The sequence below is a fragment of the Engraulis encrasicolus genome, chromosome 10, assembly GCF_034702125.1.
Source record: "Engraulis encrasicolus isolate BLACKSEA-1 chromosome 10, IST_EnEncr_1.0, whole genome shotgun sequence".
Taxonomy (NCBI): Eukaryota; Metazoa; Chordata; class Actinopteri; order Clupeiformes; family Engraulidae; genus Engraulis; species Engraulis encrasicolus.
The window spans coordinates 53,921,679-54,041,854 of NC_085866.1; the positions used below are offsets into that span (position 1 = coordinate 53,921,679).

Consider the following 120,176-nt stretch of genomic DNA (forward strand, 5'->3'; position numbering starts at 1 on the left):
GTTGCATTTAGATTGCAACAAAACGGTTAGTGAATAAAGATTCATAACTGTATTAATGTTTTGATACCAGTTAATCTTTATTTTATTTATACTTTATTTATATTTTATCTTTATTATCCATTGTCTAAATATGTCTAAATATTTGATCATACCACAGTACCAATGTTAGTCTCTAACCATCAATTTAATACCACACAATCTTTTATGATCACCACACAAGTTGCAGCCAAGTAGGCTGCTACATGACATGAAAAGAAAACTGGTGATTATTGAAAACAGAAATAGATCAATATTGGTTCCATAGAGTAAGATCAGATGTCCATGGCCTTATTATTCAATAGCACCACAGGTTGACCTGTAGTCCTCTGTAATTAGCTGAGGTAGGCCCACATTCTTTTCTACAAAACCTCAAAATCTGACAACTAGCAGACAAAAAGCAAAAGTGATATTTTCACACAAAGCTCAATGCATTGACTACACAAAATAATTTGCCCCTTTTTTAATATTACTTGTTAGACATTCTTCGAAAAGTACGTAATTAATTAAATGGACACCAAATGCTTCCCGCACCTCTCAACTGGAACAGGACCATTCTTGTTCTTCGACCTCCTTCACTGATGCTCTGCGCTACCAACACCAACTTTGAGACAGGTCCATAGGTCCCCTGTAGGGCTACAGGTAGGTGCAGGAACTTGGGTTATCAGCCTGTGTGAAGCAATGTGGGTAAGTTGCCTTGCTTAAATGGATTCAGCCATGGGCGAGTTAATCCTACTGCTACGGAATAAGAACATTCTTCAACCCTCTGATCCCAATACCAGCTCTGTGACCATAAGGCCATCCAGACTCATTATCTTCAGTGCTGTCCCCATGTCCGACCATGTCAATCTGACTCATTTACTCTTATTCCTGTTGTTGCCTGGTCTGGAAGAATCTGGAACAAAAATGTACACTATGGTAACGACCTTTTGAAGAATGTTTGGAGTTCTTGTTCTGCTAGAACAGTGGTTCCCAACCCTTTTCTTCAGGGACCCATATTTTTTACCATTGTAAGCTTTGGTGACCCGACCCCTTCAAACCTTCGTTCCGCTTTGACTTTTTCTTTTTGACACATTCCTCTGCTGTCTGTCCTACAGGGGTTGGACAAAATATCGGAAACATCTGTCATTTTAGTGTGGGAAGTTTCATGGCTCAATTGGACCAGCCCGTTGGCCAGTCTTCATCAATTGCACATTGCACCAGTAAGGTGAAGTGTGAAGATCCAATTAGCAGGGTAAGAGCACAGTTTTGCTCAAAATTTTGCAATTCACACATTCTTGGTGCTCATCTTTGACCAAGACGGCAAGTCTTTGTGATGTATCAAGAGCCACGGTATCCAAGGTGATGTTTAATCACATCCAACAGGATTAACTATGGATGCAAGAGGAAGCTGTCTGAAAAGGATGTTTGGGCGACCCTGTGGATTGTATATTGACCCTGTGGAGCGTTTGATGGACTGTTCTGGTGGGAACAGGAGAGTTGAGGTGCACATTTAACTCTACCGTGATTTGGACAGCTGTGTATTTTATGTTTTTTTGGGATACAGTCCGGGTTAGGACCCGAAAATCCCTTTCAGAGCATTCAGACAGCTTGCATCCACAGTTAATCCTGTTGGATGTGGTTCTTTGTAGGCCTCATTCAACTTTTTGGACAGATGTGCTTTGCCTTGTTCACTTCTGTCCAAAATACTTCCTCCAAGTACTTTTGGCAAACTTTTGTCTGGCTTTTTAAGATTCTGTTGGATCCATCTTTGTCTCCACCCGCATCTCCTTGTTTCCTTTATATGTCAGTGGGCAGTTCAACCTTATTTTACCTTAACTGACTTAGAGTTGTTTGGGCACTTCATCCACCATTCGCACCATTCAGTAGGCCAACTTGGTGTTGTAATCTGTATCATTTGGTCTCCTTGTCTATGGAAAATATGATTGTAAACGTCTTGATTCCCCTGTGTCCACTGGAAAAAACAACATCCCTGGAGATGGATACCTTCCCCTCCATTTTTATTTCACAACTTTAACTGACCACAGGTGAGTTTCACTGACCATCGCTGATTAGAAACAAAATGACACACCCTTGGCCCTACCGTGGCACAAATGGTAGGGCACTCGTTTGCTATCCGGCCGACCCGGGTTGGATTCCTGGATTCCTTTGCCAACCCTTCCAGGAGTGCGTTTTAATATGCGACCTTGCCTCCTCCACTTGCCTCCTCCACTTGCCTCCTCCACTTGCCTCCTCCACTTGCTTCTCGTCATGATGACATCACTGACAACAGCATTATATTTCAATATCTTGCAAAAGCTCAATTGTAAAGCCTTTTTCTCATTTGCAATTGGGATGGTGAATGAAAAATAGTCCCTCAAAAGTTGTTGTCGCGAGGCTGACAGCTGGGAAACTTTATCGTTTTCTCCACGGAGGAGGGGCCAGGAGGCGGGACGAGGAGACAAGCACAAGTGGAGGAGGCAAGGTCACATATTGGGATGCACCCCTGGTCTCTCTTGCCCCACTAACTTCCTGTCATTACACCATCCTGTCAAATAAAGGCAAAAAAGCCCACCAAAAATATTTATATAAAAAAAGACACACCCAACATTCTGAAAAGGTGCCAATACAATTTTCCACCACATATGTTTGAGATCCTACTTTCCATGCGTATGATTTTAACAGTTAAGCATTGCAGAATAGGCATGCAACCTGGCTAATAGGAAGTGCTTTCAAATGCTTAAAATCTCCAATTAAACATCTTTCATGACGTGCCGTGGCCTAATGGTCCGGCCCGGGTCATTTGCCGATTCCTCCCCGTCTCTTTCTCTCCACTCATTTCCTGTCTCTCCTCAACTCTCATCTCAAAATTAAGGCAAAACAGCTCTAAAATGACAAAAACATGCAGAAATAATGAAAAGGGCAAAAATAGCAGATTGGCAAACTATAACCTTGTTCCATTGGAACCAAAATGGATACGAGGGCCAGGATAGAAACCTTAAAGCCAATTAATCTGAGCTAATAAGATCAAAGAGGCAAATGTTACCACAGTAGCAGTGAACAATATACACAAGATACACATAGAAATATGCCAAAGCACAAATATCTCAAAATGCTCATATGAAATGCCATTAAAACATTTTATCTTGGCCTATTGAATTGTGGGTGACAGTGGGCACTCGGGTAGTCCATATTCCACCTTTGCAAAAAATAGCCTGCTCAAAACATTTTAAGTCACAAATATTTGCCAGGTCATAGGGCGTGCGGGCTCGATCATTTGAGTGATGTACTTATGGTTGCTTAGAGATGAAGGATTTTGTGGGTAGGCCTACACTAGCTACTCTTCATTCCACATTTATGGGAATGTTGCTTTATTTTTCGATTAATCCTTAACTGTGAGAGAGACTCCCTGGACACTTATCTTTCCCAAGTGGTAGTTCTATGCCCTTGGTCTGGTCACAACATTTTACAGTAGGCCTACTTCAGGTGCACTATGAGGAAAATGCCTCTGGAGGGCGAGAGTTGACTTGGAACAGTGACGCTGGGTTTTTGCAGTGCTGGGGAAGGCCATACGTCAGAGTAGAGCCATAATGGCGGAGGCTGGCTGAAGAGGACGGGTTCTCTGTAAAGCGGCGCTGTTACCATTTCTTCGCCCTTCGAAGAAATCAGCAGTGCCTCAAAATGGCCTGCAATTCAAACACGGAAATTGAAAATGACAATGAAAGTCTTAAATCCAGTGGGAATACTTCCGAGAACTGCAACGATCAGAAGCAATTGTTGTCAGATAGTATCTCGGCCACATCCAGGCAAAATGGCGAACAAGCTGGATGTGAAGACGAGCAAATGTCTGAACAAGATGCGTCTGAGCGACGCAAGAGCGGGATGATGGATTTCAAAACTAATAGTGCTTCACCCTCTACACTTCAGAGGCCAGCAGAGGAGTTGCCAAGGAGAAATTTTCAGATTCCACGGAAGATCAAGGAAAAGAAAGGTTGTGCCCTCTTAATACTAGCTAAATTGCTAGCCAGCGTTAGCTGAGACGGGTTGTCTATTTCACATATCTCTGCATGTCAGGATCTCTTTTAAGGCTGAATCTAATAACAGTTGGTGTTTTGCAAATGGCACAACACAGACCCTTCCACAGACTGCACATCATTACCAATAGACTGTTTATTGCACAGTTAGAAACGTCACGAGGATCATAGAAGAGCTAGCTTGCTAACTTTGGATATAACCCGGTGTGGCAGGTAAATTCAAACGCCAGTGAAAGCCACGTGAAGACACAGCCATGAAGTTCCTTGTCGTTGGGGTAGCATAGCTGGCGCTAACCTTTGCCCTATGTGAAATTGAGCTGTGCATAGGTTGCTGTGCATAAATCCGGCGTAATTATCAATAAGTTGTCAAGCTACACAGGTTGGCGTAACGTCCACTCCTACTTCCTTGGATGCACCCTGGCCTGCTAGTTAGGCCAAGGGCCTCAAGTGTTTATTGACCCCCACTTCGCAGTTATGACACCAATGTTCCAAACGTCAGGTCCCTGTTTGTAATGACTTTGAATAACGCTCTCATAAAGGCTAGTAGGCCTGTGTTGTCCTCTGTATTTGATTTAGGAAACACTTCCTCACAATTAGCATTCCTTTCCATTGGAAGTTAACTTGAGGTACATCAAGAGAAATGTAGGCCCACAGGATAAGCCCTAAGTATGGTTGTTGCAAAATGAGGCCGGTTGCACCAGCTGCATGGTACTGAAAGTGGACTAGAGCTAGTCTTGCCAAAGCTGCCTGTTGCCCCAAGCAGTCTTTTCATACAGCTCCTCAAGTTCAGACAGACAGCCACAGTCAGGCTGTCTGCAGTGTCGCCGGTTATCAGCGGGTTAATGGTCACTCACTTCAGTGCTGGTCTGTTCAGAGGAGTCATTATTATTATTAGCGCATTTCATTCCTAAAGCACTATAAAGGGTTTTCTTACTTTGGACGTACCCTCAGGGTGTTGGTCGATTTGATATAAACTTGGCTATCCACCACCCTTCAGCTTCACGTTTCAAGTTTACGGGGTTAGGCGTTGGGCTTCGGGGGGTCTCTGCCAGTGGGTTGTTGGGGTGTCTACGTGAGACCATGCATGTTATTGTTTTGGCAAGGCTGCTGCTAGGCTTCTTGGTTTGCAGCATGGTGCTTTTTTAGCCTTTTGCACGGTATACTTCATGTGCAGCAGCACCAATCATAATAATGTGTCGCCTCATCTGTCGTTAGGTCCAGTCAGGTTTTAAAATAGAAACACAACAGGCTGTGGGGGGTCCTGGTGACATGTGTCACAAATAGCAGTTGTTGTTTCAACTGTCTTGTCAAATGAAGCTGCAAACGAGGAGAGACAGATTTGATATGACTTGCAAAGGTGCCAACCTAGTTCAGGATGCAAGCACGTTTTGAATCTTGGGTTTGAAACTGTTTGTGTTTCCTAATCCTAAATAAGTTGAGCTTGTAGGTTATTGTTAAGTTTGTGGATTGGTTTGTGTACATGCTGGTTTGATGATCAAGTCTTTTAGTTTTTAAACTATAAATCAATTGTGAACATGAAACAAGGAAGTCATGTTGGGTATGACTTCAGTTTGAATCAGTCACTTTGTCCAAAGCCCATCCCCCTACTCGCTGCTTTGCCCAGGTTGTGTTTGCACTTTAGACAACGTACATGCTTTCATCCAGACAATTGCTGTCATGGCTTCATGTGGGCTCAACATGCACTTTGTTATTCATTTTTATGCCTTCAGTAGAGTAAAATCAGGCACCCCGTCAGCCGTCAAGCGCTGATGTAGCCACATGTGCAACCAGACGAGGGTATGAAAATATTTAGGAAGTCATTCACCTTTTTTGCCCGTCTGTTACACATATTTCCTGTGACCTAGATTCAAGCATTTCTACACCAATAGGTTCAGCTATATGAAGTGACTGATTAACTGAGATCGCACTCTACGGTACCACTGCTCAGAAGTCTATCCCCTAATTTCCTTTGGGATCAGTAAAGGAACACTTCTAGGCTCAATTCTTTAGGCAGCATACTGCAGACTTGTTACTTAAACCCTCTTGTTTTTGTTTTGTTTTTCTTCCAGGTTTGTTCCAAAACCTTTCCCCGGAATCCCGTGAATTTGATGAACTCATAAAGCTGCTGTCCTCATTCTACCTGGAGCCCAACTCGCGGGGGACCTTCACCTACACCAAAGCCCGCCTCATTCACAATGAGCTCCTGGAGAAAGAGGTAGGGCTTTCTCCCTTCCACCAGTTCCACCATCCTCACCGTCCCTGATTTTACAGACAGTTGTATAAATCACAAATGGTCATAACCCTTTAATCGAAACACCAACTCCTGAAGCATTGAGTCAGAGCTGTCCACAGCAGAACACTTAAAGTGAAAGTGAAAGTCCCATGTTTGTCTTTGCCCTTGTGAAATACTACGCATGTTCAGTTTGTTTAGACGAATGCAGGTGCTTGCAGCCAGAAGCGCAGTGTGGACTGAAGATATTATATGATGATTAGAAATTGTGTCCAACTTGACCAAAAGGTGTGCCAGTGTCAACAGAAAGCGTCCAAAAAAGCTTGATTGACCAAGATGTTTGCAAACCAATCGTGCAATAGAGTTCTTCAGTAACGCGGAAGCATGTAGTAGATTGTAGTCTTTAATGTTAGCATTTAAGGACTTCCTGGTTCGTATCGGCTTCCGGCCTCCATTGAGAATGAATAGGGGTAAATTTCAAATAAGCTCCGAGTGCAAGCACGCGCTTAGCGAACCCCCGCAAACTGTCAAGGGTGTTAAAAATAGGCTGTAGGTATGACATGGTTGATCATTTTGTGTCAAACTTCGACATAAATACGATGTTGCGTCCATATGCTAAACCCGGAAGCTTTTGGCGACTACAGAAGCGGCGCCTGTATCTAACGGCATGTACGTGCGGAGGGTTGTACCCATGGCAACCAAAGGAAAGTATGTAGTTCGGAAGTTTTAATAATCAGAAAGGGGTTAGCAATATTGAATTATAATCGTCATGATTTAACATGTGAATACACCAACATGATGATACGATCCGTTCCACTAATGAGAAAGGGATGCGGGGACACGCTAATGTTCGTTGTTGCCGTGCAACTTATATTTTTGCCAAACCTGAATCTCTATGGCGTTTTGCAATGTAAAACATCGCCATCGAACCGGTAGTCCAAACGCCGCATACAAGTTGACGTCAACGCTGAAGAGCTCTATTGCCTCCTTGCATTGCATGGGGCTAGGTGCAGGCTCTATGCTGATGCACTGTCTGTAACTGGTTGGTCACTTACTTGTGTGGCTGCAGAAAAGCAAAGTATCCTCCATGCTCCTGTGCTTCACAGTCTGGTGTGTCATGGGAGAGCACTTTGTTTAGAGTACTTTGCTCCAGGTACTATCAGATATGTAGGGGGAGGGTGCAGGGCATGGGTCTGGTCATCCTCTTTTCACCCTGTTCACCTACTCCCACTAGCCACCTGTTGGTGTCTGGATCGACAACCCTCAGGCTAAAAGTGCCACTTGCTAACCGTTAACCCACACTTGTACCCCCTTTTATGTAGCTCCACATTATTGGTAAATAAATGACTGATTTCAGAGTAATCTCAAATCTCCTGTTGCTTTTGTCTTTTCCCTTGCCAGTTCATTGAGAAGAAGAGGGAGCTCAGGCAGAATGGCAGGTCGGATGCCGAGCTGGAGGAGACCTATGGCTTTCTGCTGCCGGACAAAGACAAGGTGAGCCTGTTAGTCAAGGATTACCATGTCAAACTGGGACATCCTAAAGTTTGGTGATTTGGGCAGAGTGCACTACACATACAAACCACTAAAGACTTTTGTTTTGTTTATGAAGGCCAGAAAATAGACTTATTCCTCAGCAATGTTAGATTCGCCACATTCCGCCCAATGCCGTAAACGTTTTTGTAAAGCAGGTGAGACATATGTGAGGCCCACAATGGGCTTTACTGTTCTGGGTCATGTTGGTAACCTCATAACGCTCTGTGGCCTGTCGCCCTGCAGGTCCAGACTATCTGTGAGAAGGGCCTGTTCGTCGGACACTCCCGGGTCAACACGCTCGGCAGTCCTGCTAAAGGTGAGCATGTGCAACAATTGTAGTTTTTGGGGGGTGTGTTTGTGTGTGTGTGTGTGTGTGTGCGCGCGTGTGCGTGTGTGTGTGGGGGCTGCCTGCCTGCATATGGTTACCCAGTGTTGTAGAATTAAAATTAGGTTAACTGGGAGTTGTTTAAATGGTCAGGAGTGGTAAAGTAGTTTCATTTGTTTGTTTATTTTTGCAAGCTTAGTAAGAATTGGACATGTTGTAGAAGTAGACACACTTGCTGTACCTTGGAATGTTGGGTTAATATCCAGACCAAAGTTGCTGCTCATCTCTGTATTTTGCCCTGATAATGGAAGTTTTCTATATCAGTAGCTTGCTGAAATTGAATTGGCAGAAACTGATGTCTAAAAGCCACCTTGTGACATGTTTTCTATCATCATCTCAGGTGTCTATCTGTCACGGTATTCGGATCTGCTGCAAATGAATCCATTTGAGCCCGGAACAACTGGAGACATAATAGTGTTCAAGATTATGAAGGTAACCATCCACACAAAAATATATTTCTGACTTCCTTGGTTTCCGTGATGTTTCTTGTTTGTCCCTCTGCCATTATGTGTTTTTTTGTGACTTGCATATCCATGTCCAACTAATTGTGTTCCTTTGTGCCATAGGGTAAATTAAAAACCATATATGAAACTGGGCCAAAGAACATTGTTGACCCAACGCAGAAGTTCGACTGCCATGTGTCCAAGAACGGCAGCAAAGTGGCGTCCCTTTACTCCTACCGGGCCTTTGAACACACTCAGGTATGTGCTGCTGCCGGGCTGGCATAATGCCTTTCTTCCCACGCTTGTTTGAATAGAGAGCGTCAAGACGACTATTCAGCAACTTTTAAAGCCTGCCTTTGTTGATCTAAACTTTCACTGTGCTTAAGCAGCACCCCTTTATTCTTCAAGCTGTGCCATCTTGTGTTTGTGTGTGTGTGTGTGTTTTTGGAGCTTTAATGTGTGTAACGTTGTCTTTTGTTCTCGCGCAGCAATACCTGTTTGAGTTTGCCTTTGAGGAGCTGAAGTCTCGGCCCAGGCACGTGTACCCGTACGCAGTGCTGTCCTTCCAGTACCGAGGAAGAGACACGGGACCCTCTCTTAACAGGTGAGGAGTCCTCTATGTTCCATGCAGTAGCTTTTACATACAGTAAAGAGGTAAATAATGAAAGATGATGGCTGCTAAGTCACCACTGGGTCTGTTGTTTTTTTTTCTTGGTGTCTTCTTTTTGTCTTCAAGGGTTGTATTAAGGTCTGTCTAATTATTTTCCCTCAGGCTCAATCATCCCCTGATTGACAGCAGCAGAGGTACGAGAGGTTGGAGACACTTCATCTTTTTATTTTATTATTTTTAAAAAAGAGAAATATTTTAAAAAAAATATGCATTTTAATAGCGGAGCAGATGTGAATTTGAGCATTTTTTGTTTGGGTATTTTGTCATTATTTTCAATATGCCATCCTAGCAGTATGAATTGTCCAAGCCATCGCTCAGGCTGTATAGTGGCAGACATCTGATTAAGGGCATGCTGCTCGAAATGTCACATTAAAATAGAGAGACGGGTCCCTCTTTTTTCCCCCCCATAGCATCTAGGCGGAGGTACACTGTTTGGAGTGGGACTTTGGTGAACAAGGGAGAAGAGCTCTTCCAGATCAGCGTCAGGTCCTCCAACCTCCCCCTACTGCCCTTTCGACTGTGAGTGGCCTCAACTTGTTATAATTAAACACAAGCATATATCAATACACGCACAATACTGACTGGTGCCTGCATCACCAAGAACTGCCTGTACTCAGGAACATTTGCGCGCCATGTTGTGGACTGCTCTGAGAAGGATGGGGTGTTGTTTTTGTTGTCTTGTCAGGCCTGACAGACTGGACATCAACACAGCCATGAACTTGGATGAAATGAAGAAGAAGCTACCAGCACTTTTGTCATGGGACACTTTCTACGGCAAGCGGGAGGGTCAGTACCATATTGTTTTCATTTTTTAAAATGCATTTATTAAAAGCAGCAAAGCTTATTCATTGAAAGCAGCTTTTTCTGCATTATTGGTAGGTAGAGCAGAGTATTAAAAAGTGGATTCGTAAGTGCTAAGGAGAGATAGTGTAGGGCTGGCAGAATTTGTTCTTGGCTCCCTCTAATGGTGTGGTGTACCACTAGTGTAGTGTGGCTCACATTTTGCCTGGCTGTTGCCCAACCTGTAGTTCCACGCAGCTTTGTGAGCTCCACTACTAGGTCTGGGAGAGCATGTGTGGGCTCCACCTTCAGAAAGCGTGGCTTTATCTATCATTCTGCCTGTCCTCACCACCAACAAATTCCATCAAAAACATTTTCTGTTGATCTCTGAAAGGTCAATATAGTCTATAATATGTCCTGTGACTCATCAATGCGAGCTACCATTGATATTTATGCAATAAATGCTTCGATTATTTTTTTGACTGGAGAAATGAAATGCAGTCTCCCAGACCTCCCTGTGTGTTGGAGTTCCACCAGGAGGCTCCAGAGCTACACACACACACACACACACACACACACACACACACACACACACACACACACACACACGCACACACACACAGAGAGGTCTGGTAGGAACCAGGCTGCCTCACATTTCCCCTAGAATGAAGATTTTCAACTCCTGTCTGGCCCACTTTACCATGTTTCACTTTCCAAAACTGTTTTCCATATGTAAACCATATACGCAACGAGAGGTTTGGTAGGAGCCTGACTGAGGGTTAATCGGGTACTTATCATGGCCATCTCGAAAATGCAGTTGGTTTATGATGGGAAGTTTTAATTGGATATGTGCTTGTCTCTTGCAGTGCTAAAGTATGGCATGTACTGCAGTCTATTCGAAGTAGTAAGCCGAAGCAAACCTGGGAACCACAACCTAGCTGGATTACTACAGAAGCTGGAGAGGGACAAAATAGTAAGTACTTGTCTTGGGGTCCCAAATGTAGTCCCATATTGTCCGTGTTGGTAATTGCATAGCCTGTGTACCATATATATTTTATTAACAATATCCGTTTTGCTCCAAGGTTCTTGTAAAGCCTCTGTTGGACAAAGGATTTCTCTTCCTGATTTCATCCACCCAAATGCAAATATCGAACGGTAAGAAGTGCTTTGCACGCAAACATGCATGTTTACACAATGCACTTGCACATTCTTCCCTGTGGGCTTTTTGAGGTTGCTCAGCATGCAAATAACACCTCTCTCTCTCTCTCTTGCTCTCTCTTGCTCTCTCTTGCTCTCTCTCTCTCTTGCTCTCTCTCTCTCTTTCTCTCTTGCGCTCTCTCTCTCTTGCTCTCTCTCTCTCTTTCTCTCTTGCTCTCTCTCTCTCTTGCTCTCTCTCTCTCTCTCTTGCTCTCTCTTGCTCTCTCTTGCTCTCTCTCTCTCTCACTTCCAGAGAGAAGGAATCGAATGGAAAAAGGTTTACATGCGCTCTTTATATTTCAAGACCCCCGGCTAATTACCAGATTCTGTGAGTAAACGATTTTTTCTAATTGCTGCTTCCATATTTTATTTCAACGATGCGTTTATATGTTGTGCCAGCCTGAATTATCATGTCTAACTTTTGTTTTTCCTTTCCTCCTCTCTCTGTCTGACTGTACCCCATCTTCCGCCTCTCTCTCTCCTTCCCTCACTATCTATCTCTCTGTGTCTCTTTCTTTATCTTCCCCTCTCTTAATATTCCTTTTTCTCGCCATCCCTCTCCCCCTTCCTTTCTCTCCTCCTCTCTCCAGCGTCTACGTGCGCGGCTCCTCCTCCGCGCGACCCGGCCGACGGCGTGGTCCTGCGTCGCCTGGAGCCCTTCCTCCCCGCGCTGCACCACGCCCTGCTGCGGCTGCGCGCGCACCCTCCCAAGGACCTGTCCATCGCCGTGGAGCGGCAGGCCACCGACTACCTGAGCCAGCTACGCGACCGCAGCCGAGGCCCGCCGCAGCCCTTCCGCCTGCCCGAGTACCGGCAGCACCTGGACGAGCGGCCCGGCTACCCGGCAGGGCCTCGCCCGCGCTTCAGCACCGACACCCTGCGCTCCTACCTCCACGCCCCTTCCACCTACCAGCTTCCCACCGCCAAGGCCACCAGCCTGCTGAGCGGCGAGGGCCTGGTCCCGCGCAGACGACCGCCACCCCCTCCCAGCGTCTCTACAACATCCACGTCGTCGTCCGCGGCGGCGGCGGCAGCCTCCTCTGCAGTGTCTCCAGCACCCTCGCCCATGGGGGGCGCCGAGGACGAGCACAGCCCTGTGTCAGACTGGGGCAGCCAGGAGAGGGTGGCAGCGCCCGCCGCCACGGTGTCTGCGAGCGGCACGACCGCCCGGGCAGCACAGTCCAACGGCGGGAGCCAGAGGGCCTCGCTGCGCGCCTCTCTCGGCTTAGGAGGAGGGGGGCGTGAGGGCCGCGGGCCGCAGTACGAAAGGGACAAGATGGAGAAGTTGCTGCAGCTGATCCACATGCACAAGCGGACACTACAGGAGGAGCGGGACGACGATGACGACTCGTGGGCCTGGGACGCTGTCGGCCTGAAGAGGAGGCTGGAGGACGGCAGCAGCGGCCAGGCCAGCAAGTACCTGAGGACGGGCCTGCTGAGCAACGGGGAGCCAGGCAGAGGTGAGCGGAGTGCAACTTTCTTAGTAATGGCCGTAGTAGTGTTTCTAATGTTCACAAGCACACACCTACATACTTACCTGATATCATGTTAAGCGAACTTGGGTCTTTTGAAAGAGGCTGTATGAATCGTAAGTGTTGTTGTGGTGGTGGTGGTGGTGGTGGTGGTAGTAAGCTTAGTAGTTGTAGTACCAATATTAGTCTTCTAAAAACATTGAGTTAATCGTCTCTGTTTTTACAACCTCTCTGGTAATACTAGCTGTTGCATTGACATAGGGCTGTGCAATATATCGAATATATATTGTGATATCAATATTGCTGTCAAACAATATCACATTTCATAATATTGATTTGAATCAATATATTTGCCATTTGTCTTTATTGCCAAAAGGCATGTTATGCTGAGCGCAATACATTCCCCTCCACTTGAGACAGAGCACACTTGCTACCCAAAACTCATGCAGATCACCACTGTGTGTTTCTCTATGGCCCTCCACTCACACTGCTTAAAGGAGGGAAGGACGTGAATTGTGTAGCTCAATTATTTATCTTGAAAAGAAATATAGTCTGAAATAATCGCGATACTGATTTTTCTCATAATTGAGCAGGCCTACAATGATAAGCCGGGGAGAGCTGAGAAGGAGCTCTTTCAGTAATAGATGGCGAGAGGAACTCTTTCAGTAATTCCAATAGATAGCTAGATAGATGGATAGCCTTTATTGTCCCGAAAAAGGAAATTCATTTTCACCACCATCACACAGATGTGACATCAGACAAAGTATACAACTCAATACACAATACATGTAGTCATAATGATGCTAGTTGTAGCAACAGAGGGCCGCAAAAAAGTGAGAAGTGCTGCTGGGTGGACACAGGGCTGAAGTACAGCTCTTACTTTGTAATTGTAGTACCTGGTGGTAGTAGTCATAGTAGTAACTTGATTGTCCCAGTGGTGCAGCTGTTTTGCAGTGGCACACATTAGACATACACACGTGGATTGTTGGAGCAGTACCACGCGTTTCTAAAGAAACTAGCCAGGTGTTTTTTTCTGAAATAAGAAAAGGGATGGTCACGATAACTTCAGATATGAAGTGGGTGGAACAGACACGGGCATTCCCGATGGTGTCCTTTATCTAGTCCGTACGTTACATTTTTTGTAACCTCAAACATCTCCTATGGCTCTAGCTCAGCCTATTCCCTCGTGGAATAGTGTACACGCTTCAGGATGGCCAATCTTCTCCCTTAAGGTTCTGGTGCGTGTGTGCGTGCACGTGTGGGTGCGTGCGTGCGTGCACAATGCACACGCAGACACGATGACGTAGCTTCTAAACGGGTCAGTTGACACCGACCAAGAACATGAATTAATACCTAACGTTAATACTCCATGCATTTTACAATGTGTTCATGCACTGTCCCGTTTTAAGTCCAATGTGTTGTTGGGTAATGTCTTGTCCTTTCAGTTTCAGACTATTCTTATTGATGTGTCAGGAGAGTAAACTTCCTGATCATTTGGTTTTTTGGACATTTTACTCAGCACTATTTGAAAGCCCAAACATGCTCCCCTGGTCAATTGAGTCAGATCTACTACAATGTGTTATTTTCAATACTAGAAGGCAGGGCTCTAAATAAACACCCGACAACTGGCCAAATGCTGGTGAAAATTCAGTTTGGTAGAAAAGACCAATTTACTTAGCCAGGTCAGGCCCTCCTAGTGACGCAACACCTTCTGTGTAGTCAGGCCAAGAGCAATGCAAATACTGTTTCTGATTTCCCGAAAAATCGGGAACTCCACCCACTTTGTCTGACTCCATTCAACAAGGAGCAAACCTAGGGAGGTGGGTCAACCATGCTGTTTGGGAAATGTTAATTATTATGCTCTTGGTTAGACCAAGTCTCGAAGAGATTCGAAAATCGTTGTAAATCAGGCTACAATTTACTAGCTATTTTTGCCCATTACCGAGTGTGTGTTTGGCTAGTAAGATTTAACATCTGCTAGCCATTTTGGCTGGTGGCGAAAAAAGTTAATTTAGAGCCCTGCTAGAGCAGGCCTTTCCCCTCCAAGATGGAAATGAATACATCACGACTCATTTGTAATTCTCTAAGAGACACTCACCTAACTGTACCTCTGAAGCCACTGCTAACTTTTTTGGGGGGGAATATATTGGTCCATCTTGTCATACCTGCTACAAATCAGCCCTGGGCTTAGCATGTTCATAATTGCTTTTTGCCCCCCCCTTATCAATTCTTTTTTTTTTTTTTTTTTAAACTAGAGATTATAACCCTCACGCATTGTACATTTTTGCAATGTTCGAAGACTACGTTGCCAATCTCATGTCTAATTTCCAAAGTGTAAATCTTTGTGTAGGGAAAGCTGAGTACATGATGGGCATCACTATCAAGTAACTTATAAATTTGCCCAGTTACCTCGCAGTGTAAAAACACTTCAGCTGTTACGAATGCTAAAATGCCTGAAAAATACAGGGGTGCGTCTGAACAATGCTTTGTGAATATAGCAAATCCCTAAAATGTGTTTTCCTATATTGCTATATTTTAAATTAGTATTGATGTTAATTTTAATTAATATTGATCTCATAAGTGACATATATTGCTGCGTTCAGCTGTTTTGTCTTGTGAAGGCCTGTGGTTCTTCTGCTGTAATTTGGCAGTGGAGTGGGCTGGCGTCTTGTCATGGGATATGAGCCAGCATCCCCAATGATTGTGAAGTGTGGTTCTGCTCTGAAAGCCACGTCATTACTTGAGTGGGATGAGGAGAGAGGAAAGGAACGAATCGATCATCGATTTCACTCCTCCTCTCTGCCCCGATTGTCACGGCAAATTTGCCATCGCAGAGGAACAGAGTGAACATTACTGTTTGTCACCTCGTCTCAGACACCCGTCTTCATGCCCGCTTTACTGCCAAGCTCTTCAAGAGTCCTCAGAGGCGATGAGCAGCACACAACACTAAACAATTGGAACAGAGGAATAGGATCTCATAAATGACACTTATGTAATAAATGACAATTTCCATTAGGTCTTGCTTAAACAACATGAGGCACAAGGTTGCCTGCCGTGCACAAAATTGTCTTTCTTTTGCAATCTGATTTGTTTCTTACCTCATCTGTCTTCTCTGGTCTCTCTTTTTTTTACTGTCTGAGTGTTTTTCGTTCATCCTCCACTCTTCCATTCCTCTTGATGATGATGATGATAATAATAATAATAATAATAATAGTAATAATAATGATGAAAGTACTAGTAGTAGTAATAATAATAACTATAACTCTGTTCCTGTTGTCTGTGTATATAAACAGCATCTTGCAGCGAGGAGGCGGGCTCTGACGACAGCCAATCGCTATCCCTCTCCATGGTGATGGACAGCATCGGCATCTGTGACACGGACCTGCGGGAGCGTATGGGCCAGAGCAGCAGCAGCAGCGGTGGTGGTGGCGGCAGCGGAGGAGACCCGTCTGTGCAGGAGACCCACCGGCTCCTCAAGCTGCTGATGAGCATGCTGAACCGGGCCATAGTGCCGGGCGCCACGGGGGCCGCAGAGCTGGCCGCAGAGACCCTGGAGCGGGTGAGCGCTGAGGCCCTGGGGCTGGGACTGGACCAGGTCAGGAGCGAGACCTCGGATCTGGACCTCAGGGCCAGGGCGAAGGAGGACGAGCCACCACCCGCGCAGGAATACCTAGAGGTGAGCAAGGGGAAGGGACTGTGTGTGTATGCGCGCGTCTGTGTGCGTGGGGGGGGGGCTGGGTTGGTACGAAGGTGAATTTATTAGAGCGAGATATAAAAGTGTTGCACCATAAAAACAGAAGAGGCTCTGCACATTATCAGGCTACTACCGAGATACTACCGGTATGTCATTAAAAACACTAGCTGGGTTTAATGTGCAATGAAATCGACTTTTGGTAGTTAGGCCATTATGCAGTTTACTCCCAATGTTACAGGTGTACTGGGAAAACCTTTCACAGAGCGGGACTACAGTGTCTCATCCTACACTACCAGACAGAGTAAAGAGCCAGTCGTTTAGTGGTTAACCCATTGATGCTGGATGCTGTGTAGTGCAGCATTGACCCAGGCACCTGAAGTTGCATGGATGGAGCATTCCTGCTTATGAGATCTGAGATTTTTGTAAATTAAAAATATTGGTATGTTAGAGCTGAATAAACACATTCTAATGCAACATGAGGTCCTTAGCTTTTCAGTGCAACTTATTTCACATTTTTATATTTGCTTCAGATAGGTTGAGGGCACCTTTTCCCAAAAAGGGCTTAAGCATTTAGGCATTTTTTGCAGGTGAGTTAAATGAGGTTGCATAAAGAGGCAGTCATATAGTGGTTAAATGATGTTGCTTATTTTTCTACAATGTACAATAAACGTTAATTGTGTGTGTGTTTGGGGTGTGTTTGGTGTGTGTGTGTGTTGTGTGCGTGCGCGTGTGTTTGTTGTGCGTGTGTGTGCATGTGTGTGTTTTCAGGACCAGACGGCGTGCAGCATGAGCAGTATGGACGTGTGCAGTCCGGCGTCCCCTGGGGAGCCCATGCAGCTCCATCAGCCTCCCCCCTCAGCCTCCTCCTCGTCCTCACAGCCACCCGAGCTCTGGAGCCATCCCGGTAATGAGCCTTCAACTCCACTGTCCAATGACTTCAAGAAATCTCTCTCTATCCTTGTATCCTAGTGTCCTCTAGTCTCTACTTAATGCAGGGGTAGGCAACCTTTTTCGTTCAAGGGGCCACTTCAAATTCCTCCAAGGGCTGTAAAAGCTCTCCAAGGGCCGTACCATGAACACAAACCAGGATTTCCCCCTGCACTTTAGGCCTATGTTGAAGGCAGCCACCTTTTAAAACAGGTCCCCTGAATATAATCTTAATTGTATTGCAAATGTTATTTCTAAGCCTCCTATTCAAAATATGTCATATTTAACGTGCATCTGCATAACATTAAAATTATATTGGTGGCCGGATAAAACGGTAATGTAATGTAACGTGACTTCATGTTTATCATTTTGTCACATGCATAGAATTTGAAAGTAAAGCATGCCATTAAGTTGTTGTCTGGACGACATTAGAGGAAGTACCATCCAAAATCTACTGAAGTGTACAGAAATGTGTGGGGGTAGATTCAGATCACCACACAGGTATAACAAGGTTATTACTTATTAGCTAGGTCCCAAAATTGAACCGTTTTAAATAAGCATTTTGTTTAGTTTCTATAAGATTTGTGGGTGCTGAATCCATTTCTGCTGTGTATAACATTTTCTAAAAGTTACGGTTTAGCTGTAAACAACAACATCAAAAAAGGCTGCAGGTATATTTTGAGGTCATGCAGTAACTTAAGAAAGGATGGATACATTTGCACCACATATTGTGTTCCAACCCTCTACTACAACATGTATAGAAGTCTTTGCAGATGAGTAGGCTTATTTTTGTGTTGAAAGGAAGCTGTATCTCACCACTGAAAAGTCTTACAGTGTCAGGGAAACTAGGGAAAAGATTATACTCTTTAGTTCTCTACTAGGGATGATGGAAAGCTTTTTTTTTTGTCTGCCAGTTAAAGCTGTGAAGGGATTAGCTCAGTTTCTGTGGGGTAAGATCTGGAGGTGTGATATTGAAAGCCACTACCAAAGTGACATGAAGCACAGCACAAAGTTCCAGAAGCGTGTTTTGCCCTGTGTGTTTTTAATGGCACTGTTTCAACCAAAAAGATTTAGTGGTTCATTCATCAGGGAGAAGAGTAGGCCTACCTCTGAATTATCTTTGCCGAGCCCACCACTATAAGCTATATAGTCATGTTGCTGGGCATCTCTCTCACAACAGAATACAAAAACCTTTTTGACTTTCCAGTCACAAAGTTCTTTAAGTCCATAGATTCACTACATGTAGCTTCCTTATCCTATCTCAACGGCATGGAATTACATTGCGCTGTTAAGTGGTACTTTTATTTTTTTGGAGCAGTGTAGAATCATGCATTTGAGTGCATCATTAACTGTTTGTATATAGATAAAGCTCAATTGCTAGTAGTGTCTGACCATCTGGCTATTATCACGCTAAGCAAGTTTACAGCGTGTATCTTACAGACATTTTCACTTTCAACATGTAAGGTGACCAAAGCCCATCGCTTCAGTGCTGGTAGCACCCACCGTTATGAGTTGAAGTTAGTTGCATTACGCAATCATACATTTTTAGGTCATCATTAACTATCGTTTAAAATGCTATCTTTCTCTTCCTACTCTGTGTCTGCAGACAAAGCTCCGCTGCCAGTAGTCCCTGACCCTCTGAGCGGCCCGGGCGCGGCAGCAGCGACGTCGGACCCCAGCACCTTGTGCCAGTCTCTGGACACTATCATCCAGGATGAGTTCCAGTCTCTCTCCTCCCACATCAAGCACCTGATGGACAGCCAGGCGATCATGTACGCGCCCCCGGCCTCCGCCAAGCGGCCCGACGTCAATGCGCGCGCCCTGCGGCCCGGAGCCTGCTTCTCCACCTTCGTGTCGCGCCACGTTAAGCCGCCGGCCATCCAGTCCTACATGAACACGCTGCGCGACCGCATGGGACATGTAGTCAGCCAGCCCTGGACTGCCCAGTCCAAGCCCCATCCCAACGTGCCCTCGGCTTCTGCCTATAGGGAGCACACCGGAGTCCCATCAACGGTTGCATCTAGCGCTGCTCAGACATTTCCATTTGCACCTGCTCCCACGTACGCCCCTTCAGGTACGGTAACGGTTAGCCCGGCCTCTACCGCGGCGGTCCCCTCGTCTGGTCTTCCTCCGCCGGGACCCATCTCTGCTGCACCTCCATTGGTCACCGCGGTCCACCTGTCTCCTATCACCCCGCCGCAGGCTACTCCTTCCCCCGCGGCCTCCATCGCCTCTGAGGCTGCTGCTCCTTCTTCTTCTTTGGGTCCCGCTGCTGCAGCCGTCACCACCCCTGTTAGCTCCTTCACCCCGCCGCCGGCCAAAACCGCCGATCCGGCCCCCAGGAAGAAGTCTTCGAGCTCGTCCTCCAGTAGGCATCATCGCACGAAGGAGTCTCATAAGAGTCACGCGTCAGAGAGGTCGGCCGAGGGCAAATCGACGTCGTCCTCGGAAGGATCCTCCACCCCGCTCACGGCGGCAGCTCTTGCCGCACATCAGCAGCAGCAGCCGCAGCAAACGGTCACAGATGCCTGCTCCTCCTACGCCGTAGCCCACCCCACCGACAGCAAGAGCGCGGCCAACAGCCTGATCAGCCAGATCAAGCCGGACATCTTCCTCAGCCTGGTGCAGATGGTGCAGAAGAACACACTCAAGTTCTACATCCACGTCAGCGATGAGGACGCACAGAACCAGCTCTGCACAGAGATCAAGGTCAGTCCTCTTGTTTACTAATTCTAATTATAAATTGCTAAATTACAGTGCCGGCCAAAAGTATTGGCACCCCTTCAATTCTTTCAGATAATACTGTTTCTTTCAGAAAATGATTGCAATCACAAATGCTTTGATATTAATATCTTCATTTGTTTGTCTTGCAATGAAAAAACGCAAAAGAGAATGAAAAAAAAGTCAAATGAATGACCATTTTACACAAAATTCCAAAAATGGGCCGGACAGAAGTATTGACACCCTCAACCTTATACTTGGTAGCACAACCTTTAGACAAAATAATTGCGAACAACCACTTCTGATAACCATCAATGAGTTTCCTACAACGCTCTGCTGGAATTTTAGACCATCTTTCATCCTTCAGGGGTGGACTCCTACATTTTGCTGCAAAATTTGTTGATAGTCTTCATACTTCATAATTCCATGCACACGGTCAAGCAGTCCAGTGCCAGAGGCAGCAAAACAACCCCAAAACATCTGGGAAACTGCTATATTTGACTTTAGGGACGGTGTTCTTTTTTTAAGGCCTTTTGATGGGCTTTGGATCAGATGGTTGCAGGGTTGAATCCCACCAATCCCACTCCCTTCCACTCCATGGATAAAAGTCTATCTATCATGGCTTGAGCCTTGAGCAAGGGCACTAACCAACCCTTGCTTTAGGGACTGTAACTAATACCTTGTATATACTGTAACTAAGACACTTTGGATAAAAGTGTCAGCTAACTGTAATGTAAAGAAAATGCCCCCCAATCTACCATTTTGTTTTTCTATTCCTGTTCCTTTGGTTTGGAATTCCTTCGTTAACCTACCGGTAATTTATCCTAGTAACTTAAAATAGCTGCAAGAAGAAACAATTCTGTGATTATTGTCTTGGTCCTCTGCTTATCGATGTCGACTACATCACTACTGAAAAGGTGTTGGTTTGTGCTTCATAAGCATATGGTTCAAATGTCAGGGTTTCAGCTCCTCTTCCTTTGTATAAAGCCTACAGCCATATAGAACACACAGAACTAATCTTTGTGGCCCTACCGTGGCTCTAACTGGGCACTGGGCTGCTACGCCGGCATCCCGCGTTTGAGTCCGGCTCGGGTCCTTTCCCGAGCCTTGCCCATCTCTCTCCCCATTTGCTTCCTGTCTGCCTATCCTACTGTCCTGCCTTCAATAAAGTCAAAAAGACCATACAAAAATCTTATCTTTGTTGCCTGAGAACTATTGCCTTTTCTCTCTTCACTTTGTCCAAAACATTTCAATGCTGAAAATGTAATTGTTGATTATTGGTAAAAAAGAATGTTGCCTGATATAACTACTTATTACTATTTTTATTGAGTTACTTGACAAGTAAAAAATCTGAGGTGCTTCGTGCATTCCTTTGATGCTTGTGGAGGAATAGAAGATGGAGGGTTACATATTGCTTATGTATGCAAGCAGTCTAAACTACTTCTGCAGTTAATTCATATTCTGCGATGGGAAATTTAAATGTAAATGTGGTCATGACCCTGATGCTTCCTAACCAATTTGTCACAGGATTACTTGAAGAGTTTTGGCAATGTGGAGTGCAACCCTCAGAGTTTCCTGGAGAACAACAACACCCTGGACAAGTTCCTAGTCATCATTCAGAACGAGGACATAGCCATGCATGTCGATAAGGTAAATTACATTGCAATCTCAGACACCAGCGCTCAACTAAACCAATGCATTCTCAACTCGCCATTCTAGAGTTGTTGTTGTTTGGGTCTGTCTGTATCAGGGTGTCGTGTCCTTGATGCTACCTGGAGAATTTCAATAGGCTTTTATGTGGTTTTTTAACTCCTAAGACCTAGGTTTAATCTACACTATAAACTACTGTGATGGCACACAGCACAATGCGGACATTGAATGGCTGACGTTGACCTTCCTGTTGTCGCACCTGTGTAGATCCCAGCCCTGGTGTCTTTGAAGAAACTGCCCTCTGTGAGCTTTGCCGGCGTAGACAGCCTGGATGACGTGAAGAACCGCACCTACAACGAGCTCTTTGTGTCCGGAGGCCTCATAGTGTCCGATGAACTGATCCTCAACCCAGAGCTTATGACGCTCGGTAAGGCTACCTTCCTGAGGGATCCTAATGCTCACCTTTGCTATGAGCACCTACCTACCCTTTGAGCTAGCCATTTACCGGTATATATTAGGGTGCATCAAACGCCCCTCGAAAATGAAAACTCTTGCAGTATTGTTCCTTTTCACCATCATAACTCAAATTTCTAGCAAATTTAATTGATGTTAAAGCGTAGCACAATAGACTTGAAATTTTGAATGGTAGTGAATGGGCATTTTTAGCTAAATCTGTGCAAAGTGCATTTTGTGGCTGTTTTGATCAAAAACAATAAAGACAGTCATTTGGAAGAATGCTACAGTTGCTTTCCCACTTCCCCTGGGCATCTAAATCCCAAAACAATACTATATAATGGATACATGGTTGTTCGAACATGGCTAAAAGATTAGCGAATGGGGCCTAAAACCTTGCAGAAGCAAGGCTCTTAAAAACAGGCACGGGAATTTCAAATCCGGGAAAGTGGAAAGGGAACTGGATCATTCTTCCAAATGATTTTCTTTACTAGTTTTGACCAAAATAGTGTAAAAGCACATTTTGGAAGGATTTTGCTAAAATCACCCATCCACTGCCATTCAAAATTCCAAGCATATTGTGCCATCCTTAAACATTTACAAGGGCATTATGTTAATACAAAGGAACAATTTTGCAAAAGCAGAGCAGGATTTTCAAACGTTGGGGCGTTTGATGCACCCTAGTATATATGTGTGTTACTAAAGGTGAGTTTTGCTTGATGTTGAAATGGACTCGGAAAGTATAACTGCAGCTGCTTTTAAAATGAACTTTATTGTTCAAGATGATGGTGCGGATGACATTTTGTAGTGGGCTCCCTCCCTTCTTAATGCTCACTTGTCCTATGATCGCCTACCGACCCTTTGAACTCGTCAAATGTGTGTTAGAAAGGTGAGTTTTGATTAACCTGGCAGGGGTCTTAAAAAGTTAAACTGCTGCAGCTTTGAAAATGATCTCAATGGTTTAACCCAGAGCTGAGGACACTCAGCAAGGCTACATTCCTCCCTAATGCTCACTTCTACTATGAGTGCCTACCTACCCTTTGAACTAGCCATTTGTGATGTTTTATAAAGGGTGGTTTTGATTAACCTTGCTGTGGACATGTAAAAGGATAATTGTATTGCTGCTTTTAAAGCGATATAAATTGTCTCAATGCACATTGATTTAAGCTGTGATGGAATTTCCTAATTAAAAGGCCTTTAGGCTGCTAGCACTAGGCTCAATCCATCTCTCCTCTCTCTTAGCGGTCCACTTTTCCTTGTATTCATTACACTCGTAATAAGTGAAGATATTCGAGTAGCTTTCCATTTTGACCAATCTGAAATGGAGTTGTTAAAATGGTCCGTAAATCACTGATGTAAAATATTTTGTGATAGAATAAATAAGTGACAAAATGGCAATTTCAGTTTTGTCCTCTGTTACTTAATTATATAGCTCGTGGGATTCTATACCCAGTTTAAAAAATAGAAATTAAGTTACTCTGCAACACCATCTGTCAAGTTCTTAAATTCTCTCTGACATCCCAGATTGCAAACCATATTAATGTGAAGTGTTTGTGTCTTGTTGTTTGTAACTAGATAAACTGCAGAGGCTGCTGAAGTTCCTGGAGGAGCAGAGTTCTATTTGGCAATGGAAGGTGCACTGCAAGACACAGAAGAAGCTGAAAGAGCTGAGCAGGTGAGTTGGTGTCCACTGCTGCGGCCAGCCAACAAGCCTCGGGCCAGGCTGAGTCGAGCCGAGCTAATCAATAGACACAACAAATGCCAAATCAGAGGGTGGTGAGAGGGATGTTAGCGGCTCTTCACGGGGCATTATGTTTATTACAAAGGAATGAAGTGTCCAGTGCACTTAAGTTTGTGTTGTGTTGAGTTTATCCAAGGCGCATTTTCCCTGGGTGCGCATAAAAATAATCAAAAACACAATGCTGTTACACAATGCTGGTCACTCTCAACACTTTGTTTACTATGCTACCGCTGATCTAGCCTCAACATGCTATTGTTTTGCAGTGCCCTAGTTCTTCCTTGCCCATCTCCTAAGGCTAATCTGAACATCATTTATATACAAGGCTTTTTTTTTATTATTATTTTTTTTTATTAAAAGCTCACGCCGGTTGTAGCCCACTTCATTGGTTTCAAGTGAAAGATGACTTTTGCCACGTATGCATCACACTCTCATTCCTTCTTGTCTGCCTCTGAATTATCCCCTCTCACCTCTTGACCTCATGGTGTGTGAAATAAGTTGGCGATAACAGCTGCCTAGACATGCATTATATACTGGTGCAGACAATTAACCTTCTGACGCACAGCTGAGGACCAGCGAAAAAGGCAATTGTTAAATTGTTAACGATTATTACTATTAGGAGCAGCGTTCAAACATAACTCATGAATTTTAACTACCTTAGTTGATCGCTCCACCTGCCAGTTTAAATAGCATTCTACTTGACTGGGTCATGATGTTTACTGGATAGAAGGGGCATTGAAGTGAGCTTCTGTGTGCTCCATGTGTAAGATTAGACGTCTCTTTTCCCGGTAAGCCTTGCTGTTAATCTCCTCTACCTTACACCACCCTCTTGTCTACTATCCCCAGCTTAACCCTTCAAAATTGAAGCGTTTTTTGTGACTTTTTACATGTCAGGGTTTAATAAGTCATGAGGGCGTCAGGGAGGTGTACTGTCAGGCGTCATATCGTTTTGCTCAGCAGAAGCTAGATAAAATAATGATCTTTAGATGAGTACATCTTATTTATCTTATTTAAACATACTATATAATCATGGCAGAGTAAAAATAATGGGGGAAAAAATACAAAATCCGATTGACTTAAAAAAATGAAAAAAATAAAAAAAAAACATTTTTATGTTGATTAAACGATACCTTTTTTATTGACTAAAATTGTAAACACATGTTTTTTAACAAATGAAATCACATTTCTTAATCTACACCAAAGCAACACAAAAAATGACATTATAGTGCAATACAATATAGGCGATTGTAATAATAATAATAATATTAATAATGCATTCTATTTATAAGCGCCTTTCAAAACTCTCCGGGACACTGCACAAAGGCAAACGATAATAAAAACAAGACCTGTTGTAAATAATGTAATGTAAACAACAAATAAAACAAAAGAAAGTTAAAAAGTCCTAAAGAATAGGCTAATTGAAATAGGAGTTGAGTTTTGAGTCTGTATTTGGAATAGGGGTAGAGAGTCAATATTGCAGATGTGAGGGGGAAGTGCTTTTTAGAGCTGGAGAGCAGAGCAACTGAAAGCTATACTCTCCATGGTACTGAGGTGGGCTGAGAGGATGAGGGAGCAAGAGGAACAGAGGGGGCGAGAGGGAATAGCAATTTGAAGATTGGTCAGATAAGGAGGAGAAAGATTGTGGCCTTGAACATATGCTGGAGGAGTATTTTAAAGTAAATTCTGAATTTGATGGAGAGCCAGTGGAGATGCTGCAGTGCAGGGGTAATGTGACAAGAAAAGTTTTGGTGATGATGCGAGCAGCTGAGTTCTGGACCAGTTGGAGCTTCTGGAGTTATTTTTGATGGAGACCAAAGAGGAGAGAATTACTAGCCTGATTATCATCGACTTTGAAATCTCTTCGAGACTTGGTCTGAAGAGCAGTTCCCAAACGGCATGGTTGACCCGCCTCCCTAGGTTTGCTACTGGTTGAGTGGTTTCCGACAAAGTGGGTGGAGTTCTCAATTTTTCTGGAGATCAGAAGCGATATTTATATTGCTCTTGGCCTGACTAGAAGCAACGTGAAGGTGTTGCGTCACTAGGAGGGCGTGCCCTGGCTAGAGAATTACAGTAGTCAACGCAGAAGATGACGAGACTGTGTACAAAGGTGGAGGTAGTGTGAGAGGTGAGGGAGGGACGGACTGAGACGATTTATGTTGATATATTAATATATCATTGTGTGTCTCCTGTTCCCCAGGTTAAACACCGACACCATGAACATGCTGAATCTGCTGACGTTGTACCAGAAGAAGCACCTGGTGGAGTTCCTGCCATACCACGAGTGTGACGCCCCCACCAGGATGGCCCCGGACCTGGAGTGCCTTACCAAGCTGCAGGCCTCCCACACGCAGCACCGACACATCATCTTCCTCACAGGTGCGTCCTGTTGTACCGCTAGGGTTGTGCCCATAGGTAACACTACCATTTCTGGTGCGAAAACATCCTGTGGCTTCAAGGACCCCTGATGACGGGTCACTATATTGTCCCTTGTGTGATCACAGTTAGATTGTGGTTTTAATTATTGTATTTTTTTATCATTGCGACCAAAATTGCGTTCCCCACGCTGAACAATATATTTTGAATTGTGTTGTTGGGAGATGAACAAAACTTTGATCATCGATGAAGTCGAGCCTTGGGAGACGAGGCCACACGGAACCACCTGGCCTCGTCCATCGACGATGGATGACTAGCGTCATGAATGAGAGCAACCATTGTGATGCCAAGACATCCGCAACATATTTTTTAAGACGCTGTTACTCTGACACTAATGTTTTGCACCAGAAATTGTAGCGCTACCTCAAATCCTGCTACAATGGTTTCAAAAGCAAAGCGATTTAGTTATTGCTTTACTTGGTCACACCAGCGTCAAGCAGACTTGGTTTAAGCTACTAAACCATCATGGAATAAAATTTAAATACATTACATAATATTAAATGCTACCTTATTCAACTACTGCTGTTTGTTGCAGGTGTGCAGTCAAGTAAGTGTTTGATGACGTTATTTCTGTGATCAGTTTCCTTTTGTGGCTGCTGCAAGACTGGAATGTATACTGCGCTGTTAGCTTTCTGCTAACTTACTAATGAATTTGGCTAAGCCTGGCTTGTTCCAACATGACAATTCCAAAATCAACTCGACACTTAAGCCAATTTAATGGGAAGTTGGCATTAGCACCAACTATAATCATGTTTTCTTACCTATGCTTGGATGTTTTAAATTGACTTTTCCGATTCTGAAAGCTTTATTTTTCCCCAAATTGGGCAATAAATAATATGGGTAGCAGTACATTAAATACTACAATTAATTAAAAAGGTAGTCCAAACAAAAACAGTCAGCAGTCATAAAGACCTCACACATTCATTCCACGTCACATCCCTTCCTGTCAGTGGTAAACGGCACATGAAGCACTAAGCATCACGGGTGTTCTCTAGATCGTTTTCAGTTTTCTTAAGCTGGGTTCCACTAGATCTTTCTCATGGTTCTTTGTCACCTCAGGGTTCTTTGTCACCCCTGGTATGTTACACATGGGTGAGGGGAGGGATCATGGCTGCTGTTGCTGGTATTTCGAGATATGTGATTATTTTTGTTGCATGTGCAGTTGCCATTTTTTGTTTTGTTGTTCTTTGCCACTTGTTAAATCTGGGGGCTATTCAAAGAAGCTGGCTCTGGACCTGGTACATCATCAAATAAGAGAGCCTGGAGTCCTCATTTTCTTAACTAATTGACACCGGTGGGCTATCAATAAGCAGTTTTTCCTGTAGGTTAACTTAGCCTGATTTATCACTTAACCATGTTCTTGGAGTACCCCCCAGATCACAAATCTACTAAATCTTAATTTACCTATTGCTATTCGTTTTGTACATGCTTTGTGGGAAGTGTGAATTCACCGTTTCATTTTTCCCCTCTTCTAGCATTACCTGGTAAGCGGAAACATGAGATGTGGCCCCAGTTCTCCAACCGTGGCATCGTTGTAGCTTCCATGCAGGAGGTCCTGGAGGACTTCACAGGCATCCTCAGCTACACTCCCGACCAGATGGATCAGCCCGCACCCACAGCACCCACAGCACCCACACCTGCACCCCCCACAGCACCCCCTCCGTCAGCAGGTGAGTGCAGTCCGTCGTTACTCTCCCCTCAAAATTGAACACCCCACCCACACTCGAATCCGCACTCGTAGCACAAACACCCGCACCGACACTCGTAGCACAAACACCCGCACCGACAGCATCCCCAACAGCTGAGTGCAGTCCTCAGTTACTCTCCAGACAAGCTAGAACAGCCCACACTCGCAGCACGAGTAACCCCTCCATCAGCAGGTAAGTCCTCACTACTCTCCCCTCAGGATTGAACACCCCCACACCCTCACAACTGCACCCACACCACCCACATCAGTACCCATGGCATTGTCCCCATCAGCAGGTAGGTGTAGTCCCCCCCAGGATTGAACAGCCCCACACCCACATCCGTACTCACACCCACATCGACACCCATAGCACCCACTCTCACATCCACACCCACACCCATAGCATGAACACCCCCTCCACCAGCAGGTAAGTGCAGTCCTCAGCTACTCTCCCCCCAGGATTTAACAGCCTCACACCCACACCCAAACACCCGCACCCACACTCACATCAGCACCCACAACTGCACCCATGGCACCCACAGCAGTACCCGTAGCATCGCCCATCTCAGCAGGTAGGTGCAGTCCGTCAGCTGCTCTTTCCATCGAGATTGAACAGCCCCACACCCACATCCGCACCCGCACCCACACTCACATCTGCAACCATAGCACTAACAGCCCACACCCACATCACCCACACCACAGCAACCCCATCAGCAGGTAAGTGCAGTCCTCAGTTACTGTCCCTACGGTAGTCTACGTAGAACTTAGGTATATGCAGTAATACCCACTTCAAAATTTCAGGTATTTCAGTATACCCACCTCAAAAATGGATTGATCCATTATTTAGAACAGCGCAAATATGTACAGTATACCCACCTCAAAAATGCTCAAATATACAGAATACCCACCACACAAAAGTAGACTACACCACTGGAACAACCCACACCCCCATCCCTACCAATACTCAAACTCACATCTGCACCCACAGCACCCCCTCCATCAGCAGGTGAGTGTGGTGTGCGGTGCGGTGCAATGCAGTTGCTGTCAACAAGCCTATGTAGCCTGTGCTGGCCTGTCAGCGCCTGTTTGTTTTACTGGCTGCCCTTTACCCCAGTGAAGCAATTAGACAATATGTCATTGATTTTTTTTCTTTCTACACTGGGCTGTCAGACCAAGGTTGCAAACATGCACAGCAGCACCTGAAATGGTGGTGGTAGTGACCAGAGCTAAACACTGTGTATTGGAAGTATCCCAATGCTGCAGCAGTATGGCCATTCCCTCATGGTGTGCACTTCAATAATTTATGTTTCCGTGCTTGGCGAAGGTCAGGATACTTTTGGCAAATCAGAATGGCGTTCTTCAATGCCTTTTTCAATTATTTATCCCTTGTTTAAGTAGGGCAGTCACGTCTCTTTTTGCAACTTAGCTTTGGCCAAGGAAAGCAACAGCATAACAACAAACAAGAAAGACACTATAAATAGCATGAAGCTATAAAACACAAACTCGTAAAACATCTGAGGTAACAGGGAAATCACTTTGAAGCCTAGTCCACATTAGGGGTCTTGTTAACACGTTAACAGATCTAGTTAGCATATTATAAGTTAACCTGTAATGACATAGCCCCTGTTATACATTTGCTGAGACCAAGTTGTAATGTATTTGTAAAAGTAATGTCGTAGTAGTGTCGTCTAAAAGTAATGTCGTCTTTGGCGTAACTGGCGGAATGGCACGCATTATGAACCACCATTATGCCACCATTACCACCAAAAGGGTCAAGTGTTTCGGATAAAGGGTTCAAATTTATTGATGATGCATTTGGTTCTTATTTTTCGTGTTCCTGCGGTCCTGAAACTTTACATCATCTAAACATTTTAGCACCCACCCATTGCAGAGCATGGGGGCATCTTACCAGAGCCAAGATAATTCACCGACATAAACGGTATGTTTCATTTTGGTCATCTGACAAGCCAAGGCTGACATATTGTCCCTCCTCTTCTTTCCTCTTCTCTTGTACCGTCTGCCGCAGCAGAGAAGGACAGCGGCGCAAATGATGAATGTGTCCAGGAGGAGGACATGTCCTTGGACTCCGAGGACGAGACCACAGCCGTCAGCGCGCCGGACACGGCCACTACCACCACTACCACCACCACCACAGCTGTCGCCGCTGCCGCCACTGCTGCTGCCACTGCTGCCACTGCTGCCAATAGCACCAACGAGCAGCCACCGCAGGAGCCGTCACCGATGCAGCCACCGCCTCCACCCCAGGTGCAGGACTTCCAGCCCCCCATCCCCCCTCTGCCAGAGATGCCCCCCGTCCCGGAGATGCCCCCGTTGCCGGACGCCGTGACAGCCCAGGGCAGCCCCATGTCCTACGGCAGCAGCAGTAGCAGCAAGATGGACTTCCCCTCCTCCTCCTCAGCCTTCGCCTCCTCATCCTCTGGGCCCGAGCCGGTGGCCGACAGCCTGGCGTCCAGTTTCGGGGTGAACCCGCACCAGAGCTACTTGTGCCCGGGGCCCTCCCAGTGGAGCCCCTTCTCGGGCTTCTCGCTGCCTTCGCAGCCCTCGCCCGTCTACACGCCGTACCCCCACCAGTCCCCGACTGCGTCCCACGCCAGCCAGCCCCCCGTCCCGGCCGAAGAGCCCTCCTCTGGGGATGTCACCCCCGCGGTCCCCCCGCCTCTGCCTGACTCGGAAGCCAACAACATGGGGGTCCCTCCTACACAGACGACTGCTCCACCGATGACCCAGAACTCCCAGGATGGAAGTCATGAGACGCAGGGCACAGCCATGGAGCCAGCACTAGTTTCTTACCCCATAAAGTCAGCCATGGAGCCAGCACTCGTCTCCTACCCCATTAAGCCATCGATGGAGCCTATAGGCCTGCCCTCCTTACCCCCAGAGCCTACCATCCCTCCCCCACCTCCCGGCCTTCACCTGGCCTATGGTTACGGCTGGGGAGGCGACATGACTGCTACACAGCAACAGTACGGCCACATGGGTGATATGTCGCTTGTGGGCATGGACGTAGGCATGGCCGAGCCGACAGACGTCACTGGTGCCGCAGAGAGCATGTGGGCGGTCGGGGACCTTTCAGGATTGACGCCTCAAACAACACTCCCCCTGAACATGCCCATGTCCGTCTCTGCCACACCACCCGGCACCCCCTACCTCCATTCTGGAGAAGCCATGGGCAGCCCCATGGCGGAGAAGAATGGTGGCCTTACCCCTTCTAGCTCGGTAGGTCCCAACAGCCAGTACATCAGGACTCCCTTGAGCTCGGGGCCCGAGAGCCATCAGTCACCCGCTGGGAGAGGGGGCCTGGGGCCCCGCACCCTCCTATCGCCCCCAGGGCCTGGCATGGGACCGCAGGGTCGAGGTGGTGGTGGTGGGCCGCGACATGGTAATCACATGGGCCCCGGGGGATATAACAACAGAGGGGGAATGTCTGGTCCGTCGGACATGGGCATGCGTGGTGGGTTCAGGGGGAGAGCGGCTCCGCCTATGCCCAGGGCGATGAGCAGACCGCCCGCTCCCATGAGGGGGCACATGAGAGGGGGACCTCAGTCCCCCTGGGGTGCACCCGTCAGAGGCATACCACCCGCCCCGCATCAGCTACAGGACTATTACTCTGACTACGGCTACAATTAAAAGCACCCAGCGCCACGCCACGCATGGCACACCCTCCCCGACAGAAACAAAGACAAGACAGACAGACTAACTACTGGCTGAAAGAATGTACATATTTTGTGACTTTGTGAGCACATTTTGGGGTTTCAAAGAAGGTCTGTGCAGACAAGGCGGAAGATGCTCTGGATTTTGTTTTTTTGTATGGATTTTGGAGGCCAAGGCCTGAAGAAACTTCCTGCTGTAATCACGCCCGCTTTTCCTAGATCCGAACGTTTCTTGGGGGGGAAATAAAAAAAATGAAACGTACCTTGTTCAGACCACTATATTTATATTTGCCAAGAAATGTAACAGCCTTTCAATGTCTTCATTTTTGTTGCTTCTTTTTTGTTTTCTGAATTTTTCAACAAATAGATGAAAAGGATTAAAAAAAAAATGGTTTGTGAACAAGGAATTAAAAATCAAGACTATTTTTTAAAAAAAGATTAAGTGAAATGTTGGGTCACCTGTTTTAGCTTTTCTTTTTTTTACATTCTTGGTTGTAAAAAATGTCTATTAAAACAAGGTTGTATCAAAACTTACAGAGCTTGTCTGCGTCTTCTGTCCTCAAGCCTAAAATGTGACAGGCCACTAGAGGGCACTGTGCTTCTCTGAATGAAAAGCAGGATGGAGCACCAATGAAACCCATTGGGAGTGCAATATCTGCCACAGCCGTTTGATAAAGTTCAGTTATCTTGCAGTTGGATTCTTATTCAACAGTACATCCCTGTTGTATTTATCATTTGTGTTTTTTTCTGTTTTTGTAACTGTCAGATGCACTGTCAATGGCACAGAACAAGTTTGGGCAAAGACAAATAAATGATCTATCTAATGTCACTGTGAACTCTAACCTTCTCGAGGGGGCTGTTATAATGATATGGAGGTAACAACACCACAGGGGTGGGTTAGACCCAAGTTCAAAGCATTACATTACACTTTGCTGACACTTATATACAATGTGACTTAGTTATTTACAGGACATTGGTTACAATCTCTGGAGCATTGTGGGGTCGGATGCCTCACTCAAGGGCACTTCAGCCATGGATGGAGGTGGTGTAGGGAGAGGTAAGGGTGGGATTTGAACAAGAAACCTTAGGACCCCCTCCCTAACCATTAGGCCATGGCTGCCTGTAAAGCAGGTTTTGAATTTGACACCTGTGTTTCTGTTCACTCATTCATTGAAATGCAAGTTTTGGTTGGACTAGGGTTTCTCATCGGGCACTCTAGATTAATCGAGGTGCATTAGTCAATTGTATCTTTTAGTACTAAGGTGGGATTGGGAGACTTATGATGAGGTCATGGAGGAGTTTGATCAAAAACTGTTGAGAACCACGGAGTTCGATAGTGCGTGCACTGATTTACTTTGCTGTCCCGTCTCCCGGGGGTTTTATTTACCCTCCAAATGAGATGTGGCCGCGGCCAGGAGTGATGGGCCGGCCGGCCTGCCTGTAAATCATGTTTCAGCTGGCCTCTGCTTTTTATGCCTGGATGTCGCCTGAAATATTGACACGTCAATTTAAGATGCCTGCCGATTTATCGACACCTGTGTGTTTCACGGTGATTGCCTGCAGTACATCTGTTCGGCGATAGCATATGCAAATCACGTCGTTACTCCGCTCCGTGGGCAGGTCTTGCGGAGCCCCGTAAATCATCAGGGAGTGCAGACGTAAGAAGCCAGTGCTGGCCCCCAACCCCATCCTCACCCCCCCCACTCCATCCTCCTCCATCCTCCATCCTCCACTCTCCTCTCCTGCACCTCCACCCTTCACTCCCCCACTCATCTACCCTCTACATCCCCCTCCCCCAGCCTTCACTCCACTCCACTCTCCATCCTCCACTCTCCATCCTCCACCCTCCACTCTCCCCCAACCACCACACACACGCACGCACGCACGAACACACACACACACACACACCATTGTTGGTCCAGGCAGCACACCTCTACAATCTCCCGACAATCGGCAGGGCTGAGCAGCTGTGACAAAGGTCACCAGATACATTATTTATTTTCGTCGCCCCTGTGAAGGTAAACCGGAGGGCCGCTCACTCGCTCCATCAGACGATAACCAGTTGTGGCTGGCATTTGTGGGAACAGGACCATTAAGTAGAAAGCCCTTTTTTGCTTTGTGTATTACATTTCCAGTAAAGGTCATCGCTCTGAGCTGGCTGGCAATCACAGCTTTGAGCTTTTTTTTCTTTTTCTTTGTCCCTTGAAGTTGTCCTACTGAATAAATGTCATCTATAATGCTTGACATACATATAACACCATTATCTTGCAAAGCCACGTGGGAAATAAAGTCGAGCCAAGGGTGTTGACGCTGTTGGGTGATATGATGAAAAGCTGCCCCCCCCACCGTACCCCTCCTCGTCATCCAATATGAAAGCGCACACTGTAGGGCAAGGAGTTAACTGGAGGGCACAAAATGATCACGGCGTAGTGCGCTTGGTAAATCACTTACCTGAAGAGAACAATTGTAATCCTGTATTTAGTGCGTGCCGTTTTCAGCAATTGATAGAGATTAACGCTTCCCAAAAGTGTGTCACTCTGATGTGTGCCACTTTGCAGCACCGTTGAAAGCCTCCGCGTATTGCATTTACAAAAAAACCATTATGACATGGAATCAGAGCTCAGAATTTGATTTGTGGTGGACACAATGTGCAAAATGGCAAATACAAATGTGCTGAGTGGGAGAGAGAGAGAGCTCTGTCCTGCTGTTACTGCATTTTCACTCATTTCAGTGGGAATGTCACAGGGGAGAAAAAAAAGAAAGATTAGAGGATTAAGAAAAAGGCTCAACAATTGTAAAACCACCTTGTTCATCCACAGAGTAATCTGCTAAAACCTGACCCTGGTTCATCTCCCACACTATTTAATATACGTCGCAGCCTTTGGGGGGGAGGGGGTGTGGGGGGTGAAAAAGAGAAAAACACACATTACCATATCCCGATCTAGCCGTACTCATGGCGAAAGACGGCCCGCAGAGACTACACTGGCTTATGAGGCAGGGACGTCACATATGCTTTTTATTTCTGGAAACGGTCCAGAAGCTCTCAAGTGTGAGTGCCCTTGCAACCGAGCACAGATCCTTTTAAGATCGCGTATAGTGTTACACATTAGACATCCTCCTGAAATGGACTAATGTTTACATTCGACAGACGCACAGGCTCACCTTCAGGGGAGAGATAGGAAGGTGAAATGGGTAGGTACCCTGGAAACATTATTGGAGTTTCCATGAAGCCAAGGCAGGTCAGCCCCTTCCAAAAGGCTTCGCTGGAGCCATAATCAGTGTTAAATAATAGAGGGCCTGTCATTGTGTGTGATTTCTCTGGCTATGACAGTCAGAACACAATGATGCTCTTGGCAAACGGCCTAGATGAGTTCCTTCCCAGGGATAGTAGCTGAGTTGTCAAAATGATAGCACTTTCAATGCCAGGGCCAAGGCTATGCCTGTGTCATTTACATAAAACATTAATGCAACATTAGGCTTTGAAATGAAATATATTCAATAAAATTGGAAAGTTCATTCATATCCATGATTTGCATTTGCACTCCTGTGAAGATGGCCTATTTTTCCCAGCTCACATACAGAGGGAAAAGGCCATGCGGATATGCCTTATCTAGATCATATTTGCAAAATTAAGCCATTGCGGATTAATTCATTTGCTATTATAAAGACATTGTGGTGAGTTTGGTTGCTTTTTTTTAAATATTGTAATCCTCTGCAGTGGAGCACGAGAGTAAAAAAAATGAAGACCACTTCAGGCTGTACATGCAGAAAGACCTTGTCCTGTTTCCTCCCTGCTTTCATCTCCTGTCTTTGATCTCATTTTAACAACTTCAGCCTCTTGTTTTTCACTTTTTTCACAGCAGTTCCCTTGTTCACCTGTGTATCAAGCTTGGCTGACTTTGTCAGTGATACAATCAGCGCTTTCTCTTTTTTGATTGATTTACCACACACGTATACAACACAGTGAAGAAATCTGATCCGTCAGTGTAATAACGTGTATCTGACTCTGTGGCACCACCTCATCATGTTTGAAACCTAGGTAAACATCGTCAGTATGTACAATCCCTTATGTAAGCGGTTTAATTCCTTGCCATCATTTAGATTACAGAGAAGTTTAACTGGCGTGGCACGAGACCGTTCCTTTAGAGGCTTAATGCCAGGAAACACTGATCTCTGCTTTTTCTTTTCCTTTTCTGGTTTCTTTCCTCTCGCCCACCCATTCTGTACCTCTCACTGACTCCCACTCACCATGGGTGTCCTTGCTGCACAGCTGAGCGACAGTGAGAATTCAACACTTTTTATTCTATTGCGTTAAATTCTGCTCTCTTGGAGTTGAATAAATAGAATGGTGTTATGTTCAACTCTGGAATGAAATTAACATCACAAATCTTTTTTTTTGTTTTTGCAGTGTTACCTCAACACAGAGAGTTGAATAAGTGGTGAGGTAACACTGCATAATTCACTGTGTATGCGCAGGAGAACAGATGCGGTGATGGCTACCATTTTGCCATTTTCGTGTCTTCAACAGTGTCCATAATCTTAAGAGCAGCATATTTGTTCACCCCACCCACACTTCCCTTTGTCCCATAGCTGCCTAGGGTGGGTGGCCAAGTGCCACGCTTGAATTTTCATCGCTTCACATTTCTTTAGTTTCTGAAAATCAGAAATTTGAAAAGGAGTGTAGTTGATCAAAGCAAAGCAAACCTCTATATACACTTGCCAAACCTCTGTTCTTGCTCATGCATTATATACAAGTGTTGGTTGATTTTTTTTCTCTTCCTGTTGCTTGTGTAGCCATTGCATGAGAAGAAGACGATAAGGATACCTGTGTTATCATAATGTTGAAACATCCTGGAAGTGGATGATGTTTAAACGCGTTGGTGCACCCACCCAGGCGCAGCATAGGGCGTACGCTAATGCATAAACAATGGCGTCCATCTCCCCTGACTCCTGTGGTTTTGAAATCCTAGAATGAGCCATTAGTTGTCAAGCCGACTCTGATCAGAGTCTTCCTGACACTAGGGTAGCCAACCAGCTAAGTGGACTGCATTAATATTTAACATGACATTTGAACTATTGTTTAAAGGCCACATCAAGAAGCGCATGGATGTTGGTGTTTTTTTCTATCAACTTTAATCTGTTTATTTCTCGAGAACGCACCACCACCACCACCACCACCACCCCTCCTGACAGCTTCCCACTGACACCACTCTCCTCTCCGCGTGATGCTGTTAACCCCTTGATTTACACACACAGCAGTGAATGAAGAAACTGCTACCTCACCAGCACGGTGGTATGTAGGGTTTGTCATTAAGCTAAAAGCTTTTGCGTAAGACCGTGCACTGCTGATTTCAGTTAGGATGGAAAGTGGATGCATTACAAGGTGGTTATATAAGTCTCGTTCTATTCCATCCATCTAATGGTTTTGTGTTTTGGATGATGTTTTTTGATTTACTCTGTCTCATCGTGTGTATCAATGCATGAATCACATCTCTCTTGTTTTATAATAGATTTAAACTATTTACAAATGACTACTTTACATTTGCCCTAGAAAACACTTAACAGCTCCGTGCGCCCAAAAGTCAGCCACGGCACAAACTGTATTTTTGCAAATTAATTCATCTTTGCTCCTTATCCAGATTTGAAACATTGGCCCCAAACAGCTGAAGTTCAAATTGTTTTGCCTGTGCAAATCAAGTTAAAAAAAATTTACTGGTTCATTCATTCAATCCGTGCAAGAATCAAGCAGAACCCACATTCATCTGGTGAGACGAGCCAGGTTAAGAATCAAAAATTCAGTGTTGTTTTTAAAAAAAAAATGTAAAAAGAATTAGGAATTGTCAAGGTGCCTCACAAACTTGTATCTCCAATTCGACATCATCTTCTACGGAAAAAACACAACTACTTTCTTCCCATCCATGGTTGGCTTAAAAACGAGTGTTCTGATGCTCCTTGAAGCAGAAGTGTCAAAAAATGTGCATTAGTGTGGGAGCCCAGCTTCTTCCCTTGTACTGTAGTCGACTAAATGACACAGGAGCCTTGAAACCCGGAGGCCACAGGGGTCAATTCCTTCTGCCTCCACAACAACAAAAGATAAATTAGTTTCAGTAGGACTCGGCAGGCAGCCGTAGGCGTAGCTGTAGCTCAGTATAGCTACTACACATCCCACGGGCGGGTGTGGGGATGGGGGTGCAAAATAAGGGGCTGGCTGGGGAGTGATGAGGGTCACCGTCAGGCATTCAGTCTTATGCTTTAATCAGGCTCACAGATGCATGGGTGTGTGTGTGTGTCTGTGTGTCTGTGTGTGTGTCTGTATCTCCAAAGCATTAATTTTAGTGTGTGTGTGTGTGTGTGTGTGTGTGTGTGTGTGTGTGTGTGTGTGTGTGTGTGTGTGTGTGTGTGTGTGTGTGTGTGTGTGTGTGTGTGTGTGTGTGTGTGTGTGTGTGTGTACAAGTCATCAATTTTACAGTGTGTGTGTGTGTGTGTGTGTTTGCCTGCGTGCGTGCGTGCGTGCCTTGTGTCTATCCGTGTGTGTTGTATTCCTGGGTGAGTGGCTATATATGGGAGGGAGGGATTGCATTCAATGTGTATAAGGCATTCAGTCCTGTGCCTTAATCAAAGAAGATGCATTACTTTTAGACAGGCCCAGACAGCTGTCCCTGTGGACCTGTGAGTGTGTGTGAGAGAGAGAGGACTACATAGCCGCATTGCGCTTGGTGGCGGTAGCGGGGGTCAGGCGTTCGGTTTCCCACTGGAACTGAGCCAGCTGCTCCTGGCCGAAGGTGGCCTTCAGGTGGCCATTCTGCTCCTCCAGCAGGGGCTCCAGGAACACCACGCGCCGGTCCACCACCGACCCCCCAGGAGGAGGCACCTTCCTGGGCATCGGGTCACTGTCACCTCCCCCTCCTCCACCACCACCATTACCACCGCCACACCCGGCCAGGGAAGGGGGCGCCCCGAAGATGGAGGCCAGGGTGCAGTGGTCCTCGCGCAGGACGGAGGAGGCGGACGGGGAGGAGGGTGGCTGGCGGCAGCAGCTGCAGCGGCAGGGCGTGAGGTACAGGTACATGAGGATGAGCACCAGCGTCACCACGCAGCCCAGCAGCGTGGTGTAGCCCGTGTTGAAGGGCTCCTCCATGGCCCCCCGGCTCACCACCGTCACGTTCACCTCGCGGGACTCGTTGAGCATCTGGACGCGGTCCAGCGCCGTGCACTGGTACACGCCGGAGTCGTCCGGCCGGGCGAAGGGGATCTCCAGGCTCCCGTCGGCATTGAGGCGCAGGCTGCCGTTCTGGAGGTGCTGGCCGAGGCCCTCGGGGTGCGGAGACGCCCAGGAGAAGGTGACGTTGTCCGCTAGTGCAGAGGAGGAGGAGGAGGAGGAGCTTCCTGTGCACTCCAGCTTCACCAGCTCGCCCTCGTACACCACCAGGTTGGCCTTGGCTCCGGCCAGCGACAGCGTCCGCCCCACCGTGCAGTTCTCGAAGAAGCGCGAGTGCCGGAAGAACTTGACGGACGCCCGCGGGTCGCCGTACAGCAGGCACCGGTACTCGTCCCTGTAGTCCCTCACCGACTCGTAGCCCTTCATCTCCCAGTGCCGGAACATGGCGTAGACGGAGCAGTCGCAGAGCAGGGAGTTGTTGTAGAGGAACAGGCCCCGCTGGTGCGTGGCCGGCCACGCGGCGATGTCCTCCACGGGCAGCCGGGACATGTGATTGGAGGACAGGTCGACGGTGAGGAGGTGCGGGTGCGTTTGCTTGCGGATGGAGAAGAAGGGGAAGTCGGAGATGTGGTTGAAGCTGAGGTAGAGTCGGCGCAGCCGTCCCAGGCCCATCAGCGCCGTGCTCTCCACGCGCACGATGCGGTTGTTGAAGAGCAGCAGCTCCTCGAGGCCCGTCAGCTCCAGGAAGTGGTGGCGGCCCACCACCTGCAGCCGGTTGGAGGAGAGGTCCAGGTGCCGCAGCGCCGTGGCGTTCTGGAAGGCGCCGGGGCTGAGCTGCGAGATCAGGTTGTGGGCCAGCTGGAGGCGGGAGAGGAGGGGCAGGCCGTAGAAGCTGCCCACCCCCAGCCACGTGAGCCGGTTGTGGCTAATGTCCAGGGTCCAGGTAGAGGGGGAGACGGGGAAGGGGAGCTTCTCCATGCCCAGACCCCCGCAGCTCACCATGTAGGCGGGACACACGCAGCCGGCGGGGCAATTGTTGGCGGAGGTCACAGCCATGAGGGATGAGAGGAGGACCATACACAGCGTCGAGCCCATGGTGATGATGTAGAGGGATTTACTACTGACGGCGGCAGCGGCAGACAACACAGGGGGTCTTTGGAGAGAGTACACACACACACACGCACACACACACACACACACACACACACACACACACACACACACACACACGCACACACACACAAGCTATCACAGCAATCCTCTTTGTTGGTAGTTTGAAATAAACAAACCTCACTTACCACAATACAGTTGTTCACTGAGTTGTTTTATATATCTCTTATTATTCTTTACAAATAGGGTGATAAATTATTCAGCATGTAATAGGTATCCTCAGTGTATCTATCATAATAATATGGTCATATTTACTATATTAATATGGCATAATATAACATGGTAATATGTTACATCTTAGTATGCCAAGAAATTTTAGTAAAATACCATGCAGTACAGTACAGTACAGTAAAATACAATACAATGTTGTAATACAATACAATACTGTTATGTTCTGATAAAAGCTAAGACAGAACAAAGAGACCGAGAAACCAAACCAGAAAACATTGGATAAGTTTTCCTGACACCCAACCCCCCATGCAGACTTTCCGTCATAAGTGCAAAAAATATTCAAAGAGAGATCACGGTGCATGACAGCTCTCCCCCATCCACACAAAAATGCTCACCAAGAAAAGAATCCCACTCACTCCATGCTCTGTTAGTTCCATTCCTGCTGCCTTTGCAAATGTTGTCGTTGCAGGACTGAGGAAAGGGATCCTATCCCCCAAGAAGCCAGCAAAAAAACTCCACGTAGGCAAAAATAGAAGACGAAAGAAGAAAAAGAAAGAAGAGAAAGAAAAAGCTGAAAAAAACCTGCAGTCTCCAGCTTTTTATCAGAATGCTCTGGGGTTTCGGCACCTCGTTCCCCTCCTCTTCCGCGGATCCTGAGTCAAATGTGATTTCTTTGCTTGTTTGCTGTCAGCAGCCTCAGGACCAGAGCTGCTTTCATGACGTGCGTCCATCCTCCGACTGTGCGCTGAGCTTGCCTGCCTGCCTGCCTGACACTGCCGACTGAGCTCCTGTAATCTCTCCCCAATCCCCTCCTCTCAGCCCTCTCCTTCCTCTCCTCCCCTCCCTCTCTGTTGTTCCCCCTCCTCCCTTTCTCTACTCTTCATGCCTCCTCCTCAACAACCCCCTCCCCTCCTGCCTGCCTCCATGTGTGCCTGCTTCTCTCTCTCTCTCTCTCTCTCTCTCTCTCTCTCTCTCTCTCTCTCTCTCTCTCTCTCTCTCTCTCTCTCTCTCGCTCTCTCTCGCTCTCTCTCTGCATCCCCATTCAACACTGCCTCTCCTCTCCATGGACTGACACCGGATGCGCTGTTCTGTAAATGGCTGGGCTGGCTCTGGCTGGCCATATTTCACCTATACGTTTCCTCCTGGTTTTGCCTGGACACTTGGCTCCGTATCTGGTGTACTGCTCTGTCCGTTTCATGTCAGTTGATTGACACATGGTGACCGAATCACTGGTATGAATGTTTGCAAATTGTCCATTGCTGTTCGAATACAGTGTAGCAGGATCATACAACTACTAGGGGAATATTTCATGTGGCAGTTGTAATGTGACAGTTATTTTTTTCCTAAAAAGATATTTTCTCCTTTTCCCACCGCTTTTCCCCCCTGTTCCCCGTTCTCGTCGTCTGTGTGTGGGTTTGCTGCTGTTACTGTCCTTTGGTCACGCCGAGGCTGATGGCTCCGATTGCTGTCACACTGCATTGGCCCTGCTGGGTTTTAAAGCATCGCTGGGGGCCATTGGGGGCCCCCATTCACTCCTCCTATGGCACTTACCTAGTCCTACGCAGTGCAGAGAGAGCAATAGCACTTAACATAATGAGCCATTATAGACATGCTTCTAATAGGATAATCATCCCAAGGAACGCAGATATACTGTATTTATGGCATAGAGAGATTAAATATCCTAAATCAAAGTTGTCATGTAACATGCTGGAAGCCTGTCAAAACTTGCTATATGCGAGTTCTTCTCTATTTAGGTTATTTTTTGTGTTGCTGTCACTGGAAGGGCTTAAGAGTGAGTTTGTGTTACGTAATGACTCAGGCTTCAAAGATCTGTGTAATGTGTGTTCTTTATTTACCAAGGGGCCCTCGGTGGACTGTGCCTGCCAAGGAGTCACCACAATGTGAAGCATGAAATTAAAACTAAATAAATAAACAAGTAATATCTGAACAAGTGCCATGTACTGAGGGAAGGAAGGGGATGACGGAGAGAGAGAGAATATACACAAATTCTATCTATACCGAGCAGCCAATTTATCCTGGCAAAAGAGAGAATAGTGGCATACTCCTACACAGTGCCACATGCTTTTAACAAGGCCTCTGATGTTTTCAGGAGATATGTAACACAGCCTTTGAAACCATACGCCACAATTTATCCTTGCTCCCTCTCTCTCTCCCTCTCTCTCTCTCTCTCTCCCTCCCTCTCTCTCTCTCTCTCTCTCTCTCTCTCTGAAAATGCCATTTCAACGCTGTATGGCAAAGGCACTTCTTTTTTGTGTCAGAATGGCATTAAAAAGGAATGGGAAATCCAGTTTAAAGAGTGTGCTGTGGCTGTATTTCTTTAACTCAAACCGCTGACTCAAAAGGATCAATACGTGGCTCCACATTCCCTAATGCACTAGTAGTGCAGCACTACACAGCCACTCTTCTTGTTTGGCCACCCACTGCCATTTACAAGAACTGGAATTGAGTGTTAGCTTTTTCACCCTTTTTTAAAAGAACACAAATCCGGTAATAATTTATTAATTGCTTATGTATACACATGTGTATAACGCACAATTATATATTTTTTAAAAATATGTCAAGGTTTTCAGGGGGAAAAAAAAAACGTTCTCATTTGGTGGTCAGAATGCGTTTTTTCCCCCGTTTTAATTTACTCACTAATCTTTTTACGTAATGCTTATGGGACATGCATAGGTTTCCCCTCACAGCACAAAAGCCCAGTCAAAGTACATAACAACAAAGAAGATGCAAGGACATCATGGCCCTCTGGATTTGACTCTGCACAAAGTAAACACCAGCCTACACGGGGGGCACACATGTGCTCTGAGTCAGGTGTCCCTGACTGACTGACTTCCTCTTTGCTTTCTAAAGACATTGTCCCATCTGTTGCAAGAAAACCAAGACAAATCAACTTGATATTGGGCCTATACTTGATGCTATGAAGTAGATTATATAGCCTAATCCAAGATATGAACAGATGCTGTCAGATTGACTGTCTAGGAAGTGCACAGCACATTTGCAATGCACAAAGAAGCAACTTTTTTACCATTTAAACTTTTTTTCACAATTTTATTTCTGCCTCGCTGTGTGTGTGTGCGTGCGCGCGTGCGTGCGTGCGAGCGAGCGAACGAGAGACTGTCTACTGCACAGTGGAAACTGGTCAAATGCAATTTAAAACTTCTGTGTTGTTAACCCTGTTGCATATATTTTTGATAATAAAGTACACTTGACTATTGCCGTACAAAAGATGCAGTATCACTGTATGCATTAGTATTGGTACAAGAAGGATAGAAGGTAGGTTGAGTCTGTCGAGTCTTTCTGTCACCTGCACCATAACCCCCGGCTTACTGCCCTCTCGATATGACCGTTAGAGGGCGCTATTTTACCATAACAAAAATATATAGCAAGCGACAACGGCAGCTTCCTGTTCCACTGAGTAGTTGAGGGAAGAGAGGTAATGGCGACGCCAACGGGGTTGAAGTCCCCTCGTACGTTACTAAGTCAAAAGAAGCGAAGTAAGAATATCCTGACGAGGATACGACAGAGTCAAATCACGGGCCATGGAATCACACGAGGAACACAGGTAAAGAGACTCTGTGTTTTGTTCTCTTTGCGTTATAATTCACTCCAGATGTGAAGGCCACCAGCTAATGTAGTTAGCTAACCTAGCTAGCTGGATAAATAGTTCGCTAGCTGGTTCACAATCCAGGGACTGTAAACTCGAATAGCGAACTGGATGCATTAGCTAATGCTTTGATAAAGCGTTGAGTGATCATGGAAAGTGGCATTGTAGACAGTGGTCGTATGTGTTGCATCGTAAACAGACAAGAATGCTGACAAGATGATGTCTGGCTTAACATGACTTATTAAGTACAATTAGTTATATAACTTGGATCAAGCAAATAGGACATTGTTAGCTAACCCTAGCAACGGTTAGTGGACATAGCTGGTAGGCTAAGGTCAATATTATTGCAAATAACATTAGATGGCAAGCCAGCTAGGTTAAAGGCCTACTAGGTCACTTGTGTGGGTCCGTTACTTTTGGCTGAATATTGCTCTTTGTCAGATATTAGACCAGGTCACTTTGTATTATTGTGAGCAGTAGCTCGCCTCTCGGGACAAGGCAGAACCCAATGATACAGTAAGAAGCAGAACCACTTCGGAGCAGTCCGTAATCTTGGTGGTCTGTTACTGTGCCATCAAGGGACCATAGTAATGCTAATTTTGGCATTTGTCTTTACAACTCTGGTCTAACCAGCCGACTCAATCTTCACACCAGTCAAACTGAAGCCCTCAAGGTCCCGCAGACAATCCCTAGGTAACAAAATACCACCAAAGTAAAGTGATATTGAAGCAAACAACTATCCCATAGCCAGTGCACTTTTGAGAATATCAATAGGTGTACGGATGTGTGTGTCCTTATAACGAAGTGAGCCGTTGGCACTGCAGTTTGAGATCCCTGTATTTTGACACTGATGGTTTTGGCCAGTGCCGCAGTGGTATACTCTACTCCCGCCTGGATTGACGGTGACAGCTGACTCTAGATACCAGAGCCATTTACCATCTGACCTGTAATCGAGTTGGGATGAACTCTTTTGGTTACTTTATCATGTATTATGTAATTGCGGCACCGATACTGTTTCACATCTGCACGGGTAACGTGTGACCTATTGTGGCAAGAAGCAAGAATGCATGACCAGCCTTGGACACGAACTTGAAGTTGTTTTACCGTTCTCAGAGTTGCTCTTTGCGACAAGCAGAGTTGCATTCCAATAACCCGAGCAAGGCCAGTGCTATGCTGTAGGTGACTGAAAGGCCAGTGCTTTTCGCTGACCAGAAGTCATCTTGAACACTCTGTCTGTCATGTCTCCATGTTTTACCTCTTGAAGGTGCCAGAGGTGGTCTACAAAGTATGCATGCTGTAACGCTTAACAAATGTTAAGATTTTCACCATGATGTATTTGGTCTAGTTCATAACACTATGCCTGTAATTGTAACATAGGTCTATGTTTCATTTTTTTTAGCAGTGAACATGAGCATACTGCCAGCTGTAGCCTGATGTTTGGGGAGTTGGTCATGACATCGGAATCTTTCTGGTTTAAAACCCATACATGTAGTAAGAATAGGGTGGCCTGAGGCCTCTCTCATCGACACGAGGTGTTGAAGTTCACATCACATTACATGACTGTAAACAAAAGCTAACCTACGTAACAATATGTTGTTTTGGATAAACATGTCAGATTTAACGTAATGTGGTTGCTTAATTCCCATTAATTGACTGTAAACGATACCAAGTACCTACCTACATTACTTTAAGTCGTTTTGGGTTATAAAAAAAAAAAAAATCCAATTGGTTATGTTAATGTAATGTTCTGGTTGTGGCCTAATGGTTAGGGTGGTGGTTTTTAGATCAGAGGGTTGCCAGTTCGAATCTCACCATTACCTCTCCCTACTCTTCCATGGATGAAGTGTCCATGGAGAGCAAGGCACCTAACTCCACATTGCTACAGGGGCTGAAACCAATACCCTGTAAATAACTGTGAGTCACTTTGGATAAAAGTGTCTGCTAACTAGTGCAATGTAATGTAATGTCATTTTGTGGTTGTGGCCCTGCCGTGGCCAACTGGTAGGGCACTCGTCTACCATGCGGCTGACCCGAGTTCGATTCTCGGCCCGGGTCCTTTCCTTTGCCGACCCCTCCCCTTCTCTCTCTCCCCATTCGCTTTCTGTCCACCTTTCACATTGTCCTGTCCAATCAAGTCGAAAAAGACCCCCAAAAAAAACTTTTAAAAAAATAATAATTTTGTGGTTGTGTGTGTCCCTTCCTCCTCCTCCTCCTCCTCCAGGTCCCAGAGGCGCTGCTTGTGGAGCGGGACAAGCAGGCCCGATGGCAGGGCATCCCCGTGCTGCTGCTCCGGCTCCATGAGAGCAGCCACCCCAACAGCGACATGTCCCAAATACACAACGTAGTCAAGGTAACCAGCCAGCCAGCCCTTACTGTTTTCAGGTCGACCAGAACGGTGTGCTTGTCTGTTACGTTCGACACTGAAGTGGTTACCTGCAAATCACCTGGTTTCATACCGGGCTCTGAACTTTTCTGTACTTGATCATTTATTACCCTGATGAACCAGTTGGCGTGCATCATAGTTTGCAGAGAAAAAAAAACAAGTATTTTTTTGGTTGGCATCACAAACCAACTACGTGTCTGGTCCCTGGTTCCACTCAGAATTACGGCGTGAAGACCCCAGCCGGTTCGAGATTAGGAGCTGGAAGGGCACCGACGTGGTTCCCTGTTGGCCTGAACACGCCAACTGTGTTGCCCTTTCATGCAGATTGCATCCCCAGAGATCCCCTCTTATTATTTGCTGAAGAAGCTCAGCTATGCCATCATCGCAACGTTGCTATGACATTGCAGAGAGTCTTAAGTAATGAATTTGGACTTGGTTATTACCATTTTGGTGACAAAACGTTTATAACGGAGGCCCTGCAAATACTTTCCCACTGAATCACTGTTTTTTCAAAGTTCAATATATAACATTTCTAGGTGTTCCTTCATGATCAAAATTTGTGTTCTCCGGTCATAAAATTGTCCTGTTTCGAAAATATTTACCACCGCCATCAATTTTCAAGTGTTCCCATTTCTCATGATACAGCACTTTAGCATTCCTTGGTACGCCAAGGTTATCTATCATTTAGAGTTGTAAACAAAATTCTACACACCATCCATTCTGCATGCATGTTTTTGCAGTCTTGTTTTTGTCCATATCTGTTATTGCATCAGTATTGTAATTGCATCATTTTGGTCAAATCTAATCGATATTCTTGTAAGTGGCATCATACGGAATATTGTACTATTGTAGGTAATAGCATGTGGAATGGAAGGTGTGCAGGATTTTGTTTACAATTCTAGTATTGACATATTATCTATCGTTTGTGTATAATTTAAACGAAGGGCAAAACTTCATAATTTATTTTGAAGTATATTACCTACTCACTGGCCTACATAGTTCACAAGATGGAGTCACAAGATCTGTGGGTATTCTATTATTAATTCTCAAGTCCTGTCAAGTTTGAAGAAGAGAAGGAATATTATAGGCTAAGCCTTTAAAGTCACGAGTGTGCATGTGCACCTCTTCCTGTGACCCACCAAGACACTATCCACACTATTATTTAGCAAATTCTCATGGTCTAATCAATCTACTATGTTTGCGTGCATGCGTTTGTGTGTGTGCTTGTGTTGCATGCATGTTAGTTGAGTTTATGTAAGCGGTGCTCGCTTGTGTGTGGTGTATATTCTAACGTGCGACTGTCTGTGGTGGCAGGACATGTCATCGCTCCTGTCCATGGAGGCCATGACGTTTGTGACCGAGGACAGGAAGACATCTCAGGAGTCCACCTTCCCCAACACCTACACCTTCGACCTGTTTGGAGGAGTCGATGTGAGTAGAGAACAGAGCCTAGCATTTTCCACTTTTCTTCCACTTCCCTTGACTCTGTCAACATCTCACTCTGGGGGAAAACGCTTTGCCCATAGTATGATCTCTCCCTCATCTTCTTCAGAGAACGGCATTTACCAAGAAACCCTCTAGTTGTCCGGTATGAGTATTGCTTTTTATGAGGGTTGAGTGTTGGGATAGGGGGTTACTGGTCAGGACAGTTTGAGAGGAGATGGGCCAAGTATCGGGGAAGAGAGACAGGGAGATATCGGGTAATGACCTTGAGCCGGAATCAAACCCGGGTCCCCCGGCACAACACCGTATTATGCCTTAGCTGTTTGAACCACAGCAGCAGTTATATGACTATTGCAACAGGGTGTATTATTACTTTCCCTCTAGTGCCTTTTCCAATTGGTGCGTGCGTGCATATGCGTCCGTGTACGCACGTGTGTGTATGTGTTTATGATGGTAATTTAATTGTTACGACCATGTGAGAGGCCATGTTGCATGTCAGTGGTCATGCAGTGTTCCCAGGGGCCATATTTGAGATGTCTGTGGTGCGGATGCTGACTGTTTAGATGAGAAGCTGATGTACTAGACCATTAGAGAGCACCATCATTATAAGGAGACAGTAATATGGTGCAAAACGGTTTAGGCAAAGCAGCACCGCAATATGCTGCAATTACGATGTTGGCCAGATGCATGGAACATGCTGCATTGTTCAGTGCTTGTGCTGGAATGGGATTTGCCAGTTAATTAATGGTACTTCGCGGTTGGAGTCCAATATGACATTGCTTTAATGAGCACCAAACTCAACAGGAGAGGAAAAAAAGAGAAGACTGTGTGAACCCCATTTGCTTTAGTGTATTACACACAATATTAGTCAATTACTTTTTTTTTTAAATGACCCTTTGTCTATTTTAGCATAGTGATGTGGCTGAGGTTTATTTTTCATTCTTGTATGGCTGTGGCTATGCATCATGCCTATCGATAACTCTGATTCCCAACTGTATCTTCCAGTTCTGTTCAGAAGGTATAATTTTTTGACCGTTGAGCTTTTCAACAACAACGTTGTTGACATGCAAATGTATGTGTTTGCTTTGTTTTTTTGAACAGCTGTTAGTGGAGATTCTCATGAGACCCACGCTGACGACACAGAAAGAGGCGCCCAAGAGTAAGTCACTCCCTTGTGTTTCCTACTCGCCTCTGCACACTCAGCAGATTTGCACTGCCTGTTGAAAGGTGCTTGTGAAACTTTCTGTGGAAACTCTTTAAAATCCCCATTCAATTACAGCAACAAACACATGTAACCTGGCTAGTGTATTTATTATTTCAGAAGTTCTGAAGCTTACACATTGTTTGTTTGTGCTTTTCTTTTCCAGTGAGTGACGACCTTGTTAAAGACTGTCTGAGCGTCCTTTACAATTGCTGCATATGTGTAAGTTCTGTACTGCAGGGAAATGCTCCCTTTCCGAATGTAGAGCCGAGGGCTACTAGCTTATTATATCAGGAACTTATCCAGATGCCCTCTGATTTTAGCTGTAGTATTTAATATGGGGAACATCTGTTGTTGTTGGCTTGAGCCGGCATTCTCTCTGAACACCTTTTATTCTTCCGGGGGTGGGGAAAAAAACAGACAGATGGGATCACAAAAAGCCTGGCGTCACGTGACGACTTCATCATGTTCCTCTTTACGCTGACGTCCAACAAGAAGACCTTCCTGCAGACGGCCACGTTGATAGAGGACATCCTGGGGGTGCGGAAGGTGAGAGAGGCGTGTGTGTGTCTGTGTGCGTGTGTGTGTGTGTGCGTGTGTGTGTGTCCGTGCGTGTGTGTGTGTCCGTGCGTGTGTGTGTGTGTGTGTGTGTGTGTGTGTGTGTGTGTGTCCGTGCGTGTGTGTGTGTGTGTCCGTGCGTGCAGTGGTTCTTAACCTTTTAGCCTTAAAGCCCCCCATACCTGTATCCTAGACGAGCTTCGGCCCCCATCAACCCAAAATTGTATATTATGCACTGAAATTGCAATGTGTCTTTTTCGAGACATTAGTTAATACATAATCCATCACTTTACTTGGGGATCAAAAATATGAAATATAAATGTTGTGTTACTTTGCTGGATGAGCTGTTGGGCTTCTGTTTTGGCCACAACTTAAATGTTGAAAAAAAATCTGCGTCCCGGTATCTCCTGTAATCTCATGGAAGGGTCTTAAGAACCCCTGTGCTAGAGGAGGTCATCAGGTCATCGGCCTTGTAAAGATGCCAGCCCGAGCTGCATGTGTCTATGTCTGTGTGCGCGTGCGGGAGCAGCGGTTCTTAACTTTTTTTGCCTTAAAGCCCCCCTTACCTGTATCCTAGACCAGCCGCGGGCCCCTTCAATCCAAAATTGTATATATGCACTGAAATTCGGTCATCAGGTAATGCTACATCGGCCTTGTAAAGATGCCAGCCTGAGCTTGTTTTTGACCTTAATTTGAACAAGTGCTGACATTCCACCAGCCATGACCCAATTCTCCAGGCAAAATATTGCGGAGAGCGTCTGCCAAACAACCCAACCCCAGAGTGGTTATGTGTTCAGTCAGTGTGTTCCTGTAGTTCACGCTCTCGTATATCTTGATTTTCCTGATGGTAATTATATTGTACTGAGTAATTATACTGTATTGAGTAACATCATAATGACGCGGGTCAGTTAAGGGGAACAAAATGTTATCGTAAATGCTAAGGTGTGAAATCATTTTGTGATCAAAGCGGCAGACCGCCTGTAATCCTAACAGAGGGAAACGCAGCTAGAAGAGCAACTGCAAAATGCCTTTTGCTAGCTACATTCAGACATTACAGTCCATTAAAAACATTTCGATTTGTTTCTTTCCGTTTGTTTCTTTTACCTTATCACCTTATTCTAGTTGACATAATTCTTGGTATTATTTGAGTAGAACCTGATGATTTGGAATGTATTATACATGGAGGACATCCCCAAACTGCAGATCCTCAACCACCACACCAGTAACCTCCTCCTGCATTAGCCAGTGGGAACTCCAATGATGCTTAAAGTGCATATCGCAGGTTAACCACTACTTTGGATCAATGTGTACACACTGTATTCAATAAATGATCCACATATATAAGTCCCTCCAAAAACGATGTTAAACAACGATTTTTGTTGTTTGTTGTGGCAAATGTGGGTTTAACCGTAACCTGGCGACTACGTCAGGCGAGGCCATGGGTGAACGTTCTAATTTTATTTGCCTGGAATTTTACATAGGCGAGGTGACGATCACTAATGATATAACGGCCGTGGCCTGCAGGCCTATAATAGAAATCGCAACTGTAATCGTGCGGCTTTTCTCATGCAGGGCACTGTAACAACTTCCAAATGATTTAGTAACTTTTGGCCAACTAGTTTTAGTAGAAATGCTATTCATGCAGGGTTGCAAATTCTGCTTGGACCTAGGCTATAGGCCTAGGCTAGACTATGCGACATGGGCTTCTTTTTTTACTAGTCCCTTCATATTTTTGGGCTTGCTTTTAATCATGTTTAATGAACTGCCAATATCGTGTCAGCTAAGTGCAATAGGCTACCTAAATTACAAACAGCACAAACGGGAAATGATCTGCGTAGCCTAAAATGTGGTGCTATTCGCCCGACTGGGGAGGGACTGTCCATGGTGCTGAAATCGCGTCAAACTTTTCCAAGGTGCAAAACAGTAGGCTAAAGTAGGCCTATACCACCCGAGTCATGTCGCTGTTGTAAAAATCACATTTTCAATTTCCTTTGACTGTTCTATAGAATTACATGCAACTTCAATAAAGGTCACCCACATGCGTATCACAAATCAATAGCATAGGTAACCCACGCGGCGGCGGGACTATTTCGGTTAACCTATATTCCTTGAAAAAAAAAAAGTCCGAGTGTCACAAAAAAATTACTACACTGTCCGTAATTATAAGCCTACCAAACGAAATTATCCAATAGAAGAAATCAAGTCTTCAGTTTCAATAATCCACGTTGTGTGGCGCAAATGTAGCGCCTTCCAAGTCTCTCGCGGCCAAAAGTGACTCAGATCACCTCTGATGATATAGCCTACTTATGTTCCAGGTTACTCACGGCACTGAGACGATGCAGGATAATCCATGGAAAGTCTTCAAGTAATCCAAACAGAGCGATTCAAGCAAGACAGTAAAACAACAATAGTCGCCAGATCAAACATAAATACCAAAACTAGCCTATAGGCCAATGTAGATTTGGTATGACGTTTGATAAAAGCATGTCATTCAGATGGCCAGGGAGAGAGGCAAACAATCTTTCAACAGCGTTGGCTGGAGAATGCGAGTAGAGCCTTTTGGTTGTATCTTTTCAGTCTCTATTTTCCTACTACGCGCGTTGGATCCATGTTTTTAGATGCGTCCCAGCATCTCTATAAGAGGGTAGGCTATGTCTGTCCGTCCGTCTGAAAACGCGTTCTTCAAAATTGTTCCCTTCTGTGTCCACAAGGTGGGAGAGTTGACTATTTGGCCCGGAGCACGCAGCTGATTGCATTGTGAGACAAGTGCAGCGCGAGTACAATGAAAGTGCTGCTGCATTGAATAAGAAGCAGTGATAACGCGCCAGTTGCCCTAGCCAGGACAACTGAGGGGGCATTCAATTTTCGGCATTATTTTGCGTTTGGGCCGTGGGAGGCAACTTCGTTTCGTTTTCACCAACACCACTGTGAAGTGTGTGTCACTATGTTCACGGTCTTATGACCTTATGAGACTTCGGCCCGAGGATGTCAAACGTGAGGGGGGGCGCTTCATCATGTTGTGTATGATAGTGTCACGTAGTGCAGCTCAACTATTTGGTTTGTCAGAAACTCGCGGCAATGACAATAAAACTTGGTGCTCGAAACAAGTATGATGTTCTCGGACATATTGCAAGGGAGGTTCATTCATTTTCAGCTGACGGCCGTGTGGACCGCACAGGTGCTTTCCGCTGTGCCCAGACAGATTGCTTTGCAGTCGTTTGAATTTGGTAATCTCTGGCACTCTTACAATGCAGCCGACTGCTTTGCACCTTGCCGTTAAAAAGCTTGGAGCGAATGATTCACGGTAAAACGGTTTTATTTATTTATTATTTGTCGCTGTTTACATTCTTTCCCACTTGGACATGATGCTGAAATGGCGTGATAGACCTACTAAAGGTTGATACTAACAATGTCTGGTAATTTGTAGTGTAGGCCTACTTGAAATTTGAAATCACATGGTAGGCCTACTTCTCCAAATTCAAGCTTTCGAGACTCGCACTTTGAGGCAAGCGCAATCGTAACCCCCCCCCCCCCCCCCCCCCTTTTTTTTTTTTTTTTTTATTTTTTTTTGGCATAGTTCGAACACTGGTTTTTACTGCCTCACGGTCACATGGCACCCTGTAGCGGTCATGATATAATATTGCCAATGATATTTATTTCATACCCGTACGGCATAATTCAATCACACACCGTACAGAATGCAGGGCTACCGCTACTGCGGGCTACTGAATGGCCTCGCCTGACGTCACACAATAGATTAGAATTCTTTGAACATGTTACTGAAAATACACACTTTTCCTCATTATATTTCATTTTCTGATGTCCTGTTGCATGAAAAAAATGATGGATAATTGTTCAAGTGGTAGAACTATCAAAGGAAGTCCATTATTTTGAATAAAAATTAACCTGAGATATACACTTTAAGGGCGGGTTATGCTCTGTTTAGAGCCTCAATGGAGTGAGTCAACGCAGTGAATATTGATTTATAGCTCCATTCTAGCTGCACTATCCGTTTCCATCACAACGGTAGGGACAGCGAGATGATTGTTCAAACTCTACCATCAATACAAGGAGTGAACTAGACGTGTCTGTTGTTTTGTAGCTACACAGACTAGACGACAATGAAAATGAAACATAAAATCTTTATGTTGCGTGCATTTTTGATCGCACTGGCAGCCACCGCGGTAGTTAGGAAGAAAGAAGTGGCTCATTTGACGAGGATAGGTCGCACGAATAGGAATGTGTCCTCGGAAACACTGTTTAACTGCTCAAATATAACTTGCGTAACTTGCAAGCGTGGGGGGGGTTTGGGGGCTTCACTCCGTTAACTGCGCGGCTCACTGCATCACGACGCAGGGAAGTTGGTCTCGAGGCATAAATCATCCTTAACTGGGTTAGTGGCTTGAACTGAATTGTTAGTAGCTAATCCTTCCTCTCCTCTCCGGCACTATCCTCCTCTGCAGGAGATGATCCATCTAGAAGACATCCCCAACCTGGGCAGCCTGGTGCAGAGCTTCAACCAGCAACAGCTGGCCAACTTCTGCCGCATTCTGTCAGTCACCATCTCCGAGCCCGACGTGGCAGCCGACGACAAGCACACGCTGCTGGCACGCAACGCCCAGCAGAGGGCCAACGCCAACCCCTCCCGCGCCGAGCTCAACCAGGGTGAGTAACCCCACTAGTGTGGCCTTAGCATCCGTGAGCCTCCCTCCGCTCGATTATTTCCCCACATGTTGCTATACGTAGGGGGGGCGGTATGGACAGTATGATGCCGTATGCGGCATTCTCTCACCAAGGTATGAATTTTGTGCCCATACTTTCTACCGCAATAGCGCGTTGCATCCTGTAGATTGCAGTAATCAGTACCCTCAGGAATTCAGTCATTTAAAAAAAAAAAAAGCGATCTGAAATGCCTGAGTGATGGTGCACGAGGACGGAGACTGTCTGTATATGAGGAGACTGAAAACTTCAGGAAGCGTCCATAGGAATGAACGAGGGCAATTTGTTACGCCAATATGGCTCGTGCTTGCACATATCCCACCTGTCTGGCAACAAGAGCCAATTGCTTGCTGAGCTGCGCTGTGATTTATCCAATCATCTCACCGCTTTGACGCGTAAGCCTTCAGGACTGCTCAAACCCAATCGCTATGCCCTCAGAATCTGCTTCCGCCAGTCGGTTGCTGATGACATGTGCGGCTCACATCAGGTAGCTACTAGCATGGGGCTGCAACAGAGTCCGCGCCCACTTGATCCCACAGACCGCGAAGCAGAACATATGTTGTGAAATTCTGTGTATGTGCTGTTTAACAGATCAGTAGGAAAACAATGATTTCCAGCGTTATACGGCCAATACTAGATAGCCATTATAATCTGGTTTTCATTGTGATTCCAACCATATGGGTTGTGGATCGCTCAGTTGTCCATAACTGTTAAATCATTCATTTTCAGATGGCCATGGTTTTACTAATCTGAAATTGCAACCCTGAGGCGCCCACCAAGTGAAATGACTTATTCTAAGTGACTTTGACAAGGATTTCCATAAAATCATATTAAAAGTTGCAGCCTTATTGACTTATTACTGAGAAAAATAACTCGCTATTAAGTCACTTGAAAGTAAAGGATGATGGATCCATGGATGTATACTATATTACTACAAGTATTTGGTCACCTGCCTTGACTCACATACAGTATGAGCTTAAGTGCCATTTCATTCCTAACCCTGTGTTCAATATGATGTCGGTACACCTTTAGCAGACATTAGAGCTTCAACTCTTCTTGGAAGGCTGTCCACAAGGTTGAGGGGTGATTAAAGGAATTTTTGACCCGTTCTTTGGACGGGACAGGAGGGACACGTCACCAATTTTTCGAAAAGGCAGTTCTGTTATAACCATGTTCTCAGTGTACCACTGTTGCACTGTAACAATAAGACAAGGCTGTGCACAGCGCACCCCCAACCACCATCACCACACTGACATTAAAATTTCATCCATGCTTCCTTCTGATTTTAATTTAGATTTCTTCTTTGAACAGCGTTATTGTGAAGTTAGTCATCTCATTCTCATTTTGGAGACCCACTTCTGCCTGTCTTGACACATCGGGGTAATGGGGGTCAACTTGGTTTCTCAGTTGGCAGGCAGGATGAAATGCGCCGACTCGAGGAGTGCTATTCAAGTAGATAATTGCAAAGGTAGATAAAGGAACCAGGGCCGAAGGTAGCCAAGCCTGACGGATAAACACATAGGCCCGGGCATGTGGGGCAGCTTGCCAAAAGCACACCGCCTGATATAGCAGAGGTAGAGGGTAGAAAATCGGCTTGCAGAAAGTGAAAGTCCATGGCAGTCCAGTTCCACACCAGCTGCTTTCAAATGAATCAACTCCTTAGCTAGGTAAACTGTGTTACATAACTTAACAATTGGGCATCCGTGCACAATGCAAACAAGGATTTTTACTCTGGCACGCACTTGAGATTCCACGTGACATTAATGTCATTCCTTTCTCAAGGATGTTTAGTAAGTGACGAGTGATTGTTTTTTTTTTTCCACTGTAGCTTAAACCACCACGACATTATAGCCGATGCTGGTTTGTTTAAAGAATATTTCTTGCAGAGAGGCAGTTTCACATGCTCACAGAAATGAAGGCAAAGAACAACATGTGTAATAATCACAACTATTAAAGTTTAAAAAAATGAAATGGGGAGATGATGAGTTTCATCAAATTGACAAATGTAATGCAACTGCTAGGCTATTCCACCACTTGTTCGTCATGTCAGCCCTGGTCTTGTTATGCAGCATTGTTTAATGATTACTCATCAGGGTATAATGCAGACAAGGATTTATACACCCTGAGAAAATAATGATGTTAATGTCGGGTGGAATTCTTGATGGCAGACGTGTAATCATGACGAGTGATTTGTCTCTCTGACCACTGCGACTCAAACTGCGATGAACACACTGTCTAACTCGTATATTCCACTACCTGTTTGGCATGTTGGTCCTGTTGCCTTTTTTCCTGTGGCCCTGCTCGAAATACTAATGAAATAAATCCGAAGCAGAACATATATAATCACAACATATAGTACAAAAAAGGATATAAAGTTAAGTACCAGGACAAAATGATTATCAAATTGTAATGTAAAGTGTATGCATGCGTAATGTGTAAAGTAGCCTAACTGCTTGGTTTTTACACAACCCTTTCCTCACGCTGGTTCTGTTGGCCCTTTGGCAGTGTTGATTAATGTTTAGAATGATGTTACTGCCAGGTACGAACCTTGGTTTTGTTTAGTGGAATCCTGCTGTTAAGTGTACTCTGTGGTGACATTTAACTGCTTGGCTATTCCCCTTTATACCCCGATCCTCATGTTCGTCCTGATTCTTGTATGCTTCGCAGTTTCCTTGCTGCACATCACAGGCTTTATCGATGGCCAGTTGAATATGCTCTACTCTACGTCAATACATTTTTTTTTTGTTTATTGTTTTTTGCCGTCATGTGTATCAGTGTTATGTGTATGTGGCAGCTATGTATTTCCAACACAAATTTCCTTCGGGACCATTAAAAAGAATCTTGAATCAATAAACGAGATGCAAAATTACAACACATTAACATCCCAAGCCCATACAAAATGAAGAAACGGTGGTAATGAAATTCATGAAATTATAATGTTATTATTTTATAATCATAGTGTAACTGCATAGCTGTTCGCCTACCTCGTTGCTCCATTGCTCATGTTGGTTCTTGCTTTCCTTTGGCAGTGTCCCTGATGAACATCCCGGGCTTCATTGAGCGGCTGTGCAAGCTGGCGACACGCAAGGTGTCAGAGGCCACGGGCACGGCCACCTTCCTGCAGGAGCTGGAGGACTGGCACGCCTGGCTGGACAATGCGCTGGTGCTGGACGCACTCATGCAGATGGCCACTGAGGAGGCCGAACACAGCAGCACCGGTGAGGCTGGGGCACTACATGTCATTAGTAATGTCACATTACATTGATGATTACATGATATTATATCACAGCAGCACCAGTGAGGCTGGGGACACTACATCACATTACACTACATTACATTGATGATTACATTATATTACAGGGGTGGGGAACCTTTTTCGACATTCAAATGATGTCGGGGGGCGGATAAAAACGGCTTCAAGGGCCGCAAATGGCCCTCGAGACATAGGTTCCCCACCCCTGTCATCACAGCAGCACCGGTGATGCAGGGGACACTACATAACATTACACTACACTTTCATTACATTACAGCTAGTGTTGCATTGATACCATTTTTTGGCCCCAATACCGATACCCCATACCTGACCGTGCAGTATCTACCGATACGATACTGATACCACTATGTTTGAAATGTATACGTATATACAGTTGAGGACGATATTATTAGCCCCCCTCCTGAAATTAGACATTTCTCTTGATTTCTCAGTAAGAATTACCACTATTCACCGTTTCTGTTATTCTGGAAACAAATACACTGATGGAGATACTGTTCAATGAGTTGAATTTGGATTTTTCTATTGTTACGATGAGTTTAAACAAAAAAGGGCAAAAATGACAAGGACAAAATTATTAGCCCCCTGATCATTAATAGTCAATATGGCGCCATTTATGAACCAAAACTGACAACAGGCTCTGATAAGTTGCTACCTAGGTTGGCCCATGCCCCACTAGGGATTTTGGCCCATTTCTTCACTGCAAAGTGTTCTAGCTGGTCCAAATCGCATGGATGCTGAGCACAGACATTAACCACAGACTCTCAGTGGGATTGAGGACTGGACTATGAGCGGGTGATTCCAATATCATGGTTTTAGTCTCCTTGAGGAACCTCTGAACTAATCTAAATGTATGCCTTGGGTTACAATGTTGTTGGAAGACCCAGCAATCTAGATTCAGACCCAGACTCCCTGTGTCTGAGGCTGAATAACAGACTAAACTTGATGCCCTTCCACTATGTGTAACTGTGGAAACTGCTTAGCCTCATTAGACCAAAGAAGCATTGGACACCTGCCTAGATGATTGTTATTGACCTGGCCTCACCTGGAGGTTTTTCCCTCCCAAGAAAGACAGTTGCTAGGGCTTGTCATCATATTGGGCTTTGGGGGCATCATCACAGAAGAACCCCTTTACTAAAGGCAGTGCATATCAGAGTGTTATTGAGCTTTGCCTGTGAACATTTGAAAGTCAAAAATGAGTTTTGAACGTCTCTGCTTTCATCTGATGATATTCAATTGCACCTGCTTTGATGCATGAATTCTGCTTCTGTCAGGTGAAGAAAGGGATAGGCCTTGAATCGTTATAAGATAGTTTCCACAATTAAACATGGTGGTGGATGCATCATTCTGTGGCAGCCTCAGCCACAGGAAACCTTGTTTGGGTGTACGGCACCATAAAAACTGAACATTATGATAGAATGTGGAAAGTGACCTTGCAAAAATATGCTCATAGAGGGAGTTAAGATCTTCACTGGATCTTTCAATAAGAGAATAACCCAAAACTTGCATCCAAAATAGTTCAAATGTTCTTCAAGGATACTAAAACCATGGTCATGGAGTGGTTCAGACCTCAATCCTTTAGATACTATTTGAAGAGTGCTGAAAATGAATGTCCATCCTCAACATCCATGCAATTTGGACCAGCTTAACTATTTGCAATGAAGAAAATGGGGCAAAATATGTGCCAACATAGTTAACAACTAATGAAAGTGTCTCTTGTCAATTTTTGTTCATAAATGGCACTGTATTGACTATTAATGATAAGGGGGCTAATAATTTTGTCCTTGCCATTTTTACACTTTTTTGTTTAAACTCATTGTGAAAATGGAAAAGTCCAAATTTAACTTATTGGATACTATCTCCATGGTGTATTCGTTTCCAGAATAACATACATTTATTAATAATGATAATTCTCAATGATCAATGAAGAGATATGTCTAATTTCAGGAGGGGGGCTAATAATATCGTCCTCAACTGTATATGAAGAGCTGCATACTGCTTGGATGTAAAAGCATTGCTGTCATGGCTTTGTCAGGCTGCTGCCTACATTAGTGAAACAGGAAAAAGACTAATACTCTACAAAGTGAATCCAGTAGAACTTTTCCTACTTTTTAGATACCTCTGATATAAAATAACTAAGTTCAAGGCTGCGTTCAAGTGTCATACAAGTATCTGTAAATGGTATCGGTGCCCTATTTGTTGGTACTTGCCGATACCGATGCCACCATTTTAGTGCAGTATCTGGGCCTCGGCCGATACTGGTATCGGTATTGGTGCAACTCTAATTACAGCAGCACTGGTGAGATGGGACACTACATGACATGACATTACATTACAGCAGCACCGGTGAGACAGGGGACAGTGGCGACAGCTAGCCAATTTTGCTAGATTGGGTGGTCATTCAGCATTATTTGGGCTGGAAATCATCAGCCACTTCTGGCAACGGTGGTGACGATGCTATGCTTCACTGTAGAAGGAGATTGTGCTGCTGAAAGGATTTAATTAGAGTGCCACAAAGAGCAGTGCAGCACCAGTGAGGGAGGGGATGCCAATCACGCAAGGGTTGTCTGTGGAGAGTCTCCTGCACTCGGGTCATCTTAAGCTGGGCTTACACTGTGCGACTTTTGCTCCGATTTTGCCCCGATTTGGCACTCGCACGACTTTTTGAGAGTCGGGCCGATTTCTTGCTCAATCGCAGGTCAATCGTGAGTCTCGCATCGTGCAGTGTACATGAGGTAACGACAAGCGATTTCGTCTCGCGATCGTGCAATCGCAGGGTCGCAAGAAAATCAAAACGGTTTGAAATTCTGGTCGTGGCTCGTGCGTAAATCGCACAGTTAAAGCAGTGCTACGACCCGATTTGACACTTCACATGCGCAAATTAATAGGGCCGTGCGATTCGCTGTTGAGCGCGACCTCATCTCCACCTCAGGTGCGCATGTTCCCTCCTCTGCAGACCGGGGAAACATGCCTGTCGCGTGGTACGGTGGAAGCATTTTGCTCGCATCCGACTGTCGTCTCGTGTAGTGTGAGGACGTGAGTCGTGGGCTGTGAACTTTTAAACAGTGAAATTCCATCGTGCAGTGTGAGCAGAAGCTTAAGACCCACGAGTGAAAATGTCGCACAGTGTATACCCGGCTTTAGTCAGGAGAGTTTCTGGGACACTGGACATCTTTTTGAAGCTTGAAGATATCTCTTCCACAGAAGTCTCAGAAAGAAGTCTAGTTCTTTGAAGTTAGAGCTCAGAGTAGAGGAAGATTGTGAACTGAAGCCAAAGTATCCAAGGCAGTCTTTGACAGAAAATAAAATAGCTTTAATATAATGGCTAAATCATAATGGGTTCATTAAAAACAGCAATTGCCTTCATTCAAGGAAGCATCCACAGAAGATTTTTTTTTCTGCTTCCAAAATGCGAGAAGGCAGCAGAGAAGAAAGAGAAGACAGCAAGGCCCAGCACAGCTCTCAATGCGATTCTCTGTTGTTGTAAAGCTTTAATTAGAATGCCACCAAGCAGAGCAGTATGGATAAGGGCCACTAACACTAGCATTCAGGCCAGCTCAAAGATGTGTGCTCCTTTGCTTTTTTGCTTCTGTGCTTTTTTTCCCTCAAGAGAAGTGGTCCAAGAGAAAGCTCTCAAAGTGGTTCTCAGTTGTGTTGCTGAAATGATGGCATTTCAGTACCCTGATCTGAAAGGGCCCTGAAAGCCTGGACCAAGTGGAGCAGCGGGGGTGTGGGACGCTTTCTTTTTCCAGCCTCGAAAATGCAAACCCAAACCAGAAAACACAGGCACTGGCATCATAGTGGTCAAATCAGCTCTCAGTTGTGTTCTTCACAGATTGATTTATTGAATTTGAGTGGCACAATCCGATTGCCACAGTCCTAAAAGCCTGCGCATGCCATGGATGAAGGTTCAATGTGAAAGTCTGAGTTTTAAAAAAGCAGTTAAAAGTTGTCTGGAAGCAAACAGAACGTCTTTGCAAAGTGTTAGGAAAGGACTCACGAGTATTGCACAGAGCATTATAAACCAAGCGGACTCCAGTTTTCAGAGGGAGCAGCATGAAGAAGTTTAGAGAGCTTCTTTCCCAAGTCATCCATCATCAGCATAGTCTCCATGATTAAGATCGAGATTACGGTACTTTATTCTGGCCGACATACAGGCTGCTACAGAAGACATAACACACAGCGCACCAGAATCTTCAAGTGCTGACCTAAAGTACATATCGAGACGCATGAGTACAAGTACATGCCGTAGTGAAGTGCATACATTAATGCAGGCATGTGTATAGTAACTGTGGCATTAACGTGTGTGTGCTTCTGCGTGTGTGTATGTGTCTTTCTGTGTGGTGTGTGTGTGCGCGTGTCCTCCCGTGCGTGTGTGTGTGCACAGAGTCGTCGGATGAGAGTTCCCTGACGGCGAGTCCACTGGGGGGCCACCGGTTACCGCAGTCCATGAAGATCGTGCATGAGATCATGTACAAGGTGGAGGTGCTGTACGTGCTGTGTGTCATGCTCATGGGCCGACAGAGGAACCAGGTCAGCAGACTCTCACACCGCAATAGCAAAAATAATGTCTGCAACATCAAGCCCCCGTTTCTCTTATTTAGTATGTAACGTTGCAAGAGAAACCAGAGCTTGATGTTGCAGACTTTTTTTTGCCATTATTTAACTTTGATAACCCAGCACCCATTTTTGAGACGGCTGTGCATGTTTTTTTTTTGTTAACCAGACCGTAATAAACATATTGTATTAAAAAATTACTTTGCCCTGTCTAAGCTTACCATAAGTACTGGCCATATGGTCAGAGATGAATAATGTCACTTAAATGCAGGGCATATTATTACATTATATTATATATTATTTATTATTTTATTATATTATCAACGTACTCTGCATAGTGTTGGTCATTCCCCTCCTAACAGGTGTGTGTGTGTGTGTGTGCGTGTGCGTGTGTGTGTGTGTGTGTGTGTGTGTGTGTGTGTGTGTGTGTGTGTGTGTGTGTGTGTGTGTGTGTGTGTGTGTGTGTGTGTGTGTGTGTGTGTGTGTGTGTGTGTGTGTGTGTGTGTGTGTGTGTGTGTGTGGAGCAGGTCCATCGGATGCTGGCCGAGTTCAAGCTGATTCCTGGCCTCAACAACCTGTTTGACAAACTGATCTGGAGGAAACACACAGCCAACCATGTGCTGCACGCCCAGAACCAGAACTGTGACTGCAGCCCGGTGAGTGGAGTGGAGAGGAGAGGAGAGGGAGAGAGAGAGACTCACTGCCATCACCCATCCCCTCTTGGCTTGGCTTGTCATGAGTGCAGCTGGTCTGTCCTTGGGCCAGAGTGGAGTGGAGTGAGATCTGTCCTTGGCCAACCATGGGATTGTGATGCTCTGTCCTTGGCCAAACATGGGATTGTGATGCTTAGTTTACACAGAATACTACAGCGCTACTATTTGCACCATAGACTGCATAGAAATAGTTTGCACCGGTGAAGCATTTACAGTGAGGAGAATAAGTATTTGATCCCTTGCTGATTTTGTTGGTTTGCCCACTAATAAAGACATGATCATTCTATAATGTTAATGATAAAATGTATTATAATATAGAGAGACAGAATATCAAAAAGAAAATCCAGAAAATAACTTTGAAGAATATATTTTAATTGATTTGTATTCCATTGAGGAAAATAAGTATTTGACCCCTCTAGTCAAAAAAGACAAAATACTTGGTGGCAAAGCCCTTGTTGTCACATACAGAGGTCAGATGTTTCTTTCAGTTAATGACAATGTTTGTGGGTATATTAGAAATGATTTTTGTCCACTTTTCCTTGCAGATCATCTCTAAATCACTTAAGTTGTATGACTGTAGCTTGCCAAATGGGAACTTCTGTTCCCTTCACAGGATTATTATAGGGTTAATGTTTGGAAACTGTCTAGGCCACTTCATGACCTTAATGTGCTTCTGCTTGAGCTACTCCTTCGTTGCTTGGGCTGTATGTTATGGATTATTATCATTTTGGGAGGCTAATCCATGACCCACCTTCAGTCTAGTGGTGGTGGGAAAGAGGTTGGCATGCAGCATTGTACGTTTACATGTCTCCCTCCATCCATTTCTTGACGATGTGAAGTTGTCCTGTGTCTTGGCCAGACAAACAACCTCAAAACATAATGTTACCACTTTCATTTATGATGTTGGAGAAGGTGTTGTTCTTGGAATCATATGCAGCATTTCTCTTCCTCCAAACACATAGAGTTGTGTTAATGCCAAACAGTTTGATTTTGGTGTTATCTGATTCCAGCACCTCCCAATCATATCCTAATCCAGTTTGACATTCATTGGCAAACCTCAGGTGAGCCTGAACAGGTTCCTTCTGAAGCCGGGGTACCATACATGTACTGTAGGATTTTAATCCGCTGTGGTATCAAGTGTTTCCAATAGTTTTCTTAGTGATTGAGGTCCTAGCTGCCTTGAGATAATTTCCTAGCTCCTCCCATACAGTTTTAAGGTGCTTTATCTCCTTTTTTTCTGGTTATTAAATTCCCACAAGGTCAAATCTTGTATGGAACCAGAGACAGGCCTAAGATTGATGATTGATGATCATTTTGTATGTCCTAAAATTGGGAGGAAATGCACCAACAGTTTGCTCTTTAATATCCAGGAGCCCATTTCAGCCTTATTGAGTTCTAAAATCTTGTCCCTGACATCCTTTGACAACTTTTTGGTCTCTCCCATGTTGGCGAGTTTAGTTTGATTGATTGACTGATTCTATGGACTGATTCTGCCGATTCAGTGTGTCTTTTGTGCAGTTTACTATTAACAGGTGTGTTCAATTCAGATAACAAGTTGATTGGAAGTGCCATTTGATCTGCGGGATCAGAACTCTTAATGGTTGGCAGGGGATCAAATACTTATTTCCCGGAATTAAATATAAATCAATTATTATATATTCTTTAGAGTTAATTTCAAGATTTTCTTTTTGATATTCTGTCTCTCCATATTAGAATACATATTATCATTAACATTTAAGACTGATCATGTCTTTATTAGTGGGCAAACCAACAAAATCAGCAAGGGATCAAATACTTATTCTCCTCACTGTATTTGTCTGTGTTATTTCATAATGGCTCGTCAGTTACTACAGGGTGTTGACCTTTTTACGCTTTTCAAGGTGAAGGCTCCCGTAATTTGTCTCTAAATGTATATAAAAAAAGCAAGAAGTGTAAATTGCCCAAGTTTATGTAGGAATGTACAGGTACCATAGATTGATATAAAGCTATACACCCTGCAATTCAATCTGTCGTGTGATGCTAATGGATTGCCCCTGCATTACTGCATGCCATAAAATATGTGTCCACATTTTGCTAGCGCAGTAATAATTATGCAAAATTATTCATATCCAGCTGCCTGGTGCAGGGTGGGTGGGTTGCCAGTCAGGTACGGTACACAGCCGTTTAAAAGTTTTAAAACACCACTTATCACTTAGGAGAGACTCATGGTGCAGGGGTGTTACTCACAATGATGTATGTAGTCTAGCTCAATATTATTCCAGGACGACTTCACCATGAAACTCATGCTCATTCCTACATAATTTCAATCACGCAGACCCAGCGTGTTCATTTTCTGTCCAATCAAAATACTTTTTGATCCCCAGACGTTTATTCCGAATTAAATGAAAGTACTTTATGGAAACTCTTAAAATTGTTTTAATTTCAAACTCTTTAATTCCGATCTTTTTATTCAGAATTAGAAACATAATGTAAATGTGGCAACTAAATGTGTTCAAACTTGTTCTTGTGCAAGAATTCAGTGCTGTCTGTTTCATTATTAAAATGATCAACATAATCAAATTATCATCATCTCTGTCTTTCTGTCATTGCCAGGAAATCTCCTTCAAGATCCAGTTCCTCCGGTTGCTTCAGAGCTTCAGTGACCACCATGAGTGAGTCTTTTGTGGCAAATGTTTTTAGTTGTCGCCTTTTCGTTTTCCTTGTGCAACCCTTATATACATTTTGAGTAAGGCGGTGGAGTGATTTTGAGGTCCATTATGGTCATCAACCGCATGCTGTTTGAAAGCACAGTCTGTCTTTCTGAAGCCGTACCAGTGGGATTCAGTCCGTTATATGACTTGAATAGCTCACTTGCCTTTGTTTCTCTTCTGATATAAATACACTATTTTTTGTTTGTGTAATTGAGACGATGCTCTCTGGTTGCATGCAGAGCTTGGTTTATTCTTAAGAAGAGAAATGTTGAGCTATATAGACTGTGTTCTCCAGATCATTTCACTTGAAGAGGCACCCCGGTGCTCCCATCTCTTGAAGACGCGTTTGTCATCTAAATTCTTTTAGCAGCAGTCTTCCCAGCCCCATTTGCCGAACATTGTGGAAAGAAACCAATATTGCTCTTTACGCAAGTGTTGATGTGCTGTCAAGCTGCTAAGAACTTCCCATAATTCTCCTCAATCTCTTGTTTTGTTTCTGTGTTGGCAGGACCTACAAAGCAACCGGCATGAGTCAAAATGTCATTCACGTAGCCCAACCAGTTTTCATTGGGTCTTTTGAATTAGGATACGTGTGTTTCTGTGCGCGTGTGTTATGTCTGTTCAGGCCTGCTCTTGTGCTGTATGTAAATCCTGAATTTGTTTCGTGTCGTCCTTTTTAAGAAACAAGTACCTGCTCCTCAACCAGCAGGAGTTGAATGAGCTCAGCGCCATCTCGCTCAAGGCGAATATTCCCGAGGTCGAGGCACTTGTTAACACTGACAGGTATGCTTGGGTGAACTCCTGTCTCTCCTCTCTCTCGAAACACATCTCAAGTCTTTAATAGCGCACTAATCTCCGCTAATGTCAAGTCCCTTGGGCTGTTTTTTTTCTTCTTTCTTTCTTTCTTTATTTCTTTATTTCTTTCCTTTTTTTTTTTTTTTCGCTCCAGAAATCTGGTGTGTGACGGGAAGAAGGGTCTATTAACACGCCTCATTTCGGTCATGAAGAAAGAACCGGCGGATTCAGCTTTTAGGTAAAATAAAGTAATTTCCTATTTTGGCTGGTTAAATGATTTTGCCCAAGGACTGTTGGAGGTTAAATAAATGAAAAATTGTTGAAGGATACCTTGTGTGTCTAAGCATGTAATGAATAATTTATTTATAAATTATTTAATACTGGAATAAAATATGAACTTTTTTATGGTCCCCCTTCTATGTGCGTGCGTGCTCTGTCCATGTGTGTAGATTTTGGCAGGCTCGTGCTGTGGAGAGTTTTCTGCGTGGGGCCACCTCGTACGCTGACCAGGTGTTCCTGCTGAAGAGAGGCCTGCTGGAGGTGAGCCCATTATGGCCATCCTGGCACCCCCCTCATTGGCTTGCTCTCTCCTCTCTTCTCCTCTCTTCTCCTCTCCTCTCCTCTCCTCTCCTCTCCTTTCCTCTCCTACCCTTCCCTCTCTTCCTCTCTTCTCCTCGCCTCTCCTATTCTATTCTTTCCTTTCCTATTCTGTCCTATCCTCTCTGCTTCTCTCCTATCCCATCCTCTCCTCTCCGCTCCTCTCTGTTCTGCCATCTGGCCTGCACCCCCATGCCATGCCTGCTTGTTGACTTAATTTCTCCTTTTTCCTCATATTTCCGCACCCCCTCCCTTTTGCCACCAACCTCTATGCTACCTCCATCTGTTTCTGCCATTCTGCTTGTTCTGTCTTCACCTTTATTTTGCTTCACTCCTGTCTGTCCATTTGGCTTGTCATCTTGCCGGTCTCTTTTGTCTGTCAATGTGTCTCTCACTTTTTTTGTGCCTCTCCTCCCATCTTTTTGTTTTTTTGCCTCTGTCCTTGTCTTGTGTCTTTCCAAATCTTCCCTTGTTTACTCCGATCTTTCCTCTCTTTTTAACCCTGAATATTTTCTTTCTTTTTGGGAATATAATCTTTCCATCATTATTTAATGTGGCATTTCCATCATTGCCTCTGCCAAGGAGGTTATGTTTTCGGTCCCGTTGGTTTGTCTGTCTGTTTGTTTGTCTGTCAGCAGGATAACTAAAATAATTATGAACGGATGTGGATGAAACTTTGTGGAGTTGTTTGATATGACAAGAGGAACAAGTGATTAAATTTTGGTGATGATCCGCATCACGAGGTGGAACCAGGAATTTTAAAAGATTCTTCACCATTGCTAGCCTAGAAATTTAGACACCACAGCGACCGCAAACTGAATTGAGGGACAGGGCGAATTTTGACTCTGTCTCTCTCTCTCTGTCTCTCTCTCTGTCTCTCTCTCTGTCTCTCTCTCTCTCTCTCTGCAGCACATCCTGTTCTGCATCATTGACAGCGGCTGCAAGTCTCGTGACGTGCTGCAGAGCTACTTCGACCTCCTGGGGGAACTAATGAAGTTCAACCTGGACGCCTTCAAGCGATTCAACAAATATGTCAACACGGTGGACAAGGTAAGCCTGCCCTCACCTCACCTCACCTCACCTCACCCGCCCTCTAGCCTAGTGTTTCAGCTCTAGACTTACCTGGGCTGCAAGTCATTCCTCTCATCCTTTCCTCTGGCCTCCCACCTCTTACATTATGTTACATTACGTTACTCTTCGCTCACGCTTTAATCCAAAGCGACTTTCAGATATTTACAGGGTATGGGTTACAGTCCCTGGAGCAATGTCGGGATAGAGGCCTTGCTCAAGGGCTTCAGCCATGGACAGAGGTGGAGGGTGAGGTAAGGGTGGGGTTCGAGCTTGCCACCCTCTGATCTTAAGACCACCTCCCTAAGCATTAGGCCATGGGTGGGGAACCTATGGCATGCTGGCCATTACCAGCCCATGAGGCTGTGTTATCTGGTCACCGGTTTAATTTTACTGTGATGCAGTTTCACATGAAATATGTTTTGTAAAGCAATCCTAGAAATTACATTTGCTATGTAAGTCATTATCAGGGGACCTAGTAAAGGTGGCCAGCATCAATATAGGCCTAAAGTGCAGGGGGAAATCATGGTTTGTTTTCATAGTACGGCTCTTGGAGGACTTAATAAAATTAGAAGTGGCCCCTCGAATGAAAAAATAATTCCCCACCCCTGCATTAGGCCACGGCTGCCATAGTGCCCTTTTAGCCCTAGACTGCAGATAGAGGAAAGGGGATGAAGAAACGCCCCCATATTTGCATAAAGGTGGTATTTGCATATGTGGTGTTTGTGTCGTTTTGAAGGTCCCACCTCGGCAGCATGTACTAGTAGGAAGAGTTGTGTGGAGACACGCATTACCTGCCATTATGTATAATTTAGAGCCATGAGATGTGGATTGCTTTGCCTGATATCTTTGCTCCATCGCCAGCACAGATATGAACTAACTCTGTTGGGAGATCTCTTTATGCATATACTTCAGTGAGGACATGGTTTTATAGAATTATTTCTGTACAGTTGATTTTTGGTGTGCATTACGCTTCAAAATATTATATATAACGAATGAGGCCTTTTGACAAATGCGTCAACATGGTTGGGAAGGTGAGCTCTCATCTGCCCTCGAATAGTCTTTCAATGCTAGACACTAGGCAGGGGGGAGGAAACCCTCTCCCAAATTTGCTTACAGGGACTTAAGTAAAAAAATAAAAAAAATCCAAGGCAATGAATCACCTTCACGAGTCAACCAATGTTTAAATGTGTCAAGAAAAGGTCAATGATGATTTCCCCCAAAAAACCCTCTTGTGGAATCTGACTGACGGCTCAGGTCGCGAAATTGTCTTGCCATGGAAAGACTTGACTTCATTATGGATATATTCTTGAATCTGTATTGTCCTGTCCTACGGTGGATGGGTGGGTGTTGTGATTTGTAACACCATAGTTGTTGATGGATTTTATGTCGATGCACAGAAATATTTATTTAAATCAACAAACACAATTTAAGAAAAGAGAGAATCATTCCAGAATTTTGGCAGTCTGTCCAAATGTGATCACATCTTCTGAAGTACATGCACATTTGAAGTGTCAGTGTTTTGGAGAAGTTGACAGTGTAGATTTTCAGGAATGCATCTATGCAGGCATCTCATGAACTGTCAACATGGGCTTTAAACAACACGTTTTGGCCCTGGCCGTTGCTCAAACGCTAGGGCACTGACTTACACCTGGTTTGATTCCAGAGCGGTTTTGTTTCCTGATCCTCCTCAGTGTCTTTCTCCCGCGGTTTTCCTTTCTCTCAAGCTGTCCTGTCCAATAGAAGCAAGTAAACATCAAACAAGTAAATAAAAAAGAAATAAATAATCAGACTTGAGGTCTTTTGTCCCTTGTCCAGTTCCAGGCGTTCCTGAACCAGATCAACAGCTCTCTGGTGGACTCCAACATGCTGGTGCGCTGCATCGTCCTCTCGCTAGACCGCTTCGAGAGCCAGACGGATGACATGAGAGGTATGCCACGCATTCACTTCTCACCACCTCACTGTCAAAACCACACACGTGTTCTTTGTGCAATGATGTGTGCAGGTGTGCAGTGATGACTGTCTGAAGGATTCTTTTGAAACTGTGTAAAGTATTATTCCACGAGTGTGACTCGCCCCAATGTTGCGGAGTGGAAAAGCAACAGGGCTTGTCCAAACACAAGAAATTGGAATTTAATGTTTTTCTTTCCTTCTCCCCCCTCTCTCTCTCTCTCTCTCTCTCTCTCTCTCTCTCTCTCTCTCTCTCTCTCTCTCTCTCTCTGTCTCTGTCTCTCTCTCCCCCTCTCTCTCTCTCTCTCTCTCTCTCTCTCTCTCTGCTGCCCCCTGTCTGTGTAGTGGTGGAGGTGCTGTCTGAGTGCTGGCTGCTCTCCCACATGGCTCGCGTGGACAGTCGGCTCCTCTTCCTCTTCCGACTAGTCAACATCATCAACGTCCAAACCCTCACTCAGGTGACTACACCAACACCCCCTTCTGTTACCAGCCCAGACCACTCCTGTCAATCACTCTGCTCTTACGGGATCACATGTCTGTCACTCTCCTCTGTCTCTCACTATTCAGTGATAGCCAAGCCCATCGCAGGACTTTCTCAAGGAATGAGAATGTCACGCACAAGTGCAATGTGAAATGAAATGAAACCATGAAATGAATGTAATTTATTTTCCAAGATGTTGTACTTATAAGTTTGCCCATACATATTATTAAGTTCCCTTAACACCTTTGCCATTGGGAGTATCATACAGTATACTGTATGTGTTGCAGGAGTCGGACACACACTGCATTACAGTGCATGAAATAAAATGACAGATTGTGCAATTAATACAGTCAATAAAAGAAACGTGATTAAATGTCTGCAGAGTAGAGTTCTGGGGCGGTGAAGGCACATCTACTGCTCATGAGTCAATGACGTTTTGGTTGAAGTAATGGTGGTGCAACCACAGTGTTAATGCCCCTATTGGATGGATTTATTTACATATTCATTGCAGCACATTCATTTTCCCAATTTCTCATTAATTTATGGGCATTAGCTGTGGTTGTACCACCTGACATCGGAGCCCAAAAACGTCATTGACCCTTATACATCCTCCCTCGTCCCTCCTGCTGCCCTCCCCCCACTCCCCACCCCTCACCATGCGCAGGAGAACGTGAGCTGCCTGAACACCAGCCTGGTGATCCTGATGCTGGCGCGGCGGCGGGGCAAGCTGCCCTTCTACCTGGGCGCCTTCCGGGAGAAGGAGTACGCCGAGAAGTACCCCGGCTGCCTGCTCAACAACTTCCACCACCTGCTACACTTCTGGCAGCACCACTACCTCAACAAAGACAAGGACAGCACCTGCCTGGAGAACGTGAGTGGAGACACACACACTCAACACTCAACACTCAACACTCAGACTCTCTCTCTCTCTCTCTCTCTCTCTCTCTCTCTCTCTCTCTCTCTCTCTCTCTCTCTCTCTCTCTCTCTTACCTCTCTCTCTCTCTCACCTCTCTCTCTCTCTCTTACCTCTCTCTCTCTCTCTCTCTCTTACCTCTCTCTCTTACCTCTCTCTCTCTCACTCTCTCTCTCTCTCTCCCCCTCTCTCTCCCTCTCTCTTCATTTCTTTCTCTTATTTGGGCTTACATTGCCCACAGGGACCACGGTTCGAGTCTGGCCGGGGTAATTTCCCGACCCTGCCCCCGTCTCTCTCTCCCAGTCATTTCCTGTCTACTCTTACACTGTCCTATAAAAAAGCCCCAAAAAATACTCAGAAAAAAAGAAAATGCACAGCATGGTGGTATTAGTCACGTCCCTGACATAGGCTAACCCTCACCTCGACTAACTAATGTACTGCGGTGTGTGCGTCTGGCCCTGGCCCTGGGGTAGCCAGGTGTAGGTTACACAGGGTTTCATTACACAGGTCAAAGAGTTGCAGGAAAAGGAAACGGGAAACGAAAGAACAAAGGAAACGGAATAGCTGTTTCGGGTTAAATTGTTTTGCAAATCAGCGGTTTATTGGTCAGATTCAAGGTTAGTAATCGATAGCTGTGTAATTAGTTGGGTAATATACGGTAAGCCCGTCATCGTGAAAAAACAAACGTCTTGAGTGATTCAGGTCGCCCCCCTCGGCATCGGAGTCACTTTCTGTGGGTTTTTTCCAGGATACATTATCCCTCGCTTTGCACCTCTGGGGAGACCGCAACTTGGGACCGCATTTCCCCTCCACAATCTAATCTAAACTTGTCGCCAGGCATCAGATGGTACTCCCTTCCAAGGACACAGTGTTAAATTGCCCCATTGATTCCATTTAGGATTGTATCTGACAGTGGTAATCAATTTCCGGATCTTTAAAGATAAAACTTACACACAAAAATGCTCTGCAGGCTGTTGAAAGCATTCCATCAACACCAAGTAGCTAAGTTCACGCTTCAAATAGTGTTTACAAAGTTGATTTAGTGGTGCATCAACTTCTGACAGGGTGAAAGGAACTTGTGCGTTCGCTTATGCTGCTTATAGGTGGACTGCGTAATATTTGTAGTGGTTTATTTCCAGAATTCATGATACCAGTTCACATGAGCTGCTTAATGAGGTAATGAGGCGAAGGGGAGTAGAGTTGCCCAGCCGGGACTCAAACCCGGACCTTCTGGGGTAGTAAACTGGGGCTCTGACCGCTACACCAAAGAGCCAGGCTCGTTGGTGTGACTGTCAGAACACACCCACAACCCTGGTGATGGTCACTCAATGACATGTAGCCTGTGAACGCCAAGTTCAGAGGTGCAGATCCTCTCTCTGTGGCCACCATTCTGCTTCTAGCTTGTAGGGCGAGCTGACAGAGGAAGAAACCGAGTGTGGAAGTGGTCTCAACGCGTAGCAGGGCATAGACTGTTGCCATCAAGCCTGTTGCTAACCTTATATCAAGCAGTAGAAGAAGATTGGCATGGTTTTTGTTTAGATACGCCTAAATTGGGGATTGCATATGTGACAGAGTGTGTACAAAGTTGCTACATCTGGTGACCCCTCTATCCCCCCTTCTTCAAATTAGGATGGTTAAAATGTTTGAAAATGAAACCCTCTGTATTCCCCCTCATCTCATCTCATCTCATGTCATGTCATCTGTGCAGAGCTCCTGCATCCCGTTCAGCTACTGGAAGGAGACGGTGTCGGTGCTGCTGTCCAGAGACGTCTCCTCCCCCTGTGCCATAGCCAGCTACATCGACGAGCCCTACCTGGACCTGGACAGAGACTTCCTGGAGGTTTAACCCCTTATGCACCCCCCTGACCCCCCACACCCACAGGGGGCGACAGTCAACAAGAGGATGGAGAGGAGGCTACGTAGAGAGTGATTTTGGCCAGCAGGGCTGATCACCAAGCAGACTGGGGCTCTACTCTCTCTCCTCTCTCACAGCCCTGCAGGTCACACAGCTCCAATGCCCAGACGATGGGAATGTTCTTCAGGGATTTATTGCTGTATAGACTGTGTGCGTACGCGCGTGTACGGTGTGTGTTAACTGTAGTGAAATCTCGCACAATTTGCTCTTGCAAAAGCAGAGTGTACGTGAGCTTGAATGTATGTCAGGTGCCTGTGTGAGGTGAGATGCATGATGTATGAGTCTTTGTAAATCTTGGTATGTGTGTTGGTGCTGTAGGTCTGTGCCTGCCTGCCTGCGCGTGCGTGCTTGCGTGTGCATACATGTGTGAATGTGTGAATTTGCAGCTGTGCGAAATCTAAAGTAGCGATGCTGTGTGTCTCCGGGCCTACAGAACGGGGCGAGCGTGGACTTTGCTCTCCACAGGCGCCACCCCACATGCTTGTCCAACCGGCCGCCCAGCCCTACTCTGAACAACCAGAGTGGGGTCCACTCCTTTCCTTGTGGGGGTGAGGGGTGGTGTTTTTGTTGGGTGTCAAGAAGGACTTAAAAAATAAAAGAAGAAGAAAGCCTACCGTCCCAGAACCCTCCACAACACACCGCCCCTTCACCTCTCCTTTTCAGAAGAACAAAAGAAAGCAAAACAAAAATGATTTCAGGGACACTCTTGTGGTTGTTTTGTTTTATTGTTGGTTTGCTAAGGATTGATTTCAGCTTATATATTTAAAATATTATATATATGCAGCTCCTTCACAGATGGACAGATTAATAAGAAGTGTAAAAGTAAAAAAAAATAAACTTGATTTTAAGTAAAATAAACCTGATTGTCATAGTCTGTCAAATCACAATCTTGTGTTGTGTGTTGTACTTTCTCCATGTTTTATGTGGTTCACTTTTGCATTGCAGTGTTACAATCAAAACAACGAGAAATGGTCAGGTGATCATTAAATATATTTAATGGATATCACAGTTCATGAACAGCTAGGACAAGAGGGTAATGTTTTTTGTTTTAACTCCGCATTATAGGCATCCTAGCAGGTTACTTCTCAACACTGGTTCGTACAGGTACAGTTTCTTGTATCCCTTCTCCCCGATGATCCATGTGCTGTTGTCAAAATCACAACAAAAATTACACACGCTGGTTTCATTTTATTCTCTCTACTAAGATTTCTTTAAGCAGCTCGGTGGCTGACATGCATTAAGTTTCATTTCTGACTGCAGTCCACATCTCTTGACTGCAGGTGAAAGAACTTTTTATAGCTACTTTTAATTTGAATAAACACGAGGCTGGAAGTCCATGTGAAGGCAGCACTGGGTTTGAAAATTCCTCAGTGTCACCAACCTCTCACTGTGACACCCCCTCTCTCTCTACATTAGGCTGTTGACTTTGCTGACATTTTTTTTCAGTCACTCATTCATTCATTTTCAGCAATGGCAACAGTCTATGCATTGACAAGTAAACTCAACACGTCTTAGTCATAGTAAGTAGAACATTTTTAAGCTGGCAGAAGATCAAGAGGCACTGGTTGTTTCTCTTGATGCATTTAATGGCTTGTTACATCACTGTGGCGCTGGCCGGAGGCGTCAGCTGTCAGCTCGCATCCCTCTTGTTTACTCTGTGATCTGTGCAGAAGACAAGCAGAGAATAGAATAAGGTGTCAGGTCCGGATCTATAGAGGGCCGAGGCGACACTACAGACACCAGACAGTGAAAGAGAATCTGTGAGGTGCATTAGACTGTAAGTTAGGGTGTTGGCCACATCCTTTCTTCTGTCTGGTGAGACGGCCTCATGCAAGTTTATTCAACTAGCGACCTGTGGACCAGATGCATGCGGGCCAGTTAAACTTTCCTGCGCCTCAACAACTGACTAAAAATTTAATCTAGTAAAACCCCAGTGATTTTTCCATTCAACCTATTGTTCCTGAAGTTGAACAGCCATGGTCTAATGAAGGGATGTCAAACTCGGGCCTGGGACCCAAATCTGGTCCGCGGGGTTATTTTAAGTTTGAAGTTTATTTCTTTAACAAAGGAACAGCATATATTACTAGCATTTAACACAAAAGGCAAATATACAGGATTATAGCCATAAGGCTAATTTCCATCTTTTGTCCATTGACAGGTTTGATTATCCTTAAAAAGAAATAGAAAACTATTGCACACAACTGTAAAATTAAAAAGTCAAAAAGCTATTGCACACATTTTTAAATAAATAATACATTTCAAATGTCTATAAGAGTTGTCTGACATACTCTTTTAATAGACAATACAGAAATATGACAGAATTTGATGTCTCACACTCAGACTTATTAGTGGGCCCAGGACAGTGTAATGTCTCAACCTCGTACAACAAAATATGTGCAGGAACATTTCAACTACCATATGGGGTGGGAATGAGTGCTTGTGAAATATGCCTCTAAGAATTAAGTTTTGGAATCACAAGGGTGTAGAGGTTTGAATCCCAAATCATTGATGGCTGAAGTGCCCCTGAGTGAGGCCCCTCACCTCCCCTTCCAGTGACTGTAAGTACTCTGCATACAAATAACTAGGCAGATTTGGATAAAAGTGTCAGCTAAGTATAATATTGCAGGTTCAAATCCTATATCATCCATGGCTGAAGTGCCCTTGAGCAAGGCACCTAACCCCACATTGCTCCAGGGACTGTAACCAATACCCTGCATCTAAATAATGCGTAAGTAGCGTGAGCTGAGCGTAATGTTGACGGCCGGGGTCTCTTACCACAGTCTTGACCACCACCTGTTCCTTGGTGCGCACGCGGAGCTTGTTGACCTGGGTCTCGGCTATGTCTGCCCTCTCCTCAGCGTCATCCAGCTCGTGCTGGATCTTCCTGAACCTCGTCATGTTGCTGCTCATCGTCTCCTCCTGGTGGGAAACACAGGAACACGTCAGGCCAGCAGATCAGGAATAGACCAGGGTTTCCCCTACGTAGATCATTGTGTGGTGCAGCACCACAGAATAAAAACTGAGCACCACAAATTCATCAACAGCAGAACATACAGTATATGTCAATAGAGGTACAGGCATAACACTTGCACTGGCCCTATGTTTTTGTTTTTCTTTTGCCAGTAGTACCCATAAAGGTGCCGGTATGCTTGCTGCAAGATACGCGAGCGTGTGCACGATTCGTTCATGAACGCGTTAACGTGCGTATTTAATGTCAATTTCGCGCGCGTTGGACACGGCAGCCAAATGCGTCCGTTTTGCGTCTTGGTCAACTGCTTTTGAAGCAGTGCTGTCGGTTGCTCGCGGTGACGCGCGTAATTTACAGCTCGCAGCAAGCATACCGGCACCTTAACGCTACTAGGTCTTTGGGAAACCCTGTATACACTGTCAGCATGAAATCACCTGCAGAAAATGCATCAGTTTTGCTGAACTAGACTGGATAGATATTTCTAACAGGAAGTATTATGGAAAGTGGCAAGTCTTTGCAAGTCATGAGGCCCAAGTCCAAGTCAAGTTGTGAGTATTTTGACATTTCATCGAGTCTGAAGTCATCAAATTCGCGACTCGAGTCGAAGTCACGTAACACCTGTGGTATTCAGTACTTTTACACATCTGACTTTTATGATGTTTTGTGCCACGCTGTCAAAAACTAAGCACAAGTAGTACAGAAAGTAAAACCCATGCCACGGTTTTCCTCCAACAAAGATGACTTGACTGAGTAAATGCTGGTCTACTTATCTTGAGGTCTCATTATTGCACCCAAACAGCTGATTCTGGGCCGTGGGAAGGGTTTTTACTTTCTGAACTACTTTCACTTTACTGTTTGACAGCTGGTCTTGTGACTTTTATTATTCTTTCTCTCAAACATACCAGTTAAGTTATTGAGGAGCACTACTAGTTTCACAGACTTTTTGACCTAGATTTGTTTGTAGGACATCCTCAGCACCCTCAGGTCATGTGAAGAATTTCAAGGTCACCAAACATTTGTCGCGTGCAACTCCTTCAAAAACCAACCCAGTTTGTCACTGACACACTGACATAGAGTCACTGTGCACGACTAGTGATAAGAATAGGCAAAACCCATGCTTCCTGTAGGTCACGTTTCTTATCTGCGAAAATGGAGTTAACCATGAGGTAGTGGTAAATCCTCAAATAGAAGCGCCTGGAGCCCTTATTAAATGTCACCTATGGGGCTACTATTAGCAGATTTACAACTTCTGCAGGTTAAAGGGGTATGCCACTATTCTGTAGCTTAATACAGTTAAAATCGTTGGCTGGGGTTTATAAAGGTGGTAAAATGTCTTATTTTTCATGTGAAGCGTTGTCTTGCTTTAAGACACGTTAAAAGAGGGAGTATGTTGCTAAGCTAGTGAAAGTCAATGCATCCATGTAGCATTGCTACATGCTACACGGATCCATTGACTTTCACTAGCTTAGCGACATACTCCCTCTTTTAACTTGTCTTAAAGCAAGACAACGCTTCACATGAAAAATAAGACACTTTACCACCTTTATAAACCCTAGCCAACGATGTTAACTGTATTAAGCCCCAAAATAGTGGCATACCCCTTTAACTGAGCCAGGCTTATCACTTAACCATGTTCTTGGAATACTCCCCAAGCCATTGGGCAGATATCAAGATGCTACTTACGGCCTCCACAGCCTGCCTCTTGTAGGACTTGACTTTGGTTTGGAGCTTCTCAATCAGGTCCTGCATCCGCAGCAGAGTCTTCCTGTCCTCCTCTGTCTGCAGAGATAGAAACCATTAAATGCATAAAAATCATGCTGAATGTATGCTTTTTATTTATTAAAAAAAGGGGGGGGGTGACAAAGGGTCAGTTGTCTGGGGCCTAGAGAGAGGGGGGGCAGAATTAGGTTTTCATTACATTGTATGTGTTGGATGGGGGGGTCCTCTCAGATGATGTTGTCCTGTGCCCGGCCAAAGCTGTCGGCTGCCCTGATTATATTATTACTAGTTACTACTGTTACCAATTACACGCCCCATACCTGGTGAGTGAGCTCCTTGACCCTCCTCTCGTACTTCCGAATGCCCTTCTGGAACTCTGAAGACTTCCTCTGTTCCACCTCCAGCTCACTCTCCAGCTCTCGCATCTGAAACAAGGACAGCGGTCATGATGATTAGTCTCCAGCCTACACCTCCAGCTGCTCATGCCTTGTGCTGCTATTATGCAGGTCCCAGTACAATGCAACTGATGTTCTATTATATGTATTTATTTGAATGAAATTCTATGAGTACTGTACAAAGATATCAATATCCCTCCAAATATCAATATCCCAGAGGTGACTGGACAAGAATTGAGAAGCGAGGTGAGATCCTGTATGAGTAGGTCTAGACATGGTTCCTGATTCATCCCTCCTCCTTTGAGTCCTTTTTTCCTCCATAGGAAGAGACAATGCCAAGGGGACAAGTCCAGAGGATAGAGGAAACGACTGGAGGAGGGTTGCTGACTTGCAGCCAACGTGTTGCTTCCAAAATAAAGTGATTATCTGATTACTGGTGTTTTTCTTTTTTCTTTGTTTTTTTTTTTTTTTTTTTTTTTCAAGTCAAGTCAAGTTTATTGTCAATTTCTTTACATGCACTGGTCATACAAAGAATTTGAAATTGCGTTTCTTGCTCTCCCATGCAGACATAGACTAATCTAGGTAAGGACATAGACAGTATAGACATAGACAGTACTCATACATGGACATAGACAGTATGGACGTAGACATTGCTCATACAGACATTTAAAGTGCAAGACTGGACAACAGAAGACTTGTAGAGAACATACATTAAGAGGAGGTATTTTGTTGTTCTTTTTCTAAAAGCTTTTTTCTTTATAGCGTTCTGACATAGTAATAGTAGCATTTGAAGAAAATAAATAATTAAAAAAGGTTTTTATTAAATACACCAGCAGCAGTATGTGTGTGTGTGTGTGTGTTTGTATGTGTTTTGTGTGTGTGTGTGTGTGTGTGTGTGTGTGTGTGTGTGTGTGTGTGTGTGTGTGTGTGTGTGTGTGTGTGTGTGTGTGTGTGTGTGTGTGTGTGTGTGTGTGTGTGTGTGTTTAGTGCAGGTAGAAAGTGCGGTGTGCGTCTGTGTGTGTGTACCTGTGTATGTGTGTGTGTGTGTGTGTGTGTGTGTATGTGTGTGAGTATGAGTTGTGTGTCAGTGTGTGTATGTTTGGGTTTAGTGCAGAAAGTGCAGTGTGCTTGTGTGTGTGCTTGTGTGTGTGTGTGTGTGTGTGTGTGTGTGTGTGTGTGTGCGTGCATGTGCGTGCATGTGCGTGGTGTTACAGAATTGCTGGTTTCTATAACAACTGGTTACCCTGAAGTCAGAACCAACCAAGTTAACGTCACTCTTTATTTGGATTTGTCTCTCACATCTGGGTAACCACTTGTTATGGGGACATGTAGCGAAGGGGGGTAGAGTTGCCCAGCCGGGACACAAACCCGGACTTTCTGGGGTAGTAAACTGGGGCTCTGACCGCTACACCACAGAGCCAGGCTCGTCGGCGTGACAATCAGAACACACCCACGGCCCTAGTGATGGTCACTCCAGTGATTGGTATTAAGTAAACGTCACTTAGTTTTGACCAATCACTGTGTCTCTCCCATCTGGGTAACCACTTGTAATGGGGACACCAGGTATCATTCCACACAGCGGCTCGCCTCACCCTGGACTCCATCTTCTGCATCTGTTTCTTGCCGCCCTTGAGGGCCAGCTGCTCGGACTCGTCCAGGCGGATCTGCAAGTCCTTGACGGTCAGCTCCATGTTCTTCTTCATCCTCTCCAGGTGAGCGCTGGTGTCCTGCTCCTTCTTCAGCTCCTCAGCCATCATGGCCGCCTGTGGATTGGATCAAGGAAGGTCAGAGAAAAATGTCAAACTGGACTCTTACTTCAACAGCAACAACAACATGTATTGATATAGCACAGTATCACAATTATATAGTTCACTCAAAGTGCTTTCAAATACAGGTGCACACCCTCAGACCCCAAACCTGGAGGCTGCCAAGAGGACGCCAGCTGTCCAGGGTTCATGTGAGAAAGTACTACACACACACACACACGCACGCACGCACGCACGCACGCACGCACGCACGCACGCACGCACGCACGCACACACACACACACACACACACACACACACTCAAATAGTAATAACAATCCTAAATCTTAAAAGGTTAGCCTGGAAGCAACATAGCCTAATTTCATAACATCAGAACCAGACCAACTAACGCAGGAAGATTACTTTGACTTTGAAAAGTTTTTTTAATCCAATATAAAAACTTAATGATTTAGTTGTAATTTTAATTCATAATTCAATATATGGTATTAAATATGAGCATAAAGTACGGTGACACATTATTGCTTTTTCCTATTAACCTGATCAATAGTTAATGTCAGCTAAGATTTATTATCATTCTCTGCAATGACGTCTCTTTCCCCATGCCGCCCTGTAGGTGGCAGGCTTGTGCCTCTTCCCATCAGCTGGCAATACACCCACACACACACACACACACACACACACACACACACACACACACACACACACACACACACACACACACACACACACACACACACACAACCACACACACACACAGAAAAGAAAGAGAAGTGAGGCTCACATCTGTGATGGCTTTCCTGGCCTTCTCTTCTGCATTTTTGCATTCCTGTACGGCCTCGTCCACCTCGCCTACCATCACCGTCAGGTCAGCCTCCATCTTCTTCTTCTGATTCACTATGGATGTGTTCTGGAAAAGGAAAAACACCAGTGTAGGAGGTCATTAGAATAATATAATATAATATATGTAATATAATATAACAATATCTTCACAGATGATCTCATTTCGCAAAAAGACACATTGATTATCTAGAATTAGTTTTAAATTGTATTGTATGAAAAAACAGGCTATGATGATGACTGTATGGGGGAAAACTCAGACTAGACTCTTCAAAGTTTATTGTATAGAAGTAAGGAAAAACAATTAGTGCCTATCGACCATGACCTCGCAGGGTATCCAGTTTTAAAATGTAAAGGTATCTACAGTCTCCATTGGGGTCAGTGGATGGGGTGTGCAGGCAGTGGTTAAGTTGGGTTTTGTAAGGGAGAGCCCTTCTTTTTAGATATATTTTGGGCTTCCATGCCTTTTTTACTAGAGGAGGACAGTAAGAGGGTGGCAGGAAATGAGTGGGACAGAGAGGGGAAGGATTGGAAGATGACCTTGGATTGGAATGAAACATGGGTCCCTCCCTGTTGTAATGGTACAACACCTTAGCCTATTGAGCCATTCAATTACTACACTGTGAAGAGCTCAGTTCTGGCTGGCTGTATAGCAGAGATAAGAGGGACAAACTGAGCCCCCTCAAACTGTGGGCTAGAGCAGTGGTTCTTAACCTGGGGTGCGGGCACCCCCTGGGGGTGCGCCAGAGATTCCAGGGGGTGCGCAGAATTTTGTTTGTGTTGAGGTTGTGACCAAAATTATGCTTGCAAACACTATAGTTAGGTCAAATTAAGACCAAATTAGAACATGTTATGTTCCCCATTTTAAGCCATTAAGGTATTGATTAATGTCTCAAGCAAGAATCATTGTAATTAATCACTTAAAACATCTTTTAGTGCATATGCCCGTGCAGTGGTTTGTGTTGGGGGTGCGCGGCTTGTCTTCGGCACAGGAAAGGGGGTGCGTTAAGTAAAAAAGGTTAAGAACCACTGGCCTAGAGGGTTCATGTCATGGCCAGTTTAAAGAGGTGTGTGCAGGTGCATGTGCGCTCACCTGGGTGTGCAGCAGGTTGACCCTCTCGGAGGTCTCCACGAGCTCCTGCTCGGCCAGGCGGCGTCCGCGGTCTGTCTGCTCCAGGGCGGCTCTCAACTCCTCGATCTCGGCCGCCAGCAGGGTGCTGCGACGCTCCACCAGCGCATTCTGCTCCTTCAGCTCCTCACACCGGTGGAAGGTGGAGTCCAGCTCTATATGCAGCTCCTGAAGGAGGTGAAGAGGGGGAAGCGGAGGAGCGGATGGAGGAGGAAGACGGAGCAGAGGAGGCGGCAGGAGGGAGAAGAGGAGGTGAAGAGGAACAATAAGGAGTGTCGAGGAGGAGGAGGAGGAGGAGGAGAGGAGTAGGAAGAGCAAGTGGGGGAGGGGGAGGGGAGGTGAAAAGGACAAGGTGGTGGTGAAGGAGAAGGAGATGAAGAGGAATCAGTGAACCCATTCCCTTGGGAATTACTGTCTTACCAAAAAACATCCAGAAATGTTATTTTGTTGGTCTGGCAAGCCAGGCTGCAACATAAAACATTTAGTCTGGCATCGTTTCATTGGCGAAGCTGTGGAAATAAATATCAGTTGCCGCTCAGATCAAACTGGTTCAAACTGCTTAACTGCGTATAATAGACCAGTGCAGCCATGTTATCACCGTGCTTAGCCATCCCCAATGACTCGTTGCAGAATGAAATGGGAAAAAACTTGATACACATACAACAGATTGATGTGATTGTAGGACGGATTTTGTCTGCTTTTGGAATATTTCCTGTGTTTTAGTTCTGGTCCGATTCGCCAGGCAAAAACATCATGATGTCACAGTGGTGTTATGTCGAAATGGCCATTGCCCCCCATGTTCACCTTGATCTGGGTTTGTAGAGTCAGCTAGATGTGTACCCTCATAGGTTTAGACAGAAAGGTCCCGCACACTGTTCACATATGGGTGTGGGTTAAAAACCCTCCAAAAATATATATTTAGCCCTCTCATGTGTTTAGAGTGTATCGAGTTAACTAAGTGAAATGTGCAGCTACCCTCCAGACCCCCACGTCTCGGGTCTTTCCCTTGACCTGGGTCTGTAGAGTTAGCTGGATGTGTACCCTCTTGTGTGTTTACCTTGATCTGGGTCTGTAGAGTTAGCTGGATGTGTACCCTCTCATGCGTTGCGTTTACCTTGATTTGGGTCTGTAGAGTTAGCTGGATGTGTACCCTCTCATGCATTTACCTTGATCTGGGTCTGTAGAGTTAGCTAGATGTGTACCCTCTTGTGTGTTTCCCTTGATCTGGGTCTGTAGAGTTAGCTGGGTGTGTACCTTCTCGTGTGTTTACCTTGATCTGGGTCTGTAGAGTTAGCTGGATGTGTACCCTCTCATGCGTTGCGTTTACCTTGATTTGGGTCTGTAGATGGTGCACCACCTTCTGGGACTCGGCGGCGTGGCGGTTGGCGTGGCCCAGCTGCACCTCCATCTCGTTCAGGTCGCCCTCCATCTTCTTCTTCAGCCGCAGGGCCTCGTTGCGGGCGCGCAGCTCTGCGTCCAGCGTCAGCTGCATGGACTCCAGGGTGCGCTGGTGGGTGCGGCTACAAACACAGGAGACAGCAAGTAATCATGAGGGCAATATTATTATTACTCAAATTTATATCAATATTTAAAAATTCTCAATGATCCCTAATACTTTTTAATAGCAAGATGGCATGAAATGAGAGGGACAATCAGATTGCTTACACTAAAAGCAATAGTTTGTTCTTGCATACACTGCACTGAATGTTACATTTTTTTATGGGTACGGCTTTAGGGACAGGGAAGGAGAGGGAGGAATCAGGAGGGTACTCTAGGAAGACTGTAGATATGAATTAGGCCAGCTCTAGCAGAATACGTCAAACTATGTCATATGTAATATTTAAAATATTGCCCTTAATACTTTAAATAGCAAGAAATATGAAAAATCAGATACTTTTGGTACTGAAAATAATAGTTTGTATTTGCATAGATTGCCATGACAGTGCACGGGGCTGATACAGTTTTTTACGCTGACAATTGAGAAATATGTTTTGAGCTGAGCCTGTGTCATACCGAAGGTTCTCAATCTCTTCATCTCTCTCAGTCAGCTTTCGTTCAAACTCGGTCTTGAACTGGGTCATCTCAAACTGCATTCGAAGTGTCTTACTCTCCTCATGTTCCAGGGAACCCTGAACAAAATATATAGAAAGGATAACTAAAATGAAGAATAAGAAGTATTTCCAGAAACAAATTGCTACTAGTTCCACATGATTGGACAAGTGGAAAACAGTATTCCTTTGGCATCTTCAGTCCGTGGAGACATGACAAAACATAGTAATAATCTTAGTAATATTTATAGTACTGATCATATAATGATAATTATACAGTAATAATAATAATCATCATCATCATAGTAATCGTACATATCTTTCCTTATCTTCTTTTTCATGCATGGTGAAGTGAGCTCACCTCCACTTCCTCCAGGGCTGCCTGGATGTCGCTCTTTTCCACGTCCAGCATCTTCTTCAACTTCTCCAGCTCGTGGATGGCCTTCCCACCCTGACTGATCTGGTCAGTGAGGTCCGTAATCTCCTCTGCAAGGGGTGGGAAAAAAGCATGTCAGGGTTTACGGGGTTTACAGGGTTTTCAGATATTTGATGTCTGAAAGCATTGCATCTTTCGTGTTATTTTGACCATTTGTAGCTTTCTGCAAATAAATGCTCTAAATTACAATATTTTCATTCGAGATTCGGAGAAAATGTTGTCAGTAGTTTACAGAATGAAATAACAATGTTCATTTTACTGACACACATGCCAATAAGTAGTAAAACCAGAAAAACTGGTAAGTTCGAGGTGGTCTCTCAATTTTTGCCAGAACTGTGGTTTTGTATATATTTGTGTAACCAAGGCCTTACTTACCCTGCAGGTTCTTGTTCTCCCTCTTGACGGTCTCCAGGTGGTCCAGCGCCTCTTCATAGGAGTTCTTCAGCTTGAAGAGCTCTGTGCTGAGGCTGCGCGCCTCCCTCTGGGACGACTCCAACTCCCCGTGGGACTCGTCGTACTTCTGCTTCCACTCACACAGCACCTGGGGGTGGGGCACAAACATTACATTACATTACATTACATTACATTACATTACACTTGACCTCGGTTCGAGCCTGGCCGGGGTCATTTCCCAATCCGTCCCCATCTCTCTCTCCCACTCACTTCCTGTCAGCATCTCATACTATCCTGTCAATAAAGGCATAAACAGCCCCTAAAAATATACAATTAAAAAAACAATTCATGACATTACACTTAGCTAACGATTTTATTCAAAGCGACTTACAGTTGTTTTTTTACAGGGTATTGGTTACAGTTCCTGGAATTGCACTTCAGTCATGGATGGAGGTGAAGGGAGAGGGAAGGATAGGATTCATTATATTTCCTTTTTTAGGGGCCTTTTTTAAGCCTTTATTCGACAGGATAGTGTGAGATGGGGACAGGAAGCGAGTGGGACAGAGAGACGGAGGAGGATCGAACCGGGGTTCCCGTGGGCATGCAAGACCAGATGTGGGGGACTTAGCGCGCCGCGCCACAGCGCCCCCAGGATTCATTACATTTCCACCTGAGTGCGTACTACCTATGTACCTTGTCGAAGTTGCGTTGTTTCTTATCCAGGGCGGCGGCCACGGCGTTGGAGCGCTCCAGGTCCACCATGAGGTCCTCGATCTCGATCTCCAGACGGTGCTTGGTCTTCTCCAGGGAGGCGTTACGGGCATTAGAGGCCTCCACCGCCTCCTCAGTCGTCTGGAGGCGAGCTGCCAGCTTCTTCCTGAGTAGAGGGGGAAAGGGACTTTTCAACATTGACTTCATACATGCAGCCTGCTCTTGATATGCCCTGAAGAAGGCCTTTAAGGCTGAAATGCGTAGGCAATTTGTAGCCAAATAAAAAGTATAAAAGAATGGCAACCTTGAGTGCCTCAGAACTTCTCTTCCTGGCCTAAATTGACTGCATAGTATACACAACATGGGTGCCCATGTGCAATGTTGTCCATATGGTACAGTGTATTAGCGCGGTGCACCACAGTGCTCCCCTGACTTTTCTTTATTATGCAACCATACTGGAATCAATTATTTGGAATACTACATTTTTACACTGTTTTGTTTAATGCTGAATGCATTTTACTCTACTGGATTCTTTACAATTTTACATGAAACTTATATTCATAAGACTCTACAAACACATCTATAAAGGGTTAATGCCCTCATTCAGTTTAATGATGGTGTGTGCTATGTCATAGCATTATAAGAATACATTATGAGTACAGCTACGAGTACTTTTTTTAGGGGCTTTTTATACCTTTCTTGACAGGATAGTATGAGACGCTTACAGGAAGTGAATGGGAGAGAGAGATGGGGCGGATTGGGAAATGACCCCGTCCGGACTCGAACCGGGGTCTCCATGGGCATGAAAGCCCAAATGTGTGGGGCTTAGAGCGTTGCGCCACAGTGCCCCCACAGCTACGAGTACTTATGACCGCTTAACATACTTTACAGATGCATTATAAGGCTTCATGGGGGGTGTTTTGCCCTAGCCCTAGTAGTGCTTACTTGGCCTCCTCCAGCTCCTCCGTCCTCTGGATGGCGTCTGTCTCGTACTTGGTCCTCCACTGGGCCACCTCAGCGTTGGCCTTGGAGAGGGCGCGTTGCAGCTCCGACTTGGCCTCCTGTTCCTCCTCTAGCTGCTCCCGCATCAGGTCGCAGTCATGACGCGACGCCTGCAGCGCATGGGCCAGGGCGTTCTTCGCCTGATGCAGCAAACACACACACACACACACACACACACACACACACACAAACACACACAAACACAGACATGCATGCACGCGCGTGCGCACACACACAATTCAGTTTCAAGTTAATTACAGAGCATGTGAGGAAGAGTAATTTAATGTAAAACCCGCAACCTTTGGCCTACAAGTCTGACGCCCTTACCGCTTACCCATGACTGCCATGAATTCAGTGCATTTGTATATGTTTTTTTATTTGTTGGCTTTTACAAAGGGAACAGAAATTTCCACACTACGAATAGTACACCTGTGTATCCAATGAAGATTGTTGTTTGGTCCCAACTTTGAGTAAAATTGAATCAAATAGCGAAGGAGCAATTTGGTATTATATTGGTGATATTTCTTCTTTCCTTTCTATACCTGTACCTAGCACCCTCGACGGTTGTTGTTTGGGATTTGCATGCACTTTACTTTGTTTTGCTATATGTTGATTTTCCATTTGATTATGCGTCGTGAATGGGAGAACGTATGTGTTGAGGCCGTGCCCACCTTGGTCTCCTCTTCCCCATGTTTCTTCAGCTCCTCCACGGTGTGGCAGAAGTTCAGCTTGGTGCGCTGCAGCTGCATAACCAGCACCTCCCGCTCCTCCAGTCTGCGAGACACCTCAGCTGATCACACAGAGGGGAGAGAAGCATGATGACCAGGGGAGCATTTCTCGAAACCATAGTGGCTAAGTACGTTAGCCACTTTGTTGTTTGCAATGCAATTTCTCATCTGCAATTACCCAAATTGCTAATTGGCTAGCAACTACACTTTTGGGAAAACATGTAGCCATTAAGTTAGGCTTGGCTAATTTCATACAATGAATGAAGTATGAAATCAAATTTGCTCATACACAAGGTGTTTAGGGTGAAGAAAAGCTGTTGCATTTAAAAAGAGATTGTTTTTATTATTATTTTAAACGAAATTGGGGTGTACCACCTATTACTTGGTGGGTCTTTTATGTTTTACATTAATTGGATGTACACTGTACATCATACGTCAATACTTCCCAGCCCTGATTTTGTCATTCAGATTGGAGTGACATTGGATTTAACATGCAACTATGTGAGCTGTATTCACTGCATGGTCATCAATGGTAATGTCTGTTAACTTACCACATTCAGTCTGAGCTCTGGCTTTCTGGGATGTGGTGTCCATCAGATGCCTTTGCATTTCATCAATTTTGGCCTTGGCCTCATTCAGCTGGTCCTCACAAAGCCGGCACATCTTCTCAATGGCTGTCTGTTCAAAGCAGATAAAGAAAAAGTCTTTTAGGGATTTTGTTTGTGTACGTAAGAGATTATTTCAATGCATTTTCATGAGTCTGAATACATTCTGGACATCCCGCCCTCTCTGAACAAAGAGACTAGTGGTTTACGAAGATCAAGGTTGCTGCTGGAAGCTAGGAATCTCCTGAGATAGCTAAGCCTGAGTCAACTAAATATTGATGATCTGTCTGGAATATTCCATGAAACAGAAAGGAGTTCAAACACTGGTGAAGGTCCTGAAAGTTTGATCAAAGCACAACAACAAAACATGAACCACTAGTCTCTTCAGCAGACATGACATGGACAAGTTAGGAATGAATATGTGTTCTCTCATGCCTTCATGTCCCTGTCCTAAGAGATGTTGGGACGCTTAAGAAGATCTAGTAAATGGGGCTACATTCCCTCCAAAAACCTCATGGGTTCAAATGAACCGGCTAGGCCCTTTTTATTATAGACTGCTTTCATGATTTGTGCAGCTGCGATGTGTTTTCTGATCTCTGTGCATGATGTGTTTATGGTGTTATGTTGTCTTGAACTGTAAAACAATTATATATGGGATTACAGTAAATTGACTTGACTTGAGCAAGTATGAGACATACTGTGTGTGGCCACTCTATGCGACATCAATAAAGCATCTCTGCTGTACAACTATGTTATGTTTTCCTAACTAGATCAAAGTAAATGACATTGTGTGTCCCTGTCCTTGTTCTCCACACTATTTCATATGTAATTCCCGGAATTTCCTAATTAAATAACATGCATGAAATGGCTAGTTGCTGCACTTTGTACCCCTTGCTCTCCTCACCTTGGTCTTGGACATGTGCTCCAGGTTGAAGGCCAGGTCATACACAGTATAATACTATAATGCATTATGTGATCAGTATAATAAAATGTATCTCCCTTTTTACTCTCCCCTCACCTAGGCCCTTGATAGGGGGTCAGGTCGTACAGTACAATATCAAATATTAAGTAGCCAGTATAAACAGTATGATGTTTGTCTCCCTACTCTAGTCTTTCTCAATGGGGGCGGTACAGCCCCCCAGGGGGCGTTGGGAAGCTCTAGGGGGGCGTTGAGAAGGATAGGGAGGTGAGCTGAGAGGAGGTGGTGCTTAGTTGCCATTGGGGTGCATTAGTCCAATACTAATACTAATACTAAGGGGGCATTGTCAGGCTTATGATGAGGTCAAGGGAGGCTTGTGATAATGTCAAGGGGGTGTTTGTTAAAAAAAGGTTGAGAACCACTGTCCTACTCTCTCCCCACCTTGGCCTTGGACATGTGCTCCAGGTTGGAGGCCAGGTCTTCGGCCTCCATGCGGTACTCCGCCTTCTCCTTCTCCAGCTTCTGCTTGACGCGCTGCAGGTTGTCCAGCTGCTCTCCCAGCTCCAGGACGCTGTCGGCGTGCTTCTTGCGCAGCATGGCGGTGGTGGCCTCGTGGTGTAGCGAGGCCTCCTCCAGGTCGCGCCGCATGCGCAGGAAGTCGGACTCACGCTTCTTGTTCATCTCAATCTGTGCGGCCGTGGCGCCGCCGGCCTCCTCCAGACGCTCGCTCAGCTCCTCCAGCTCCTGCGACAGCTCGCTGCGCTGCTTGTCCGCCTTGGAGCGCGCAGCTCGCTCCGCGTCAAACTCCTCCTCCAGCTGCTCAATGCGCGCCTAGCAAAACGTAATTGTATATAAAATAGGTGTAAAATAAGTATTCAAAAGAAAAAAGTTTACAGCACATTTGCTTGACTTAATTGCTTGCTTGACTAATATCTAAAAATACAATTAATATTTGTAATAGTAATACTTGTAATAATTACAAATACAACATTTTCCACATCGATTTCACTGTCTACAACATACCAGAATAATAACAATCTAACATGTTACAGCGTATGGAAAATTTGCTCTTGGCTTAGTCTGTTGAGGGAGTGGAATCTAAGGTAGATTAGCTAATCATAGTGTTACTGGTAACTCTTTTGTTCTTACTTCAATATTTAGTCCTACTTCTGAATTGTATGTCAGTGTTGTGTGAGTGACTTTGCACTCAATGCTGAAATGGTATCACTCTGTGAATAATGAAATCTCTGAAAAAGGTCTATCTGTTATGTGTCAAGGGTAGTGTACAGTGTACACTACAGTACCTGCAGCTCTTTGATCTTCTTTTGTAGTGCAATGATCATGGATTGCTCATCCTCCAACTTCGAGCCCATCTGTGCCATTTCAAAATCTTTCCTGAATAAACGGTAAGAATTTTACTCTCAGTAACTCATGCAGAGAGGTGTCACAACAAATGTATGTTCATCTTAACATGACTTAGAGGGGAGGATCTTTTTATCTATCATTAGATGAAAATATGGATTCTACCTCTGGAATTAGAGCATACTTCCTTTTACTGACATTTTATATTAATTGAAAAAATATTTAAGTACGCACCAACCCCTCTATTTTCATAACTTTAGGTCAGGGGTGGGGAACCTTTGTCTCAAGGGCCATTTACGGCCCTTGAGGCCGTCATATCCGGCCCTGACACAATTTTAATGTCATGCCGTTTCACATGAAATATGACATGTTTTGTATGAAATGTTAGAAATTAAATTAGCAATATAATTAATTTATATTTTCAGGGGGCCTAGTGAAGGTGGGGTCTGCTGTAAAGGTGGCCGCCTTCAATATAGGCCTAAAGTACAGGGGGAAATCTTGGTTTGTGTTCATAGTAAGGGCCTTTGGAGGACTTAATAAATTTGAAGTGGCCCCTTGAATGAAAAACGTTTCCCACCCCTGGTTTAGGTGGTCCCACCCACACCACCCTTCACTGTCCCCTGTAATTCAAATCATCATTTGGACATCGAGGCCAATAAAGAAATCGTTTACAAATATATATGGATGTTTTTGAAAACACATCCAGGTGTAAATGGCTACCAAGACACTCACTTTTTCAGCTTCTCCTCCATCTGCTGTTTGTCGTTCTCCAGGTCTGTAGCCGACTCCAGAGCGATCTTCAGATCCCCCTCCAGCTTCCTCCTCACCCTCTCCAGGTCCATGCGCACCTTCCTCTCCTGCTCCAGGGTCCCCTCCAACTGCACAACCAGCCAGTAATAAAGAATGAAGAAATGAATGAATTGATGACATTTTATTGTCCACAAGTGGTATTGCACAAAAGACGAAGACTGACCATTCCATTTAAAAACCATCAATAAGGAATAAAGGTAAGGTGGTCAACAAATGATTCAGGCCAATAAAGAAAAGTTAATCTTGATATTTCTATATGGCTGTCAGTACTACCATATTGGTCAAAACGAAATGAAAAGATCATAAACTTAATTTGTTACTTATCTTTCGTGTGTAGTATAATCAGTAAAGTGGTCAAGTATTATATTTACAAAACACACTTCAAGCAGAGTAGCACACATTAGAAATGACTAAGTGATTAATTAATATAAAGATTTGCATTTGTACGTACATGTGTGTGTTAATAATGAAAGGGGATGGAGATTCCCTTACAAGATGACACATCAAAAGTTTACATATCACACAAAGTCGCTAGGAATAAACCCGTCATCTAAGTGTAATGCAATATGTGTAACATCATAATGTATATACGTAAGGTGTGTGCATTATTATAATGTAAGGGGATTGAAGTCATACATAAGATGACGTATCAAAAGAGAACAGAGTCACGAAATCAATCATCCCATTCAGATGCCACTCATGTCCATAAGTCGCTCATTTCCGATAGAAAATGTAATGTAATGCAAAATCATGTCCTCCAGATACTCACGTCATCCACCTGCTGCTCCAGCTTGATCTTGGCCTTGCTCAGCATGTTGACCTTGTCCTCCTCGGCCTGCAGGTCCTCCAGAGCCTGCTGGTGGGCCTCCTGGAACGCCTTCTTCTCATTGGACAGCTTGCTGATGGACTCGTCCAGGACGGCCATCTCCTCCGTCAGGTTCTTCACCTGCATTCAGTAATTAAATCCGAAATGGCCCCTGTTGTAAATTTGCTGTTACCACAATGGCAATGACCACCTCGTAATGTATAGATAAAGGCCCTGTGTAATGTTATAACAGTGTAGTGCAATGGTAATCTTTTCAACGACTATTGCAGAATTCCACTGGTGGAAGAACGGCGTGCATTATGAGGATACAGGTGTACTGTTTAATACTCCAGTTTTCATTTTAGTGTATGTGTTGTTTGATTGTTTTTTGCAGGGTTTTTTTTACTTTCTCTTAACTTATCCCATTTTCCATGTCAATGGTGTCACACTTTCACATTCCCTGACATTGCTTTCCACAAATTTAAATGTGCACTCCAATGGTTGATTGAATTGGAAGACAAAAGAAGAACCAAATATGGGTCTTCAGAAAGGAATTCAGTCCAGCACAATGAATTCACCTGGTGTAAAAGCTCCAGTAGCCTACACGTCTCCTTATACTCTACACAGTCTATAATGCATATCAAACAGTCTTGGCTATTTTATAGACGTTAGCACTATAGCCATGACAGAGCACTGTCAGTGAATAGTAGAACGTAAGGTTCCTTTATATTCAGTGCCGAGTTGACATGACAACATCTTAGCTTTGTGCAGTGCATTCTGGAGTCCATTATGACAGTTTTGAAAATTGTGGTTCAACACACAATTGTATTTATTACAGGTAAACAAAATTACGCAAATTACTTTATTTTTTTTCGACAGGACAGTGTGAGAGGTGGACAGGAAGCGAATGGGGAGAGAGACGGGGAGGGGTCGGCAAAGGACCCGGGCCGGGACAGGCGTATAGCAGACGAGTGCCCTACTGGTTGGCCACGGCAAGGCCTACTTTATTTTTCTGATGTAAAATGTAGAATGATTTTTAGCCGTGATAATAGTAGGCCTAAACAACGACTAGAGAGGTGAATTCCCCTTTGAAGTCCACCTCAGCAACTTCTCACCTTGTTCTCTGTGGCGTGCTTCTCCTTCTCCACCTTGGCCAGAGTGATCTCCAGGTCGTCGATGTCCTTCCTCAGCTCGGCGCACTCGTCCTCCAGCTTGCGCTTCTTGGTGAGGATGCTGGCGCTCACCTCCTCCTCGTCCTCCAGACGCTCCATCAGCTCCTTCACCTTGCTCTCGAAGTGCAGCTTGGCCTTGATCAGCAGGTTGCAGCGGTCCTCCGCGTCGGCCAAGTTGTCTTGCTCCTGTGGAGGTCACAAGTAATTAGCTAATGCTCCACATGTTGAATTATTGTCTTTCCCCCTTCAATAAAGTACTTACGGTAGATATTTTATTCTGCTATTGTTTTATTATTTAATGGTTCCTCAAAAAAGCACTTATGTTCCTGAGTAGAAGGAGGAGGAGGCCACAAGTAACTGATCAATATCCTGCTATTCTGTCAATCCAGATAATGAGTGAATGCTGCAAAAACCATTACTGTGTTACCCCCCCCACCACTCTTACCCCCACCTACTTAGTGATACTACTAATATAGCAGTCCTCAGTATTATTATAATACAAAAATCTTTACATGTGTGGCGCATTTCATTAAGAGGACGAAAATGGTATTTTATCTGTCCTGTATGGTGTGGTGTTTATTTGATCATAAATCCATGCGTAAATTGAATTGAATTGAACGAAATAATAATACAATTAATACAATTTGATTTAATCGATACTGAGGAATTCACCTGTGCTTTACATCTTCTTCTTCTAGTCTCCCATCCTTTTCCACAGGTATTGTGGTTTCAAACCCTTACCAATCCCTTCCTCCGTCCATGGCCGAGGTGCCCTTGAGCAAGGCACCTACAGTATATACCCACACTACTCAAGGCACCTATCCTCACACTGCTCACCTATCCCCACACTGCTCAAGGTCCTTCTTCTCCCATGTGAAGTTGTCTGTGTTGTACTCACGGCCTGTATCTGCAGGGCGAGGTCGTTCTTCTCCTGCACAAGGGAGACCTGCCGCTCCTCCAGCTCCTTCCTCTTGGCCTCGGAGCGCTCGTAGGCCTCCTTCAGCTTCTGGAACTCCTCCTTGAGGGCCGCCAGCTCCTTCTCCGTGGCGGCGCTCTTCAGCAGGGGCTTGATCTTGAAGAAGAGCGTCATCCACGGCCAGTTCTTCACCGTGTAGAAGGCTCGGATGTTCCACTGGATCACCATGATGGCCTCTCTGTGTCGGGGTTAAAATGGTTGGATTGTATAAACATCTTACAATATTAAGAAGTTTTTTGTTGTTGTGTTTTTTTTTTCTTCGTTTTTTCCTCTTCTTTCTCCTTCATATTTGAAAAATAAAATTAATAAATTATAAATAAAATATTGTAAAATATTTTTAAAATGTGGATTTTGGATTGTACTGTGCTACGTTGTTGCTACTTCTGTCTATGTGATACGTGTGAGAGGATGTTTCTATCAAGATGCATTCCTCTCAATGGTGCGGTTATAATTGTTCTGCAAAGGTTTACGGTGGACCTTCACACATATTGACAATCTTTTCTGCAGGTGGAGCTTTTCAAATAGTTAAGTTGTGCAAATGTAGAAGAAGAGTGAAACTTAATTCTCTGGAATAATGTGTTTTGCCGTTTCGACACTAAGCCTTCACCAGAGTTAACACGCCATTTATAGAGATATATATTATTGACGTGAACAGAATCATTGTATTGTTGAAATTTGAGCTTGAAAACCAAATTTATTGTGGTTGGTAGGCAAGACAGTGGCTCAGTTCAAATAGTTCTGTGATAAATGTTGCAGTCCCCCACCACTAATATTTCAAAACATAACTGGTTCAATTTCAATTGTTTCTGTATGATACATGAGAAAAAGTAATATCAATGTCAACATTACATTTTGAAAGTCCTCCTTAAAATTTCATATCCATGTTTAACTTTAACTTGAATTTAAGTCACAGTTAACAGACCAAATTTGGGATGAATTTGGGCACAAGTTTACTCCCATTTTCTTTTCGGGCTGTATTTGAAGAACAACAAAAATTCCACACCTTAAAAAAAGAGAACTGCAGATCATTTGTCTATTTATACACTACATGTCTGCAGTAAATGTAAACATGTATAGTGGAGAGTATACTAGAATCTAACTTGTATACCTGGCCCAAATTTTTTTTTGATTTTGAAAACCCCTTTCCATTCGTTTGACATTGCCCTCCTCCCCCTCCTCTCTCTCTCTCTCTCTCTCTCTCACACACGTCACTCTTTGCTGCCTTGACCCATCCTTGCTCTTTATCGGAGTGTGATATGCTATTCGTGTTGACAGTGCAACCCTAACCACCTCCCACCTCTCTTTCCCCACTCACTCCATCCCACCCCCCACCTCCACCCCTCTCCCTCTGCCATTGTTCTAAATTCGCCCTGTGCTCCAAGCACCAAATAGGGGCAGGGAGAGCTTTGTGTGCCTGCCTGCCTTCCAGAGTGGGTCATGTGGAGTGGTGTGACGGGCAGACGCGCCAAGCTGTCCGCTCGGGGTAAATCAATTCCGGATTGCTGGCATGGTGACACACACTCCGCCAGTCAAAAGGTCGCGCAGAGGTCATTGATTATCTGAAACCGAAGAGGCCCATGAAACAGGAGGATTTAATCCCCCCCGTCACCTGGGCTGGTATTCCGGGGATGTGTCTGTTCTTAGCTCTAGCCAGGCCGGCCAGCCTGGACAAAGGGGCCAGCAGAAGAATGGGGTTTATTTTTGTAATAGGGGGTGGAGAGTGTGTGTGTGTGTGCGTGCGCGTGTGTGTGTTTATACAAGGGAATTGATGAGGTTTGGACAACTGGCTATGGGGGTAATACTGACTCCCCCTCCAATATCTACACCTGCTCCCGTCGTAAGCATGGGGGCTTGTGTGTGTGTGTGTGTGTGTCTGTGCGTGTGTGCGTGTGTGGTGTGTATGTTTTTTTTACAAGAGCCCCTCTCCTTGGGGACCACACACACAAGCCCATACATGTAGGTGCGGACATGCCGCCTGGCACACGCCTGGTCACAGCTGCGGCGCGCCTCAGACATACCCGGGCTGGCATGCAACGGCCTACTCATGTCTGCTTTACACACACACGCAGTCACACACATACACACACACAAACACACGCACACACGCACACACACACATACACACAAACAGACCCAATGCTCAAATCCTCACACATTCGCCACATGCCAGAGAATTATCATTAAATTAAGCATTAAATTAGGAGACAGCCTGCAGCAGCCTTAGAGAGGCACACTTGATAAATGCCACCACCGCACTTTTAAAAAATCACCTGTGGCTGTGATGTGACCTTTTTAACAGCTTACACAGCAGTCACACTACATGCAGTGTGTTTAAAGTCTCTTAAACCAGGATGGGTGTGAATAAGTGCTGATTAGCCAGTAATATTTCAGTGGTTTTGCATTATAAAATGTAGCTGTGTTTTAATCTTGGGTGGTTAGCATTAACATTGAGTAAAACTTGTAATGATTGATAGACAGAAAAAATGGGTTTTACTTAATCCATTGTGTCCTGGAGCGACATATACGCTACATTCAGATTCTTGAGATTTTAGTTGTTTTATTACAAATGTGGGTATTTTAGTATGTTATGTTATGAATGAACACATTTTAGACCAACATTAAGGTTCTAGCTTTTAAATGCAACTTATTTCATGTTTTTATGTGCTTCGGAGGCTGAGATATTTAGGTTTTAATAGGGAGAGGGCACCCTTTCCCAAAAAGGGCTTAGGCTAAAATGGGTTAAGAGGACATTTCTTTCAAAATTCCAAGCCTTTGAATGACTGTGTACAGTGTACTGTGGTTTTAGACAAAATTCTTCCAGCCAGAAGTGATACTTTCATCAATCCTTCAATCCTTCATCTCTAATGTGATATGCAGCTTAGACATGGACAAATAAATGTATTCATACAATTATGCATTATCGCCAGAGTTGGGTCTCACCTCTCCACCAGGAACTTATTTCCTCAAGCAGCCTCAAACCTAACAGGATTGTTTTTGGCTGTTTGGGTGTAATGCTATTGTACCTCACCTCGAGGCAAAGATCAATGAACCACACTCTGATAAGCTCCCTTTTACTCCATTTTATTGCTGAGACGTTTCGGACTTCCTCGGACTTCAGAGTTCAATAGGGTAAAAGGGAGCTCATCTGTGTGTGGTTCATCTTTGCCTTGTTTAAAACTTTACGCTTTGACCCTGCATCCGGCTAAAATGGATGTGCGTAAAATTTGAGTGTGAATTGTGTGTCTTGGCCCTGCCGTGGCCAACTGGTAGGGCACTCGTCTACCATGCAGCTAACCCGGGTTCGATTCCCGGCCCGGGTCCTTTGCCGGCCCTTCCCCGTCTCTCTCTCCCACTCGCTTCCTGTCACCACCTTCACTGTCCTATCATAAATAAAGTCAAACAGACCAAAAAAAAAAGAATTGTGTGTCTATCTCACCTCTCCACCAGGAACTTCTTGCGCTGCACCCTCATGATCTTGCCGCGGCACATGGCCTGGATCATGGTGATGATCTTCGCCAGACGCTCGTCTCTCATGTCCTCCAGCTCTCCCAGGAGACCAGCCTTGAAGAACACCTGAACGAACACAGGAGAAGTGATGGGCAATATAAGATTGATGTCTTTATCTTTATTTATATATATTTGAGTTGTGTTTGTGCCCTGAGGAAGCTCTTTGACTGAAAGTTTGGCCATTAAAAAAAAAAAAATTATGTTTGCAAACATTTTTCATCAATTTTTACGTTTTGGTTTGTTTGTTTGGCACCTGGAGTGATGTGTAATCCATCTAAATGCTTTTAATACATACACTTTAATTTACATACACTTTAATTTATCCTTTCTTGATAATTTTATGAATGTACTGAAATTATTTGGGGGGGGGGGGACAATATAACCCTTTGACTTTTTAGGTTGAGGAGAAGTCTCCTAATCCCACATAGCAGTGGACAATGGAGTATAATATACATATACATATGTATTTCTGCCATCATCCACTCCTCACTCTCCACTAGTACTGTACCCTCTCTGTTCGAAGTTGCTGCTGTCACCCCTATACTCAAAAAACCTGGCTCTGATCCCTCTGACTACAACAACCTCTGCCCAATCTCCAACCTTCCATTCATCTCCAAAATTCTAGAAAAAATTGTAGCCTCTCAACTCCATTCCCATCTAACTCATATCTCCCTCTATGAGCATTTGAAGGCTTTATTTGCAAAACGGTGTATCTCCATTTTATAGAATGTTGGGAAATTGACATTTTTGTATTGGGCATTCCATTGAAATGCATTGCAAAATGAATTTTATATAGCTTAAAAAAGTATGTTCTCAAAATATTTGAATGGTAAGAATTCACACATGGGTGATATGACCTCTGAAGAGTCATTTCCAATAATAAAATGCAAAAGTCAAAAAATGGAGATACACCTTTTTGCAAATAAACCCTTCATTTCCAGTCTGGTTTTCGCCCCCGACATAGCACTGAAACCGCCCTAGTTAAAATCACTAATGACCTGCTCATGGCTGCTGACTCTGGCCTACTCTCTATTGTCATTCTCCTTGACCTCAGTGCAGCCTTTGACACCATCTCTCATTCCATCTTTTTCCACAGACTCTCAATTGGCATAAGTAACACACCCCTTGACTGGTTCCATTCCTATCTCCCTGGCCGTTCTCAATTTATTCAAATGAAGTCATTTAAATCCAAGCCCTCCCCTGTCACCTCTGGTGTCCCTCAAGGTTCTGTTCTGGGGCCCCTCCTCTTCATCACCTACCTCCTTCCCCTTGGTAATATCTTCCGCAAATTCAAAATTAATTTCCATTGCTATGCTGATGACACCCAGCTCTATTTATCTGGCAAACCCTCTGACACTCTCCCTCCCCCCTCCCTCACCACCTGTCTTTCTGAAATCAAATCCTGGTTCACCTCACATTTTTTGAAACTGAATTCTAACAAAACTGAAGTCCTACTAGTAGGCACCATATCCACCTTATCCAAAGCAAATAGTTTTTCCTTCTCAATTGATAACTCTCCTGTCTCCCCCTCCCCTCAAGTTAAGAGTTTGGGCGTCATGCTTGATGGCTCTCTATCCTTCATCTCCCACATTAACAACATCACACGTTCTGCTTATTTCCACCTACGTAACATTAACCGTCTCCGCCCCTCTCTCACTTCCCATTCTACCTCCATTCTTGTATACAGTCTTGTCACCTCCCGCATTGATTACTGTAATTCTCTCCTCTTTGGTCTCCCTCAAAAATCTCTCCACAAGCTCCAACTGGTCCAGAACTAAGCTGCCCGCATCATTACAAAAACCCCTTCCTGTCATCATATTACCCCTGCACTGCAACATCTCCACTGGCTCCCTATCAAATATATAGAATTCATTTTAAAATACTTCTCCACACCTTCAAGGCTATCCACAATCCCCCCCCCCTTATCTATCTAATCTTATTCACATTGCTGTTACCTCCCGCCCCCTCCATTCCTCTTCCTCCATTCTACTCTCTGTCCCCTCTGCCCGTCTTAGTACCATGGGGAATAGAGCTTTCAACTGCTCTGCTCCTCAGCTGTGGAATGCGCTTCCCAATGACATCCGCAATATTGACTCTATGCCCCTGTTCAAATCCAGACTAAAAACCCATCTGTTTCAGATAGCCTATTCTTTATGATTCTTTAACTCTGTTTTGTTTTATTTTACTTCATATTTAATATTTATTTATTTATTTATTCATTTTTGTTTAAAATTCTGTTTTATGTTTCTGTACAGTGTCCTTGAGTGTTTTGAAAGGCGCTTTTAAATAAATTGCATTATTATTATTATTATTATTATTTATGGAAGATATTATGGAAGCTTTGGTGATGGCAGAAATTGGTAAGTGGGGTATCCATCTCCTACCTTGGTGTGACCAAATTTGTACTGTGAGTGGTCAATGTCGAGGGAGCCGAGGAGTTTCTCTGCTGCCTTCTTGCTGTCCACAAAGGTGTCCTCCGGGATGGCCAGAGGGTTCAGGATACGGTAGCTGGAGAACAGAGATAATAGTAATGAATGAAAAGCGTTACTGAGACATACTTTTATGCTAACCAAATTTTTTTCCAGCAATACAGAAAAACACACAATCCATTGTTGGTGAGAAGCAGGGAATTTAGGCAAAAATATATGTAAAGGCAGATGTTTCAAAGTGTTCAAGATGCAGTGGTGTGGCACTGGCTTTTGGGATAATCTAATGAGCATAGTAAGATTACCAAAAGCCATCCTCCTTACCGTTGTTTGAACTCGGCGTAGAGAATGCGGTTGGGAAATCCCTTCCTGCATATTCTTATGCCCTCCAGCACACCGTTACAACGCAGCTGGTGTAGAACCAAGAATGGCTCCATTGCCCCTAGGAACAGAACAGATCCTTCAAAATAGTGCTGAATCGTTCTCTAGTTCTAGAATCAGTCTAGTTCTCTGCCATCTTTGCAACAAAATGAACAAGGTAACAAATGATTGCATGGAGATATTTGAGATTCGTACCTGGAGTCTTGGTTTCATTTGGAATGATGCAACGCACAAAGTGAGGCTGAGTGCTCCTCAAATTGGCCATAAGTTTATTCAAGTTCTCCTGAAAGGCAAAAAGATATACTATGTTATATTGAGAAGTGTTCAGCAATCACTTTTTACAAGTTTGAAATGAATCAGTGCATGGATGAAGTTTTTTTTTATCAATGTTTACATATAAACATGGCATGTGGATAGATTTAAAAGCACCATTATGACAGGTGCGATTTAAGCCCCCTAAATGTGATATTTTAAAAATCAGAGTTTTGAAAGGAGATTTCTAAAACTCCAAACATATCCATATACATGTAAACAGCATCTTAACTGTCTTGAATGTAATCTTCATGCGGCTTGAACATGGTGCCCTTGAGGACAACAACTCTTACCTGTGCCTTGTGCAATGCGGATGTGAGGGAGATGGGAGACAGCACAGACTTAAAGTGATGTTCATGAGTTCATTTCCCTAAACATCACTGCAAGTCTTAACTAACTCCCTCTCTGGGTCCGATAATGCCTTGCCATTTGAAGTTACCAAGGCAAGCCACTTTATTGAGATGCAAAAGGAGCTCTCTCTACAGACTATGTAAACCAGCCAAGCATACAGCAGGGTAATGGAGATAATTAAACTTTACATAATGAAGCTATTTCATGGGTGACCCGAGAGAGCGTTGTTCCTACCTTGTGCAACTGTGAGACTGTTTGGAAGGAAGCTCCTTTCCTCCTTTTCTCTTTAGTTTTCAGCTCACCAGCTAAACATAATTAAGAAGAAAGACATTAAAAACCATTGCCCTCCAGCCAGGGTTCCATTAAGCTTGTAATGTGCTCCCCATATTTTGAGTTGGTCTGCAAAACTGCTACTGCTAGTATCCCACAGTATGTCATGTGTTTTGCTATCATGGTGCATGGTACATTGTGTCAGGAGGGGTTTTACCATCAGCAATTAATACACCTACCCGAATCAGCCCCGATGAAGTTCTCGAAAAGGCTGCCCATTAACTTGTTGGAGGCCTTCTGGAAACACTGCACAACCGTCTCGTTCAGAGGATCCCTGTTCTTGTCAAGCCAGCCTGTGATGTTGTATGGCACCTGGCAGGCAGCAAGGACATTACATTACATTACACTTAACTGACACTTTTATCCAAAGCAACTTCAGGGTATTGGTTGCAGTCCCTGCGGTAATGTGGGATTAGGTGCCTTGCTCAAGGACACCTCAGCCATGGATAGAGTTGTAGAGAGAGGTAGGGGTGGGATTCGAACCCGCAACTCCATAATCCTAAGGCCACCTCCATAAACATTAGGCCACGGCTGATCAATACCAACATGAAATGAAGATTCAAAATTGAGGTTAAGTGATTTTCGACAAAACACACATGGCCTGTTTTTTTCAGTTTAATGTAATAAATATACAACGCATAATAATTTGTGTTGATACGTAGGTGTTGTGTCTTATAGTATAACACACATACCACTCCAGCATAGTGGACCAGCTCAAAGTGAGTCTCGTATTTGCGGTTCTTGTCAGGCTTTGGCTTCAGAAAGTTGGGTGACTTGCCATGGTGATTGTCATAAAGCTTCGCCTTAAAGCTGATCTCTGTTGACTTGGGGAACATGCATTCCTCCTCCATAATGGATAATATACCCATAGGCTGCAGTCAAAAAACAAAACAAAACAAAAATAACACAAATAAATAAACAACACATTCACATTCCTACATGTTCCCAAACATAAATCTAATAACCATGTGTTAGATAAACTAAACAATATTACATTACATTAGACCTTGCTGCCGCTTTTATTAAAAGTGACTTAGAGTTATTAACAGCACAGGGTATTGGTTACAGTCCCTATATCAGTGTGGGGTTAGGCACCTTGCTCAAGGGCACCTCAGCCATAGGGTTTGGCTATACAATATATCCTCGGTAATAAAGCATATTCACATACCTTCTCGATCAGGTCAATGCAAGACTGCAGATCTAATCCAAAGTCAATGAAGGTCCACTCGATTCCCTCCCTCTTATACTCCTCCTGCTCCAGGATGAACATGTGGTGGTTGAAGAACTGCTGCAGCTTCTCGTTGGTGAAGTTGATGCACAGCTGCTCAAAGTTGTTGAACTGGTTGGGATAAGGAAAGATCATGATGGGAATGAGAATTAACACAATTAAGTGGCTAGTCTATGATGATTGCAGGAATTGAAAAGTTACTTCAGTGGCAGCAATACATTGTTTTATCTTCCTGACACTGCTGATGTTGCAAAGCTCATGTCAGAGTGAGCATACCTCAAAGATTTCAAATCCTGCAATGTCCAGTACACCGATGAAGAATTGGCGAGGAACAGCTGTGTACAGAGTCTTGTTTATGCGGTCCACAATCCACTTGAACATGCGGTCATAAATGGCCTTCGCTAAGGCACCCACAGCATAGTACACCTGCAAAGAGAACAAATATCAAGACAACTCAAAGATGCAATTATATACCGTAATGTTGAGCGGCTCAGACTCAGACACCCTTATTGTATCTTATTTGATTGTAAATGACCCTCACATACACTGTAGGTCTAATCTAGTGTTTCTCAACCGGGGCAGTAGAGCACCCCAGGGGGTATTGGGGAGCTCTAGGGGGGCGTTTAGAGGGATAAAGCTGAGAGGGGGTGGTACTTAGTTGCCATTGGGAGGCAATAGTCCGTTTAATTTTTTGATACTAAGGGGGGCGTTGTCAGGCTTCTGATGAGTTGAAGGGGGCTTTGGGAGGCTTGTGATGTAACCAAGGGGGCGTTTGTTTAAAAAAGGTTGAGAACCACAGGTCTAAACAGTAGGCCAGGAGACAGAGCTTATTGTATCTTATTTGAATGTAAATGACCCCATGAGATGAAGTGGTCCGCACACTGGGTATTAGCTCCAAAAACATAAACTTTATTTCATTCTTACAGATGAAAGACAGAGGGGTGTCGCACCAATAACTCCAGTCCTAGAGGGTGCGTTGGTTCCAAAGCAATAATGCACAGAAGCAAAGAGTGGAACTCGCACACCAGTAGCCGATGCAATAATTGCTTTATTGCTTTACATATGTACAATTGATAAAAGTGCTACCCAACAGTGCAGAACGTTTTCGATCACCAGACCTTATTCAGTGCAAAAAGTGCAAAACTTTTTACAGATGGCAACGTTTCGATCCAACAGGGGGATCTTCCTCAGGCAATGAATTTCCTCAAGCAATAAATGACCCCTACATCCACTGTACTATGGTGTAGCAAACAGTATGCCTTTCAGAGCTTTACTCCTACAGTATAAATGCTTTGAATTCATGCACTAAATCAGAGAGCGCAGTTTATTATTATTTTTTTATTTTGGTCTTTTACGACTTTACTGATGGCAGTTTGAGAGGTGGACAGGAATGGGGAGAGAGACGGGGAAGGGGTCGGCAAATGACCCGAGCCGGGAATTGAACCCGGGTCGGCCGCATGGCAGACAAGTGCCCTACCGGTTGGCCACGGCTGGGCCCGTTTATTCATTGTTGTATGAAATGTGCATTGCGATCATAGGCAATCTACTGTACTGTGTGCATGCTTTGCAATATTGTCCATGTATTCGTATTCTCACCTGGTCCACAGTTTGGCCCTTGACGATGTATTCATTCCCCACCTTCACCCTGGGGTTGAGGAGGCCCTTGATCAGGTCTGCAGAGCTGATGCCCATCAGATATGACGCTTTATCAGCACCTGTGGGAGAGAGAGAGAGAGAGAGAGAGAGAGAGAGAGAGAGAGAGAGGGAGAGAGAGAGGGAGAGAGAGAGGGAGAGAGAGAGAGAGAGAGAGAGAGAGAGAGACAGAGAGAGACAGAGAGAGAGAGAGAGAGAGAGAGAGAGAGAGAGAGAGAGAGAGAGAGAGAGAGAGAGGGGAGAGAGAGATCATGAGGGTTGACATTATGGGTGAGGACAAATGTGATCCCTCCTAAGTAAAGGCCACCTTTATGATCTTGTTGTATCTTTTAACCCTCAAGCGACCGGCCTGTTTTTGCGACTAATCTGACCGAGCGGGGTCATTTATGACCCCAAGGAGTTTATATAGAAATACCACTATATAAATTATTTTTTGGGGTTCATTCAAATTTATTTACATCTTGCACATACTTGTCCCTCATCTAAAGCAAAAAAATCTGAATTTGAACATTTTATTGTTTTGCTAAAAATTTGTCAAACTTACATACGTATATGCTAATTATGATGTATGCCCTCATTTGCATATGTAAACATCAAAATACAAAAAACATCCAATACATTTTTTTCTTCTCTCATCATCAGTAATCAACTGAGAAAGTTTCAAGGTGATATCTATCATTTACATTTTTTAGCCTATTCACTTGTAGTAGTCTTACCACAATAATACAGTATATTTATGCTAATTATGGAAATTGCTCAAAGTGAAACTTTGGGAAACCAAGCTAAATTCTATCCATTAGGCCCATAGATGATATTTCTGCAATAAAACTTTAGGGTACTCAACATTTCTGGGTTCATGAAATTACAAGATCAGAGAATATGGTAATTTACATAGACAAAACCATGTCTCAAACATATAACCTTATGCACACTCAAATTTTCTCTGAAACTTTTTCTGGGCATTGTAGCTGTGAAAAGGTGTCTTCCATATGTATTAGAGCCAAAAAATTATTCAACTGATGTTTCAGCCTTTGTATAGCCATATAATAATGAAAATTCTAAAAACGCCATTGATTTCTACACAGATGACTTGTTTCCTCCCTCTTTGTTCATCAGGATGACTTCCATTTCATATTCTCATCATGTGTCTAGGACCACTGTGCCATTATATCAACAAATATGGAGCAATAACAGAGGAAATGCTACCTGGGTGCCCTCACAATATGCTTTGTTGGCTATCGCAGGGGTGCCCTATTTATTTATATAATATATTATATTTTAATACTATAAATGTTTATATTATGAATATTTTAGGTCTGCTGACCATGGCCTGCCCCAAGACACAAAATACAAAAACCAGAGTTTGAAAATTACAACAACAATGGACATTATAATGTTGAGTATCTCATGGATCCTCTCGGGGTCATAAATGACCCCAGAGGTGTTTTGATTATAAATTCCATATAGATGGTCCAAATCTCACAAAAATCATTCTCCGCGTGCATAACATATGTATTGACAAACTCCTAGAAGGACAAGTTTTTCTGATGAAAATTGAAGAAATGGTGTATGAAAATATGTGCCCGGGGTCATAAATGACCCCAGTCGGTCGCTTTAGGGTTAATTACATTTCGATGTCACTCTGACCAAGGGACATCCATCCGCAGTGACATGGAAACATCCCTGGCGTGTTTTTAAAAGCAAATCTTGATGATATACAGCTGCCCTAAGGGAGCTTATGACTAAATGACACTGGTGGTGTAAAAATACTATGGCATGTGTGCTTGAGCCATGCCATCATGGAGCAGTCTACGTGTTAAGTGTGTGTGAAGTGTGTACGGTGTCAGGCTACTGAGCTTATGTGTGTCGCTGTCAGTGTCTTTATGTGTGTGTGTGTGTGTGTGTGTGTGTGTGTGTGTGTGTGTGTGTGTGTGTGTGTGTGTGTGTGTGTGTGTGTTGTGGGTCAAAGACGTCCAAAATGAAATTGTCCTTCAGTGTAACGGATACCTTCTACTGACTGTAACTGTAAAAAAGCACAATTTTTAAATTGCTTCAAGTGAATGGATGACAGTTGAGGCTTTCATGAATTCACTGGAAAAAATAAATAAATAAAAAGAGTCGTGTTTTTTACAGTTACAGTCAGCACAAGGTATCCGATAGACTGAAGGACAATTTCATTTTGGACGTCTTTGACCCCTGTGTGTTTGTGTGTGTGGGTGTGTGCCCGCACATGTGTGTCTGTGTGTGTGTCCGTGTGTGTGCGTGTGTATATGTGTGTGTGTGCATGTGTGTCTGTGTGTGTGTATGTGTCTCACTCTCTGTGCCGTCGGCCTCCGCCTGTTCCTCCCTCTGGCGCGTCTTGAAGCGCATGTTTCCAAAGTGCATGATGGCGCCCACGATCTTGTAGCAGCCGTACTTCTCCTCCGGGGTGAAGCCCAGCGTGTCCATGGCATGCTGTGTGTGTGTGTGTGTGTGTGTGTGTGTGTGTGTGTGTGTGTGTGTGTGTGTGTGTTTTGTGTGCCAGGGTCGGGTGGCGTGGCGTCAGGGACCATGCCGGGGAAAACAAAACGAGGCATGAGGCATGAGGGGAGGATGAACAGAAATAACAAAATGAATGCAACCAGATAGGGATGAGGGTTACTATCGCTCTTTCTTCCTCTCTTTCTCTGTCTTTCTCTCTCTCTCTCTCTCTCTCTCTCTCTCTCTCTCTCTCTCTCTCTCTCTCTCTCTCTCTCTCTCTCTCTCTCTCTCTCTCTCTCTCTCAGTAAGACAGTTGGGGTTAATACCAGTATAAATAGCTGACATACAGTACGTATAGACGAAAAACAAGCTGAAGTGAAACCAGGCCCATATTTGGCTCATTTGTGGCCCATATCCACAGCTACTTGGGCACAGGGGCCCTAATGTTTAAAAAAAAAAAAGTTTATCCTGACCTTTCATACCAAACAAGTACTCAATACTTTGTCCTTTACCCAACAGATTTTGTCTAATACTGACTGTCAGTCCCTGTAATGTTTAAATAAAAAGAAAAGAACAAGAAAGAAGAAAAAACTGAGTGCGATCCATTTCCTAACTACTTAATACTGACAGGCAGATAGAAAGACAGACAGACTCTCTTTGTGGTCTTACATCAGTAGCCATAAGTTCGTCTCCATCGTCCAAGTTGTCCACAGTGGTGACTCCCTGGCTGCAGTAGTGGTAATCATAAGGGTTGGAGGACACCAGCAACATGTCTGAGGGGGAACGACAAACACATAGAAACATCACAATCATGTACACAGACACAGACACAGACACACACACACACGGACACACACACACAGAAAGAAAAGTCTAATGCCAGTGGGGTAGGTCACCTGGCAGCTCTGGTTTGCGGTTGGACATGATCTGGTAGTAGATGTGGTAGCTCCTCTCTCCCGGCTGCTGGAATATCACTCTGGACTTCTCTAGAAGGTCTTTGGGAAACATGAGAGTAAACTATGAGTGGACAGCGGTAACTTTTCAATAAATATGTGAAAGGTTAAAAAAGATGAAATGCTTACAAATGTCAATGTCACCAGAGGCCAGCTTTCCAGTTGGACCAAAATGAATTCGGATGAACTTGCCCTGATGGATAGGTATTAGGAAAACAATTGAAGTGACTCTTTCTCTCATAAAGTACACACAGTGGCTGTAATCCAAAGTATCGTCCTGTTTGTTTGCAAAGTGTTTTAACCCACTGATGCCGGATGCTGCATAGAGCAACATTGACCCTAACGCCTGGAGTGGCATGACGCAGCTCTATTAACCTCTCTATTAGCCTCATTAAAATTGTTTTTTTTCTTGTTGAAAATGTTGGTATATTTGAGCTGAATGAACATGTGCTCATGCAAGATGGGGGTCTTAGCTTTTAAGTAGAATTTATTTCATATTTTTATGTACTTCAGAGGCTGAGATAGTATTTAGGTTTCTATAGGCTGACAGTACCTTTTCCCAAAAATGGCTTAGGCATTTAGCAGGCGTTTTTTGCAGGTTTCTTAAGGCATTGATGGGTTAAACCCCTGAGCCTGTCACACTTACAAAGCGGGAGGAGTTGTCATTCCTGACAGTTTTAGCATTGCCAAACGCCTCCATGGCAGGATTGGCCTCGATGATCTGGTCTTCTAGTGTACCCTGAAAAATGTTTTAAAACAAACATTGCTAATAGTGCCACAATGTCTCTACTTCTATAAATTATTTGTAACTGCAAAAGAAAAAAATACAATGGAAAAAATATGTATTAGATGGTCGGGTATGTATTGGTTGTAAGTTTGTCGGGTATGTAAGGTTGTCGAGTGAGAAAAAGCCACATCAAAACATTAAAAGACGAGACACAGAAATAGGAAATGAAAAACAAAAACAAAAAAAGGAATTGTAAAAATAAAAAAACAAAAAGGAATGGGGAAAATGATGGTGAAAAGGAAAAGCAAAAAAACAGGAGGACTATTGTTGAGAAGGGCAAGAAAACAGCAAAACACTGAATTGAATGAAAAATCAATCTATTGGTTATTTCAAATTTGGGAAGTGGTAAATGGGTTTTTAACTAAAAAAGGGTGAGATGCATACAACAATTACGACCAAGTCAAAATGTCAAAAGGTAGGAAAAACACAAAGACAAACCAGGGAAAAAAAAATAAAAATTGGAAAAATGAGATTCAAAAATAAAAACAATGGATGATGGAGGGAAAAATGGCAGAAAAAGGATGCAAAATCGTCAGCCCTTACTCCTTTCTTTCCTCCTGTTTCCCCCAGTGCAGCTACAATGGCAAAATACTGAATTACGCGTTTCGTGTTGACCGTTTTGCCCGCACCGGACTCTCCGCTATGAGTGGTTGAAGAAAAAGCATTAGCGGTGATTACATGAGCAAAAAAATCCCAAAGCCAATGTGTCAAAACCGACAAAGTAAGTGACAAAAACAAGAACAAAACTGGGAATGGTCCACAAAAAATACCATTCTGTAAAATGTACGATTGTTAGAAGAAAAATGAGTTTGTGAAAAAGTCATGTAATTAACTATAAAAGTAATTTCTCGAAACTGAATGAATTTAAAGGGTACCAGTGTGTGAGAACTGGGGGAAAAAACACTTACGTGATCAGCATGGACTGGTTTTCACGATCTGGGGAGACATAACATCATAAATTTAGAGCCAACCTGCAGTCAGTCTTTATTACAACAGGTGGCCCTGTGAGCTCAAAGCCATTTGTGTGTGTGTGTGTGTGTGTGTGTGTGTGTGTGTGTGTGTGTGTGTGTGTGTGTGTGTGTGTGTGTGTGTGTGTGTGTGTGTGTGTGTGTGTGTGTGTGTGTGTGTGTGCACGTACGTGCCTGAGTGTATGCGTGTGTGGGTGCGTGCGTGGGTGCGTCTGTGTGTGCGCATGCATGAGTGTGTGTGTGGCATGACACTCACTGCGTAGCATGTCATTGTAGCAATTGTCTGCAACGGCGTAGACGTGGGGAGGGGTCTCATTGCGGCGCTTGCCCTTGTAAGCAGCGACCACCGCGGGCGAGTAGACTGGCAGCCACTTATAGGGGTTCACTGTGACACAGAACAGACCAGAGTAGGTCTGCAACACACACACACACACACACACACACACACACACACACACACACACACACACACACACACACACACACACACACACACACACACACACACATATACACACACAGACCAAAACAGTCTGAGTTATACTCAGCCATCAGATTATGAGAGGCAAAATAAACCCAGCTGATAGTAAAATGTCTGTTGTATTAATTCCAACTACTCCTGTTGATTATGGGCTTTGAAGAAAAATATATATCCCAAATCTGTTTAGTCCAATTCTTCAACCATTTCTTCACAATGGTTCAACTTTTTATGCAACATACAATCCCAACAGGCTTTACCCTCTGTGAATGTGTGCCAAGATGTGAGCCAGAGACAGTGGGGCTCACATAGAACTGTTTGTGTGCTTATGGTGGAGTTTGAAGAAATATGTATATCGCATATCTACTTAGTCCATTTCCTTGACAATTGTAGAATCACGATGGTTCAACCTTTTATGCATCACTTACCCCAACTGGTTATACCCTCTGTAGCCTATGTGTAGAATCAGGGCAGCCGACAGAGGGGGAGAAAGGGGTATGTTGTCCCGTGCCCACTACATGTCCCGTGTCCACTACATTACATGTATTGAGAGAGGGGGGCCCTTTTAGATGACTTTGTCCCAGGCCTTGCTTAACCCCTTAGCACAGAGCCAAGGTTATAACCTTACTGTAAAATTGTAATGGCAATTTCTTAATGTGTTACTTAAGGCTCTCAGTACTGGCATAGCAGTGGTGTTATGATGCTGTTGAGTATTTTCGGCAAATAGTGAATAGGCCCGCCGGCGACCCCAACTGCAGTAAGAGGCTACGTTGTTAGTTGCCCTATGTAGAATTAACCCTGTGTAACAAAAGTGTGCCAAGACAGGCACCAGAGAGAGAGAGAGTGTGGCTGCTCACATAGATCATCCAGTTGCTGTATCGGCGGCGCAGGTTGAAGAGGACGGAGGCCTCGTTCAGGTGGGTCATCATGGCCATGTCCTCCACCATGTCGAACTTAGGAGGATTCATCTGCTGAATCTCCTCTTCTTTCACAGTCAGCAGCTATAAGATCACACATCACATTGCACACATGCAGAGGAAAAACTCTTCTCAACTCTTGCCCCCATGCAATTAGCAAGGAAAATTAAATGCCAGTTGCCAAAGCAAAATGGAAAGTTCATATAATAAACTATAAACAATCAACAGCTTGTCCGGTAATATTGTATTAAATGATTTTTATGCAAAATGTTGTTGTTGTTGTTGTTTTTTACATTCAGCATTTGTACACCAAGTTAGCCAATTGCAAATACCGGCATCTTTCAATGTTGTCTGGCAATCAGCTGCTACACCATTTCTAGCCTATCCACATGTGTCACAAGATTCACTTACCCTTCCATCCCTGGTCTCCACAGTGACTTTATCCCCGTCCGTATCCTTCACTTCTACATCTATGTATGCCTCTTTCTCGTCGGGGACAAACACACGCTTTTTGCCTGAACACAAAACGTGCAAGGATATCATAGAAAATCAAAAATACCGTTCTAAACGCCACAATAACACCCATTAGTGGTTTTCTTTTCATAAATGATTAGGCTTCTTCACGTTAGCTACGATGCTACGCAGTGAGATTAAATTTATCCAGCATGATATAGAGATTAATATCACAATCACTCCTACCGTCAAATGCATGGGCTTGAGCTGCCAGTTGTTCCAAGTTAGTTTTTCGAAGAAATGAGGCCGCCTCTCCATACTCTTTCATTTCCAAAAAGAGGGACATTTTTATAGTTCCGGGCCTCGAACCAGTATCGACGCACCTAAAAAAATGTTGAAAGTAGATATTACTGTCACAACGCAGTAGCTGAATGGACGTTAACTCTCGCGCACAGGTCCTGAGAGGCCGATGCTATAAAATAATTATAATAATAAAAAAGAAAATGCAGACATAAAAGTCTTCCGCAAAAAAAATGTTTATATATTTAATAATGTCTTGACTTCACATTTTACGAATTAAAAAACTCCAGGTAAAACGTCAGAGGGCACGAGATGCAGACTGCACACACACACTAACCTTTGAGCGCACACACCAGTTTGGCCCGTGGCAGCGGAGTGGTCCCCTTTTATTGTCTCCCCAAGGTCAGGGTTAGGGGAGATATGTCAGAAATCTCCATGTGTCTTCAGCCCTCACTACTTCATTGGTCACTGGCCTATGGCTGCCACTGACTGTCACAAAAGGCAAGCGGCATTTCTATCTGGGCACACAAACCCACTGTAAGCTGGTTATTTTTAAAACACATGGAGCCCATGTATAATATATAATAAATTGTAATCAAATTGAGATGTGCAAAAATTACTCAAATGTTTGTAATGTTAGAACAGACATGGTCTCAAAGCAATGCACTTTTCATAAAACAAATTTAAATCAACACACAGTCTGGATATGCCAAAAATGATTATTTTTCAATTCCATTTAATTATTATTAAATCTAAAATCATTGCAAACATGGCAGGTAAATTGTTCTTCTGTTGAGGCAACTGTGGTAGTTATTGGGCCTCACTGTAGGCCTTTGTCTTGTTTTCATAACATAATGTTGGCTGACGTTAATAGCAGGCCTATATATTTCAGTTTATATATGGAAGACCCGCATGGCGGCTTTGAAGTTTTCTTTTCTTTCTTTGTGTGTGTGTGTGTGTGTGTGTGTTTGTGTGTGTGTGTGTGTGTGTGTTTGTGTGTGTTGGTGTTTATGTGTGTGTGCGTGCGTGTGTGTGTGCGTGCGTGTGCGTGCGTGTGTGTGTGTGCATGTGCGTGTGTGCACGCGTGCATGCCTGTGCCTGTGTAGGCCTATGTTGCCTGCACGTGCGTGCGTGCACATGTGTGAGCGTACGCCTGTGTGTGTGTGTGTGTGTGTGTGTGTGTGTGTGTGTGTGTGTGTGTGTGTGTGTGTGTGTGTGTGTGTGTGTGTGTGTGTGTGTGTGTGTGTGTATTTGTGCACGTGTGCATCTTTTTTGACAAGAATGTCAGCATGTCACTTCAACATTTCAGCCTGTCTAATGTTGTTATCTCACACGCGCGTTTAAAATAAACAGAAACATAAAATAGATCAGATGACCGAATGGACCTGAACAAAAATGGAAGTACACAATAGAAGCCAATCCAAAACTGTCCACAGCCATAAAACACTTCACAACCGGCTCATCCCGTTGCTTTGCTGCTCTGTATCCACCATTGTATTTTTACATGGGCCACACAAACACATGTCCCCTGTCCATCTCCAGTAATGACAGTTACCTCTGCACAGCGTGATACAAGTTCTATCATTGACTAATGGAAAAACATCGGAATGTAAATATGTGAAGAATACCATCCCACCTTATTCTAGGCATGTTTTACTTTTGCTCTAATGCTGAAGTAGTTCCTTTGCATTTTATCATTGGAAAAAATGCACTCTTTTTAAATGATAATACTGTGTGGAAACATATAACCTTTAGAAAGGTCCTCATTGCATGATCATCTATAAGCCCCTGGCCCTATTGTTCACTGGTGACCCCGATACATCCCAACCTTGAGTGCTAAAGTGGAGATAGATAAGTGTCCTTGTGGAGAGACCAGGCCTAGCACAGCTGCCCAAAATAGACGAGAGTACAACTCCCAGGCCTAATAGGCCACATTCCGATCAGAGGTAGACACCATGTCTACCACCAGCCTGCATGCATGCATGGGGGCAAACAAAAGGCCTGAGAACCTCGAGGAACAGCAGAACATGGCTGATCAATGGAACTCTCTCTCTCTATCCTTCTCTCCCCCACCTCTCTTTCCCTCTCTCTCAACCTCTCTTTCCCTCTCTCTCAACCTCTCTCTCTCTCTCTCTCTCTCTCTCTCTCTCTCTCTCTCTCTCTCTCTCTCGTTGTTTGGTTGTTCTGCAATATCATTGTGTTTGGGTATTCTTTGCAAGCCTATCATATTTTCACAAGTTTCAATGAAGATTCATTGAAGTTTGTCACAAACATAATTTTAGTGAAATTGTCAAGGGACCTACGGGCACGGACATGATCAAAAAGTAACCAGGGGAAGGAGTCAGGTTTGTCAAAATGCATTTACACTACGTTTCTCCCCCCTACATGCCAATTCTTTTTAACTTCAAATGGAAAACTTGATAAATGGGCTACCATGTATCAATTTACATGGAATGCATTGGGTGTGATTAATTACCAGATCCAAAATAAACTACATAAGACAATTGGTGCAAAGCACAACGCACCATATCATATTCTCTGGGCAGCGATACGCCAAACAGCTGATCTCATGTCACTGGACAGTTACGAGAACAGCCAAGCTGTGTTGTTACCTTGGACCACTGACTCTTCTGAATGCCTCTGGCTTTATGTGCTAAATGTAGACTTTGGAATAACTTAAACCTTCAAAGATGACAGTCTTGGAATGTTCTTAAAAATGTTGTACAATGACAGGAAGCTGCAATATAAGTCTACACTCTAAAAAATGCTGGGTTAAAAATAACCCAAAAATAACCCAACGCAAGGTTGAAAATGACACTATCCCAGCATGGGTTGGAATAACCTAACATGCTGGGTTACACATTTTAACCCAACATATTGGGTCATGTTGGGTTATGAAATGTTGGGTTAAAATTGATTAAATCTACCCAATGTTTGGGTTATAAAAGTTAAGTAAAATCTTTGGTAAACCAAAACTCTTACTGCCATGGTTTCCCATCATCTGTGCTAAAGCAATGCTAAATTAATAAATTACTATTTTGTAAAAAAAACAATATAATGGGAAAACAGTGGCAGTAAAAAAATTGATTTACCCAAGTTATTGTATTCATTTAATGTCTTTATGTAATGTTAATTAATAATGGCATAATGCAAATACTACACAAATACAGCTTATAAAGTAGAAAGTCAGTTTATTTAATATTCTAAAAAACAAAAATTAATCAAGCATTCAATTAACAACCACGATCCCAGTAGGTATTAAGGGCAAAAAATAAAAAATTAACACAGAAATAAGCAAAACACTTGGCTTCTAACTGAAATGGCCATAACCATTAAGAAACCTTTCCTGCACCAAAGACTATTTGTCTTGCCTTCAGGCGTTAAATAAAATAAATAAATAAATAAATAATAAAAATAAAATAAAAAACATACGGTAGCAGCCAAAAAGATTACAATGAAATACTGGCAATAAAAAGATAATACAACACACCATACTATAATATGCAGTACGGATAACTCCTTTGAATTGGACTTATTTAAAAGTTTACTGCTTCTATGCGCAAGGGATTTTAAAAAGGTGCAGTGTGTAAGATTGTGTCCAATGTAGGTATTACAGCTACTCTATTCATTGAAACAGTGCTGCGAAATGCCAAAAATTATGTTTTCATGAATAAGTAGTAAACTAATATTTTCGAGGGGAGGGGTAGGATTCGGTGACTAGGGGGTGGGATGGATCTCATCTAATATTTTTTAACACTATAATTATTTTTTTTAATTTTTTACTAAAGACACACACTTAATTAATTAAAACAACACTGACATCCAGAAAGACATCCAGTAGTGTGTGTGTGTGTGTGTGTGTGTGTGTGTGCGTGCTCGTGTGCGTGCACACGTTACTCGCGCTCTCCCTGGCTGTGTGGAGAGTCAGGGCAGGGATCATCATCCCCTCATTCTTATGAGAGAAGACTGCAGCCAGAGGAACACTAAAACGAAGAAATTTCAGCTGTTAGTTCATTGAAATACACATGAAGATCTCTTTTCCAAAATGAGATAAAAGCCATTTAATTCCGGTTTATGAGACCTGCAAAAGAGAACATCTCTCAACTGGTCACCCTTCACTCTTGACTTAATTTGTCTGAATTAACATGTCAGTGCCATAAGAATAGCAATCATTTCTGTGACAAAGTAGAGATACAAGTGCTTTTTAAAAAAAAGTGCACTATAGGATGGTGGCCAGAGTAGGTATTGCAACTATACTGCTCATTGAAACTGCGCGCCCTAAAGCATGGTGGCCAGAGTGGGTATTGCAACTGTTGGCTCTATGGGTGCATTCCAATATACGACCTTGCTTCCTCCACTTGTGCTTGTGGCCTCGCCCCGCCTCCTGGCCCATCCTCCGTGGAGAAAACAATTAGGTTTCCCAGCTGTCAGCCTAGCCACAACAACTTTTAGGGGACTGTTTTTCATTTATCATCCCAATTGCAAAGAAGACAAAGACTTTACAATTGAGCTTTTATGAGATATTTAAATATAATGCTGTTGTCAGTGATGTCATCCCGACATATTACTTCTTGGTACGAGGCCACAAGCAGAAGTGGAGGAAGCAAGGTTGCATATTGGAACGGACTTTATACAGCTAGATTTAAAACAGTATGCACGGGTAATATCTCAATTCTACACAAAAGGCCCTCAATGGCAAACTGAAAGCAAGTTTGAATGACATGAGGAAAACATTAACACCTCATTGAGGAATGAATTAAATGATTAGCCAATCACCTTGAACCAAATTGAACTTCCTGTGCAGTCAAGGCTTAAGAAATCCAAGCATGTGCCTCCAATTCAGCTAGGGGCATTCATATACTTTTTAACCTACAGCACCATCTTGTGTTCATATTGTGTAATAACATTCTTTAGAACTAAGTATTTGTATTTGTATTTGTAGTTTTGTGAAATACACAAAATACTGGAGGAAAGTATTTTGATACAAAATACAAATACATGTAATTCACTTATATGAAATAAAAATACAAAATAGTATTTTGTATTTCAAAATGTATTTCAAATAGATGTAATAGCAATACTGCCCATCCCTGCCGTGCGTACTGTACACATATTGTGCTCATATTTGCGCTGGTTTCTACGATGGCTTGATAAATGAGGGCCAGTATGTTTTGCATACATTTACAATATCTTACTCACCTCTAGCAAATGTAGACGGTTCCCATCCAGCAGCAAGGAGTGCCCGGCTGTCTCCTCAGCTGCGGAGATAAACACACAACAACAAAAAAAATCAACATCCTCCTCAGTCAGCATGTCTTTATGGGAGACGGTGGCAATCAAACTAACATTATGGAAACATATTTATACAACAAGAATTCATAGGATAAGTATAATTGCTAGCTTGGAGCTAACATTTGCACTGCCAGACTCATATCAGAGAACAGCTGGAAACACAACAGAAAGAATTTCTAATTAACAGTGGGAGATACACACCATTTTATGTCATTGACATACATCTTGTGTAGATTTCATATTCAACTCACCTCTAGCAACTTAAGACAGCTCCTATCCAGCAGTAAGGCGTACCTGGCTGCGCACACACAACAAAAAGATGACTAATATCCATCCCTGATTGACAACATGCAATTCAGACGATTTTTTTTTGGTATTTGAAACAAGATATATCCAGTAGTGCTCAATAAAATTACAAGGACGTTTCGGGAGGCCATAGTAAAGGTATAGAAAGCCAACAGACCCAACAGGCCTGCAATGCATGGTACTCTTACACTGCTATTTTTATGAGCAATACTGTACATTTTGTGTAGATTTATCAAAATCTGCTCACCTCAGCATATTTAGGTATGTACTGAAACCAGACAGCTTCCATCCAACAGCAAGTGTCTTGGGTAGAGTAGAGAGTAGAACTGGGTAGCTGTAAAACAGAATAATGCACAGCATAACATGACTATGCTGATTACCCATGTGAGAAATATGTACTGCTAGATCTTTGACAACAAATGTGTGTAGATTCATAAAACTTCACTCAACTCAAGCATCTCTATGCAGCTCCAGTTTAGCAACAAGGACTCCTTTGACACATTCATGTTGTGTAGATTTGTAACATTTTACTCACCTCTACCAACTCTATCTGGCTCCCATCTATCAGCAAGGAGTCCTGGCCATCTTCTTTGCTGCGAAAGAGAGAATAACACACAACATAAACACTATGGGTCTCAGGATAAAATATGAAACTTAAACAAATAGATTTTTGACATTTAAAAATACATAAGCTACATTTTGTGTAAATTCATTCAATTCAAGTTTGCTCACCTTCAGAAACCGACTAGTTCCACTTATTTTCAGACATGGTCGCGTACAGTAACAAGACAGCTCCACCCAGCAACAGGCTCCCTGGCTATCTTTTCAACTGCAAAGCAAAATATAACACAACATAAACATTAGGCTATTCATCTCTGATAAACAGTGTGAAACAGACTGACATTTGAAACACACATACAACTTTTAAACTTAAACCCACCCAGTAGCCTACCTCATTTCTATCTTTTGATTTATCTTAGAGATGTATACACAATAATGGGAGCGTACCTATGTTCCCCGGGTCCTATGTTCACCGGGTCTTATGTTCCCCTGTCTTTGGATGCATTATATGTTTCCAAGTTTTCAAATTGTGCCCTTTCAAAAACCATCCCTAAACCTAACCTGTCAGAAATGCAATGTTTCTGAGTTGTAAATTTGTGCCCTGACCTTACTAACTGACCTAACTAACTGTATCATTGGCCCTGACCATCCCTAAACCTAACCTGTCAGGTGCAATAACAACCTGCGCTTTGCCAGTCTACTTGGAAGCAGCAGGGAACATAGGACAAAAGCTAAAACAGCACACACACACACACACAAGTTCAAAACATGCTTCCTTGACAACCCCCTTTTACATGAACATGAAAAGGGCAACATGGGTGTATCATTAATGTATATCTAAACAACTCTAGCCTCAACAAAGTAACATTTGTTGCTAGCACGTTAGCATGTATGCTAGCGGCATTTTAAAGCAGAGAAAAGTAGCTAGTTTTTTTCCCTCTGGTGTTAGATGCCATAGAGTGTGATATTAACTGGAAAAGTTATGGCTAAACTTACATCAAAACGAATTCATAATGAAACAGAGTTCGTTTCTACAGTAAACCAAGCACCCAATGAAGCAGACATTTTGCAACAAACTTGCAAACAAACCATGATTCTTGTTGTTAACCCGTTAGCATAACGCTAACCGTTAGCATAATGCTAACGGCATTAGTAAACCAGACTGCTGGTGTTAACTTCAGATGCCACTGATGTAACTCGAACGGGACATGTTATACACTTAAAAACGAAGTTACATTTATAATAGAGTCAATTTCTAACAAGAAACTAAGCTCCCAACGAACTGAACATAGCTGTGAAGTGGCAGTGGGACCTACCATAACTGTGTGTAGCATGCGAAGTCATTTCAAATCACTATAGCAACCATAAACAATACAACGGTTTTGCTCTCCCCTGTCAATTACGTATTGAAATTATGAAAAAAATGACATGATGGGACTAAAACAATCAACTTACCTTACATAGGACTTTAATTTCACCGACTTCTTGAGCATTTTCTGCAGCGTGGCCCATATTGTCAGTTGAAATTTGAAACAATCATTCACTGACATCAGAGCAGTCTCGTAACCCAATGAAATGGGTTACTGGCTGGGTTAACATTATGGGTTAAAACTACCCAACCCGTACCTAACCCAGCGTTTGGGTTACAAAAATAACCCAGCATTTTCAAGAGTGTATAATAATGATAAGTCTATAATAAGTCTACTAAAAAAAAGTTTTACTAGAACGTTTTATCCTTCCGGCTTTCCCTTCACAATAAGGTTAACCCCCACATTTGCAACAGGTAATGTCCGGGGATCAAGTGCAGAAACAATGGAAGCGGCTTGATGAAATCCTCATCTGCCACTGGAAACTGGCATCTCTATCGCAGCTCATGGTCCCATGATGCCGTGGTGCAGTGCCCAGGTAGCCAAGACTGCATGGACTCATGCACTAGAGCAAGGTTGCCAGATGAGGCGGATGATTTCCAGCCCATAAAATGCTCAGAACCCACCTGGAAGCACTAAATCCCACCCAATTCTATTGATTTCTATGGCCATTTTTTTCCCGCAGACAGTCATCCCAAGCAGCCCAATTGGGCGATAAACTGCCCAATCTGGCAACACTGCACTAGAGCTGAGCTGCATGCTCTCTTTTCAATCCTTGTGTACACATTGACAGCCTAGTCGGGCTTAATTGCAGCTTATTCGCTAGATAATTTGTCTGTGTCTTTAGGTAAAGATGACTTACGGTGACTGATATGAAGGAGGCCACGGGGGCCAATTTTGGTGTGCGCCACGCGGCTTTCTAATCTCCCCGGGCCCCCTCTTCCTGTCGACAAACTCAACAAGTGAACAGAAATAAGATAATCAGTCATTTAGCAGGTTGTTGAAGTGGAATACCGGTAGTATTACACCCCAGGCTCCAGGCCGCTGTCTTGCCTGGGTTGTGTCAGATTTGATCTCAGGCCCTCTAGGCCTGGTCTTCTAAGACATGCACGCACGCACGCACGCACGCACGCATGCATGCATATGCACACACACACATACACATGCTCTCGCTCTCGCTCTCTCACTCTCGGCACAGACACACAATCTCTTACTGTGTTGCTCTCTCTCTCTCTCTCTCTCTCTCTCTCTCT

General features: G+C 44.2%; 5 protein-coding genes and 1 long non-coding RNA gene across 10 annotated transcripts in view; 3 read left to right on the forward strand and 3 right to left on the reverse strand.

Annotated features, from left to right (window-relative positions):
- The window catches only part of asb14b (ankyrin repeat and SOCS box containing 14b), an 11,216-nt gene extending 11,164 nt beyond the window's left edge, over positions 1 to 52 (forward strand). For both annotated transcript variants that reach the window (XM_063209353.1, XM_063209354.1), the window contains one exon: positions 1 to 52. This exon is cut by the window's left edge and continues 412 nt beyond it. The gene's annotated coding sequence lies outside the window, so the exon portion shown is untranslated.
- Positions 53 to 3,552: 3,500 nt separating this feature from the next.
- tasorb (transcription activation suppressor b) lies at positions 3,553 to 32,267 on the forward strand. Of its 3 annotated transcripts, none has more exons than XM_063209355.1 (23): positions 3,553 to 4,006; positions 6,119 to 6,264; positions 7,681 to 7,773; positions 8,056 to 8,128; positions 8,538 to 8,629; positions 8,764 to 8,898; positions 9,129 to 9,244; positions 9,413 to 9,453; positions 9,721 to 9,829; positions 9,996 to 10,096; positions 10,957 to 11,063; positions 11,173 to 11,245; positions 11,541 to 11,615; positions 11,878 to 12,747; positions 16,053 to 16,435; positions 17,222 to 17,357; positions 18,987 to 20,089; positions 21,629 to 21,751; positions 22,019 to 22,178; positions 23,780 to 23,879; positions 26,140 to 26,318; positions 27,851 to 28,045; positions 30,089 to 32,267. In XM_063209355.1, the coding sequence occupies exons 1-23, from the start codon at positions 3,697 to 3,699 to the stop codon at positions 31,708 to 31,710; spliced, it is 6,342 nt and encodes a 2,113-aa protein (XP_063065425.1). In that variant the 5' UTR covers positions 3,553 to 3,696; the 3' UTR covers positions 31,711 to 32,267. The 3 variants fall into 3 exon arrangements, with proteins under 3 accessions (XP_063065425.1, XP_063065426.1, XP_063065427.1); XM_063209356.1 differs by having other exon boundaries at positions 30,092 to 32,267; XM_063209357.1 differs by having other exon boundaries at positions 9,413 to 9,444.
- Positions 32,268 to 38,253: 5,986 nt separating this feature from the next.
- On the reverse strand, positions 38,254 to 40,037 carry LOC134456347 (amphoterin-induced protein 3). The gene has a single exon (XM_063207718.1). The coding sequence runs from the start codon at positions 39,985 to 39,987 to the stop codon at positions 38,428 to 38,430; it is 1,560 nt and encodes a 519-aa protein (XP_063063788.1). The 5' UTR covers positions 39,988 to 40,037; the 3' UTR covers positions 38,254 to 38,427.
- Positions 40,038 to 43,678: 3,641 nt separating this feature from the next.
- Positions 43,679 to 73,999, forward strand: LOC134457369 (short transient receptor potential channel 4-associated protein-like). Its single transcript, XM_063209360.1, has 19 exons — positions 43,679 to 43,816; positions 46,080 to 46,208; positions 47,556 to 47,672; positions 48,786 to 48,843; positions 49,052 to 49,107; positions 49,306 to 49,434; positions 53,907 to 54,108; positions 57,192 to 57,380; positions 61,821 to 61,966; positions 62,518 to 62,646; positions 65,296 to 65,354; positions 66,075 to 66,176; positions 66,343 to 66,426; positions 66,638 to 66,728; positions 67,695 to 67,835; positions 69,672 to 69,783; positions 70,149 to 70,261; positions 70,949 to 71,155; positions 72,906 to 73,999. Exons 1-19 carry the CDS (start codon positions 43,691 to 43,693, stop codon positions 73,041 to 73,043), a joined length of 2,328 nt encoding a protein of 775 aa, XP_063065430.1. The 5' UTR covers positions 43,679 to 43,690; the 3' UTR covers positions 73,044 to 73,999.
- An 85-nt stretch (positions 74,000 to 74,084) lies between these two features.
- On the reverse strand, positions 74,085 to 111,754 carry LOC134457368 (myosin-7-like). Of its 2 annotated transcripts, XM_063209358.1 has the most exons (43): positions 111,735 to 111,754; positions 111,344 to 111,480; positions 111,056 to 111,159; positions 110,585 to 110,728; positions 109,506 to 109,662; positions 109,190 to 109,217; positions 108,825 to 108,921; positions 108,141 to 108,233; positions 107,624 to 107,687; positions 107,438 to 107,536; positions 107,211 to 107,314; positions 106,397 to 106,535; positions 104,025 to 104,143; positions 102,705 to 102,854; positions 102,369 to 102,539; positions 101,893 to 102,072; positions 101,380 to 101,512; positions 101,105 to 101,175; positions 100,403 to 100,490; positions 100,151 to 100,268; positions 99,785 to 99,908; positions 97,330 to 97,466; positions 93,816 to 94,071; positions 92,861 to 93,103; positions 91,710 to 91,886; positions 90,863 to 91,008; positions 90,073 to 90,163; positions 89,210 to 89,599; positions 87,796 to 87,922; positions 87,188 to 87,306; positions 86,460 to 86,656; positions 85,497 to 85,680; positions 84,786 to 84,951; positions 84,336 to 84,460; positions 83,940 to 84,055; positions 83,254 to 83,446; positions 81,891 to 82,094; positions 80,742 to 80,867; positions 79,787 to 79,957; positions 78,120 to 78,224; positions 77,764 to 77,859; positions 75,888 to 76,031; positions 74,085 to 74,774 (listed from the first exon to the last, which is right to left on the reverse strand). In XM_063209358.1, exons 2-43 carry the CDS (start codon positions 111,441 to 111,443, stop codon positions 74,763 to 74,765), a joined length of 5,808 nt encoding a protein of 1,935 aa, XP_063065428.1. In that variant the 5' UTR covers positions 111,444 to 111,480; positions 111,735 to 111,754; the 3' UTR covers positions 74,085 to 74,762. The 2 variants fall into 2 exon arrangements, with proteins under 2 accessions (XP_063065428.1, XP_063065429.1); XM_063209359.1 differs by lacking the exons at positions 108,825 to 108,921; positions 110,585 to 110,728; positions 111,056 to 111,159; positions 111,344 to 111,480; positions 111,735 to 111,754 and having other exon boundaries at positions 109,506 to 109,568.
- A 2,741-nt stretch (positions 111,755 to 114,495) lies between these two features.
- Positions 114,496 to 119,221, reverse strand: LOC134456348 (uncharacterized). Its single transcript, XR_010036316.1, has 7 exons — positions 119,012 to 119,221; positions 117,728 to 117,824; positions 117,531 to 117,588; positions 117,243 to 117,329; positions 116,941 to 116,987; positions 116,597 to 116,655; positions 114,496 to 115,380 (listed from the first exon to the last, which is right to left on the reverse strand). It is a non-coding gene; the product is annotated as an uncharacterized LOC134456348 (long non-coding RNA).
- Positions 119,222 to 120,176: the final 955 nt, after the last annotated feature.

Excerpts from the sequence above, each read along its gene's own strand:
- tasorb (XM_063209355.1), top strand. The coding sequence starts at position 3,697 with ATGGCCTGCAATTCAAACACGGAAATTGAAAATGACAATGAAAGTCTT. Across the intron at positions 7,774-8,055 it reads TGCTGCCGGACAAAGACAAG|GTCCAGACTATCTGTGAGAA; the intron begins GTGAGCCTGTTA and ends GTCGCCCTGCAG. Across the intron at positions 22,179-23,779 it reads CCCAGAGCTTATGACGCTCG|ATAAACTGCAGAGGCTGCTG; the intron begins GTAAGGCTACCT and ends GTTTGTAACTAG.
- LOC134456347 (XM_063207718.1), bottom strand. The coding sequence starts at position 39,987 with ATGGGCTCGACGCTGTGTATGGTCCTCCTCTCATCCCTCATGGCTGTG.
- LOC134457369 (XM_063209360.1), top strand. The coding sequence starts at position 43,691 with ATGGCGACGCCAACGGGGTTGAAGTCCCCTCGTACGTTACTAAGTCAA. Across the intron at positions 65,355-66,074 it reads AGCTTCAGTGACCACCATGA|AAACAAGTACCTGCTCCTCA; the intron begins GTGAGTCTTTTG and ends GTCCTTTTTAAG. Across the intron at positions 67,836-69,671 it reads ATGTCAACACGGTGGACAAG|TTCCAGGCGTTCCTGAACCA; the intron begins GTAAGCCTGCCC and ends TCCCTTGTCCAG.
- LOC134457368 (XM_063209358.1), bottom strand. The coding sequence starts at position 111,443 with ATGTCCCTCTTTTTGGAAATGAAAGAGTATGGAGAGGCGGCCTCATTT. Across the intron at positions 111,160-111,343 it reads TCAAGCCCATGCATTTGACG|GCAAAAAGCGTGTGTTTGTC; the intron begins GTAGGAGTGATT and ends TTTTGTGTTCAG. Across the intron at positions 77,860-78,119 it reads TCAAGGAGCTCACTCACCAG|ACAGAGGAGGACAGGAAGAC; the intron begins GTATGGGGCGTG and ends CTATCTCTGCAG.